The sequence below is a fragment of the Colius striatus genome, chromosome 1 (assembly GCF_028858725.1).
Source record: "Colius striatus isolate bColStr4 chromosome 1, bColStr4.1.hap1, whole genome shotgun sequence".
Lineage (NCBI taxonomy): Eukaryota > Metazoa > Chordata > Aves > Coliiformes > Coliidae > Colius > Colius striatus.
Window position 1 is genome coordinate 39,602,920 of NC_084759.1, and position 144,179 is coordinate 39,747,098.

The 144,179-nt window shown below is 35.6% G+C and overlaps 1 pseudogene; it reads left to right on the top strand.

Moving 5' to 3' along the window:
- The first annotated feature begins 25,825 nt into the window (after window positions 1-25,825).
- LOC133625356 (coiled-coil domain-containing protein 70-like) lies at window positions 25,826-102,153 on the top strand (annotated as a pseudogene).
- The last annotated feature ends 42,026 nt before the right edge of the window (window positions 102,154-144,179 follow it).

Genomic DNA, 144,179 nt, shown 5'->3' on the forward strand with positions numbered 1-144,179 from the left:
ACTTGCAGAGTGCTGTTGCTTGGCTGCTGTGTAAAAAAGATAAAAATAATGTATGTAAATTAAATGAAGTTAAAATTAAGGATGTCTAACAGAGAATGGTCAAAAAAGCTAGTTTTATTTTATTGTTTTAAGTGGATAAATAATTCTCCAGTAGTCATGAAAACAGCACAAACATCTTACTAAGCTCATTTGAGCTTTTCACTCACTTCTCATCGTCACTCAGGAACTACAGGGGAAGTACTTGTTAAATTCAAAAATATAGCAGTCTGCTGTCTGTTAAAGGTGAATTCTTCATGTTTACTGGATTGCATTAATGCAAAATGAAACAAAATATATAGTTTATGTATAAAAATAATTAGTGGATTTTTTTTTTCACAAATAATTTGATTCCAGTTTTATTTTGATCTAAAGACCCAGAAATCAATCTGGTAGAAAAATCTAGATCAGGTCACATAGGAGTGCATCCAGGGAAGTCTTGAAGACCTCCAAGGAAAGAGACTCCACAACCTCTCTGGGCAGCCTGTTTCACTGCTCTGTTACCTGCACAGTGAAATAGATTTTTTCTTATATTTAAGTGGAACTTTTTGTGTTCCAACTTCATCCCATTACCCCTTGTCCTGTTGCTAGCTACCACAGAAAGAAGAGATGTCCCAACCTCCTGACAATAATCTTTTAGATATTTGTAAATGTTAGTAAGATTTCCCCTCCATCTCCTCTTCTCTAGACTAAACAGCCCCAGTTCCTGCAGTCTTTCCTCATATGAAAGATGTTCCAGTCCCCTGATCATCTTGGTGGACCTGCATTGGACTCTCTCCAGCACTTCCCTGTCCCTCTGGAGCTGGGGAACCCAGAACTGGACACAGTACTCCAGATGAGGCCTCACCAGAGCAGAAAAGAGGGGTAGGAGAACCTCTCTTGGTCTGTTGCATCTCTTGGCTTGATGCATCCCAGAATGCCATTGGCCTTCTTGGCCACGAGGGCACATTGCTGACTCCTGGTTAGTTTATTATCAACCAGGACTCCCAGGCTTCACAGATATGCTCTGTAGCAGGTCAGTCCCCAGCCTGTACTGGTACATGAGGTTGTTCCTCCCCAGGTACAGGACTCTGCACCTTTTATCGCTTATATTTTCTACCTTTTAACTTGATACATTATTAAGCTACTTACAACTGCTGATGTTGCAACAATAATTCACTAACAAAATAATAATAATGCTTTTCATTACATACTTTCACATTTTCCATATTATTTCTTTATCTCTCTTTAAAAATGTATAAAAATGTTATATATAGTTAATATGTTTTCTTAATAGTAAGTGCAAGATTGTTTAAAACAATTTGCATGTATTCACAGGTGCCCAAATGAACAGCCAGGCAGTGACAGTGCAATTCCCTCTCCTTATCAGACTGTTACTTTTTCAATAAAATTTATTCACTTGTAGCCTTTGTAAATTGTAAGATCTTTGGGAATAAAGCCAATCTTTTTGCTCAAGTACACACAAAACCTTATAAAGTAAGCTTCTCTCTTTGATGCAAACACAAACTTCTAAAATACTGTCTTGAATGTTCAAATGTGTATTTGAGGATTTTGTAATTCACAGCAGTATTACTGCTTCAATTTTTCCACAGAAAAAGTGAGAGAGATAAAGGACTACATTATGAACCCTCAGGACTAGCTACTTGCCCGAGGAGTGTTATAAAAGCCCTCTGAGAAGTTGTTCTGTATATTCATCAGCACATACTACATAGTATTAACCTCTGGGTACTGCTCAGAGTTGTAAAGGAAATCTGTGACAGGCTAGGGAAAGTACCTACATCTTTGATGATCCTCTTCAGATTTTTAAATTCTAAAGTAACTTTAATAAAAATAAAGTCATCACAGCCTCCACTGTGCACAGTTTTAATGTGAAAAAGTTTAAAAATCCCCATAATTAATTATTTGTCAATCTACATCATATCAGTAAGATGAAATTCTTACTTTAATCTTATACATAAAATGTATGAAAGAAGAATAGTAATCCTGATAGATTCTGGTCTCGAAAACTTTTTGGTTTGGTTTGGTTTGCTTCACTTCTCCCTCATAGCAGGAGATTGCTTCTTTAGCACCTAAATATTTTCATATATCCTTGTAAAATATTGGTATTTGATTTGGTCAGAGACAATTCCACTTGGTTACTATTATTGTTATTGTTGTTTGTGGTTATGTAACTATCTCAATAATTTGTGGCTAGATGAATGTGAAACTGTTATTTAAGTAGAGATTTTTTTGTAAGTGCACCTGAACAAGCTCTGGAAGTCTCTAGAGTTCTTCTGTTTACAGGACTTCCAGCATGACTTCATGATCCAATAACAATCGCAATGTCATCTTTATTCCCTGCCAGTGACATAACAAGGACTGTCACTATTCCATATTTGTTTCCAGTGACTGATCCTCTCAAATGTATTACTTGACAGGTTGTCTTCAAAATCAAATATCTGATTTTTTTTTTTTTGTTACATTCACAGGTCTGTATGTAGTACACTTCAAATTAAACTTTAAAATTTGCTGACCTAAGAGTTATTTATCCCCTAGACAATGGCTATGTCTACATTGTCAAGTAGCATGTTTTCACATCACTACCAGGTACAATTTTCGGTTGACCACACTGCATAAATTCTGGTTCAAATTGAAGTTCCAATACACCATCACATTGACTTCAGAACCAAGTCTGGCTTTGTTTCAGGTGATAGGCAATTGACTTAGTTCTTTATGTTTTCCTGTTCCACAGAAATAACGTATATATTCAGTTTCCTGTTAAAATGATATAATATAGTGGGTTGCAGTAGAGACTTAATATAATTTACAAAACTGAAAAATAAAACAAAAAATGCAAAAAACATCCATATAAGGACAGAATAGCAATTACAAATTAATGATAAAAAGGCATCACATAAAGCTAAAAGGAGATTTAGATCAAGTATTGTACAGTATGAACACAGAATAATCTTTTCTGCTTGACTTTAAAAGCACAAATTGTTGTCTAAAGTTCATGTGTTCAGCAGCATCAGTGTAGCTATTATCTAGTGATTCATGTTTGACACAGGAAAATATATCATGTGATGAGAAGATTAACTTCAGTTCTTAAAATATATTTCAATATATTAGGAGAAATTCCTGTGCTCTGTAATCTACTAATATTCCTTAGGAACTGAATTTGGTTTACTGTGGGAATATAAAAAATTATTTGGGATAAATTTTGCCTTTTTTTTTTTTTTCTTGACATGGGGTCCTCACCAGGCAAGAAATATGATCCATTCTGTAAATAAAGTTTGTAGAGGTGACTCCACACAAATTTATTCATGTAATATCAAAAACATGAGACTTTGGAAATAAGTGCAAATAGGTACTCAAAGGACATGATGCAATGTGAGAAATTAGGTTAATATAAGTCACCAATCACCTATGGCAATTTTCCAAGAATCCAAATGAAATCAAAGAGCTGAACAGCCTTAGTAGGAAAACTATGCAATTAAAATTGTATTCTGCTCCCACAAAATTTAATGAGTCTTCAACTAGTGACAAAGGAATCAGGATTAGACCTTTCATTAAACAGCTATTAAACCAGAGCGCGAGAGAGTTGACAACATTGTACTTCTTTTTAAAGAGGTACTAAAGATGATCCAAGAAATTATTGCCTGATATGCTTTATCCCAGTGTTAGGAGAAAATGTTCTAAAATAAAACAAACAAAAAAAAATTCCTTTAATGGAGGAGTCATAAACCACCTAGAATAGCCAAATACATTAGGGAGAAACTAGTAATGATTTTTGAAAAGTGAAATATGCCCATTAGAACAAGTTAAGTACTCTTGCAAAACAGAGGATGGAGAAACACATCTACCTAGTTTGATACTGTTCTGGTCTATTGGAAAGACCTTATACAAATAAATTGCATGAGATAATATAAAAGATGGTTAGGTAGGAGAATTTCTGTATGTAAACAGATTACTTTAAGTCTGATTGACTACTATTATGTAAAGTCCTACTCTGATGGTGCCAAGCATGAGACTTTGAAAGGGTGAAAGCATAAGCAAATGTACACTAGTAATTTAACTCTTCTAGCTACATTTCTTCAGAGAGTTATTTCGGTGGAAAGTTAAGTGTATTTAGATCCCAAATAAAGATGAAGCTTTTAAAAATCTGTAAATTTGTTGGATATCTGTCAATGAATACCTTGGCAATTATCTGTTTCATAAAGTATAGTAAAGCTGAATCTTAGTATTCAACATGCAGGTAATGTGTTCTTTATTTCAAATACTGCAAATCATGTGCCTATCACACTCAAAACTAATGATATGTAAAGACAGATGAAGTTCTTTCCAACTGTCCTTAAAATGTATTCCTATTGTTGGTGTAAATGTTGAGAAACTGTCAAAATTGTAGCGTTAGGAGACTGTCATTCCACAAACACTGAAGAAGCTAGTTGCATTTTGCAAGTATTATGTGATCTGTCTACAAGTTTAGGTGCTTCTTGACTTAGATATCATGATCTCTGAGAAAAGATTTGTGTCTTATCCCCTGTTATTAAGGAATTAAGGCCCGTAAAATCCTTGATTGGCCTTTTAGGTAGTGTTATCACAATGCAAATAATAACTGTATTATAACTCTTAATGTAAGACTGGATTTTAATTAGTTTTCCCTTTTCATATTTTTTTACCAGAATTAATTAAAAAATAGGAGATTTTACACTCATTTGGTTAAAATTATTGTAATCTGACCTGAAATCTTGCATTTGTTTTTCCACAGAAGCTTTTTGTCAATATATTTAAGTTTTTGTAGGAGATTAGCTACAAGGGATTAGCATGGGAAGAGTTGTGATCATGGACTTCGATCGGTCTGATGAGATTTTTTTCAAAATGTTTTGCAAATTCCTTGAAGTATGGAAATGTCCTTCGATCTTTTATATCCATGAACATAATAACAGTCTTTCCTGTTAAAATTTAGGCTTCATTAATTCTATAGATGCACTTATAATTTGATAGAGCCACATTCTACAGGCTATTTTTGAAAACTTGGCTCTTAGGATCAAATTGTGGCATTGCAGATATTTTTTCTCCAGAGGTAGCATTGTTCATTATGAGTTTAGAAAAAAAAAATCTTAATCTTTTTCATTCTTTCTCTCCTTGATATCTTGTCCAACCCTTGATCACATTGAATTCTGATTACTTAAATAACCAGTGAATACTATCCTATATAATAGATTTAATATTTCAAAATACTAACACACAGCAATTGAAAACAAATGTCAACATTTTGGTCTGACATTTGACACTGCATGACTGTGGTACTTTGCAAACTAAAGGACAGTATTATTTATAGTACATTAGAAGCATAGACTGCCACATATATTGCATATTTAATAACAGAAAATCTAGATTGAAAAATTGGTCAATTTATAAAGTATTTATAGTAATGTTTGCAGTATTTAAATTCCACTGAAGTGAATGATTTCTGATTTATATGCATTTATGTATTCTAGATCTTTTTAATAATTCCACTGATGCATAATATTTGCTAGTGCTGTAAAAAGATTTGGAATGGTAAACTAGAGAGATCATTCAGAGGGTTATTCTTCCAAATCTACGGTAATTTGATGAAGTTGTTAGGTATCAGTAACCAAGAGACAAGCCAAATGGAGTTGAATTTTTTCACTTGAAAGCTCTCCATCAGTCTTGTTTCTTGCAAATCACTGCAGTTTCACTTTTTTTGTTTGTTTTGGAAAACCTGCAGTATTGATATTTTCATGCTTACAGAGTAGATTTCTTTTTTCCCTTGAAACACAGTTTCTATGCCTTAGGAAGGTTAAGTTTCTTAAGACAAAATGTACTATACTTAGAGGATATCAGATTGTAAAAGAGGGACCAATCGTGGGATTTGAAAGACTGTTGCTTTCAGAAAAACTCTCTCAGTAAAATATAATTATTGCAAATTCTTAGCACATCACACCAAGTCAAGTTCAAGAGTTCATTTTGTAGTCAAATCATATTTCTTGTTAAAAAGAAAAGCATATAAATTTGTTAAAAAGAAATATTTCTGAAAATTTTTAAATCTCTATTATTGGAAGAAGCAGAGATAAAAGATGGAATAGTATAGATTTTGGATATTTGTAAGCTAAAATGGAAAATATTTGGTAAAGTGAAGTGTTTAAAAAATCAGTTTTCTGTGCTACCAGGGGGACACTTTGCTCAGTCAGGTACACAACTCTTAAGAAAGTGAGGTATCAAGCTTAAAAGTGCTGCTTGAGATATAATTATTTTTTAGCCATAGAGACTTGGATGGAGACATGCAGGGATCATTAGAAACTTCACTTTGAGAAAGAAGGAAACCATGGGTTACTAACAATTCTGTGATATGACATATTTAATGATTTTTTGTCTTTCTATACTCATCAGTATCATAGAATCAGAATTGCTTCAGCTGGATGAGACCTTTAAGATCATCAAGTCTGGCCTTTGTCCCAGCCCTATCAAGCACTAGACCATTTCCCTAAGTACAATAGCCAAATGTCTCTTAAAGACCTCCAAGGACTGTGACTCCATCACCTCCCTGGGCAGGCCTTTCCGACACCAGACAACCCTTTCAGTAAAGAAATTCCTCCTCATATCCAGCCTGAACCTCCCCTGGCACAATTGAGGCTGTTTCCTCTTGTTCTATTTCTTGTTACTAGGGAGAACTAACTGACCCCTGCCTAGCTTCAGCTTCTTTTCAAGTAGTTGTAGAGAGTGCTAAAGTCTCCCCTGAGCCTTCTTTTCTCTAGGTTAAACAGTCCCAGATCCCTCAGGCATTCCTCACGAGACATGCTACAAATCCTTTACTAGTTTGGTAGCCCACCTCTGTATCCTCTCCAGCACCTCAATGTCCTTCAATTTGTACTTGTATTAAGGATTTATATCAGTGCTTGTTTTCCAAAGAAGAGTGGAACTGGGGAGACTATGACAAGACAAAAGCAGAATTTCATCGTAAAGGTCTAGAATTGGAAATATATTACTCTGAACTCTGAAACCCAAGTCAATCAGTTGATTCTAATCTAAGTAATAAACAAAACAATTAAAATAATTTAAAAGTAACATTTAATATGATTCCTTCTCATTGAATAAAGATTGAATAGTTCATGCGCCAAATGTCACTGCACAATATTTTGAAAAACAGATTTATATATACATTTATATATATATTTATATCTGAAATACGAGCTATAATTAATAAATTGTCAGGCTATGACATTCAGTGCAGATGATTTTGTTCTTCATTTGTAGTCTTTGTGTAAGAGCCAGTTGTCATAACTGTTTAATTTTCAAAAACATACTTTTCACACTTTCTCAAGATATCTAAGGAAATATCTAATTCTATTCCTTGCTTTGCTTTCCTAAACAAGACATCTGTGTAAGTGCTCTAAGAAACTGAAGGCATTTTATTGTCAGATTCCTCATAGTAACCGAAAATTTGCAATTTTAAAAGTACTTTGCATAATTTTTATTTATAGGAATCATAGAGAGAACTACACACTAATAAATTGAAGGACAATTATGTTAAAATAAAATACACATTTTATATGTATTAACAATAGTAGATAATCTCATCATGAAATAAATAATGCAATTTATATACATATTACATGGATTTAAAATGAAGACTACTAAAACAACATTGATGTTTCCCCTTCCAAATGGAATGCAACATTCTGTCCTAGGCCTAGGTTGAGAATCATTGCCTAGAAGCATAGATTTAAAGGTCTGTTTTAAATTTAATTGCACTAAAGCAAGTCCTCTGGTACCTTTCCAGTCTCTGGCTGGTGTTGTGACAGTCAGAGCTGATTCTAATCTTATTGTTAATGTCAAAGACCAAGCCTGACAGCAGCAGACAAGATAGCTCTAGTGAATGACAGGGTAATCAGTCCGGAATAGAGCTAAGTTCATCCATAAAGGATCAGGCTTTGTGAGATCACTATCAGCATGTTCACATGTTTACTTCCCTTTTTCATTTTGATGGTAGCTGGATTACTTAATAGCATATTTCTTTGTCAAAGATTATTTGAAATTCATGTTATTCTAATACTGTAAACCTAAAGAGATAAAAATAATTAAGTTGCCCTGTATTGTCAGTACTGAATATTTAAATGTATAGTGAATATTCGCTGTAAAAATAATTCCAGATATAATTTTAATAATTGCTTATCATTAATATCCCCAGTATAACAATCTTTCATTTCAGTTTTTATTTACTTTCATAAGAGATTATATTATATCTTGTCAATATTATATCATGTTATATTTTTTATAATAAAATTCTTAAATTTAAAAAAATTGAGACAAATTTCTACAGAAGTAGAACTATGACATGCTACTCAATTTATAACCTTTGTAAATTCATAAAAGAAATGGAGAAATACCAGTTTTAGGCCAACCCTTAACACAATGGAAGTAGCAAGGCTTTAAATTACAGTTAAACTTGTGATATTTTTTGTTGAATATGTTTACAGTTTCTAGATTCTGTCCCTGACATCTGAGCTTATTCTCTTGTATACATATTAAGGGTAGATCCTTAAAGATTTATAAGTATACATAACTTACTACTATTATTTAGAAGACACTTCAAGATGACAGACAACCTGGATATTTAAGTTTGTGGAGTTAGAAGGTTGTGGATAAGCTAATTGTTGATGACATGACGTAAGGGTACACATCAAGTGAACTGTTAGAAAACAGAAAAATGAAAAGAGGTCTTCGCTTTCTGAATATTTCACAGATGTTCATATATGAGCTTGTAGGATTTTTTTAAATAGCAGAGGAACTGCTTTTCATAATATATGACTAATTACAGGGAAAAAAAAAAAATCAAAACAAATTCTTCTCGGGAAAAGAACAGACAAATGCATTTGTTCTTATGAATCCTAAATATATTTAATTTAATATGCAAATACTTAAAAACATTAAATAGGTTTGTTTTGTTTTTTTTTTAAATAAGATGGAGTACTGTGTAACATGGCTAAATAAATACACTATGCCAGATTACTTTGTTACCTAATTTTAAAGTGATTCTTAGCATATGTAAGTACTCATTGTGTGGAACACAGGTCTAACATTGAACGTCTCTTCTTAAATCTCATCATTCAAACATTCCACATCAGTTGTATTTTTGCTTTCATTTTAGGAGTTTCAGAAAAGCAGAATATTTTCTCATAGCTAACTGTTTCTACTACTCTTATTTTCTGTTTCCAGAAAGCTTTGTTTCAATGCCAACAGGCAACAAGTATATTTCATAGAAAGCAATCCATTCAATTTGTTCAAGTCAATGAAAAATCTCCTACTAACTTTTGAGCAAAGCTGCTGATTACTAATAATATTTTTGAGGAACAGTAGTTGGACTTTAAATGAGATAATCAGCTAGCTACTGACAAAACAGAGACTGACCCAGTGCTAATCCAAATGTTTTAATTGTAACAGAAGAACAGATGTTCATTTATAATAAATCAATTTTCTCTATATTTCCAGGTGAATAAATACTAAATACTTAAAAGCAATGTAGTAAAGGTTAGATCTCAAAGGTAGGCAATTGGAAGAATGTAATCCAAGCATAAGCAATAACTAAAAGCCACAAGTGAATCATTATATGATTCATTCAAGTGAATGTTTTCAGCTAGAAAGGCCGTGCAAACTGCATGTTGTTTTAGGGTTCAGTGCACTTAATTTACTTCCTATTTGTTTCCAGGTGATGTTGCAAGTTCAGGAAACATTTTGGTTCTCTGAAATGTTATAGTTACTAACAATCTGTGCTCTTAAGCTTTTAAATTAAAAATGGTAAATTTCTTTTTTTTTTTTTTGTAATGACAAGTAAAGATCAATTATGTAATTAGAATCAAGAAGAATAAGAGGATCTAGATTTTGCCTGCTATCAGGAGATAATGAAAACAGGACTTTTAATTTATGAAAATCACAAGACCAAAGATACTTGAAAAATAGAAAAAAAAAAAAAAAAGAGAAAGACAGAAACAGAACATAAACAGAACACAAAACTTTTCAGACTATCTGAATAAATATAGAGATATTGACATGGAGGATAGATGAGGGTTAATTTTACATGAGTTCAGTTTAATATAGCTGCTGAGGTATATACATGTTTCTCTTAAAAAAGAGAATATCCAATCTATAAAGTAATAAGGATTTCTGGATCTTTAGCATGTTCAACATTTAATAAGAATATCTTTTGTACAATTGTAAGGCTTTGGTCAACAACTGACTAATAGAAATACCAAATTCTAATTATTGGACCAAGATGATTCTATCTGAAGTCTATTTATCAATGCAGTGTACTCTATGATCAAATATATTTTAATTACCAAGTTGATATTCAGTGTTAGTTTTATGTGCATCTGCTTACTCTTTCAAAGAAAATTATCCTACAGCCTGAATAAGTCTTTTGGTTGCTTTATTTAATTTCAGTATCAAATGGCTAATTTACAGCAGGATTTCTGTATTTGCATTTGTTTGGGAGACATTATTTTTCATGAATTGACTTCAACTGAATGTAATCAACTTTGTTAAAAAAAATAGTTGTTCAAAGGAATAGATTAAAAGATAAATATGCAAAAACTAAAATAAATGACATATGTGAAGCAGATTTAATTTCCAGACTTCAAAATGTGCCATATTATAATTACAAAGATTTAGGTAAATTTAACTACTTTATGTAAACTCAGTAAGGCAAATCTAATTGTGTTTCATTTATTTTAAGTCAATTATGCTGTGTAATACGTTTCTTTCAGCTTGCAGACAGTGCTGGCAGTGCCCAAGCTGTTTATAAAACTTCAAATTAAATTTTTTGTTGTACTCAAGACACAAATTAGAGTCAAAATCAGATTAACAAAAGAATGATTAAAATGAACTGAGACTTATCATTTATTTCTTCTATACATTAAGACACATGCATGAAATATGTATTTCTGTATTGAAATTGTAGTAGCCTTCAGACATTGTTTTTTTGTGGTCTTACTCACTAAAGTGAAAGTAGTAATTAAGTAATTAAAACATTGCAGAATAAAAAATGTGTTTCAATGTTTATACCTGTTATATATGTTAACTAATAGTTTGGAGTCATGTTCTGTCTTCAGTTCACACAGTTCTCATTTTTGTCACACACAAGAAAAACTTCCCATTCTAAGACTTTTGGGTTAGCTGGAAGACAAACTAAAATGTTGTAATTCCTCTGAAGAAAAAGATGATCAGTTTCTACAATAAAAACATTTAATACTGAGATTTCTAAGTTTTGAAGTTCACATATCTGCCTGCTCCAGAAAAACTTTGATATTCCTTATAAGAGCATGAAATTTATGGTTTTCAAAATATTTCAATCAATATTTCACTGTGATTCAAAATATTTCAAGTGATCTTTAGCTAGTCAATTGACTTTTCTCTGTTCACTTCCTCTTCCCAAGTTATTCTTTAAATGACAAAAAGAGAGTTCAGAAAACCCAAATAGACTTTATTACTAAACAAGCAGCAGTCAGATAACTTAGAAAGGAAAGATGATAAGAAAAAAATGTAAAGTTTCTCACTGACACTCTTTCCTGCTTTCCTTTTGAAGCGAAATAGATCAGTAAAGAAGGTTTTAGAAATCTTTTTTTTTCTACACTGAAAATTACAGCTGAAGATCATTTGAAAGCAGATAAAAAAATAGACATTTTTGGAAGCTCCTTTGATATTTGGAAGTGTCTGAGAACCTATCGCTGATATTCAGAAGACACAAGTAACCTTTGGAGAGATTTGTTTTTTGTAAAATGACTGTGGACTAACAATGGTTTATCTCAAAGAGTTGTAGCAAATGAAGTAACGCCTAGATGGCAGAGAGTGACTAGTGGTGTTACATAGTGCTCAAACTTAGAGTCACTTTTCTTCAATGATTTAACAGTGACCTGGATACAGAAGTTGAGTGCACACTAAGTTTGCCAACGATACTGAGTTAGGAGGAGTTGCTGTTGCAGAAAGAAGTCTGATTGATGGTAAATGCTATATAAGTCAACAATACATCCTGGTGGCCTCAAGGACAGCTGTATTCTGGAGTGCATTAAGCACACGATATAGATAAGTAGTTGAAAGAAGTGATTGCCTCACTTACAGGCAGCATTGGTGCAGCCTCATCTTGAATATCTCAGTGCAGTTTTCAGCTCCACAATATGGAAAGGATATAAAAATATCAGAATGTGTCCAAAGGAGGTCAACAAATATATTGTAAGAATCAGAGGACATGGTTTATGAAGAGTTGCTAATGATGCAAGGTTTGTTCAGCTTTGAGAAAAGGAGTCTGTGGAGTGACCTTGTTGCTGTTTACAGCTTCTTCATGAGAGGAAGAAGAGAGGGAGATGCTGATGCCTGGTGATAGGATACAAAGGAATGCCTTAAAGCTATCTCAAAGGATGTTTTGAATGGATATTAGGAAAACATTCTTCTCTGAATGTATGGTCAAGCACTGAAACAAGCTTCCTAGGGAATCAGTCATGGCATCAAACCTGTTAATGTTTGAGAAACATTTTGACAATGCTTTTAGATATTCAGTTTAACTTTTAGACTCTTTTATGTGGAGAGAGTATAGAAACATGATTCTTGTGGGTGTGTTCCAACTCAAGATATTCTGTGATTCATATGAACCATAGAGTTCTAAAATTCTAAATATAAATTGTCTTTTATTCTGTAGATGTTTGCCTTAGTATTACTTGAGGATTATCAAGTTGAATAACATATTTGTCCCCTTCAATTGCTTCTACTGTTAATTTATATATTTTTCTATTAATAAAGTTCCAGAAAATGTGTCAAACTTCAGATCTTCAGTTCCTTATGTATTTTAATTACATAACAGCATGAGATGCAACAACATGAGTTTAAATATGTTTTTTTTATTTTCTATACTCTCTGTCAACAGTATATTTTTGAAGAATTACTTACAGGTCATTTAAAACTACACGAGGTTACTCATAGACCTGTAGTTTCTCTCCACAGAAGCTATACAAATTGATTTTTTTAAAATTGGTATGATAGTAAGAACACGATTTACAAAAATATAATTACACTAAACAGGTGAATCTCTGATATCAGTCTAGCCAGCACTAAAAAAAAAATATTTCCAGTCTCATCTCCTGTTTTCTCATATGAATAATTATGGTAATAAAATACAGGTTTAACATGTGACATTATCTAGTGAAGTAACTAGAATTAGATTCTCCAATGAAGATACATGGAACTCTATATTCAATTGATGTGAAATAATTTACTTTCTTGTCACTCTCTCTTTTTCTTGGCATTCATATTTGAACTCTCTGCTCACTAGGAATTTTATTTCACTAAAACACATGAGGTTTTATATCTTATCCAAACATCAAAGGTCGAATTAACTGAAGTGTTTAAGATATTCTTTCAATGCTTCTATGTTTAAATCTTCTCTTACCTTAAACAACATTTTTACTTCAAGGTCATTCTTTGAAAATTCCACAGCATGTAATGTGAAGAAAAAAAACAAACAAAGAGTGCCCTTTAATCTGTATTAAATTTGTTGATTTTTATTTCACTAATGATCCCACTGATCTTCTCTTTAAAAAAAAAAAGAGAAAAAAGAAAATAAGAAAAAACTGAACAAAAGCTTTTGTTCCATAACACTTCCTCTGTTTTATCTTCATTTTATATGGTTTGGCTGACATTTACACTTCATCTGTCTGTAAGGTAAGCAACCCACTTCCTCTTTTCTTTCCAATAACTTTATTTTTTATTACAGTTTCCTTAAACATTCTTTTCCTAATCAGTATAACAGCTTCTTAGACATATATGTTTCTTCACTTCAGTTTCATGAAAAATACCACATCACTACTGGATAACTGTCTGTCAATCAAGAATTGACAAGAATGTGGGGAAGGACCCCACAGTGGCACATTGTACCAGAGGAAGCATGAAGAGTCCTCTCACTGAGACTAAGCAGGGGTAAAGTACATTTGTAATGAAATGTCAATAACTCCCCTTCCTTGTCCCCTTGTGTCACTGGAGAGGAGGAGGCAGAAACCCTGAAAGAAGGGAGGGGTGAGGGGAGATGTTTTAAGATTTAGTCTTTATTTCTCATCTCCCTACTCTGTTTTGATTATTTGTTAACAAATCAAGCCAATTCTCCCTGAGTTAAGTTTACTTTGCTCCTGACAGTAATTACTGAGTTACTTCCCTGTCCTTATTCTTGACTCACGAGGCCTTTGTTATTTTTCTTTCTTCCTGTCCATTTGAGGAGAGGGAGTGACAGAATGACTTGCTGTGTACCTGGCACTCAGTCAGGGTTAAACCACCACAGTCTCATTTATATGTACTTTTGAGTGAGCTTTATTTCACTACAGTGGACCTACAAATCACTAACTTTCTGTAACAGTACCTGAAGATATGCCAAGATATCGCAGTACAACTCAGAAAGACATTAGATCTTCACACATATACAGCTAAAATAAGACCTAGAAATAGGATTCAACCTGAGATTCAAACACCTAAACCCGTGTTATAAAAATGTATTTTCCTTTTATACTGTGTTTGACACTTGAAACATTGCAAATGGCTGATAAGATTTGACACAGTACTACAGAACATCATTTTGATCATTGTGTGCCTCATCACCTTCTAGCCAGATGAGAGATTCAGGACATCCAGAAAAACAGTAAACATCTAACATTTAGGCATCTAAAGCTCAATCCTAGTCAATACACTCAATCTACAGAACAATTTGACCCACTGAATGTAGATGTCTTCTCCATCATGTGATTAATATGGATCTCAGATTCTTAAAAATTTGTTATCCAGTGACTTAATCTTCCCTAATTAAGTGTATGACATAATAAAGACTATATATAAAAGACGGTATAGAAGATGTTTTAGAGTAGAAGTAGTTTAGGAAATAAACACACAAAAAATCTCTGTATAGAAGTATTAAAAAAAAAAGACATTTCCACAATATTTTGGCAGTATGCCTTTATCTCCATCACTGATGTATCTTCATCTATATTTGCAAAAGAAAAATTCATTTCTATCTTGTGACTTACACCTCCATGAGATACTAAACCATTCTTGTAGGTTGATGTCAAGTACTATTACTTTCAAAGCTTGACTATAGCTCATACATATCTACCACTAGTCCTTGAGGAAGTCCTGCCCAGTCCAGAGACTCATCTGTCATAATGATGGTCATATAAGCTTTATTTAGTCTCTGAGTAGTGATCATCTTTCCACAACTCAGTTATCCTTCTGTCTTTTGCAAGTTTAAAATAAGCTGCTTTTCCCATTGCATGCCACTCACAGTAGTTTTTCACTGTCATCTCTCTCTACTTTCTCCCTACAAAGAAGAATGAGACCTGGAAGACTGCCTTTGTAACCAATAGAAGCATTTGAGAACAGAAATATACAGACTTGCTGAACTACATGTAAGCAGAGACTTCTGTCCTTGTCCAGCGGAAACACTGGAAATATCATTTCACTTTTCTTAGTTAAGGCTTTCATGGAAATCCTTCTCCTGATCTGATCAGGGTAGTTCACATATAAACAATTTTACTCATCTTCCATCCCTCAAGAAATTAAAAAATATTTTTTACTCTAGAACTTACAGATTTTAACATAGTAAAAGTGTCTATATTAATTCTGCATTGATCTTACAAGAAAGACCTGGGCCTTAGCAACTGAAATTACTTAAGTTTTCTTTAAGTCGATTTACTACTCCTTAGAGGTCTGTCACCTTTAACAATGCAACACTGAGAATTGGTGTAAAAGTTCTACAGACTCTTCAAGATATTCTTGATGTTCAAAGAGAATTTTTAGTTTGTACATTTCAGAGTACATGAAAATCTTTAAGTTCTCTATTACCAAAAAAAAAAAAAAGGAAAAATAATCTTTGGTTCAAAAAAACCCACCTAAGAACTTTGGAGAATACAATAAATCTTTAAAATTTACAGTAAAATTGAAGCAAAAAAGTTAGCTTCTGCTGAAAAATCTTCCATTATTTGAGAGGGGGCTGGAGGGTGGTATTTTCTCTTCATGGGTTTTTTATAATGTTCACCATGTGTTTAAATTTTTTCATTTCTTTTCTGCTGGAGTTCTGCATGTTAAACACCAGTTGTGTAATTATTACAGATTCAAATTAAACTACACTTAGAAACAGATCATATCCCCCTAACATATTGTTAAATGTTTCTGAGTTTCCATTAGATTTAACTGCTTTAACCATACAGGCTGTCTGCTCTAGAAAAACTTTCTTTTCAATATTAATTCCCTGAATGGTTTTATTCTCCCATACTATATAAGTATGTCTATCTTCTCTCCTTAAATCATATAGCAGTCTAGTATTTTTACTGTCTGGTAGAGGAAATTCTGCCTTACATATAACATTAGATAGTTTAAAGGTGTTTTATGTTGTTCTAGCTTAAAAATCTTATAACCGGGAAAGAACAAAGATTACCAAAATACATTTTGGTTTAAATTAAAGAATTTATGTTTAACATAAGACTACTTCAGAAAACTTCAGTATAGTCATACTGAAAAAACTTAGGCCCTTGGTTGTGACACACAGAAGAGAACAAAGCCATTCAGTAAAGAAAATCTAAGAGAAGGCCCTCACAATTTTCCTTTTCTCCAGTAATCATTGAAGTTATTCTTAAAGTGTATGTAATAGCATTTGGTAGATCTTACAGAAAAAACAAAATTTCTGTATATTTCAGAATAGTCAGAGACTAGACCTCACAAGTATTTGCACATATCTATTTGAACTGGGGGAAAACTTCACGATATGAAAGACAACCACAAACATAGGTGTTTTCAGGAAATGAACATCATTATCTATGATATTTTTGCTCCCCCTGTGCTTTTATCGTTCCTTCAATAATGATATTACATGAAGAGAAATGGGAAACTTTACTGAGAGGATAATTTTAATACATATTAATACTGAGACGACAGTAGCCTGGCAAGAACAGATATTTTGAAGTTATACAGGTTTTTTTCAGCTCTCTTTTCAAGACAAGAAAAATAATTTCTAAAGATATTCAAAGCAGTAAAGATGAAAGTGACTACAGAATTAAACATTTTATAATTTCAAATTATAATATTGAACATTGAAAAAAATTACTACATAACATTACAAATTCGTACTATGGCTATATATTAAATACATATGTTTTTTCAGTCTTCACATTTTAAAGAATATTCAGAAGAACTAAATAAGCTTATTAGAAAAGTACCAAAAATACCCCAAAGTATGGGAAAAAAAACACATTTTGTAAGGAATAATTAATAGATGGCGACTCTTAAATCTAAAGAATGCAAGATGGAAATGATAAAGGTTTATAAAAATATAGGTAGCATTAATAAAGTGAAATAGGAAATAGAAACTTATTTTCAGACTATGAGAACTATTGATCATGAAGTAAAATTAGGAAGGGAAAGTACAGTCTGTTCCATATAATCTAAGAGAGAATTTTCCTCATGCATTGTAAGAACTCTAAAGTACATTGCCATAGAAAATTCTGAAAGTATTTTACACAAAAGAGAATGTAATTTTTTTTTTTTTTAAAAAACTAATACAGGTCTTATTAAAAAGACGGAATTTCTCTCTGACTCCATGGAATTTAGATTTTTTTAAATTATTTTATATATTTTAAAAACTGGAGAATCGAAAATCAGACAATCATGAAATGATAGTGGTTTGGAAGGGACCAATCTCATTGATAAAGCCGGTCCATCTAGATCAGGTCACACAGGAATGCATCTGGATGGGTTTTGAAAACCTCCACAGAATGAGACTCCACAACCTCTTTGGGCAGCCTGTTCCAGTGCTCTATCACACTTACAGTAAAATAGTTTTTCCTTATGTTTAAGTGGAACTTTTTGTGTTTCAGCTTTTGTCCATTATCTCTTTTCCTGTCACTGGAGACAACAGAAAAAAGTGCTACCTCATTGACAAAAATCTTTTAAATATTTTAAGTATTCATAAGGATTCCTCTCAGTTTTCTCTAGGCTAAGAAACACCAGGTCTTGCAGCCTTTCCTTATAGGACAGATGTTCCATTTGGTAGCCCTCTGCTGGACTCTCTCCAGAAGTTCCCTATTACTCTTGAACTGAGGAGTTTGGAACTGGACACAGTACTCCAGATGAAGCCCCACTATGGCAGAGTAGAGAGGGAGAAGAACCTCCCTTGACCTGCTGGCCACACTCTTCTTGATGTATCCCAGGATGCCGTTGGCCTTCTTGGCCATGAGGGCACATTGCTGGCTCACAGTTAGTTTGCTGTCCACCAGGACTCCCAGGTCTCTCTGCAGAGATGCTCCCCAGCAGGTCAATCCCCAGCCTATACTGGTGCATGAGGTTGTTTTTTCCCAAATACAGGACTCTATACTTGTCCTTGTTGAACCTCAGGAGGTTCCTCTCTGTCCAGCTCTTAAGCCAGTTGAGATCCCGCTGAATGACAGCACAGTCTTCTGGGGAATCAGCCAATCCTCCTAGTTTGGTGTCATCAGTGAACTTGCTGAGGGTACACTCTATCCCCTCATCCAGGTCATTGATGAAGATGTTGAACAAGACTGGCCGCAGAATCGATCCTTGTGGAACCCCACTGGCCACAGGCCTCCAACTCAACTCTGTGCCACTGGTCATCACCCTCTGGGCTCTGTCATTCAGCCAGCTCTTGATCCACCTCACTGTCCACTCATCCAAGCCACACTGCTTGAGCTTTCTGATGAGGATGTTATGGGAGACAGGTTCAAACGCCTTGCTGAAGTCAAGGTAAATGACATTCTCTGCTCTCCCCTCATCAAGCCAGCCAGTTATGCTCTCATAGAAGGCTATCAGGTTGGTCAAACAGGATTTCCCCTTGGTGAAACCATGTTGACTTCTTCTGATAACCATCTTTTCCTTCACACATTTTTAGAGAGGACATTCAGGATGAGAAGAGGGAAGAGATACTAACACAGCAATATAGTCATTGTGTCTAAGCCTTTATGTGCTATCATTTAATTTTTCACAGGATCTTTGTCTTACTTAGACTATGATTAATTCTGATGTGAATCAAAGTTAAACTTTTGAGGTAATTGTTTGTTTGTCTTATTAAGGATATATTTTTATAGTTGGTCAAATTCTTTCTTCTTTAACATAGTTCTTGTTTGATGTTGAGATGGCACCATCATTACTCATAACAAGTAGGTTTTAAATGTCTGTTCATCATTTTCTGGGTGAGAGATCTGAGATATAAAGTTCAAATTTTCTGGGAAGACGAAAACACTTTTTTACAGATAACATTAACTAAATTCTACCACAAATTTACTGATATTAAATGCTAAAAAATCCAGAAAATCAATGTTTGAGATGTCTTTGGACACTCAAAAGAAGTAGAAAGTTCTATATTAATCTCAGTTCTTTGCTGTAAAATTTAAACTTCACAAAGGTAAGACAAATAGGAGTTTCTGTTCATGATATGCCTTTTTTTTTGTCCCGATCTTTTTATTTTGTACTCAGAACTAGTTTCATAGTTTCTAATGAATAAAATTATGAACTACACACAAGACAGGAAAGATGTGAGAAAAATATAACAAATATACTAAGCAGTTGTTCAGCAGTTGAGCACTATCTTTCCTTTCAACTGAAGGTAAATAAATCTATGTTGTTTGCATAAATAAAGACAAAATATAACATATTTGCACATAAGTAACTTCTACAATGATATTTAATAAATATCAGGAGTCCTGTTTGCAATGTTCTGTTCTATGAACATTTTTTTCTTTATTGCAGTGTGTTCCTGTGTGTCTGTGCATGTACAAATAAAATATATATTTAAAATGAATTCTTCTTAAAATTTGCTGTTCTGACAGATGCATGAAAGGGCAAGACTAAAACCTTTTTTGCTCAGTGTAGTGTCACAGACTTTGCCATGTGTAAAAAGCAATTTTTATTTTCCAAAACAGCTGTTCACCAAGTGGAAATGTATTGCAGATTACATAGTGAGGGGAGCAAAGGCTAAAGACAGCAAACAATGATTTTTATTTGGCTCTTTAACCACATAAAGATGATTCACCACATTGAAGCTTGCATAAGTTGGATAAGAAGTTAACTGGAGTCTTGTTAAAGAAATCTGAAAGAAGAACTCAAAATCGACTGATTTTTTTTTCTTTATTTAATCTTCCTGACTCTGTCAAAGTAATATTTTATTTAATTAATATTTTATTTTTTAAATGATTGCCTTTGCCTCTGAATGAACAGAAAGACTTAGAAGCAATGGTCTTTGATTTTATTTTTTTTTTATTACATCTGCCTATATGTTCTAATCCATACCATCCTTTCAGGCAATAATTAACAATGTCATTTTAATATTTCTTTTCCCATCATCTCTCTCTTTACTGGAATATTTCAATTTCTTCTTATTCCATTATTATGAGGTAAGAAAGTGATATATCAGTATTCCCTTGATTACTCACTCATGTTTGGATTACATTAGTATTTGTGACTTGCCTTGACCTGGACTCTGTTAATTACAGCGTGAAAATCCGAGCACTTTAAAGAAGTACAAAGATCCTCAAAATGTGTTTTTGAATGGCCAACTTTTCATATTTGGATTTTAAGATTTTGACACATAGTTAACTTTTGAACTGGAACTGGCCATTCACTACCAGAAAGTACTACACAGAAAATAATAGTATGTCACACATTTTTCCAAGAAGGTCTTTGATGTATATCTCTTACAGTTATTTGTCCTTTTAAAAATATTTTATAGTAATGGAAAGCAAATTGTTAGAAAGCTTTTTTATTTAACATCACTTCCTTTGTCATGGTCATTCAAATTAATGCATAATGTTTAATTTTGATGTTTAAATAATTGATTACCTTTTCTTTTCAAGTGTATTTAAAATACATCTAGATTGTCTACATTTTCAACTTACTTCCTGTGTGATGCCTACTCTAGGGTAAGCACTGAAATGCCCTTTACGTCCTGACTGCCCTTTACAAGAAATGCAGATTCCCAATCCAGACAGGAGCTGAGGTGCACTCTAGCAATAGGAGTAGGAAACAGGTCAAACCACACAACAAAAGAACATGATAAATGCAATCAGAAGAAATCACACATGCTTAGTGGAACTTTAGAGGTTTATAAGTCTGATCTGAGTGCTTAAGAGATTCTCTATACAACATTTAGCTGCAACTAGTGTCATGCAAGGTGCATGGAATGAAAAGCACCTTGCTGAATGCATTTAATTTGTGTTTTTGCCAAAAGAAAACATACTGATTATCCTAAGATTGGGTGTTACCCAGTTTCACCATTTGGGAAAGAAGTGGCTCTCATTCTGCACTAAACAGAGATTTTGTCATTGAGAGCAGTAAAGTATTGGTATTGAAAGTCTATAATTTCTGTGTGGCATGAGAGACTTGAAGAGAAACTTGGTTTGAATTCAGGTTATTAAAAGAGCTAGTAACAACTGATGGTACTGAAATAGTGTAAAAGAGAGAGAGGAGAGCACTCATACAAACAGTGAATGAGATTTCTTCAGATTTGTCCTTGATAAACCTTTACAAACATTTGTGTAAGGAAAAAAAATAATTGGAACAGAAACATGCATGCTTCATGCTGACAAAAAATATGTTTGTGCCTAATAGATTGGAGAAATTGTTTGAGAATTGTTTATTCTTATGGAAAGATTGCCCTGTACACTGCTACCAAGGACAGTTTCAGCTTGAATAACTATCTATATAATGACATTCACTTAAGTTACAGTGACTTAGCTTCTAAAGTAAAGTTAGACAGCACTGCATATTAAGGGGTGCATGGGTTTTTTTGTAGTTGATTTTTTTTCCTTCCTATTGAATGAAGAAATTAAATGTGGCATTAAAAGCTGAGTAGGAAGGACACACTTTGCTTTGTGAAAGTGTGGTTTCTTCTTACAGCTAGGAGACCAAAGTTTCTGGTAATTCAAAGGGAAAAAAAAAAAAAAAGAGAATTTATGCATTTATTTTTTCTGGTTAGTTGTGAAAAGAAATAGGTAAAAGCTATACTCAAAATATGCAATTCTGTTCCTCTCCACAGATACAAGATTGTGGAAGTGATGATTGTTTTAAACTGTGAAAGAGAATGAAATGTCTGGGATTCTGCCTCTTGCATGTAGATTGTCCTAGATAGTAATATGCACTTTCGAAGTCTGGAAGCAGTTGTTTGTACCAGAGGACCTGTGGTTTTCTTGTGAATATACTGCTTATCTGTTCTCTGATGCTTTACTGAATGATTCTACTCTAGTGTGGTTTTCAGAGATACAACCTACCTGAAACATCCTTGTAGATTCAACATACACCAGGGAAACATACTGTATTAGAACATTCAAACAGAACTTGTTAAAAATGGAATTGTTCATTTTATATAGTGAAAGCTAACACATTCCCATAAGAATTAGTCAAAAAGTTCTACTAAATATATGTTTTCAGGAAAAAGCCAATATAAATTCTTAAGTCATTGCGGTCATTAAAGAATAATTTAAATGTCTTGGTTTAAGCCCAGCTGGCCTACCCTTCCCGCCACATAACATTGTTGCATGCCTGCATAGTATAGGAGCTGTTTTATATATGGACAAGGATGAAATAAACTTGAAGAACTGTCCCCTAGCTCATATAATGGAATTTTATTTTGATAATGAACCAATCTTTAGGATGTCAGTTTCCTAAGTGAACATGAAACAATTTAACAACATTTTTCAGATAAGAACATATGCAGGATACATGTACACATCAGCTTAATACAGACTGACAAGTCCTATAAGATATTTATCTGTTAAGTAGTTTTCTATACTTTCAAAGAAAAGACTGCATGATTGTGTTTTAGGTATTGTTTTGTTGTTTCTTGGCCAATTAACTTCCAAGAATTCTTTTTTATCTTATTACTGCAGAACTGCTTTGCTGCTCTTTGATACAATGAGATACAATCTGAGTGAAATAAAGGAGCACTATAAAGCCTTGGGAGAGCAAGTGAAAAACAGTGGGGCCCAAGTTAACTTGTTGTCCATTTTATCAGTCAGAGGAAAGGGGGCAGACTGAAATTGATGAATAATGTATATCAAGTCCTGTCTATGTGGTTAGTGCCACCAAAAAGGTTTCAGCTTTTACAACGAGACCTTCTTTGATGACTGTAGCCTTTTGGGATGGGGTGGAATACATCTGTCTCAAAGTAGCAAGGGAATTTTTAGGAATAGACTGTCCAACTCAGTCAAGTGGGCTTTAAACTGTAGAACTTGCAGGGTAGAGTGCAAAATGTCAATGCTCACATCATCCCATCCAGTTGGGAAATATGTGAGGGCAACCAAAGCAGCTATGAATACTCCTCAGCTGTATGCCAAGATGAGAGTCAGAAGGCTGATCACTCCAACACATTGTACAACTGTGGTGAATGCTCTTGCACTCATTCAGGGAAAACTATATGTGAGTAAACCTCTGCATTACCTGTATGCCAATACACACAGCACAGGAAATAAGCAGAAGGATCTAGAGATGTGGTTGCAGTTTCATGACCATGATCTCATTGCAATTACAGAGACATGGTGGAACACTTTGCATGATTAGAGCACTGTCATGAAGAGCTATGAACTCTTTAAAGACAGGCTAGCAAGACAAGGTGATGGAGTTGTGCTTTACACATGAAAGCAACTGGCTTGTACTCAGCTCTGCATAGGTGGGAATTAGGATGAAAGTTTATGGGTGAAGATTAAACGGCAGGCTAATGTGGGTGATAATGTTGAGGGAGTTTACTTCAGGAAGAGAAAGTGAATAAGGCCTTCCACAAATAGCTGAAAGAGGCCTCATAATCACAGGCCCCAATTGTCATGGATTTCAACCACCCTGATATTTTTTGTCTAAGTCACACAGTTAAGCACTCACTAGGAGGTTCTCGCAATGTGTTGATGACAACAAGGAAGGATGTGCTACTGGAACTGTCTACTCATAAATATAGAAAGTCTGGTTGTGGATGTGAAGGTTGGGAGCAGCCTGGGTTGCAGTGACCACAAGATGGTGGAGTTCAACATCCTGCATGGAAGAAGCAGAGCAGCAAGCAGGATTGCAACCCTGGACTTCAGATGAACTAATTCTGGCCTCTTCCAAGACCTGTTTGGAGGAATCTCGTGGGCTAGGATTCTAAAAGTTATGGATGCCCAAGAAAACTGGTCAATCTTCAAGCACCACTTCCTCGCAGTCTAAGATCAGTGCATCCTTAAGGATAAATTGAATATTGAATAAATAGCTAAAAGGTTTACATGGATGAATGAGGAGTTTCTGAAACAACTCAAATGTAAGAAGGAAGTATCTGGAAAAAGGGCCATTTCACTTGGGAATAATAGAGAAATGTTGTCAGGGTATGCAGAGATATAATAAGGAAGGCTAAAGCTCTCTTGCAAATAAATCCAGCAAGGGAAGTAAAAAACAGGAAGAAGGGCTTCTTTAAGTATATCAGCAGTAAAAGGAAGATTAAGGAGAACTTGAGTCTGATGCTGAATGAGGTGGATACCCTTGTGACAGAGGATGAAGAGAAGGCAGAACTGCTGAATGCCTTCTTTGCTTTAGTCTTTACTCCTAAGGCCAACTCTCAGAAATCCTAGACTGTGGAAGATAGAGAGAGCCTGTAGAAAGGAAGAACTTCCCTTGGTTGAAGAGGATTGGATTAGAGATCTGCTAGGCAAGGTGCAGATTGATAAATCTAGACATCCTGATAGGTTGCACCCACAAGTGCTGAGGAAATTGGCAGATGTTATTGCTAAGCCACTCTCCATCATTATTGAAAAAAATGTGGAGCACAGGTGAGGTGCCAGAGGCCTAGGGAAGGCCAACACCACTCCACTCTTCAGAAAAGAAAAGAAGGAAAACCCAGGAAACTACAGGTCAGTCAGCCTAACCTCCACTCCTGGAAAGGTGAAGGAAGAACTCATCCTGGATGTCATCTGTAAGCACATTGAAGGAAAAGGAAGTTACCAAGGGAAGTCAACATGGATTCATGTAAGGAGAAAATTAGAAGGGCTCAGACTCAACTAGAAGTTAAGCTGGCCACTATTGCAAAAGACAATAAGACTTTATGCCTTCTTTGTCTTAGTCTTCAATACTAAAACCAGCTCATCTCTGAGCACTCATCCACCTGAGCCAGAAGACAGGTATGGAGGACAGACTGAAGGTGTCTTAGTGCAAGAAGAAATGGTGTGCAACCTGCTGCTTCACCTTGACACACACAAGTCGATGGGACTGGATGGAATCCACCCAAGGGTGTTGAGGAAGCTGACAGAAGTGCTCATCGAGCCACTCTCCATCTTCTACCAGCAGTTCTCGCTCACCAGGGGAGGTCCCAGAGGACTGGAGGATGGTGAATGTGATCACCATCTACAAGAGTCAGAAGGAGGGTACTGGGAAGAGCAGGCCTGTCAGCCTGGCTTCGGTGCTGGGAAAGGTTATGGAACAGATTATCCTGAGTGCCAACCTGTGGCACATACAAGATAACCAAGGGTTCAGGCCCAGCCAACATGGCTTTATGAAGGGCAGGTCCTGTTTGACCAATTTCATCTCCTTCTATGACAAGATGATGCACTTAGTGGATGAGGGAAATTCATAGATGATACCAAGCTGGGCAGGAACATAGACAATTTTTAAGGACATGAGGCCTCTTCAGAGGGACCTGGAGAGTCTGGATCGATGGGCTGAGGCCAAATGCATGAGACTCAACAAGGCCAAGTGCCGCATTCTGCACTTTGTTTTACAAGGCCATGAGACCTGAGTGAGTGTCAAGAGAATGGGGTAAGTCTTTATCTGGTGCCCAGTGACAGGACCAGGGGTAATGGGCAAAAACTGGAAGAGAGGAAGTTCTACTTGAACATTGATTTTTTTTTCTGTGAGGATGAGGGAGCACTGGCACAGGCTACCTGTGGAGGTCGAGGACTCTCCTTCTCTGGAGGTTTTTAAAACCCTCTTGGACACTTTCCTATGTTGCCGTATTGAGGTGAACCTGCTATATCAGAGAATTTGACCAGATGATCTCTAAATGTCCCTTCCAAACCCTTCTATTCTGTGACTCTGTGTGATATTGTGATTCTGTAACTATGGGAGTTTAATGCAGTTAACTGGACCACAGTGAGAGTGGGGAAGTGTTGACAGTATATTCCAAAAGTAACTTCTATTCCCAAAATTGTCTGATGAGACGTATTTCTTTAGAGAAATAAGTATCCCTCAGCATATATTATTCGCCATGCCAGTAGTAAGCCAATATGAGGAAAGCAAAATTAAAACAAAAAGTAGGTGGACCTGCTTGAGCAGTGGGGACTAGATGATGTTTAGAGGTCCGTTCCTACCATTCTATGATTCTATAATTCTATGATCCTATGAAAGTTAATTTCACTTTATTGGATCTTCTGGGATGGAGTTAATTTTCTCCACAGCAGACTTCATAAAGCTGTGCTTTGTATTGATAACTGAAGGATGTTGATAACACATCAGTGTTTTGGCCACTGAAGAGCAGTGCCTGTACAGCATCAAGGTTATCTGTTCAACATTCTCCCCTCAGTAGTAGGCTGTGAGAGAATCTTGGGTGTGACAACTGACCCAAACTGACCAAAGGGATATTCCATACCATGTGATATCTGCTCAGCAGTAAAGCTAAAAGAAAAAAGGAGGAAAGTGGGGCATTTTTTATTTAGGACTTTTGACTTCCAGGGCAATATCTCCTGCTGATGGAAAGTAAAGAATAAAATCTTTCTTTCTTTTTCCTTTGCTCATGACTTTTGTTTTTAAGTTCCCTGCATCTTGACCCAGGAGTTTTCTTTTCATCTTGTCTTCTTTTCCCAGTCCTGCTGAGAAGTAGAGAAATAGCGTCTTGGTGGGTACCTAGTGTCCAGACAAGATGCACCCACCACATTTGCTAATGAAAAAATTCTACTGTCTTTTCTCAAGCTCCATTGTCCTAACCACAGTCAGATTGTACAAAGTAGAGTAATCACCAACAACAAATCATAAATATTATTTTCTGTTTCATGTTGCAACAGTGAAAATTTAGGTTGACATCAAAAGCAACAAGAATCCATATAGTCCTTAGTGACAAAATACTATGAGAATAAACCAGATATATTTTTTAATGATAGATTGAATGCTTACAAGGTAAGGAACAGATCTACCTTGCTTTAAAGGCATTGGTAGTCTCTATAAAAACTCAACAGGAGCTTAAAAACTCATTATCACACTACCAATTTGAAAGTCTGCTCAGCAGAGTGATATGTTTTTATTTAAATATCCTCTTTTAAAATTACCTTTTTTTAAGGTGTCAACTGGGTCTAAGGGCAAACAGTTAAGTGAGCTGTATTGAAGATCATGTAAGTGAATAGTCATTTGTTCTAGTAATTAGAAAATCATATTAAAGCAAGAAGTGCAAATGCTGGGAGTCCAAAACATTTTTTTTTTTTAATGTATTGTAGGTACTACATGAATAATCACATGTTTGTTCTTATAAACTAGCTGTCTGTTGTTTCAGTAGAGTTTCTGAGAAGGGAACTAATTAGAATATACAATTTCAGCTCCTTCATTTGTACTTTAAAAAATATACATTGACAAATAGTAACCTGATAATGAAATGATGTGAAAGGTTCTGTTCTTAGGCACCTTCACTTGTTCTGAATGCTTTCCGAGAGTGATTAATTCTTCTTAAAGGTCTCTGACTATCAGCTGTAATGTAATAACTCACATACAGATTTTTCTCCTCTTGGCCTCTCTATTTTAGCCTCTTTCTGTCATCTCTTCTTGGGTTCATGCTATCAGCTTAAATTTAAGTTGTTTGTAACTGATTGAATACTAATATCTTGTTCCCTTTCTTTCCTGCAGCTGCTGTATCAATCATCTGTTCTCAATGGACCTGTTCTCCCCCATGTCACTTCCTTTCCTCCAAGCTTGTTGTCAGCCTCAGAGATGCAATTCTACCGCAGACAAAAAAATACATCTTGCCAGTCTCATGTGACCCAGATAATGTCTTTCTTTTTCCTTATTTATGAATCCTTTCCACTGATTATTCATTCAGACTTCTTGACATTTTCAAGATTTTTGAAAATACTAATATTTTTAAGATAAGAATAATCTTCCTGATATTGCTTATTGCCTGGATTACTTAGTTTTTTTTCCCTTAATAATTTGGATAGTGTCAATGACTTGACAATGATATTTTAATGAGTTAAGGGGAAGTACAGAGAAAGAGGGAATAAATCATATTTAATGTATACTTTGACTAGAACAAAAAATAATGTCTTCAAATACAACAAAGGTACATCAGACTAACATTAGTGAACACAGTTTTTGATTTTAAATGTAGTAGGGCAAAGAGCAGATTTTCTGGCTAGTTGTGAAATCTCCAGTAATAGAGATATTTAAAGGAAAAAAATTACAAATATTTGCAGGGAATATAGATGGCTGGTACAGGAATACAATTTGAGGCAAAGAGAGAGAATGCATGACCTTTCAAGGTTACTTCCAACCTAATTTTCCTTTCAGCCTGGTTTTCTACTCCTCTGGTACATGTGACACAATTAATCCCTGTGCTTCATTTGTTCTACATCCTTCATTTATCTCATAACTAAGAGATTTTCATTTTCACTTCTACCAACATTTAACATGAATTAGTCTCCAGTTATGAAAAGCTCAAGTAATAGTCAATATTGTTTCACTTTCCTGCTTCTTCTGTTTGCATGTCATTGCCCTTCTGGTTTTATTTAGATTTTCTCTTTTCTGACTTGAAGAGTTTCATATTGTAACTCTTTTCCAACCTATTAACAACTCATATTTGCAGCACCAGTGAGACAGCAGTTAGATTTTCACTCAAGTTCTGAAATAAGTATGAGACTATGTCCTAGTTAATTCACCTTTATTGGAACTAAGCTTGTAAGTCCAGTGTCTAATGCTGTTTCACTTGATCACAGCACACTGTGATCACAAAGTATTACTTTTCAAGAAGACTTAATATGCCTTCCACTTTCTATTTAAGAGAGTCTTGTTATTTTCTACCATTTTCGATTAACACAGAATAAAAATTTGTGTGCAGTTTCACTGTAACTGGTGGAACTACCTGTAAGTTATATGTTAACTTCACAGAAATGGGAAAGATATGAGGTAGAGAAGACATTCCCAGGAGAGAAAAATAAACATCTGAGAATTACAATTCAATGCAACTGTTACACTGAGAAAAGGCAGACTGTTGCACATTTTTTTTCTAAATAAAATCCCTTTCTCAAGGCACCACCACTGAACACTAGCAACTGTTGCCTAATGAACACTGTAATACATGAGGCAGTAGAACTGAGCTATGTTAAGCTGATTGCAGAGAGAGAATAACATTACTGAAACTTAGAGTGTTCATGCTTTCTGTGGTTTATCCAGCCAAATCAAACCTTGTGCTTTATCATCCATCATAACAACTCATATTATTTATAATTAAAGTCACATGGCTAGGTTTCCCACATAATTTAAAAAATTTGCCTTCTTGATTCGCAAGCTTAGAGGTGTTGACTACTGTTTTTTTGTGAATTGTAAGTAGAGATGAAGTGTGCTGAGTGACTTTCATTTGAACATTGAAAGCTGGCGAGATGTCTTGTGGGGTTTTTTTGGATTTTTTTTGTGAAGTGACTGAATAATATGATCATAATAAGGTTCAGCAAAAACAGATAGTGACTTTGAGTCAAGATCCTCTGAGAAAATTTTATAACCCCATCTGCAAAATGTACTTGTGTTTTATCTAGCTATAGTACTTTGCTTCTTCCTTCATCTTTTATCTCATTAAATACCCCAGATGAAATAGAATAAATATTATGATACTAAAGCATGTGTAAAAGTAGAACACTGCAATGAAATGTATATGAACATCTTGGCAAGATATTAACATCTTTAAATAATCCATGTGATCAGGATTTAAAGTTAGGTTGTCTATATTCCAACCTACATTCCCAGACTATCCCCAGTAAGACACTTGAACAGACTGAACTTTCTAGAGAAAAAGTATTTGTGAAGAACAGGCTGTGATTTCATTTATATATTGTGTACAAACTTGACTCAAAGTGCACTTAAATATATTTATTATACATCCAATGTACAGACATTATTTTAATGAGGTGGATTTGTGCTATTGTTTTGATTTTTTTTAAAGAATACTCCAAAAGGTTCTGTTAAAGAATTTCCCTGGAAAACAGGGCTACAAGGTGACACAAGGAGTGTGGTTTGGCGTGCTTAAAGAACTTAAGAAATAAAATTCTGTGAGGTTAAAAATAGATTGGAAACTCTTTAAAAGTTCAGGTGTTTTGACAGTTCTTTAAAAGGCTTTTGAAGGTTAAATCAAGAAGCTTTTTTCTTTCTCAGCATCATTTCAAATAAACTGTTTAAAAGCAGTCTGTTACTACTACCACCTTTTGAGGATCTGTATGTTATACATGCTAAAAGACTTCAGCAATAACATCTATGAAGCTAGGTAGTTAAAAATGTTGTAAAGTTTTAGAACCCTCCACCAAAACTGAAACTATAATAAAAGAGATGACTAAAGTTATTTTAAAATTATATCTTCATATGGGTGAAATGACTAAATAAATTTAATGTATTTTCTTCTAGAATCTCTATTCCCTGTCAAGAACTTATGAAAATTCTGAAAACAATACATTTTCCTCATGTCAAAAATTATTCTAAGCTTACATATACATTTTTACCAGCTTCTTGGATATTAAAATATTAATTTTATTTATATGAGTTTTTTTCTTCCATGATAAGAAAAATAAATATACAGTTTTAGTTTACCTTAGGAAAGGTTAAATCACAAAAGGGCTGGTTACATTATTTCCCTTTTAAACATCTTTGATCCTCTCCTTCTAATTATGTGACAGTTTTGTATTAACTGAAGAGGTGATTAAACTTATGGGTTTGTGGGGTTGTTTTTTTTTTTTTTTTTTTTAATATACGTTACTGATTTCCAGTACCTAACTCCTTTTTCATATCTCTCCATACATTTTAAGAACAAAGAAGCACTGAAATCTCTCCTATCAAGCAAGTCTAAAACAAACTTTAAAAAGAAATCTACTGCAGTTTTAGGAAAAGGAAAAGAAAGGAAATTCAATACTTAGACAACTTTTCCTGACATTGTATCTCACTTATTCATGCTATTCAGGCATCAGGAGACTCAGGAAAGCAATAATCTTCAACTGAAAAATACATTCCACCCCTAAGGTACTACATATCAGGTTATAATTTTGTAGTAGCTTTATTTGTCCTTAGTAGGCTTTTCTGGATGGCTTATGATCTGAGGCAGCTTATTTTTGTTTAAGTTGGTATACCACAAGTGGATTTCTTCACTTGGGTTTCCCTGGATGGACTAAACTAATGGATCCCATAGCTCTGAGTCCTTCTCATCTGAAGAGATGTAACTCTTTCCAAATGGAATGCTAAAGTGAGCTAGCAGACTCACCACAAGTACAGATATTTGTAATATGCTCCTTATCCTTTCCTTCAGATTCTTTTATGTGAGTTAAGGTGTAGGGGTTTTCATTTGATTATGTGTTTGGATTTTGTTAGTTTTCGCACTAGGTAGAGCAGAGTACATGGAAGTGGATGAGACAATAACATTTCTCCAAAGTTATTCTGTATTCTGCAAATGTCTTAGTTGCAGTGTCTTCATGTTTTTAATGTTAGTAAGTAATCAGAAAAAAAAAAAAAGAACAAAAATGTGAGAAAACATGATCTATAAACCAAGGACATGCTTACATAGAGAATTTGACTGACAGAATTAAAACAGAAGATGGTTATGCTATAATGAGTGTCCGGTAGCTACTGGGATTTTATTTTGTGAACTTTCTAAAGGAGAGAAACCATAATTCTAAAGGAGAGATATCATCTCATAACTCTGAAGGAACCACTATTTTTTCAGAATGATACTCTTACCAATATAGTGTTCAGCCTCCACTCCAACTCCCGTGTTTTACCCTTTCTGATTTCCCCTAGACATCTTCAAAATTCATAAAATGAAGTAAAATATTGAACCACCACTGGAATTTATAATAAAAATAAATAAGCACAACAGAGATTAACAAGAAATATTAATCTGTCAAATTATTTTCTCTTCAGAATATAGACCACATCTCTTCATTCGCTTTTAAGGATGGGTGAAAAAGACCTGCCCTGCCCAGACTGGTGCTATCCACAAGTTATCGATTAAGTCTCATGACTTCTTCAAATAACTAGATAGAGACAAACGCTTACCAAAGCAGCAAATGTCCATGCTGTTAGCAAAAGCGAAAGTAGTTTTTGCACATCAAAGAATACCCCTTCCGTGGTTCTTCATTGTTTATTTCCTGCAAATTAATTTCAGGTCCTACAAAAGCTATTTGCACAGTAAAGAGTTAGATAATCTGGAAATTCTTGAAGTAACTATACATTAACAGTAGATGCAAAAGGCCGAATAAGATGTAAATACACAGTCTTACAAACTATCTTCTATTTCATTTCACTATGATAGATGTCAAAGTAAAAAATAATCAATACACAGAATGATCAAGTGTTTAAATATGATTTAATCTAATTGAGAACTATGGGATTAGGTCATGTTACTTCCCATAAAAAAAAATAATTAGCTGCAACTTGTGAAGCAAAATGTTAGCCAATACCATGTGAGTTTGTTGAGAGGAGGACACTGGTGAATATTATGCAACATGCACAGAAAGTATCTTAGTTTCATACAGTTTTATTTCCCTCCCACATGTTCTGCTGCAGTTTTCTGTATGGTACATTAGAGTGTTTACTACTGTTTAGTTTGCATCTAGCACAATTAAAACCAGACATAACATTTGGTGTAGTAAGGCAAAAGCAGCTTGATTTTTCTTAATTGTTAGTGGCATTCATTTTAGAACTAGAAAGTGGTTATACTTTGGTGATACTTTAGAAATAGAGAAGTATCATAAAGCTTCTTTCAACCATTTGTAACCCGGTAAAGAATTATTTATTTTGACCAGTAATGTGATGGACATACATAAAACTCTTCTGGAAATATCATACAAGCAAGACACAGGGATGGATTTTAGTCTGGTAATATGTAAAAAATCAGCCCTGCTGAATCTGGTACTGCTAGATTTCTTTTCCTGTCCATTCCTCATTGTTACTTGATAACTGTAGTCTAAAATTTGCTCTCTTGGTCTGTTTTGGATTTTGGATTGTCTTTTTTCTTTTGATATAAAGGATCTGTGGGAGCTGTTTATTTCTTCTTTTCATGGTTCAAGGCCGATGGAAGCTAATAGGATTTGGATACCAAAGCACTTCAGTCACAGACACAAGCAACTTTACAAATAACATTATTTTCCTCTGCTATGGGAGAGGTGGTACAGAGTGTGAAAGATGTCAGGTGTTTTAGTGCAATTTTTTCCTACATGTTCTTCCAGTTCTACAGGAGAGCTGATACAGTTCTGGAATGAGGTCAGTGTAGCAGTACTAGTTATACTATGTATAGTCAAGAGACAAGACCAAGGGATCTTCTGTGGTTTTTTTGGTTCCCTATATTCCCTGGAGGTTACAAAGATGATCCTCGATCCTGGTTTTCTTTCACAGAGCATCTTCCTGAAACTCTTGGCTATTCCTGTATTCTTAAATGTCCATATTTATAGGAAAGCCCATTCAAATGCTGTCATTAATTCCAGATTTTCTATCTGTTTTGTGGGCACTCAGAACATGTTTGTTCCAGACCCTTCTGACATTTTTTACCCTTCTTGATTATTAGCAAGTTGCTTGCATAGCTTGGGTATCTGTTTCTTTGAGTACCTAAAAATATCTTGTCACTTCTACTACCACATAAGTAAAGCTCATGGGCTTATACCAAGAGCTGTGACAACCAAGCCTAAACCATGCTAACTGCTACACTTGTTAACACTAGACTTCTAAACGTATAACACAGAAATGGTTTATTTTTCCCATCTTAGAAATTTGCCATTGACAATTGCAAGTACATACCAGTAAATGTTCCCAAGGTTTGACATGCTCTTCAAGGTTTCTTTCTCAAAAAACCCCAAAAAACAAAACCTTCAATAATGGGAGTTAAAGGTAGAAGTCTATTTCCATTTTCTGTCTTCCAGCTACCAATATAACGTTAAGAGGCTTACAGATTTGCGTCAAAAGTCTGTCTAGCCCACTGTGTCCTTTATCTAAGAGAATTCAAAAACAAATGCCAAAGAAAAAGAGTTCAAGATGAGAACAAAGACAGAAATTCTTCTTTCAAGTATACTCATAACTTCTGTTCTGAGTTCAAGGGCTTCCTCTTCTAGAAGAGAGTTTGTGGGTATTCATGTAGCTGCATTTATTTCTATTTCATAAACTTGTCTGGGCTATCTTGAATCCATGTGAAATGGACATCTCCTTCTTATCTTTTTTATGAATAAATTTCTCAACTTGTCAACTGCCCCCGTGGGAGGCCCCATGCCAGAGCAGTTCATGAGGAATTGTAGCCCATAGGGAGGACCCACATTGGAAAAGTTCATGAGGGACTGTCTCCCTTGGGAGGGCCCCCACAGTGTAGCAGTGGGAAGTGTGAGGAGGCCTCCTCCTGAAAAGAAGCATCAGCAAAGTCCATCTGTAATGACTGTAACCGACCACAACCCCCCACCCTCATTGCCCACTCCACTGCAGGGGAAGGAAGGAGAGTCCTGGGAGGAGAGGTGGGGGGGAGGTCTTTTAAGATTTGTTTTTTTCTCATTTCCCTGTTCTGATAGTTCATTAATAAATCAAATCCTTTCTCCCTTAGTTGAGTCTGTTTTGCAGATAACAGTCATTTCTGAGTGTTCTCCCTGTCCTTATCTTGATTCACAAAACTCTCATTATATTTCTTTCCTCCTTGTCCAGTTTAGGAGGAAGAGTGATATTACAACTTAGTGGTCACCTGAAACCCTGACAGAGCTAAATCACCACACATATTCATCTCATGACGGGGAAATAAATGTTTTCTCAGTGCTACTACATTTAATTTTTCCTGATGTTAAAGAAGTTATTAGAAAAGAATCAGAAAGTTCCAACATTGTTATTCACAATCAAATTTGGTTTGTAAAACAGCTGTAACTTAAATTTGAGGCATGAGGTATGCTTGACATATCACAAATCTGAACACAATGTACAACTGATCTGCTTGGTGAAGAAAATGTGCCTTTTTTGTTTATGCAATATTGAGGTAGCATGTTAGATATGTTAAAAAAAAAGTATATTGGAGTGTCATGAATCAAGCACATTGTGTGCATAGTTACTCTGTGAAATGGTAGCTACGCCATTATCTCAGTCTCCTGTTGCACTACTTTACTTTCTCTCATAGAGAAATTTAGTAAGAGCACATTTAGAGATCTGGCAATAGTAGTATTAGTATTCTGTCAGGGCTTGGAGACCTTAACCACATTGAGGACTACAAACAAAAATACAAAACTAAGTGCCTATCCTGGAGAACTGGCCAAAGGAAAGAAGACATTATGACTGATAAGCACTATTATAAGACAAATATTCAGTAAAATGTGACATAGAACTCTAAACCTTTTTACTTATGTAAATCTACTTATGTAAAGAGTCAGTCATTCTCTTCAGATGTGCTGTAGCAAAAGTTGTGTCAGCATCTGTACATATGAAACAATCAGTATCTAATACAATGGTGCAAACTATTCAAAAAGACATGGTAAAAAAGTGAGAGGACTCTTTTACTTTCTATTATAAAAGGGACTAAGTTTCATTTAATCATTATGCTTTTTCTGTTTTCTTTCTTTTTAAAACATATTGTTTTCTTACTGTGAATGGATTTATGCCAGTTCAACAAGGTTGAAAATCAACATAAACAAGAAACAAGTGAATCTGCAAAATAATTAGACAGCTGTATATCTGAAAGAGGTGTCTGAACTATAAGGCCATGCAAAATTCTTTTCTTTTTCATTTATCTTATGACTCAGTTATCTCCAAGAGGAAGGATGAAAAACAGCCCCTACTTATCTTTGCTTGTTTTTCATAGAATCTGATAGGTAGTATACGTACGTTGAGGAAAACCAAGCAAACAAAAAAAAATATTGTCGAAGCAGATTCACACTTACATTTTCTGCAAAAAGTTGGGGTTTTCTTGCATCTACAGTTAACTTAGAGAAGCATAAACCCAATAACTTCCTTAATTTTGCTAACATACAGAAAATTATTTCTTCTGAATGGAAGGGTAGCATGAAAATGTGAATGACCATGAGACATATCAATTAAACTGCTATGCCTTAGGAGTTAAAAGGTGGGGATATGTAAGAAGAGAAGATTTCTAGGCTCTGTAACTGAAAATTTTTTTTTCTCATATTTAAGAGATGTTCAAAACTTAACTGGATGAAAAGCCCTGAGTAATCTACAATTAACACTGTTTTCAGCAGAATGTGGACTAAATTACCTTGTCTTTTACTTTTTGTAACTTAACTTGTTCCAGACTTCCAACACATTTGTGAAATTGAGGTTTTCCTACCAGTCTACTTCACTTACTAGTTATTTTATTATCCTATTTTAGAAATAAATCCCCACCAAAACATATTATAACTGTCAATATTATAACTGTTAAATGCTGTTCTCTATTAGAAAATGAATGACTTACTTATAATTTCTATTTGTTTTGACATGATACTATTAAGTCTTCTTGACATCATCTAATTTTGTCTTGATAGCATATTCAGACCATTAACATATTCACATCCTGATTAACAGAAATTTTAACATTATCTGTGGTAGAATTGCACTGACATGTTCTAGGAAAATTGGTGATGGCAGTAAGAAGTAAGGAAACAAGTGGCAAAGAATCTTAGACAGAAAAATATTGTAGTTGTTTGTTGATAATTGCAAGTGAAATTGAAATACCTAAGCTGCAATTTTTGTACTTTTGATCATACTTGAAATACATCCACAATATATCCACACTTTTTCTCACTACTTATCTAAATAGATGTAATGTATGTTTAAGAGCTAACAAAAACAGCAATTCTTTTTTTTTTTCTTTTTTTTCTTGTCTTTTTTTTTTTTTGCTACAGCAGTGTTATATGGAGAAAGAAAAGAAAAAAAAAAAGCATCTCAACTGTCAGTGTCCCCACATGAATTGAATGGAATGAGTAGTGCCCGTACAGTTCTTAGTTTCGTTCCTTACTCAACACGTGAATTTCAATCAGTCATTTCACTTGTGTTCAGTTTATTCATCTGTAAATCGGTTATCTTAACACTTCAGTGCTTCAGAGAGGTGTTCTGAGAGTTATTGAATAAAATTTTACATTGTATTTCCAGAGCATCAGAGTAACAATATTAGTATCAAATTGTTTTATTGAAAGAAATCACATAAAGCCATTTCAGAGCTAGCTACTGAAAAAGACATGCTGTTTCCTTCAGATTCTTTTTCAGTGTACTTATTGTTCACAAAACATTACAATTAAAGTGATAAGTAGCTACTTATGACAAAACACGAAACAAAAATTATATGTCAAAAAGCATATTGTCCAATTCATTATTTCATTCAAAGTGTGAAAGACAGTTTTATAATTCACTACTTCTGGTGCTTGGTAGGGAAATTGGTTCTAAATTCTTGACTACAGCCATTACCAAGCTAGGAGAATAATTAGTTTCCTGAAAAATACTCCCCTCCTCCCAAGTTAGGGAAATGTCTTCGCATCTCTCCTTATGCTGAGGATACTAACTACAGCTACCCCCACTTATTTCAGTGGAAAGAATGCCAGTCCAGGAAGCTTATTTTACAGGACCATTATCTAGTTCTGATTTTTCTTTTATGTGTACCTCAATCAAAGATCAGAGCTCTATTGTGTTGGGCACTGTAAAGACAAGTAATCAAAAACGAAGTTTCTGCTATAAATAGTTCTCAAACTAGATATCAGTAAAAATGTACTAGCAGCAAACGGAGTAAAGAGAGTAAGGTAATAATGATCAGATATCTTAGCTCACAGTTTCCTGAATTTATTTCTGCATAGTCACACACCACCAAGAAGGGTATCAATTATTTCCATCTGAAATATCTTTCACAGTGATATTTAAGAAGTTCCTCTAGGAGTACCAGGGAAATGAAGATATGAATACTGACAGGAAAAAATAATATATGGTTGTCTTCCTCTCATTGATGACTTCTCTAATGACAAGAATATTTTATTATATGATTTTCATTATTTTCTTGCTTAACATTTTGTAGTTTGTTGTATCTTTCTCTCGTCTTTTATTTTCTGCCTTTTTTAAGAAGTAGAAAATTCATTTTTCTATTTAGGAGCTTCTCTGAAGCACCTTTAAGGAGTATATTCAAGGGTTAGAAGCTAAGATGTACAAAGACATCTTCCTCTCACCCCAAAATTACAGTTTTTGGCCAAATTTCACACTTAACCATTCAAAATATAACATCCCAAACAGTTTCTTCATCATAGTTCAGGCTTCTTTTGACAGAAATAAGATATTCAATTGCATTAAATGTATGTGGATCATAGATATTTAATTTAGACTCCTTCTTTTCATTGACAAAAGTATAACAGTTGCGTGGAATCATAATATTTTGACTCACTCTGGGTTTGCTAATTAATCATGCAAATCTAACACAAATTTTCAAAGATGACTGGGTTTTTTCTTAGCCTTAAGGTAATCCAAAATTATTCCATCTTCCATTTTGAAGTCATTTAAATGCATTAGAAACTATTACCCTACACTGCTAATAGAACTGTTATAATCTCTTATCTGATTTGTTCGAAAGGTTTGATGTTTCTGAGTATGCAGAAGTTAGAATTATACTAAGCAAAATTTATCTGGAATTATCCCAAATATTCCACCAAGTAATTGAAGAACAGAAAGATATTTAAATCACGAGATGTGATGGACAATATCGGTTTACAAAAGAAAAAATGAAAGAATAAATTTATAACTCTCTTTTGAAAGTCGAACTTATCTGCAGTAACAACAACATGAAACTAAAGATGCCATTTAGTCTTTAGAGAGAAAATGAACTATATGCAATGAATATAACACCTAGCTAAAGGGCAAATGTCGAGAGAATATAGTTAGCCTTCTTTTCTTTAGTTCCAAGTGATAGCACTAAGGGTAATGGCACAAGCTGTAACACTAGAAGGTCCACTAGAACATGAAGAAAAGCTTCTTTCCTGTGAGGGTGAGTCCTGACACAGGCTGCCCCGGGCAGTTGTGGATAAAAATCATAGAATCATAGAATGGTAGGGGTTGGAAGGGACCTTTAGAGATCATCTAGTCCAACCCCCATGCAGAAGCAGGTCAACCTGGATCAGGTCAAACAGGAATATGTCTAGGCAGGTCTTGAAGATCTCCAAGGAAGGAGACTCCACACCCTCCCTGGGCAGCCTGTGCCACTGCTCCCTCACCCTCACAGCAAAAAATAGTTTTTTCTTATGTTTAAGTGGAACTTTTTGTGTTCCAGCTTCATCCCATTACCCCTTGTCCTGTTGCTGGATACCACAGAAAAAAGTGATGTTCCAAACTCCTGACACCATTTAGATATTTGTAAATGTTAACAAGATCTCCTCTCAGTCTCCTCTTCTCCAGACTAAACAGCCCCAGTTCCCGTAGCCTTTCCTCATATGAAAGATGTTCCAGTCCCCTGATCATCTTGGTGGCACTGTGCTGGACTCTCTCCAAAAGTTCTCCGTCCCTCTTGAGCTGGGGAGCCCAGAACTGGACACAGTACTCTAGATGAGGCCTCACCAGGGCAGAGGGGGAGATGTCTATGGACATTTTCGAAACCCTTCTGGATGCATTCCTGTCTGACCTGATCAAGGTGAACCTGCTTTAGCAGAGGGATTGAACTAGATGATCTCTAGAGGTTCTTTCCAAACTTTAATGTTCCATGTCTGTGAGTAAGTGTTGGGTTTTGAAATGTTTTTAATTAAAAGTGAAATTAATGTTTCTCACTGACAATCTCATTCTCTGACAAATACATTTGATTTCAGGATGCTCACTGTTGCATTGCCTGAATTACAATGTAAAAAGAAAGATATATCATGATCTACAAGAGGCTGTATGATCAACAGGGAGCTGCTTCGTGTTAAAAACACAGAAATAGTAAGTTCAATCTTCTGTTTCCCTCTGCTTCCTTAGCACCTGTTTATCTTAGGTAACTGTGACCTCTATATAATTCACAGATGGATGTCTTTCATGAAGACAGGTAGTAAATGAACTGCTACAAAAGGAGGAACATGACCACAGACTTCAATTAGAGCAAAGAGGTAGGATATATTCTTGCTTCTTAAAACTACAATAAGGAGAGACAAAATCGGACAACAGTTAATAGGGGATTAATACAGAATATGCCATATCATATTTGATTTTAAAAAGTTTCAATCTGTAGTAACCATAATCTTACAGAAAGCCTTAAATGCCACTCTCCTAAATGTATTTACTAGAAAAAAAGGTGAGCTAAAAGAGGTTTTTGTTGGCTTTTTATTTTTTGTGAGGTTTTTTGGTTTCTTTTGTTTTCTTTTTGCTGGAGTTTCACTGTTTTGCATAGAACAACTAAGCATCATGAAGCTCACAGGGAAAAGAAAACAGAATGATCCCAGTACTTGCAGGAGAGAATTCTTAGGTCTTAGAAATGCTTGAAGTCATATAAGCAAATTAATTTTGTTCTGAAGGGTCATACATGTTATCAATGAAAAGATTACAGAGAAACCCCCAGTATTTTTTCTCGTTTCAACTACAGTTTTTAGCTGCCATTTTTGTTTTAAAACTTATGGATAGAATTTCATACTTTTACTATAGTGATATATTTGGAAATGTACACATTATGTATGTCAAAATATGCATTTTATTTAAAAATATGTGGTAAAATTAAATTATAAACCTATATAAATTTCACAAATCTATTTATAAATCTATCTTAAATTTATATATATATTATCTACACAGCTATTATCTGTAATCTCTTAAAATTCTCTTTGATGTTGTTAACCTTGAATTAAACCTTGAACTTGCCACATTTGTGATCTTTATATAGGGAGATTTAAACTAGATTCAGGGGATGACGTGAATTGTGCAGCCTCATAAAACTTTTCACTGAACAAGCAGAAACACGCACACGTCTCAGAATAAGTACTATCTAAATCAGTGAATCATGTAAAATGGTACAGTCTCCTGTGCAATTATCTATGTGGTTCCAGTAGCATTTATAATTTACATTTGTACTAACACAACACAAATGGAACAGCTACATTGTTTCCAAGTTTGAATCAGCTCACATCCACCTCTTGAGGAGGGTCTGCAAGGTGCTGTTCGTTGCCATGCAGAACATGGCAAGATGTATTCATGTATCCTTCAGTATAAAACTCTAAGGGGTTCCAAGGTCTCAAAGTACTACACTCTTCATTGGACCCTATTACTTCCAACAATAGCATAAATTGTAGAATTTTATGCTTACATATTCTCTTAATGTTTTTAAAGTTTTGTCTCCGAGACTCTTTTAGAAATAAAAATAAAGAGGTAATACCACAGAGGCCTAATCTATTACAATTTTACCCCAAAAATACATGGGTTTTTAAATACAGATGAGATCTGTGTTCCACAGCTGTATTTCCAGATCAGGAAGTTTTAACTGAACAAAATGTCTGTATCAACATGAGCTCAACAGTAGTGACAAAAGAAAAGTGGCAAGGATTCTGCAACAATAATTACTATGTAAACACCTTAAAAACCACTTATACAGATAAATAGCTTGCAATGTCCAAAAATGGATAAAACTGTCAATCAGCTGCATTTATAGAACTTTAATTGGTTCTTTTGCAACATCATTACATCACAAACTATCTAAGAGATCTAAAGTGTACTACAGGGACAGATAGTACTCAGCTAGACAGCTTCCAATTCAGTTCATAGAGATTTGCTTTGTTGCAGATTTTCTTGCTAAATATTGTTGGCAAAGTATTCCTAATTTACATAATTAACTAGGCAAATACGTATGTTTAAGTCAATTGCCTGTTTTACTTAAACAGTACATTGGCGGAAAACTGTGTCTTTTTAGTGACCTTACATTAATTGCTGTGTTTAATGTCTGACTCCTTAGTCACAACATGATGAACTTTATTTTTGTTATTTTCAGCATTTTGGGTCTATCATCACAGAATCTAATACATAAAGAACAGCTTTACAGTAAATACCATAAGAAGTTTGCTTGACAGATTCTGGAAAAACAGCCGCTGATCTCTCAAATGAATATAAAAGAATACAGTTATCTGAATGTTTTCATTCTGAAAATACAAGTCAAATTGGAAAATACGACAGAAAATATATCAGAGATGAAAAAAATATATAGTTGCTTAAGGATGTAAGTCTGAGCTAAGGGATCAAATTCCTATTAGGGAAGAAGGAATAAAACTTTTATTCATGGTTCATTACACCCAGGACTGTCACATATTGCATAATTGTAACCATTTTGCCTCTACATTATTTCATTTTTAACTGTTCAAAGATTACAACTGCAGCTATATCGTTCTCTCTACTGTTATACATCACCTCTAAAAGAGAAATTATATGCCTGTCAGTTTAGGAGTGGGAGCAAACAAAGCAAAACAAAATAAAACAACACAACACATTTAGGTCCAGCTATAATTTTTAGTTAAAGACAATAATTCATTTTGATTAGTGATGCTTCTTCCTGGCAAAATAAATAATGTTTCTCGGAGTAAGGATGGCATGAAGGTGACTATATTGTATAGTTTACCCTACCTTTTGCGTACAGATAAATAATTAAATAAGTTAGACAAATAGGGAAGTGCATATACAGTCATGCATAGACACTAAACATATTTTCAACAATATGCAGTATAAGACTGCCATCTTCTGGAAATAATATTTTTTACAATTCCCGTTTCAAATTAAACTTTGGCTCACGAAAAAAAATGTAGTTAGAGATTAATGATATTTACTTGCCCGTTTGCCCTTTTCATTTGTCTATGCTGGTTTTAAACTAGTAGTCCCTGTACAACCTCTTTTACATACAAGGACCTACAGAGTGTGAATGTAGTATCAGCCAGTGTTTAGACTTTCAGGTTTACAAGGGACTGTACAATACCTAAGGGTTAAAAAAATCCAAAGCAATCAGCTCTGAAAACAAAAGAAAAAATCTTGTCTGGTTTTAAAAAGTTTTAATGCTTTACATTGATAAGTTTTAACAAAATATAAAATAAAATGAGACTGTTATTTCTCATCATTAAATGAAACTTTAAACTAAATCCTTCACTCCATTCAGTCTATTCTGCATGAGAAGTAAATGACTGATTATTAGACTATGAAACTAATATATTCCTCTGAGGCAGAGACATACCTACGTCCCACACAATCTCCTCTGAACCTTGCAAGTATCTTTCAAGACAAAGAATTTGGACTAACACTTTACATGCAATTTCTAGTAACTGATAAACATACTATTATCAAGGTACCTCCATTTGCAATAAAATTGCAACCTGATCTAGGTGAATCTGCTTCTGCAGGGGGGTTGGACTAGATGATCTCTAAAGGTCCCTTCCAACCCCTACCATTCTATGATTCTATGATGAAAATTACGGAATACAGTTAATTTTAATCCCACTTAAAATAAAGAAACCTCTGTGATCTATAAACAGAGACAATTCAGGAATCTAGTAATAGTACTTGTTGGCTGAATGATAGAACCAAGACAGTGGTGATCAACGGCATAGAATCGAATTGGAGGCCTGTGCCCAGTGTGGTTCCACATAAGTCAGTTCTAGGGCCAGTCTTGTTAAATATCTTCATCAACGACCTGGATGAGGGGACAGAGTGTACCTTCAGCAAGTTGGCTGATGACACCAAACTGGGAGGACTGGCTGATTCCCCAGAAGGCTGAGCTGCCATTCAGCGGGATCTCGATCAGCTTGAGAGTTGGCCAGAGAGGAACTTCATGAAGTTCAGCAAGGACAAGAATCCTGCACCTTGGGGAGGAACAACCCCATGCACCAGAACAGACTGGGGACTTATCTTCGGGAGAGCAGCTCTGTGGAGAGACATCAGGGAGTCCTGGTTGATAATAAACTAACCATGAGCCAGCAATTTGCCCTCATGGCCAAGAAGGTCAATGGCATCCTGGGATGCATCAAGAACAGCGTGGCCAGAAGGTCAAGGGAGGTTCTCCTCCGCCTCTACTCTTCTCTGATGAGGCCTCATCAGGAGTCCTGTGTCCAGTTTTGGGCTTCCCAGCTCAAAAGGGACAGAGAACTTCTGGAGAGAGTCCAGCACAGGGCCACCAAGATGATCAGGGGACTGGAACATCTTTCATATGAGGAAAGGCTGCAGGAACTGGGGCTGTTTATTCTAGGGAAGAGGAGACTGCTTGGGGATCTCATTAATATTGATAAATGTCTAAATGTCAGGAGGTTGGGACATCCCTTTTTTCTGTTGCATCTGGTGATGAAACAAGGCCTAATGGAAAGAAGCTGGGACACAAAAAGTTTCACTTACACATAAGAAAAATCTATTTTACTGTGAGGGGTATGGAGCACTGGCATAGACTGCCCAGGGAGGATGGGGAGTCTCCTTATATATAGGGATCTTTAAAACCCACCTGGATGTGTTCATATGTGACCTGATATAGGGGAGCCTGCTTCTGCAGGGGGTTGGACTAGATGATCTCTAAAGGTCCCTTCCAACTCCTACCATTCTATGATTCTATGATTAGCACCATAACCCTGGCCTTAGAGAATATCTCATATCCATAAGTTGCATGCTTAAAACACATGGTAAGGCTTTGCATTGCCTGTAATTGAGGCCTTAAGGAAGACACGTGTAAAGCACTGTCCTCTCCTCTTGACTTGGAACCTGGTAAAATCAAATCTTATCTACTGTACTTCAGATGAGATTTTTCTGTCTCTGTTTATTTTTTTTTCAGTCTCTAGCCTTCATTTTTCATGTCACTTTTGATATTACTACTAACAAAACCAATAACCATTTGTCCTATATCTCACTCATTCTTTGTGCACTTAAAAGCTTCAAAAATGAAATTCTGCTGCTTCTCTGCTCTTACTTTCCCAGATTAAATATATCTATTTATCATCCCTCCAAACTCTCCGCTTTCTGTTGTCAACAATCAGTCTACCCTTTTAGACCTTCTGTCCCAGAGGGATTTTCTCTTTGGCTAGGCCTTATTTTGGTTCAGCTAATCAACAGTATGCTCCACATCTTCTTTCAAGGAACTTTGAAAAACACTTTTGTAATTTTTCTAGAAATATCTCCTCAGCTCAGAACCAAGAGTTTAAAAAACAAAGAGTTAAAACTTTCTAAAAATGTCTTTTTCAAGGTTATCATCTTATAAATATGTGTATTAAAACAATTCTTCACATCTTCCCAAATGATCAGCCCTCTAAGCTGTTTGATTTGCTAATAAAAAAAATACTTTTGTTGTTTTGGTTGCTATTTTTCAATTCTGTATTCCAGCTCATGTTTTCACCTGTGAACAGCTAATACCAATTTGGGGAATTTCATTTCTCACGATTATGTTCTTTTATACCAACAGTTTGAAACTAAACTACTACAATTGTTCTCAAAACAGAAATCTAAAAAACTGGAATTCTTAAACACAGATATCTTCTCTGTCTTGTCAATGTCCCTCTGTGGATGATGAAAGCAAATTAAAAGATCTATGCAAAGAATTTGGAGAGGATCCAAGAATGATAAGCAAATCAAGACTCAAGATATGGACATAAATATTTTAGAGTACTATAAATTGTTTTGTAGATGTAAAAAAAAGTGTTTCTTGTTCTAGAATTTCCAAAATAATACCTTAAACAAAAAAATATTTTTAAAAAAATGAAGTAACTTACAGATATATTTTAAAATACTAAAGAGTGCAATTAGAACATGTAATAGATTAAAAAACTAGTTATTTTGCCCAAAACTTATGGTATTAATTAGTGACTTTATCACTTTCTACAACTACCTTAAACATCGTTTCCAATGTAAATGATTCTATGTTTCTATGATTCTATGGTTAGGAGGAATTGAACGAGTACTGTTAAAAGATTTTGAAAATCCTGTCAATATATGAATTTTAATTGGCTATTTTTAGGTCCAAGATGTTAAAAAAAAAAAAAAAGTATGACATTTTAAAGTTGTTTCCAATTACAATATTCTGTCAGAATATCACCTCTAAACATTCATTGTGACACACGGATGAGAAACAAATTTGTTAAGACAACATTGTATATTTAAAAGGCAAGCTACAAAATGATAATGGACAAGCAAGACCCTTTAGCTACAACCAACCTACTGTCCACATGTCAGGTTACTTTTAAAAAAAAAATCTTGACTTTCATGGTTTGACACTGACTTACCTGATTGTCAAACTAAATTAGACCAAAGAAAAGAAATATTCAAAGGTATAGTGAATGAGTCTACTGGCTAATGAGGTAGTTACAATACCAAAAAAAGTATTTTTTTCTTTATCATTCCACAGGTAAAAATAGTCAGATTTGACTTTAGGATGAGCTTTGAATCTTCACAGAGGCACAGAATCAAATAGCTACAAGAATTTTATTTGTCACAGGAAGTACTCTGTTTTTCATTACCTTGTAATTTTATTTTATTTTTATACAAAACAACATCTTTTTCTATCTAACCAATGACTAATCAAAAAAATCTCACCATAGATATGCAGTGTCCCAGGAGTAGTTTAAATGAGTAGCTATTAGAAGTTTAAAGATCCAAATCCCATTTTATGCTTCAAAGGTAAAAATAGAAGAGAAATTTTAATTCACTCATCCTGAAATATTTTCACTTATGTTTGATAGTGAGGAGTCTTCAGTCCAAAGTATGTCTTTGAAACTAGGACCTAATAAAGAAAAATGAAAGATCCTATGAAAGATTGCTTTTCTGATCCTGTCATGGTTTGACCCCAGCTAGCAACTAAGCACCACAAAACCACTATATTACTCTCATCCATGTTGGGATGGAAGAGAGAATCAGAGAGTAAAAGTGAGAAAACACATAGGTTAAGATAAAGACAGTTCCACAGGTAAAGCAGAAGCTATGTACATAAGCAATGAGAAACAAGATATTCATTCAGTACTTACCATCATCAGGCAGGTGTTCAGCCATGTCTAAGAAAGTAGTGTTCCATCATGCACAACAGTTTCTTGGGAAGAGAAACACCATCATGCTGAATGTCCCCCTCTGCCTTCTTCCCTTAGTTTATATGCTTATCATGACATCTCATGGTATGTGATATCCATTTGGTTAGTTGTGGTCAGCTGTCCCAGCTATGTGATCTTCCAACTCCAGATATATCACTAGACCACTCACTGGGGTGACGTGGTGAGAAGCAGGAAAGGCTTTCACCCTGTGCAAGCACTGCTAAGCAACAACAAAATCATCTCTGTATCATCAACACTGTTTTCAGCACAAATCCAAAACATAGCCCCTACTATGTACTGTGAAGAAAATTAATTTTGGTGTTTTCCCACCAAAACCAGTACAAGACCATAGCTCAAGAATACAGCAAGGAAAATGCATGTAGCTCTGTTTTTTCAAAACTACAAAACAGTAATATTCTAAATACAAAATTAGTAATTTCTGGATAAATACTTTCTAAATGAGAGGTTCATAAAACCTATCTCCTCCTTGTTTAGTTTTTGATAGATAATCAGCACAAGAAACTAAACTAAATAAATATATCAATAAATACCTCCACTCATAATGGCAATCACTCTGAAGTTGTTTGTAAGAAATCAAAAAACAATTTTATTGGGGCAGGCAATCAGTTTCAGGCAGAAATATTTTAAATATTTTATTCAGTCTTTTGATACTGATGGAAAGCTTATAAAAAAATATATTAGAGGTCATTCTTATACACAAGGGTATCTTTCTAAAACACTGATGTTAGGTTATCCAATTAAATAATACGAGTTTCTGAACCTTCAAATGCCATTTTGCAACAAGATAAGTAAAATTGAATAAAAAGTTATTTGGAATCTAAATAGTTAATTTGCCTATAGGGAATCGCCTCTTGCAATTTCAGTATCTGCTATACATATATGAACTAGATTTATTATTTTAACTGTTTGAAAGTCTGTAAAACCTCTGCAATACTACTGAAAAGAGAGAAAAAAAACATGGATGTGTTTCACAGTCTTCTCTTCCTCTAACTGCCAAAAATTTCTCCCTGCTCTATGACATCTTACCGGACCACTGTAATATATCTTTCTACATTTCTTAGAGCAATTGCTCAAAAGTCCTCTTGACATGCCAGAAAATTCCTTGACATACTACTATTATCTCAGCAGAATATAGTTGTTTTTAATGGAGATAATAAACATTTCTAATCCCACAGCAGTGTTTTCCCTTTTTTCTTTCAGTTTGTTCTTCTGTTGCCAAAATTTTCAAGCATTCATTTTCCAAGTAGTAATACTTTCTTACAGATTAATACTTTTTCATTCTTGGCAATTTATCTTTTTCTAATGTACTTTGCTTTTTTACTTCAATATATCTATAAGAAACACCTACTAGAAAGTAAGAGAGGGGTTGGAAAAGGTTAATAGATTGCAATGAACATTAGAAAATAACACTTTGTAAATATTCTAACAGAGATAAAATATAAAGCATTACATGAGTGTTTAAGTGAGGAAGGGCATAATAGGAAGTAGTGGATAGACAGATGAAAAAAATAACATTATTTTCACCTAACAAAAGACAAAAATAGATATTGCTAAGTGGTGAAATAATAGTAGCCATTAACAGTAAAAACTGCAAAACATTAATATGGAAACTACTGAGATGTTTGCATATTTAAATCAAGATAAATGCTCTTCTGAAATATAGGTTTAATGAAATAAGTTATAGATTTTAATGTAAGAATAAGTGGGTAGAACTCTTGAGAAACAGAAGATCAAACTAGATGATCTCACAGAACTTCTGTCCTTAAAATATATGAAACTGTGAAGAGTTAACCAATAAACCATAGGATGATATTTTTTTCTGTCCAAGTCAGCCACTTATATGCAATAAATACTTCAAGAGCAGAAAGAACACTCTCCAGGGCCTTCTCTTTCCTTGTCTTTTGCACACACTTGAAGGATAATTTCTGTAAAGTTGTAGTGGTTTAGCCCTAGCTGGGTGCCAGATGTCCACAAAGTTGTTTTATCACTCCCCCTCCTAAACTGAACAAGGGAGAGATAAATATAATAAGAGGTTTGTGGGTTGAGATAAGGACAGGCAGATCACTCAGCAATTACCATTACAGGCAAAACAGGCTCAGCTTGGGAAGAAATGGCTTGATTTATTGATGAACAATCAGAACAGAGCAGGGACATGAGAAATAAAGCCAAATCTTAAAACAACACCCCTCCACTCCTCCTTTTTCCAGGGACTAGATGATATGTCAAGATCCCTTCCAATCCTTAAGATTCTGTGAATCCTCTCTTCCCCCTCAGTGATGCAGGGGATGGGGAATGGGTGTTGTGGTCAGTTCATTACAGATGGACTTTGCTGTTGCTTCTTCTTCTCAGGGGGAAGGCACCTCATGCTTTACACTGCTATACTGTGAGGTCTCTCCCATAGGAGACAGTCCTTCACTATATTCTCCAGCATGGTTCCTTCTCATGGTCTACAATTCCTCACGAGCTGCTCTGGCATGGGGCCTCTCACAGGGGCAGCTTCTCACACCCTGCCCCAATGTGGTTCATCCACTGGGAGAACAATCCTTCAGGTACTGACTGCTCCAGCCTGAGTCCCTCACAGGATCACAAGTCCTGACAGCTAACCTACATTGGTGTGGGCTCTTCTTTCCATGAGTTCCCAGGTCCTTCCAGGAACTTGCTTCAGGATGGGCTTCTGGCAGAGTCACAGCCTTCTTAAAGCATCCACTCACACTGACATAGGGTCCTTCACAGGCAAAGAGTGGATCTCTGCTCCCCCATGGACCTCCATGGATGCAGGAGCAAGGCCTGCCTCACTATAGTATACTCCCGTCTCAAATACATTATTCACCTGTAATTTTACTACAGGTTGTTTGGGCGCAGAATGTTAAAAATTATAATTTCTCAACACATCTACATAAAAACACTGATCCTTACAGTGTATTTGAAGACAAGTCAAGGTATCATATCTTCGAAATTATTAATGTAATTCCACTACCAGTCATTCAGTGGATCTCAACTGGCTTGAGAGTTGGGCAGAGAGGAGCCTCATGAGGTTCAATAAAGGACAAGGGTAGAGTCCTGCATCTGGGGAGAAACAATCCCATGCACCAGTACAGACTAGGGACTGATATGCTGGAGAGCAGCTTTGCAGTGAGAGACCTGGGAGCCCTGTTGATAATAAACTCCCTTTAGAAAGAGATCCCTTCAAACCCCTACCATTCTGTGATTCTATGTTTCTTTGATTTTGATGATAAAATCAATATTGTTAGGGATATTAGAATCATAGAATGGCAGGATTGGAAGGGACCTTTAGAGACCACCTAGTCCAACCCCCTGTAATGTGTTTAGGTGGGTCTTGAAGACCTCCAAGGAAGGAGACTCCACAACCCCTCTGGGCAGCCTGTGCCACTGCTCCCTCACCCTCACAGTGAAATAATTTTTTCTTATATTTAAGTGGAACGTTTTGTGTTCCAGCTTCATCCCATTACCCTTTATCTTGTTGTGAGATATCACAGAAAAAAGGAATGTCCCAGCTTCCTGCCACCCACCCTTTAGATATTTGTAAATGTTAATAAGATCTCCCCTCAGTCACCTCTTCTCCAGAATAAACAGCCCCAGTTCCTGCAGCCTTTCCTCATGTGAAAGATGTTCCAGTCCCTTAATCATCTTGATGGCCCTGCACTGGAGTCTCTCCAGAAGTTCTCTGTCCCTCTTGAGCTGGGGAGCCCAGAACTGGACACAGGACTCCAGATGAGGCCTCAGCAGGGCAGAGTAGAGGGGAAGAAAAATCTTCCTTGATGCCATTGGCCATGGCCAATGGCCATGAGGGCACATTGCTGGCTCATGGTTAGTTTATTATCAACCAGGACTCCCAGGTCTCTCTCTGAGAGCTGCTCCCCAGCAGGTTAATGCCCAGCTTGTACTGGTGCATGGGGTTGTTCCTTCCCAGATGCAGGACTCTACACTTGTCCTTGTTGAACCTCATGAGGTTCCTCTCTGCCCAACTCTCAAGCCAGTCAAGATCCCACTGAATGGCAGTACAGCCTTCTGGGGAATCAGCCAGTCCTTCCAGTTTGGTGTCATCAGTGAACTTGCTGAAGGTACACTCTATCCCCTCATACAGGTCGTTGATGAAGATATTGAACAAGACTGGCCCCAGAACCGATCCCTGTGGAGCTCCACTGGCCACAGGCCTCCAACTCAATTCTGTGCCATTGATCACCACCCTCTGAGCTCTGTCATTCAGCCAGCTCTCGATCCACCTCACTGTCCACTCATCCAAGCCACACTGCTTGAGCTTTCTGATGAGGATGTTATGGGAGACAGTGTCAAAAGCCTTGCTGAAATCAAGGTAGATGACATCCACTGCTCTCCCTTCATCTAGCCAGCTGGTTATGCACTCATAGAAGGCTATCAGGTCGATCAAACAGGATTTCCCCTTGGTGAATCCATGTTGACTTTCTCTGATAACCATCTTTTCCTTCATATGTTTAGTAATGACATTCAGGATGAGTTGTTTCATCATCTTTCCAGGGACGGAGGTGAGGTTGACCAGATTGTAATTTCCTGGGTTGTCCTTCCTGACCTTTTCGAAGACTGGAGTGGCATTGGCCTTTCTCCAGTCTTCAGACACCTCACCTCTCCTCCATGATTGCTCAAAAATGATGGAGAGAGGCTTAGCAATCACATCAACCAACATTTTATTTAAATTTTGGTTCCTTAGCTACACTTCCATCTTTTTTTTTCTTATCTGGAGATTGAATAATCCACAGGCTGAAGCAGTTGTCACTACTGCTATTTCACCAAAATGATCTAGAAAAGTGTGCTCCTTCTCAGTTCCTCTTTTCTTATATCTTCACTTTGCCTTTTTTATCTCACCTGTGAACTGGATTTTACATTTGTTGAATTTCAATTTCAGTAGACAAGGAAAATACGCTTTAAAATTCAGGTTACTTAGCAATGGATATCCAACAATTGGGCAGCAGTTGCTTAATATATTTCAAACAGATGAAGATTAAAAAAAATATCTATTTCTACAGCGCAAAACCTTTTTGCATTGTCCCTTCTTCAAATATTCTCTCTGACTATGTAGGGGGCACATTAAAAAAGGTAAAATTAGTTTTGTACAACAGGAAAACTGAAGGACAAGATAAATAAAATAAACCAAAATAAACTAAAATCTTTAAATTTCTTTTAAAGTTCAGGTTTATGGCTGAAAGATTTCATGGGGAGATGACAGATTTGCTGCCAATGAATTCAATTAAAGCACATATAAATTACATCACCTGGCTACACTTCTATCCTACATCCTCAAGTGAAGATTCATTAGAGAATGTCAGCTTAACATGAATTTTACATGAATGAACTCTCAGCTAGTTAATTACGAGTAGAATCCAATTCTTCATATTTCTTGAGCAACAAAAAAATACATTATCTCAGATACTCTGAAACATAAAAGTAACATCATAAACTTATCACAACTAGAAGCTTAACCCAACCTAACCAATCTTCCAGTATGACTTCTAAGAGAGAGGTGAGATGATCGTGAAAAAAAGGCTTCCTGAGAGACATTTTCATGGTTTATGTTGCTCAATGATTGTAATCAAACATTCTTAATAGAATACTTTAACTATAAATTGGAATATTTTTATAATTATGTCTACCCCATTTAAGCTATAGTAAGGGAAGTTTTGCTACCTCAGGATTGTTGCCAATGTAGGTTATGAAAAAATAAAAGCCATTCCTGTCATACCACCTTGACTTGAGGATGAGGAATTAATGAGAAAATTTGTTTCTGTTTATAACTACAAACTAAGATGCTACAGGGCAAAGACCTTTTTCAACAGTGAAGTTCAGAAAGATTAAAATTAGCACAATTTGTTTTGGAAAGGTGTTATTTACTATTATTCAGGTTTTTTTACATGCAATATAACCCTTATAAGTAATTTAGAAATATCTTGGAAATATTTTGACTCATTACTATTCACAAGTTCTCCTCTGATTAAGCCTTTATGTAGGAAGTTAAGAAATTAAATATTAATACAATCTAGGGACATACTCTAATTCATTTTTTCTTAATTAGAAATGTAAGCATTTTGTATAACAAGTTGCATTTTTCCTTATATAAGCTGAGTTTCAAAAATAGCTACAGCAAGACCAGCAATTTCGTAGAACCATAGAATCAGAGAGATGTTTGGTCTGGAAGGGACCTTAAAGACCCTCCATTTCCAAACCCCTTGCCATGGCAAGGCCACCTAGTGCTAGACCAGGTTGTTCAAAGACCCATCCAACCAGGCCTTGAACACATCCAGGGATGTGGCATTCACAACCTTTCTGGAAAAACTGTTCCAAGGCCTCACCATCCTCACAGTAAAGCACTTCTTCCTAATATCTAACCTCTCTAACCAATAACCTAATATCTATGCCTTGTTCTAACACTACATAGCATTGTAAAAAGTCCCCCTCTAGCCTTTCAACCCCCTTTACATAATGGAAGTCTGCCATCTCCCTAGAGCTTTCTCTTCTCCAGGCTGAATAACCCCAAGTCTCAGTCTGTCTTGATAGGAGAAGTGCTCCAGCCCTCTGATCATCTTCATGTCCCTCTTCTGGACTTGCTTCAACAGCTCCATGTCCTTACGGTGGGAGCCCCAGAGATGAATGTAGTACTCTAGGTGAGGTCTCACGAGAGCAAAGAGGCAGAATCATCTCCCTCAATGTGCTGGACATACTTCTTTTGATTCAGCCCAGGAGACTGTTGACTTTCTGGACTGCAATTATATTCCTGCATTATAACATGGAATTAGTGCTATAGAATATAATTTCATTTACACTAATGATTAAAGAGTGTCCCTCAATAAATGCTGAGAAATACCCACTGGGAAACAGTTTCATGTGGAGGTGGTAACACTACGATCACTGAATGTCTTTATGCAGTTGTTTGACCATATCTTTTTCTTCCTTGAACACTGTTAAACTCAGTTTTAGAGTTAAGCCTGGAAGAAAGACAGTAATGTGTTTCTGATTCCTTATGCTAAGCCAGTGAAATCAAGCCACTGCAGTTCTCAAGAGGCTAAATGGTTACGTGCCTTTGGAACTGGGAAGTCAAGCTGTCACAGATACTTGCAGAGTATGCCCTGGCAAAGACTTACTTACATGAGATATGGCCAGACTGTCTTCAAAGTTCTTGCATGCTCCAGAAAAGAAAAAAACTTATTGAACACATTGTCAATATAATGATGTTTTGGGGAGAGGGAATTTCTCCACAAACCTTACAATGACTATGGTATGTGAAAAGAAATGGAAAGGGAATAAAATTGCATCTCCCAGCTATTGTCAATCCCTGATGCCTCAGTAAAACAAATAAATAAGCCAACACAAACCTACAGAAAACCTGAATAATAATGGCCAGGGATGTAACCATTTCTAGGGAAAAAAAATCTTTCCTGAATAATACTGAATGCTTGCAAAACCAAGGTTTGAGGTTTTTAAGAATTCTTGTTGGGGGGTTTTTTTGCTTGTTTGTATGTTTTTTAAATGAACCTAAATCAATCAAACTTGAAAAATCTTGGGAAAGCTTTTTACCCCGTAGTGTTCATATTCTTGTTAATTTATGAAGATTCCAGCACAAGTGGAGAAATGTTAATGAATTACGGTTTAACTGTATGCTGAAGGTGATTCTCTTGTTTCCTGGTCTAAGCACTCAAAGAATCCTGATTTCTTGAACATCCTTACCTTGGAATGGATAAAAGGTTTTCATCATGAGGATATTTAAATTGAGAATTTTAGGATCCAAAAAGGCAATATAAATTTATTCATGAAACATTTTACATTGAGAAAAAACAAAATAAACTTCAATGGTAAATATGTTAAATGAAAGATTTCTTCCTCATGATTTGTAAAGTTTTATTCATATTGATCAACTAATAGAGTGAAAGGCAGAAAAAAAAAAAAAACAAAACATTATATATTGTGACTACCTAAGGAGGGTGATAAGCATTCAGAAAATCCTACACTTAAATCAAGTCTTAAACAGAATTGTTCACCTCTTTCAACAGCTGTAAACTTCCCTAATAAGCAATTTTCAGAATGGTTTACTAAGAACAAAAGATTCCATTGAAGTGTTATCATTGTCATGATACTACAAACAGCATTAAAGTGAATGACACTTGGCAGAATTCCTTGCTTCTGCAGTTGTTGTTTGAAGAGGTGGTCCATGTTTCTATTCCTATCTTGTTTGAGGGAAGTTATGCTGCTATGTAAAATAGTTTTGTTTAAAAAGAATGAAGTCATCAGAGAATGAAATATAATATAGTTGCTGCATCTTTCCTCATTTCTCAGAATCTTATCATTTTATCAAAGTCCACTTTTACATGCATGAAATTCAGGTTTGTTGCCATTAACTCTGGAAACCTTTCCTCTTCTTTTGCCTTTTTCAATTTTCTTCCTTAACTGTAAATTACCTCAAGGTATCATTTTTTCTATGCTCTTGTTTCAGTCAGTGAAGAGAGACAAGTACTTCCAAGGGGCTATTTTTCCCTTCTTAACATGTAACATATAACTAAGAGACTTTGAAAGTAGTAATTTCTCTGATTAGAAGGCATTTAAACTTCATCTGTGAGGCAAATAAAGTTGGATGAGATGAACTCAAACTTCAAGATCCACTTGCCAAATATTGTTATGATGTTACTTATGACTGCAACAACCTTAGTATTTCTATCTTTCCTTTTCTCTCTAATTCAAATCCATCATCCTTTCACTTTACTTTTCAGCAGCTGTCACCCTTTTGCAGTACAATATTTATCTTACATTTTATCACATCACCTGGACAAAATAAAGTATGATACTCAAGACTAAACACCTCAGGTTGTGTTCTTGGCTCATTTGGGATGAAATAAGATGTGTACAGAACATCCATATACCTGAAAAATAACATGGAAAACTACTACTAAGTTTTAAGTACTTTTAAATATTTCTATTTGTAATTAAATATGTAATACTGAGCATTGGCAGTAGTTGGCCAATGCTAGCATACTTGAATTGGAATTGAAATGATACTCAGATTATACATGAATTCAAAATAAATTAAGTTTGTTAATACATCTCGTAATGTAGATAATAAAAGGAAGAAAAGATTTTCCCTGAATTCAATTTATACTTACAGACAAAAGCAGAGTAGAGGTTTTGTAATGTAAAATAATGTAGAACTATTATCAATCAGCTAAATTATCTCTACATAAAATGAGATGCAGAATAATTTAAGAAGATATAAAAGTAATTAGATATCAGATAGCTCTATCTCATTAGCACAATAAAAATTTAGTTTGATGTCATGCTTCAATTGATCATCAGAGTCCAAGATCCATACATAATTGATAAAAATGGGGAAAAACTAGACATTAAGACAAACACATGTCTGAAGTTTTTAAATGACACTGTAATTCAAGAAAACAGAGAAAAAAATTGCATTGCACATACAGTAAAGTTTAGGAATACATGTTAAAATTATTTAAATTATTTACACATATGCTCCTGTGCCCTTCTGAAAAATCCTCAGGGCAGTCTCGAATTTTAGCTGCATGTATATTTTAAGTTTGATCTACTCATCAATAAATGCAGTCAACAGGAATTATGAAAGTAAATGCTGTACTACCTGGTAGACAAGGTGGTAAAGAATTTAGCCAGAGGGAAAAAATCCACACTTGATCTTCTTCATATCAAAGGTATTATTAGGAGCAGAAAAATAACAGAATCTTGGTGGTAGTGAATAAAAGATGTTGAATGTAACATAGAGACCTAATGGATACCTGGAGCAGACAGAAAATTCAGTGCAATGGTTGTAATAAAGGTAATATGAAAAAAACTATCTGAATAGTTCTCTGAGCAATATGTCTGGTAGAATAAAATGGATTACTTCATCAAAGGGAGTGAAGAAATACATGTGACCCTGTGTTTTAGAAGAAATATGTGCCTAAACCTTTTTTTTTTCTTTCACAAAGCTAATACATAAATTTTAGAATAACTGTGTGTAGCTTTTGGAACTAAAAATACTTTACATTATCAGTTTCTAGCTGTGAAGATATGACTTCCTAATCCAAACTCATAACGTAATTAGTGATAGGAGAAATAATTTGCATTCACATGTGTATTTATAGAATAGCTATTCATGCTAGGATCTGACACCCAGACTTAGTGAAAGAGTTAAGCAAGTTTGTTCAAAATCTCTATTATTTATTTAAAATATGCAGTATATTTTTATAGTGCACAATACAATACATTAGAAAATTTCTGGAAAAGCTTTTGGAAAAACTCTAGTATGCCAAAGTCAGATCATCATATTTTTTTAGATACTTGAAGCAATATATAGCACGGTTGAGTGTTGTAAAAGCAGTGGCAGTTGTAAGTGTCTACAGGTACAGTGACAGAATGCTTTGAAATTGTCCTTATTATGTATCAGATTAAGGGAAAAAAGTAAGAAAAAGTGTAAAATTCAAGAAGTCATACACATATTTTTAAACAAATGAAAAAAATGAAGTAAAACAAAAACTTACATTTAACATGAGCTACAAGATTCCTTTATTACTTAGCTGATAATCTGCTTTAACACTCAGATAGCCATGAGCGCATTGGTATATAAATCTTACAGATCTAATGTCCTCACGATACTTTTACTGAATAGAATTTCCTTTAGATTACATGTGTTCAGTTTTATGCCCCGTTCTCTGTGTTGTAAGGTATACCAATATTATTGTTTATATTGTTGTAAGACGTTACTAATAAGTCCTTATCATGTTATTGTATCTGGATATATATCTTCTAACGTACTGTTATTTTCATACTGTGAAATATTCAATAACACCAGAACATTGATATGTGTATGATAAGGTCATGGTTATAAAATATTACTTGTACTTTGCAAGCAATATCATGAAGAGTTTTAAAGAAAATAAGAACTATAAAATGAATCTCAATAGTTTAAGAACACAGTTTTAGCAGAGCACGGGCAATGTATTATAAAAGGGACACCAAGGCCATGAAATAAATAAATAAATAAATAAATAAATAGGTAGATTGTTAAAGAAACATCCCGTTTGGTCCAATCAGCCAGTGTTTATCTTTAGAGTTTTGTTATAACCATTTGCTGGCTCATATTTGTATATTGTTTTTCAGTACAAGACCAATGAATGAAACATCCCAAAGTCATCTTATTTCAGAAAGGGGTGTGATACAACCACTTAAGCTAGTAACATTTTTAATCCAGCTGGACATGAAATATTTTTGTCTACCTACCATAAAATGCACTGAAGTTCAACGTTAAGTTTTTTGTCATAATAAAAACCACAGTTCATTTAACTCTTGAAAACTGACAATCACACATCAATAACCACATCTCATTTTTGGCTTCACTTTGAAAACTAACACAGTAATCAATCACAATGGGCTACCAATAAATGCCGTAAATACCATATAATGCCTAGAAAGAAAAAACATCAAAATCCAATCTTAACTTTAATATGCATCTCATTTGAAATCAGAAAGTGAAAGACTGCTGATTTTCAATCTCTTTGGTTTGGAAATAATTTTCTTATCAGGAAAACATTATTTTTTAATGTTTGCAAGAAAATGCAGACATTTCTAGGTCAGTGATATAAAAATCAACACAAAAGCAAAAATAATTTCTATATGTATAAATTCTGCAAAGTATTAATTACAGGTAAAATTGGATTTAATATATCTCAATTACGCCTAGAAAGTAAACAGGACAACTTTTCTCGATCTCAGCAATGAAACTAAAAAAAAGCATTAAAATAAGCATTTATATAAATGCAGTAGACATCTTCATTTCTGTGTATGGTAAAATTAACTCAGACTCATCTCTGGATCATATAAACATGCTATTTCTAATTCTAAATTCTAAACTAAATCCGAATCAATTACCATTTTAATACATAAAGTTATTTTGTTTGCAAGTACTGTAGGTTGATTTTCTGGTTTATATCTTTTCTTCTGTATTGTTTCTTTTTTTGTTCATTTCTCATAACTATTCTTTAAAAAAATGTTAAACAAAAAACACATTTCAAAAATCATAAATGCATGGAAAGGTATTTTCTGAGAATATTAAAAAGCAAATGATTTCTGTGTATTTATTTTGAATGTTTTTTTCTATTCATTGTAATATCTCTACAAGTGTTACAAACATCATGCTGGTAAATAAGAGTAGCCACAGGCAAAAAAAAGGTATATGGATGAACTAGTGAACAGTACGTATAACACAGCACTATATCATTAATGCAAACACTGCTTTGTCATCCTTAATAGTAAGTATGCAGAGGTTTTGTTTCCCTTCTGATCTTCTTAATACTACTGTATAAAGGTAAAGCAGATTGTCACAAAAAAAAAAACAGGATTCAGTTACTTCTACATGTTGACTTTCATAAATCCATCTCACTCTTAAAAACACACCTATTTCTCTGACCAGATATCCACATACAGCTTTTTAGTAATGTCTGGGGTAGCTCGAGGTATTCCACCTGGCCTCTACCTGATGCTTCAAGAATGTCTAACTGTAAAAACAGTGATTTTAAAATAAATTTTAATTTTCAGATCCTGGCATAAGCCTAGCTTTTAAAATGCAAAGTGTGATTCATATAACCACCGCTATATCTAAAAATTATTTAAACATTTGCCTTTTTAATGTCTTTATTTTATACTCTCATAAGACTTCTTAATGTTTTATTATCTGATACTACAGCAAACTGTGTAAAAGAAGGAGAGGATTTTTTTCTTCTAATGAAATGATAACAGCTGTGTAAAACATTAAAGGACACAAGTTCAATTCCTATAAAAAATTACTGTCCTAAACTATTTACGCATGTATACAAAAATGCAGCATTTGAACATGCTATGTCTTTAAAGATTTATAATATAACAGTTGATTTTATAGTAACGTGTTTAAAGGGAGAAGGAAGGTAAAATAGATTGCTTCTGTTTAGGAAAGAGAAAAAAACCCACCATATCAAATCGGCTTAAAAAAGGAATGAATCATTGACCCATGACCACAAAGATGGAGGCATATTTGAGAGTTTCAAACTCTTTATCAATGCTTCTAAGATTCATCTTCCTTTAACTCATCATGAATGCTTTTGAAGAAAATATTTACAGAACAGAAGGAAAACTTTTAGAGCTCAGTAGAGAAGAATAAATAGGTAACTCCAGATGCTTCATGAAATACTTAGTGAAAATAAAATAATAATTTTTAAAATCCTTCTTCTTCTTTTGAGCAATACACTGAGAAATTAATTATCTTCATGAGGACTGAAAAAATAATCTCTTAAACTACAGCTAGCCTTCCCAAAATGATCTCAGTTTGCAGAGGAACTGTTCAATAAACCTTAGCAGAAAAGAAAAAGTACTGGGGTTTTTTTGTCTTTTTTCTTCTTTTTCAGTTTTTTTCCTTAGCCACATGGCCTTGTGCAGTAATCAAGTTATCCTCTGGCAGACACACAGGAACTGATTTATCTGCTTAAAGCTAATGCTACCAGAGACACCTGAGGCTATTCAAGACATTTCCCTGCTGTTAGTAGGTATGACATGAGGATACAACATTTTTTCACTGTCTTTCTAGCAGCAGTTAGAGGCAGAACTGGATAGCTGAGAGTGTTTGAGATACTGATATGATTACTTCCAAAATCTGTAAATTAGGGTATCTTCTGAATCAGTTAACCAGTTCCATTACCAAGATGCAAATAGTCAGTTTCTGAATGAAGAGCAGATGACTCCAAGCAAAACTGAAATTATTACGGATAGATAGAAAAAAAAAAAAGAAGAAACTCTATAGGGTAGACTTCTTATTTACAGTATATAATTTGTATTTTATATATTTATATTTTATAAGGAGACTCGATAGTAGCAAAGAATCATCCCCTCTTATAGAAAAACTAAATCCTGACCTTGAGATAAAGCATCCACAATCTTTAGGCTGCGGTTGAGGCAGTTACCTATCTAGAGAGCAAATCTTCACAATTTTGTTAAAACAAAAATTTTTCAATGGTCACTTTCAGTTTCTGTGTTCCCTTGGGTTAATACAAACTACAGGAAGATCAGGTCTGTCAGTTGAGGATTTCTTTTTTTTTTTTTTTTTTTTTTTTATTTTGGCAGAGCAGGTGGGGACTATAAAACCTTCCTGAAAGAAAATTTAACTACATTCTTTCTGCATGGCTTGCATATTCCAATCTCTTTAACAAATATTATGAGGAAGATAGCCTTGTAAATTTCTGTGAAATTAAAGTTGAGTCAGTATGACAATAAATATCTGATATGTACAGATCCCAGGAGGAAAAGCAAACATGAAAGAAAGACATTGTAGGACAGACACTCAGGTAAGTCACAAAGGAGGAAGACTTACAGTACTTTGCTTAATGGTGTTTCCTCTTCACAAAACCTGGGTTTATTTCTAGCGTGACAAACACGAAATGTCCAGTGTACAAGTAATTCCCCCATAATTGTTCAAAATCTCTCCAGTAAGTAAAGGAATTCTACCATGGATTAAAAATGCAGTCATCTGTATCTAGGGCATATCTGTTTTATTTCCAAAGTAAGGACAACCAGAGACTCTTTGATATATGCTGGAGAAGTATATTTCACTAGCAATTTATTAGCAGCTATTTTGTTCTGTTATTTTGATCACAGAGAGTTAAATAAAAGTAAACATTTCAAGTCTGCCTATACAGCGTGAATATAACCTCTTTCATCTTTATCTTTTCTCTAGTTTCCCGGGCAAAGCCTTGGCTCTCTTCAGTGAACTTTCCTGCCAGTTTTTGAGTCTCACATAGCCTGCCAGGTCTGTCCTAACACACATCTGCTGCTGTACTGATTCTCCTCAGTGACCTGCTGGGCTGTCAGATGCTGACTGAAGTTTCTGTTCCTGCCAACACAGGACATGCTGAGACCCTGTCCGAATGCTGGGTTAGCCCTGACTGTGGTACTCTACAATTGCTGCTTCTGCTTAGTTTCCATCCAGTGACCTGAATATCCCACTGTATCACTTCTTTTGTCTGAAAAAGACCCATAAAGCTTCAAAATATACCTGTGCAAGGAGTCTATTTAAATAGTGATGTATCTTTGTTCACAGTGTTGGATTAATTCTTATCTACCCTTCTATAAGACTCTGTTTGGTTTTTACTAGTGACCATGCACTGCACTTTTTCCTGACTTACATGGAAATAACAGTTAGATTTTCACTAGAATTTAGCACTGCTAGGCTAATGTAGCTGAAAAAGCATTGACTGAACACTATTTTGGCATGTGCATTAATCACAAAACTTCTACTTGCAATAAGTTCCTAAGTTCCTTGTTAGAGTTTTGTGTTGAAGAAATCAGAAACTACTGTTTGCTTTTCCACTTGGTAAAACCAAAGTTTCCAGAGGCTGTGAGATCAGGCAGCTATTTGTCTTCAAAGTAACTCCACTGTTCACCAACAGCCAACTCACTACTTTGAACAGGTAAAAGCTTGAATTAATAAAGCTACAACTTGGTACACAGTGCAGGAATGTATTTGTAGTGGTTTTGTGTGGCCAAGTTTTGGTAGGGTGGCTTCTTTAAACAAAGAGCTGCCAGAAGCTTCCCCCGTAGCTGATGGGGTCATTGCCAGTCAATTTTAAGTTGGATCTGGGGGTCCATGGACAGAAGAATACACACTAAGCTAGGTTTGTTGTCAGGACTTGTGACTCCATGGGGAACCCACACTGGAGCAGTCTGTTCCTGAAGGATTGTTCTCCCAGTGGGTCACTCAGGAGGACAGCGTGTGAAGAGCTGCCCCTGTGGGAAGGCCCCATGCTGGAGTAATTAATGAAGAACTGTAGCCCATGGGAAGGACTCACGTTAGAGAAGTTCGTGGAGGATAGTCTCCCATGGGAGGGACCCAACACTGTAGCAGCTGGAAGTATGAGGAGACCTCTCACTGGGTGGAAGCATCAGTAAAGTCCATCTCTAATGATGTTACCAGAGTCCTGGGAAGAAGGAGGGGTGGGAGGAAGTGTTTTAAGATTCAGGTTTTATTCCTCATTTCCCTTCTCTGTTCTGATTTTTAATTAATAAGTCAAACCCTTTCTCCCCAAGTTGAGTCTTTTTTGTCTGTGATGCTGGTTGGTAAGTGATCTCCCTGTCCTTACCTCAACTCATGAACCTCTCATTATATTCCTCTCTCCCTTGTCCAGTTTAGGAGGGGTGATCATCATCATCTTCATCATAGAATGATAGGGTTGAAAGGGACCTTTAGAGATCATCTAGTCCAACCCCCCTGCGGAAGCAGGTCCACATAGATCAGGTCACACTTAGTGGGCATCTGGCACCCAGACCAGGATAAACCACCACAGTACTTTTACACCAAGTACTATGCTCAGTTTTAAAAACAAAACAACATTTTCTTAGATCTTATGCAACCTCAAACTTTTTTTTTTAATGAGTCAGATGCTCAGTTAGAGATGTCCAACTTACACGTGACAACATAAGAGTTCATAATACACAATTTTTTAAAAAAGAATCTGTTGGGTGAGCGTTTGTAAAGAAACATTTGTACAGGTAAATCTATTTGGAAAATCAATGCTGATTGAAAAATATGGATTAAGGTATTCAATTATTTATTCAAACTCTAATTCTGTGTGTATATGTTCACATTATTTTTTTTTTTTAAGTAATTTCTTCAGAAGTTAACCATGGTCTTGTGCTGCAGAGGTTCAGAGTGTAAAGTTTACACAGCATATAACCCAGTGACAGGTTACAACATACATTTCTTATCAAAAAACGTTGGTCCAAGAAGTTAAACAATCTAACTTCTAACTATAAAAAAAATGATGGCCACACAGTTTTCAGCATAAATTTGTTTGAGTCTAAATAATGCATCTGTTGCTCTTTACTGTGTGGTTTAGATAGGTTTATTACTTCTTGAGTGCTAGTAATACATTTTCCGCAGTAAAGATAGAAGAGGAATCTGCCTGAAGTTATTATTGCAAATAAGAGTTAGTGCTGTCCTAAGGCTTTAAAACTTCTTTTTTTCTCCCAAGAGGGGAATCTTTTTAATGGGATCCTGTGAAAAAAGCCCTCCTGGATATGTGGGTCATATGACGACAGGATTTGGAATTGTCAACAATATGCATTTTAAAATTGCATTTTCAATTCTCTGTGTTTGTGTAATGCCTTTTAGCCTTCAGGGTTTGGATTTTCAAAAGTTTTCTTCTTCTAGCCTGAGCACTAGAAACTACACTCATTTTTATGACACCAGAGATGCCTCTATAACTGAATCATTCTCGAATATAGGAATTAAGGACAACATATGTGTGTGTTTATGTATACAGATTTTATATAGAAATACGTATAAATTATATAAATAGGTACATATGTATATATTCTAGATATCCTAAGAATACAGACCTACAGACTATAGCAATACTACTCTCATTTCTTTGGTGATAAGTTCTTTATCACTGTGGCTATTACCATCACCTTGGAACTATCATTGTTCATAATAAAAATGTTTTCTTCAAAATCATTGTTAGAAATTGTAATGATAAACCATAAACTTCAAAATTTGTCAGAGAAGACTATTGATCTGGTTTCAAATTTTTCACTTAACTTCCAAACAGTTTTTGTACTGTTTTAGACAGATATTATTCCCAGATCATAAAACATACCTGAATAAGAAAAATCTACAAAAAATAATAATATATCATTGTTGTGAATGACTGTGATCTTGATACTAATCGTGACTGCTCTTTTATTATGCCCTCATATGTTTTCTCAGCTAGAACAATCTTGTTCCCAGAGACTATCTATCAGCTTGTTCTGTGTTATGGCAAAAAGAAAACTATTTTCAGGGGAGAATACATTATTGTTCAACAGAGAAAACAAAAGACTGTAGATTCATTACCTCCTGACCACACAACAAAAGTAATATTTTAAAATTTTTTTTAAATTATCTTCTGAGGAATAAATATTTCAGTATTGGCCTTATAAGTTTGGAAAAAAACATAAGATTGTAGGAGGTCAAGATTTTTGCTCCAGCTATAGTATTTGAACAAATAAAAGTTATTATTTGTACTGATCAAGTTAATTTCCCTACATTCTTTGGTCACCACAGATACATCCTGATGTCATTAGATGATTAAAAAACAATAGCTCTAACTTTCTATATATAAGTAGTAGTCACTTCTTTTAAATTAAAATATTCTTTTCAACATATGTAAATCCAAAGTGAAATGTTCTATTTTCCATTACTTATAAAATTAATAATTAACATAAAATAATGTGTATGTTTATATTTACACATATCCATACACATTTTTGTATATCACAGCTTCCTATATTGCTTTGGGGTCTTTGGATCCAAACTTGTGGTTTCTGAAAAAAAATGTACTTCAAACCCTGAAATAATATTTTAACTAATGTTGTATACAATATGCAGACTGTCAGATGGTGTCTTCCATAATTGATTGCCCTTCCAAAATTTCTTCCAAAGTAGATTATAGAATCTGATAGGCAATAAATTATAGTGGAGTGAGTTTTGTTACTGAATTCATAACCTGGAGTCTTTCTGTGTGTAACTTTACAGCAAAATGCCAAAGGATCAGTTACTTTAGAGTCAACATAGTTGATACAAATCTCCTTATCAAAATTTATTGTTAAGATTTATGGATTAAAATTGCATTTTATGTAGAAATGAAATTAAACAGAATAGCTGGTAATGACTGATTGTTCTTTTGTTTTAAAGGTAATTATATTTTTTTCAAAGATAGACTAAACTAAGATGTGGTATAAGTTTTAAATTCCCTGAGGAGAAAAAGACATTCCAGAGTTAAATTGTGACAAAGTATTTATTCATTCATTTAGGATGGACTTACGAAATACTTTATATGGAGAAGCAACTACCAGAACATATCATTCATCTACCAGTTATTCAGTCAGTAAAATATATTCTTTGATTTTGTGTTTGTACACACAGCCTTATGTTTTGCTTGAAACATTTTTAATTCTTGGTGTCCATAAAATAAAGTGAAATAATTCAGATTTTATATTACTTCTGTAAAATACACTCTTCATTTAACCCTTTAGGGGAAAAAATCTCATAAGTTCTGATTTGCATAATATTTTCTTACTTTATATTAAAACAAGAATAAATCTGTGGAAGGTGTAAAATAAAACTTTTAGCAGGAAAGTATATTTTTAATGATTTTTTATAGTTCTGAAATCTGATTTCTCCTAAGTTCTTGACACATAACTAATTCAGCCAGTATTGCAGTATCACTGCAAAAGTATTAAGGTGCAAGACGCACCACCACCTTCAGTGGTGTTATAAATTCTGTCTATGTTATCCTTTCTTTCTGAGGTGGATCCATAATCAAAAAGGTATTGCAAAGCTGAAAATCAAGAGGATGAAAGAAAAAAACCTGATGTTCCTCATTTCAGTAAAAGATAGGATATTCTGCCATATGTAACTGCAAATACTTGACACTCCACAGGCCCTCACAGTTAATATCTCACAGTGACTCAAGACTGAAGGGCAGCCAATGTCTGTAGTCTCTTTCCTTGGCATGGACAAAGGTCCGCAGGGATTTTCCAAGACTATACAAGTCTAGATGGCAGCAGTACTGAAAATGAGATTTGAGGAATAGTCATGTAAGAAAATGTTTAATGAGGTCAAACATGTACTAATCACAACAAACAGCCCAGAAGTTACCAAAATATTCGCTGGGAAACAACAGGAACAGTGACATTTTATGTTTGTTGTAAAATGAATGCATGTTTTGTTATCCAATAAAGCTTTAAATAACACACATCTTAGCATGAGTTATTTCCAGCTTCCACATTTACAATGCTTATCATCTCCTTTTGTAAAATATTGTGACATTTTCTACAATGGTTTCACAGATCCTGCGATATTCACTAAGGAAGAGATTTCATATTAAGAGAATTGCAGCCACTTGTATCAGAAAACTTTGCTTAGGTTTGGATAAGGTTCAAGTTTTACCCTTCTAAACAGTGCAAAGCATGCACCTGCACACACACACTCATATCTTCCTTTTCTGACTGGAAAGTGCTGACAGGATACCCAAATAATGGAAGATAATCAATGTGCAACTGGTCTAATTTGTCTGTCATGTGGATAACCACTGAATCAGGCCTGATTTTGAGTGCCTGAAGCACTGAAAGAAGATGATGCTTCATTTTCCTGACCTCTTATCATGCATAGCCCAGGTATACAGCTGCCGTGAACCAAAATCGTGTACTGAAAGCTCGTATGTTACTCCAATTCTATGGATAATATCTCACGTTGTGAAAATAGGTCTTGACTTTATATTTCTGTATATAGTACAGGTCATGCAGTATGAAATATGTTACGTTTATTTAGGAGGGTAGTTGGGAATCTGAGGGAGGAGTGCAACATCTGTCCTTTTAGTTGTTTCTTTTGATTTCTTCTATTTGAAAGGTAGTTTTACATGGTATGATAATACTCTAAACAAGGAAAATTAGTCTTGAGAGTAAATCCACAGTCCAGTCACAAAACCTGAATTATAAATTTTGTATTAGAAAGGATTTTTCTGTCCAAACAATATATTCTTCTCTATTTTAAAAAAGGGCAACATTATGTAAACAGAAAAATCAGAAAACTGTTTCAACTTGATACAAAAAAAAAACCCCCACAACTTCCTGAATCTATTCAATTTTAAGTGTCACTGGTTTAAAGTCTTCTTTTCTTTTAGACTTCTACTTTCTTCAAGTCAGCTCTAAATGATTTGCATTTGGCCTCATATCATTTCAGTATGATGACATACTGCTTCACTATATTCAGTCAGTTTCCTTTTGTGTAAATTTCTTATTTTACGGTATCCTCAAAGCTCTCTATTTTGCGCATAATTTCACAAATGCATGTTATTTACAATTATAGATTTTGAGAGATTGTTGTATTTCTCTTAAAATTAGGAAATATCATTTTTCAAGCCACAACTATAAGAACCTGGCAGAAATCTAGAGTGAGCTAAGTGTTTCCCCTAAGACACTCCTCAGAAGTACCAGTTCAACGTAAGGAATGTATCATTATCTTGATTTTACCAACATTAAACAACAGTAATCATGTATTTTAAATTATTAAACAAAAAATACACTATGGTGTCTTTGGTAGCAGGCTCATAAATTCTACAAACTGATAACATTATTTTCATGTCCTCTATAAATATCCTTCTTACATCTATTTCACTGTTCAGAGTCTCAAAGTCCCAAAGGGCACTTGTTCAGCTTTGTCTCTTAACAATTGAGGAAGAATAGCCTGTTCCATTCCTAAGATATTGACATATGAGATAGTTTAGATTTAGTTTTCTTAAGATTTGACATTCTTAATATGTCAATGTGTCCAGAAAGCGTTATTATTTATATTTTCAGAACAGTAAAATGAGGTACAGAGATTTAGTAGAAATCCATGACAGTACTTCATCCCAAAATTTTTACATGCTATGTTAAACATGCTATGTTAAACGTTTCAGGCTTATTTGGCTTGGTACACCTTACTTGTTCTTCATCTGAAAAGAAAACATTCTCTTTGTTTATACCTAGAGAACACATCTGTTACAATTACATATCCATAATTATCAAAGACCACTGAGAGTACATATGATGAAAGAAACTGATATCCATCGTGATATTTAAGGAACTTCAAAACACTGCACATGAAAAAGAAAGAGTTTGGAAAATATTTGCAATAAATTTTTACACTGAAAATTAACGTTATTACTCTGGTTCTGCTAATAAGAACTATTTATAGATCTTACTTTTTTCTTTGATTAAAATAAAGAGGGAGAGTTTAGATACACCGCCTACATATTCTGATTTATTTGTAAACAGGAATGATCATGATAAGACCAAATGCCAGTTTGTTATGTTGCTATACAGCCTGTGAAATCCAAATCAAGTTTTGCTGTCTTAGAGGTTTAAAAAACCAGCCTCCAGCTAATCCCACTAACAGTAACATCGGGTTTAGTTAGGGAGCATAAAGTCTCTGATGCAGTTCAAAGGTACAAGTTTGTTAACAAGGAATAGACTAGGAAGACCCATCACGTAGCTGTCTTGTGCTTTGACCTATGCAGCTCAATTTCAACACACCACATGTTTAAGAAGAAGAGAATTAAATGGGTAAAACAATAAAAACTGGAATCTACAACAACTAGCTCTAGGCACTTAATGCTCAGGGCAACTCCTACGTGTGCATTGCATGTGAACAGACTAGTTTCTCAAAGTTGACTGAAAAGAACTGGACTGCAACACCAGAAAGAAAAATAATTATAAACTCACTTTATACATAATTGTCTCACTAGATTTCTCAGGCTCAAGATGTCCAGAAAGGCCTTTGTATTGACTGTTAAGAATGCAGGCAATGGACAGTGTCTTAGCTGGCTACCAAGAAACATTATGATACTGGAGATCTCTCTAATGAGAGACTACTATTTTCTTTTACTGTAGTTGGTGCAAGTTAACCCAATGGGTCACGTTGGCAAGTTGGAGCCAGACAACATTGTATTCCTGTTTTGATTACCAACTGTGACAGGTTTTTGTGGAGCTGCTTGTGCTTGGCAACAAGGGTAAGGAGCTGCAATGCTTCGCCCATAAACAGTTTCTGAAACTTCCCCCAGCTCTGAGTTGACCTACCTCTGGCCTGATTGGGCCAATCTGACACCTCTGCTATCACTATTTGTAGAGGTAGGAGGTGGTAGAAAGGTGGTACAAGGAGGAGGCAACCACATGGACCCCACAGTCAGATAAGAGGTAAGGGAGGAGTGCCAGACTGGAAACACCCCTACAGCTCACAGGGAGAATGTAGACTGTCCCCCTGTGACTCATGGAGGGCACTGGCAGGACTAATGGTTGCCAGAGGCTCTGGGAGGACCCCATACCAGAGTGAGTAAGTACTGGAGACCCTATATCAGAGGGGATAAATGTTGTGGACCCCAACTCAGAGGAAGCAGAGAGGAGCTGCGGCCATCAGGATGAACACACATCTATGCAGGAGGACTAGCAAGGAGTCCACCTCCTTGGAGGTGAGACAAGTGGCAAAAGCCATCAGGAAAGGACAGACTACACCACCTATTTCCTGCTCTCCTGTGCTGCTCATGGTGGCAGGTGGTCAAAATACCAGGATTAGGAACCTGAGCCCTGGAAGAGGGGAGGGGTGAGGGAAAGGAGATCTTAAAGGGGCTGGTTGTACTTTTCGTCCTTAACCCTACTCTGTATTGTTTTCATTTGCGTATTTCTGTTTGTTATGGTTTTTATTGGTGGCAGACTAAATTAAGTTTCATCTTCTTCCCCAAGCTGAGTAGTCCTGTTTATTTTGCCCAGGACTGTAAGTGAAGAGTGAGCCTTCTCTGTCCTTAGGGTATTTCAAAGGCCCTTGGTACTATTCTCTTCCCATCCCTTTGGAAGGAAGAGGACTGAACGAGAGTCTGCTCATGATCCTTTGTTCCTGCATAGGCCTAAACCATGACATCCCTGTGGTGATTCAAGGTTAGAATGATTAGGCACTCCTTAATTATATCTGAACTCTTATCGTATGGAAACCATACCACTTACTCTGATTGCCTGGCTTGTAACCCATTCTGGGACATGAAAAGTGTTACTTGACAAGCATCGTGGTAAAATGAAGAATTACTGACCAAAATTGAAAATTTTGCGATCCTATAAAGAGTGATCCTAAAATGAGACCCTTTGAGCCCTCTGGGACTGCAGCAGTCTGTCCCCAGTTCTCTCTTTCAGTTGGGGTGCCTCTCACAGTTAAGAGATCTCACCAGCTTCCAAACCACCTGCTGGTAGAATATTGATGAAGGCCTAACTGTTGTCTGCTGGCAAATGCTGATGGTGGAAAACAGTGAGTAATTCACTACAATTGGATTTTGCGCAGATTCAGATTCAGAGTTCAGGACTGAGTATTTGGAATATAAAGGTTATTTGATTTTACAGTTGACGAAAAAGAGAAAAACAGATTAACTTCTATACCTATGTGTATGGGTACAATTCAGAAAATTTATGCAAACCTTCTATCAAATAATTGTGTTGATTATAACAAATATTATTTAATCACTTTGATAATTAACTGATGATTGAGTTTTGCTAAAACGTTCCCTTTACCCTCTGTACTAACTCCATTAAATATAATCCCCATTGAGCAAACCTGAGACAAGTTTTGGATCCAGATGCACCTAGACTCCTCTCTGAGGTGTGTAGAAAGCAAGAGGATCCATGTTGAACCTGGTTACTCAACAGGAGAGTCTCCAAATCTTCTGTTTTCTCTACAAATCACTTCATAACAACCTCAATAAGATTTTCTCTTATATATTTCTCCCCTTTAGTAAGCTGCAGAGTGAATCTTGACATCAAACTCTGTTAAGTTACCTTTTATAAATATAGATTCAAATCACTTTTGCTAATACTTTTCCTTTAAATGATCTAACATCTAAATCACTTATCCGTGACACCTAGGTAGTTGTTATCATTTTCATTTCACCTGCTTGTTTCAATAAGTATTCTGAAAATGCTACTTTCCTTCCTCAATTACTTCTACAATGTTTCTAAATGTCTCTCATGATTTTCCAGAAAAAAATTAAGAACTAATTATATTGATCTATGGAGCCTTGATATTATGCTTCTAAATACTAAGGGACACATTCTATTTTATATTATGACCATAGAGGTGAAGTACTCATACATAAACAATAAATATGCTGTGGTCCTAGGTTTTGATGATGATGGAATGAGAAACTGTATTACCTGAAGGATACTTCAGAAGGTCTGAACTTCTTCCATATAGAAAGATCCGAGTTACAAAATATATGCTAATAAATATATTTGAGGTTATTATTAGCGAAAAGGAAGCTGAGTCAGTACTAAATATTATGTTGATTTTTCTATATTTTTTAAACTTAATATTTTTAAGTCCGTATTTCTCTGGTAATAAGGTCTGGTAATAAATCTCTGATGAAAATTGAGTAAAGTTCTGGTGATAACTCTGACTGATAGAAGTATTTAATATGTATTGTTCTCTCCCCAGTTATCACTGACACTAATGTAGATCATTCCAGAATAAACTTAAAAGATATCTTGAATATAGAAAATTTCTATCATTCCTTGCACGTTGCAATGCAGAGAAATGCACACAAATATTGAATAGAACTAAATTTAACAACTTGTCACTAAGGCATTTAATCTACTTTTTATTCCTCATTTAGTCAATGGGCTGAAAATCAACTATCCTGAGATGTATCTGGTATAGATGAGATTACTTAAAATGCCACTCTTCTATTAACTACAGAAAGACACTGGAACAGACATCTAACTTTCACCTGATTAAGCTAAAATGAAATGAACCCATCATTTTCTATTTAACAAAGTAATAATGCAAAAAGCTTCTTGCTGATTTACTTCACAAGTAGCTCTGCATTGGTGCTCAGGCAATAGTTATTTTCTTAGCAATGCCCTAGGATAATCAATTCACTGCTTTGTATCTCTTTTTCTGTCTTATGCTTATCATAAAATCTGTGGAAATTCACTATCCTCTTTTAATATGTTTTAGGACATAATAAAGGTGCTACATGTGAGGTAGATCTTTTTACATTGTATGGTTTCCCTAACTTATTCATTCAGGTGTTAAATAATGCTGGGTACTGAATATTATTCTAACTCACATTGAGTCATACTCAAGAATAATAAAAATATCCATTTTTTTCTTTTTATTTCAACACATACAGCAGTCTCACTAATTCAAATCCAGATCCAAATAAATTCCCATTTACAATGCATATTGTGAGAGAAAAGTTAATATATACAGGAACTGAACTCTAAATGTTTTGAGGACATGAATAAGAGGAGTTTACAGTTAAAAATATCTCTTTCAAACATAATGTGATAGGTAATAAGAATATTAAGGATTAATTTTTACACGGCTAAACATCACAAATTTGTCATTTATTATGTCTCTGCTACTACTTCAAATTCCTCTGTGATTGCAAACTGGGATCCAAACTGTGTTTATTGTTTGTTATCTTATTTTCTTTCTTAGAAAAAAACAGACTACATTTTTATATTAATTGTTTTTTCATTTTAAAGTGAAAAATATGAATGGAGGTTTTTGTTTGTTTTGTGTTTTAAAACTGAAGTTGCGTATTTGGAAAAAGTGTTTTGGAAGTCCTGAATGTAAACCAATGTAATAAACATAACAGTACTACTCCACAGAACCTTGTAATCAGCAACACTATGCAGATACTGACCTGTGCAGATCTGGAAGTCCCAGCGGTTTCAGAAAACCAAAAGGTCTACAGAACACTGCAAGGGATTGATCAGATTGCCTACCTGATTTATGAATTTTGAAAGTCTCCTTACCTCAGGGAAAATGGTGCTTGGACGCTTCTGAAGGGAATAACTTTGAGTGAAAACACAAAAAATCAAAACATTAAAAAGAAATCCAACTACGGAGTAGGCAATTTTATCAGTAAGTCTCCAAGCAACAGCTCAACAGAATACTAAAACAGAAGGAAAAGGAATACAGTCACTAAATTTTGCTATATACATATCTGAGGATGCTACCTCATAGATTTATACCTATGATACTTAATGTAAATAATCTACCACTCATTGGTGAGATTAAAACCCTTTTGCCAGTTAGTGTCAACAGAATAAAATATAGGGTAAAGGTTATCAAATGAAAAAAGTGCTAGTAAAAATTCATTAATCTCTGATCAATGTTAGCCAATATGTCTAATGGTGTTAAAAATAGATAATAATTTTTTCAGATATCCATAGGGTGACTTATGGAAGCTTTCTTCAGAATGATTGAGTAAGTAGCTTCTAGGAGAACTGATCTTTTTTCAGATGATCACATCACATAAGAAATTATAATAGTTTATTACTTTTATTTGGAGAGCAAGAACTTCTTATGCATTTGATAACAAGCTGCCAAATACTGCTGGGAATATTTCAGTATTTATGCAGTAGCTCTTCAGGGAGAAGATTTTTTTTCTTTTAAAATATTTTTTGTTTGTTTTACAGACTCAAACAAACTCAAGTTTTAACACTTAATTTTTTCTTTGATTTCTGTGTTGCTTCCAAGACAACACATACATCTCATCTGAACAGAAGGTTACTCACTATGGAAATAATGACAGGAAAAATATATGTGGTGTCAAAAACTATAATAAATTTGTCTTTTCTAATGCAGTGATATGAATAAAATTAGAAAGCAAGCAAATAGTAAAAACAACCAGAGTCATATCCACCTTCTCCATATTGGCTACTGAGCCTTTAAGTATTTGCAACATTTATAAGCTATGGGAAGCTTGTTTAAACCCGAGCATAATGACAGAATGTATTAGATTTCGATCTTTCAATACTGAATTAAAACTCAAATCACCCAGCATACTGAAAACTAGTACTAAGTTATTATATTTTTGTAACTAAATATTCTAGGATATATTCTGATTTGGGAATTGAGTTGTTCAGGCAGACATTTCAGGACCAGGGCCAGGACTTGGGAGACATGGCTTAATATTTCCTGTGCAGTACAAAGAATTACATTAAATTCATTAGTTACAGCTTTGCTTTCCTTTTTCTTGAGTTTAACCAAACTTAAACTAAGCACTGTGGAATGAATAATTTAAAGTACAGCATTTCATTCACAGAACCCAGAACTTTATGCGTACACTTAATCTGGTAAAAAAAGGGAGAGATCACATTAACTAAAGTTGATTTACAGGTTTTCATATCTTACATAACCAGAAATTATAATTTCCACTCACAAAAAACTTTCTTTGTAGTATTTTTCAGTTTAATTGTATATGATCAACATATACCAATTATATATGATCAACACGCATTTATATGTGACATATATATGACCCCATTGCAGACAGGAGCCATGTCCATGATTTCCTAAACCTTATAAAGTCTGCATTATACTATTGTGATGATTGTGCTATTAGTGATCCTTCAGTGGCCCTTTTTTGCTCGTGGTTTACTGAAAAAAATATAAAGGCATGTACATTATTTAAAGAATAAAGCAGCACTGTAAATTATCAAATTTACAGTGATTTACAGGACAAAGGGAAATGGATTTAAACTGAAAAAGGGTAGATATAGATTTGACATGAGGAAGAAAATATTAATTATGAGAGTGGTGGACAATGGAAGAAATTATCTAGAGAAGCTGTGTATGCCTCATTCCTGGAAGTGTTCAAGGTTAGACAGGGCTCTGAGCAACTGAATCCAATGGAGAGTATCCCTGCCCATGGCAGAAGGGTGGAACTAGATGATCTTTGAAGATTCTTTCCAATCCAAATCTTTCTATGATTCTATGAAATTTGTTTTCAAGAGGATAAAACTGGTGAAAATAGCTGAAAAATACTAAGCAAACAGGGGGAAAATATCTTTCACTCTAAATTTGGTCTTTTCACTCTTACGATCTGTCATGGGTTTCTCCATGCATGGTATCCTTTGTTTCAGCTCCAAGCAAAATAGCTGAAGGAAATATCTGAAGAGTATTAGATAGCCACTGTTAGATAAATGACAATATTTTAACTAAAATCATGTTTCAATAAGCTATTCTAATCCCACAAGTTTCAATTGTACCTGTATTTCTTCCCTGCCCTTCTCCCACTCTTAAGCAAAGTTATGTGGGGACTATGTGCTATAACTTTAACATCTTCTTCAATAGCAGTTGTCAATATTTTAGGACCAAGACTGTGCACCATATATTTTTCCATAGGTGGTTGACAGACAACAAGACTAAACTGACATGTACTGCATAGGTCAGAAGCTATTCTGCTCTCATATTGTACTTGGAAATATATTCAGTTTTAATAAAGTAGACAGAAGTGTTCAATAAAATGCAGACCTGTAAAAGATCTTAAAGTAATCTGTTGCTATTCAGAGATACAATTCCCACTACCCAACTAAAACCTTTGTATTCAACTGTTTTGTATTCAATAGTATGAACCATAAAACCCAATGACCTAAATCTAAGAACTTTCATACTAATCTCTGCGTTCAATTTGGTAATGTTCTACAGGAATAATTTCTACTGGCCTTGTTAATTCAAAAACTACTTTAGAAATCTTCAAGAACTTGACTGTGAAATTTATGTCCTCTGATGAATATACAATTTCCTATGAGCCAGATAGATTAAAAAAAGTAACGAAAATAGGAAAACTTAATTGAGAAAAACAATACTATGTAAGGGACTGAATATCTTAATAAAACACAAAAGTAGTATAAGCATTAGCTAGCTTACTTTTATGTTCAGAATCATAAAATTTATCAAAGCTGAAATGGAGAAAAATATATGTGGACAAATTAGCAGAGATGTCAGCAAAAGTTATGATTTTTACTAGAATTTTCTCTATTTTATAAAACAAGAAGTCTTTTGCAAATTTGTTTTTAATTTACTTCTTAGAAAATTATCTTTAATGAATGTAACCAAGAATAGTTAATGTTTTCAATTTATTTTGTTACATTATTAATCTAAAGCAATTAAAGAAAATAAAGGACTTAAACTTCCTCAAGTAAACCAATTTTGTTTATGGGCTTGTTATTGCATGTATAATTGAAATTATTGAACTCTTCCTGTTGCAGAAGCTAGGTTCATAAGTAACTTTGCTAGTCATAAGCCATTTATAATGATAATTCCCAATTGCAGGAAAGTTTTGACCTGACTTTATTAGGAAAAGAAAAAAAGGAGGATTGGGGGAATGAAGTATTCACATTTGTAGAAATTTCAGTATTTTTCATTGAAGATTTTGACTCTTGATGTGACAGGGAAGATGTGTATGCTCAATTATGAGTTACATACTTTCTATAGCTTACCTATTTATGTCATTTTGGTCAAATATGTATAATTTTGGGTCAAATACCCCAAACATTGGGATAAGGTTTTGAGCTTTCAGAAAATATTTACTTCAGGATTTGGCAGATGAACACCCTAAAGGCTACATCCCCAGTACTCACACTTTAATACTTCATAATTTGTATTTGCTGTTTAAAGGATGTGTAGGATACTAGAAAAGCAGACAAGCCTACTTGACCGTTAAGGACTAAGAAGGATTTTCCTTCCAAACAATATCTGCTTTCAGAATAACAGCAGACACAGAAAAGTAAGGGTTTTTTTTTTTTTTTTCCCATACCTCCATCTAGAATTCTAATGGTGCTAGTTACTTTCAAGATGAAAAAACAGTGAATTGCTTGACAGTTTTGTAGAATGTGGATTAAGCAGGATTAAATGGATTATTAGTAGCTGAAAATCATGAATATTTTTATTTTGTTTAATAATTTCTACTAAGTATATCTATTTATGTTAGAGTATATTTTTTTCCTTTAAAATATATGTATTTATTTATCCTTCTCAGTCATAATTCAGATGCTAAGCTATCACAAAGTCTATTGTCCAATATGGGGTTTGGGTAGGAATTCAACACTAGAGAGAAAAAAGCACACCATTTCCAGTGATTACAGTTCCAAGTTTTACAGTTCTATGCTATTTTCTGATGAGTCTGCTATTTTTCTAAAAATATATTTCCTCATAAATGTTACTTCATGTAAACAAATTAAAACAAGCCTTCTCTATTAATCTAGCTTAAATTCTACTACATAGGTGGACAATTGATTCATAATGCAGAAGATATTCACTGTTGTCCCTTACCAGGTATTATCATGTTTCCACTTTCTAATGAAATACCACAGATGCTATATCTCATACTGCATAGCCTCAAACTTATTTAAATTCCAAATTTTAATTTGTCAGCAATTTTCAACATTAGATGAAAGCAACCTACACCTTTCTTTTTTCCTCTTTGAAACAGGCTTGTAGGAAATTATGTTCTTTGTATACGACCCCAAGCATGACAGGTTATATATTCCTACATACATGTTAAATCCATTAATATGGAAAGTGAGTTAGGATCCATTTATCTTCTTACATTTTCTATCATTCCCATTGGTATAATTACATTATTTATGTCTCTTTGCTCACTCATAGGATTAAAAAATACAGTAACTATTCTAGTAGAATTTATAACAGAAAGTTGAATGTTCAGAAAAGTGGCAAACGAAGCCTAAATTTCAAGTAAATACTGACAGCTAGAGAATGTTTTATATTTAATTTTTCATTTATCTAATTGAAATGACATCTCAGACTTTTGACACATAGCTGAGACAGCTCTAATAAAAAAATAGTTTTCTTGAAAATATAATTTTGCAGTCAGGGAATGCATTTCTGTGTTTCAGTCCTGTCACATCATTTAAAAAATAAAGATAACCTATTTCCATTTTCCCCTAAGATTGTATAAGGTTTAAATGAAGCTGTCATGACAGAAATGTAAAATGTGAAGAATAGTCTAAAAGATTACAAAAAACTTTCACTTATGCTATGGCTCTGCCATCAGAGTCTATTTGTTCCAATTTTCATACTAGCAGATGATGCAATGTATTTCACCATGAGCAGAAAAAGAACAAAATAGATAGGAGAGTGTATGGGACAAGGAGAAGAAAAATATTGTGGGATTGATCTAAAAACCCCACTAAAATAAGGACATAAAAAATTAAACCATTTAAATATAATAGCCTCCCCCAAAAATTAGACTTCTAGCAGTCACCAAATTTAAACAAATAAAATCGCAGTGGAAGGGTGTAATTCTGCCAACATTAGGCAACTGTCAACAGCACTTTAAGTTTATTTCTCTCAAAAGACAAGATTATATGTCTGACTTGCATTTGAATTTAGGATTTTGTGGTGAAGGATGAATAATACTTCCGTGCTCATCTGGCCAGATTTTGTTTTCCAAAGGACAGACTCATCAAGTAGCAAAATTCCTGATTACACCAAGTGACACAACCACTGTTCTATTCCATGCATCATATGCAGTTGGTCCACAGGTCACAGCATTGCCCAATATTTGTGAGAAAACTTCAAACAGTCTGTTATAAATATTCTTCATTGTGTTCCTGTTAAAGGCCTGATCATTCTTAAGCCCAAGCTATCTTTTTTCTTATGAAGCCAGTTTCCATGCAACCTCAGGCAGAGCTTTCAAGGAAAGCATTTGAATTGTGTGGCATCAGAAATTCAGACACCAACACGTACCTCCTGCAGACTTATGGGCATGATTCAACTACCTAGGCATTGCATTTGGTGCCATCAAACAGTTCCTGGAGGATCTTTGACATTGCCATGAGTCAAAGCTTCACAGCTCTCTACTTGATATTTATAGTACAATAACAAAACTAAAGACAGTGTACTGTAAAAACAAGGATCCTCATTCTACAAAGATATTTCTTGGTATTCTTATATATATATTAATTTCTCTACTCTGCCGTGTTCTGTAACCAACTAATTATATCATTCAAAGTGTCCAGGAAAATATCTTTAAATTGAAGGGTCTTTTTCTAACCTCTTTAGGTATTATGTAAGCTTTTGTAGGCACTACATTAAAGGAAATACATCTAAAACTATGGTATAATTGATGCTTTTAGATAAGAACTCGGAGGATATTAATCTGGCTTCTTTTCTTGAATTTATACAAAAGAAGGTAAAAAAGAAACTAAAATTTCAATGTAATTGGGTTACATATAATTTGTAATAGTAATAATAATGCTTAATAAGTCAACATAATCAGTTCAAGAGCAACTTATTGCCATTATCAGGCTTTGTAAAGTGATGTCACTTGTATCTTTTTTTATCCAGCCACATTTCCTGAACTGGACATGAAAAGACTGACTACCCATCATCACTTTAATTTTATAAACATTATACACATGTAAAATCAGCTTAGAAATATGATTTGTTCATCAGAGACATTACTAAGGAGAGTGCAAACATTACTGTTAGTGAAAAGTTTTATAAAATGTTTTTTTGTTGAACACCAATCTCATGATGACTTCTGAAATTCAAATAAAAGTGACATATTCTTCAGTAGAAAGAATTTTCATAAGGACCAATCTTAATCTGAGTAAAAGAAAATGCATGTGCCTAGATTTTCCTTATGCTTTAAAAAAGGCTTTCAATATTTTATTTACTTTTAAAAGATAATTGAAAATTTAAAAAGTAAAATCTCATTCTCAACATAGGAAGAGTATTGCATTGGAATTTCATTCATGGAATTTAACTTGTACCAAACTTAAAAATAATCATAATTGGTGTTGAGCATGAGAAATAAACAGTAAATAAGTTACATTTTGATATCTGAAACAAGACTTACCATTACAATTGTCCCATCATGTGAAAAATTTGAAAAAATATCAAAAGCATTAAATTTTTATGAAACTTCTGTTGAAATTACAGCTTAAATACATCTGGGGGAAAAAAATAACCCATCTTCACAGTACACATATGTAGTGGGTCTGGGACGGTAGTGATTTTCCACAACAGCTCCTGCAGTGCTGTGCTTACTGTTGATATCAATATTATGACTACCACTCACACAGCATCAGGGCTGTCCCTCCAGCATTCCTTCCCCCACCTTCACCAATAGCTGTGGGTGGGCATGATCTTGGGAGGGACCATGGTCAGAACAGCTGACCCAGGCTGACCAAGGATATATTCCGTACCATATGATGTCAGCTCAGTAATGTAAACTGGGGGAGAGGAGCAGTAAGGGGAGGCAAGATCCATTTCTGGCCTTTCAAAAGTAATCGCTAGACGTACCAAAGCCCTGCTTCTTGTAAGGAGGCCAGACATCGCTGCTGATGGGAAGTAGAGAGTAACAACTTTATCTGCTTTTGCTTTGCTTCCCGCGTGCACGGCTTTGCTGTTTCTTTATTAAACTGCTTTTATCTCAACCCATGAGACTCTCATCTTATTTCCTCCCCTTCCCTGGCTTGCTGAGGAGGTGGGGGATAGAGCGTTGTGGTGGGCACCTGGTATCCAGCCAGGGTCAAAACTACCACAACAGAGCATCCAAATATCTACAATTTTCTTTAGTTTTCATAGAGAGATAATTTTTTCTCATTCAAAATTTTAAGAGTTTTTTCTTATATCTCTTTTTGTCCAGCAAAGTAAATATAAAGCAGAAAACATCAAATCAGTGTTCTTTTGCCCACAGTCTCTCTCTTTACTATATTACTTTTAATAAAACTCTATGGTATTTGATAATATTTTTTAATATCGCCTTCTATGGGGTAGTATAGCACAAAGTGTGCCTGCCAGTTTTGTTAAATAGGTTAAAAGAAGATTATTAAAAATATGACTCTTTGGGTAGTTAATATATATTCCAGACATTATACTGAATAATTATAACTTAAATTGGTCTTGATTATCTCTCAGCTTATAAATTAAAAATTGGATCTGTCCAAAGACTATGTAAGGTAATGCTTGGAATCACTTCATTGAGTTTTGTATCACTTAGTGGGAAGTAACTACATATCTACAGTGTAAATATGTGTATATTTGTGTGTTAGTGTACAGTTTTTATGTCACTGATAAAATATTGTATATTTATTTATTTAACTGATAAAATACAGATGTAGACATCTGGCTGTAGGAAAAATTCTTTTATAGATACAGCATGGGAGCCTAAGGAACTATTATTCATGCAGTTTCTATAACTGCTACATATATTCACAATTTGAGTATAGGATTAACTACTGCAGCATTTAGAGCCAGCAGTAGTCATTAAATTTAAGTCTACTAAATGCAGAAAATTAAATGACCACTACAAACTATGATCAAACAAGTACCATTTTTCATACAGGCTGCCTCTACAGACGAACTTTGCTTCTACTTTTATATTTTTAGTACTGTCAGATAAGAAGTGTATATTAATCAGAAGTCAACTCAAATAAATTCTAAAAATTAAACACTAGAAATTAGAAGTGAGTTTCACATCCTAATCATAAATAAATGACTTTAGTTCTCAAGTGCACATATCTAAGTGGGAGAAAGGCACATACTCTCCAAATATAATCAGTTGATGTCTAGAGAAGCATTCAACTACACAAAGTTAGCCAGTCTTCATAAATAGTTCCATCCTTTTTCTCACCGTCTTTTTCTCAGTAGTTAATATCAGTGTCACAGTTTTGCCCAGATAGCAATGAAACATCATGACAGTCTCTTGTTCACTGCCTCCCATCCACCCCAACCCTCATTAGGATGGTGGAGGCCCCAGCAAAATGGAAGGAAAAAAGATAACCAAGGATGTGGTGAATTGAGACAAGGGCAGGGAGGGCTCACTGCCAATTATGATTCTGGGCAAAACAGACTCCAGTACTCGACTTAGAGAGGAAAGTAAGAAAGTTTGTTCTACTACCTACAAGAAACATAATAGAACAAAAAGCAAAAAGAGAGCAGGATGTTGAGAAAAAAGTAAAACCAGCACTTTAAGATCTCCCTCCCCCAACTCTCCTTTCTTCCCAGGCCCAGCTCACTGCTCAGATATCTCTGATATCTCTACCTCCTCCTCCTTCAATGGCTTGGGGTGGGGCAGGGAATGGAGGATGTAGTCAATCTCTCACAGATGGGCTCTGTCACTTCTCCTCAGATGAGGATGACTCCTTGCATTCTTTCCCTGTTCCAATACAGGATTCCTCCCACAGGACACAGCCTCCTGTGGGCATAATCACTACTCTTGGCATGGGGTCTTTAATGAAGGAAGTCACTGCCCCTGATACGAGATGTTTTAACGAAGTGTAAGCAAATCTCTGCTTTACCTCTCTGCAGGATGCAGGGAAGTCTGTGGTCCAGCACATCTCCTCCTTTCTTCCTTCACTGACCTTGGACACTGACATGGTCACTTTTCTCTCTCTTCCCACTCCTTGCACCCCCACTAGCCAGAAAAGAAGAAGAGAAAGGGAAAAAAGGACAGAAAAAGAAGGAATAGAAAGAACCCTCTTCTTCCGGCTTCTTCTTAAAACATGATCTTGAAGGCATCTAATTGACTCAGCAAGTGGGTCTGGCTCAGATCTGGGGAGAGTTTCAAGCAACTTCTTACAGGAACCATCTTTACAAGCCCTCCCCCCTTACAAGAAATGACTTCATGTCAAACCATGACAAGTTTAGTCATGAACATAGAGAAAATAATCAGAGTGAAATAACATCTGCATTGCTCATGTGTTCCCTTTAAGCAATTCCTTAATTTCTGTGGTGGTGTAGCTCTGGCTGAGTGTAAGGTGTTCACAAAGTCCTTCTATCGTTTCCTCTCCTAAAGTAGATGAGGGAGAGAGAAATATAACAAAAGGAGCTTGCTAGTCGAGACAAGGACAAGAAGATCGCTCAGTAATTAGCATCAAGGGCAAAACAGACTCAACTTGGGGAGAAATGGTTTGATTTATTAATGAATAATCAGAACAGAGCAGGGAAAATGAGAAATAAAACCAAATTTTAAAACTCCTTGCCCACCCTTCCCTTTTCCCAGTGGTGCAGGGAATGATGGATGGGGGTTACGGTCAGTTCATTACAGATGGACTTTGTTGCTGCTTCCACTCAGTTAGAGGCCTCCTCACAATTCCCACTGGTACAGTGTGGGGTCCTTCTCACAGTAGATTGTCCTCCACAAACTTCTACAATGTGGGTCCTTCCCATGGACTACAGTTCTTCACAAAATTCTGTAGCATGAGTCCTTCCCATAGGGGTGCAGCCCTTTACACACTGCCCCAATGTGGGTCATCCATGGGGAAAAGAGTCCTTCAGGAACAGAGTGCTCCAATGTGCGTCCCCCATGGGGTCAGAAGTCCTGACAGCAAACCTGCTTTCTGGTGTGGGCTCCTCTTTCCATGGGTTCCCAGGTCCTGTCAGGAACTTGCTCCAGGGTGCTTCCCACAGAGTCACAGCCTCCTTCAGGCATCCACCTGCTCCTGTGTGGGGTCATCCACAGGCTGCGAGTGGATCTCTGCTCCCAATGCACCTCCATGGACTGCAGGAGTACAGCTGCCTCACCATGGTCCTTACCACAGGTCACAGGGGAGTCTTTCTTTCAGGGCCAAAGCACCCTCCCCTCCCTCCTTCTCCCCTAACCTTTGGTGTCTGCAGAGATTTCATTCTCACATTCTCACTCCCTTCTGCTGTGACTGAAGTTTAGCCTCTGTGCAGCAACTTCTGCCTCTTTTCAAATACCTTAATCACAGAGGTGTTACTTCAGTCACTAATTGGCCAGGCCTAGGTCAGGTGCAGGGTCCATCTTAGAATTGACTGGCATTGGACTTATCAGCTATAGGGGAAGCTACTGGAAGCTCTTTGTCTAAAGTAGCTACCCCTGTAACCCCCATTATCAAAATCTGACCCAGACAAAACCACTACAACGTGCTATAATACTAATTGGAAATTATATTTTCAGAGTAAAACAATTTCATTTGAATTTCTGTTTTACTTTTCTTCAACTGAAAGCTCTTAAACCTCAAGTCTGTTTAAAAATATATTTATTTCAAAATACTAATTTCTAAATGTGAGAAAATAGGCAAATTATATATTTTTACAATGATTTTTGCAGGAAACATTTCTGTTATTTAGATAAATAAATACTGACTTTTCATTAGTAATTTCCATTTTTTTTTGTGACATCCACTAAAAAAAAGGTAATAAAAGTTTTAAATTTCTTATTTCTATACCGTCTTCCATGTGTCACATCTACTAGCTCACTGTTTCAATGATTCCTTACTACTACATTTTTAGCCATGAAAAGGGTATAGAGCAGGTCCTAATCAGGTCTTCAGATTATCAGAGAATGTGAACAACAAATATTTGAATGAAAAATCTGTGAGACATTCATCTAAGTTCATAGAATATTTTTTCTGGGTTATCTTTACTCTTCCTTGACTGAAAGCAGAATTACTACTTTGTCCTGTTGACTAAGTACTATCGTGTGGCTATGTTATAGTCCATTTAAAGCATGGATTTGAAGCCACACTAACATTCAATTGCATAAATGCAAACATGTGGAAATGCTATCTCAGGAGCAATTTTAACTGTTAGTCCGAGTCAGAACTAAACACAGGGCATTTCAGTGTGCAGTACTGCAAGCCTAATTGAACAGACAATTGCAAAAGAATTTTTAAAACGAGTTCTATTGCACATATAAAATAATTGCATATACAGTTTGGCTTTGTCTTGTATTGTGCTTTACAGATTTACTTTTAAATAATATCTCACTTCTCATAGCACTTTTTTTTCTGAGAAAATTATTATTCCTTTGGGTTTTATTTGTTTCAATGTATTTGGATTAATGATTTCTTTCTTTTCAGTTCTAAGATGACCGCAATTTTCTTCTCAGTTAAGCAAAAGAAAAAAAAACCTACAGGGGAGGTATTTGCTAAATATCATTTATGTGTGTTTATTTTCATCAGTAACATTCACATATTTTTCCATATATTTAGATAGATTTTTCACAATTAGCTCATACATAAATACAGAAAAACACTCTGTAATTTTTGTCAGAATATATATTTTGCTTCTATCAGAACACATATGCAAAGCTATAAGCATAAGAGAAAACAGAAAACGTTTAACATCAGATCATTTGGGACTTGAATAGGTGTTATCGTTGAAGCAGTAGCAGTTTTAGTTCAAAAGCAATAAGTGAGCTTAAGAAGTGTCTTTTTAAGCTGTGTACTGAGACAAACAAAACATCGTAACACAAGCAACATACCAACCTGTACCAAACCCTATTTTCTTGCCGTCAATGACTAATCACAGTATTTGAGCACTTACAGAGCTGATAGATAAGAATTACAGCTTCACAGTTGATCTTAAATGTAAATTCTCTGTCACCCAAGCTTGCCTCTTACCATTACCGGTGAATGCTTTAAATTACACCACCTTAATATTTTAATTTAATTTTAACAAAAAATACTTCAGATATATGCAGATGTAGCTTAATCTGCATTAAACCAATGCAGGAAAAAACAATGAATGTGAGCTCTTAACTTTTTTTCTCTCCCTAAGGTTCTTATGGTGTGCGTGCCAATGTCATATGACACAGTCAGATCCAGACTGTGTCTATTCCAGATGGTGCAATCTGAAAAACAAAGATGTATTTTGGTTCTGCCTCTTGAGTTCTTGTTTAAACATGAACAAATTAATCAACTACCTCTTTAGGTAGGAAATGTTCCATTCAAAATTGCCACTGACAAATGTGTTTCAGGAAGCACAATGGTAGTTTGGGTTGTTTTTCATTTCTTGCTATTTGCAGCAAAGGAAGACAGGATGAATTAATTTGAGACAGAATAGATGGGGGAGATGAGATGGAGCTAATTTAGAAGCTCTGTAAAAGTGTTTCTCTCTTTTCCTCATACCACCTATGACAGGAAAGCAAATGCATACTCATAATAATTCCACTGGCATCAATGGAGTCATTCAGTGGAATAATTTGACCTTCAAAATCCAGTTTTCCATTTCCTTACACCTTTTTGAAGTCACATACACATAGTCTGAATAAACACAATAATTCTGGTTTATATCCACTTCCCATGTAGTTGAATTAAGTTATTAAGTGGTGAGGTTATTAAAATGTTGGGTGATTAGATCACCTCAAAATCACCTCTCTCAATGCTACATCACAATTAATACTGTTTAAAATATTGTAACCCTATGATATTAAATATTGGCAAGATGTTATATGAGATTCTAAAAGCGCACTGCTGTTGTCATGTTATCGATTCCACAAAAATACAGATTTCAAATATACAATCAGATGCTTTCATTTATCTCTGCTATGTCTTTTCAGATACCACTAGAGGTCTGTCCTTCTTTAGTTAAATCCCAGTGTGACATTATTGCAAATAACCCCAGAGGAACCTAATTAGCTTCTCAGCTGAACAGGATCCCACACACCAATGTCTACTCTTACTTGAGGCTTTCCTGTAGACCTCCCATGTCCTTCAGCAGTTGTACCAGTAAGGCAAGGGCCATGTATTATCTCCATAATTTTTATACCAATGTGTTGAATGATTTCTGAATGGCATTAAAAAATGGCTAGTGCAGAGGCTCAAGGTTTGAAATTCCAGTAATTTCTGAGCAGTCATCACTATTTGAAGACAATCTCTGCTTTTGTTTATTCAGAACACAAACAAAATATTGTGCTTTAAACTTGATAAAGTTGCAAATATTTGACATTTATCTTCTTTTGCAGACCATCCAGGTATTTCTACACTTGATCCTTTAAAGGTGATTTCATTTAGTATTATCAGAAAACCTCTAACATGTATTGACAAGGTGGACACTTTATTTATCTGTAGGCATTTAGTGCCTCATGAGATATTTTGAGGTATCCTGGTGTCCCACTTGGTTGCCCACTTCCACTCTGGTAGTTCTTAGTCTTACATACATCTGGCACTATATTAACATCATTCCTTATGTATAATAAGTTCCATAAAAATGCATATTTCAAATTGACTTACATTCTTGGCATTTTTCCTGTTCACTAAGATTACACCCTTCTCTTCTAGCTCTCTGCTATTTTTTATTACGTCTTCATGGACATAATTGCAACCTCATCATGCAAGAAGCTAGAGGTATAGACTCCCAGAAAAAACCTGGAGGCTAGAACAGAAATGGTAGAATATATCAAATCATTATGTGATGTTTGCATTTAACATTTCATATATAAACTTATTATTAAGTCAACTATTTGCTAATGTCTGCCTTATGTGGTAGATAAGTGTTGCCTTAATTGTTCATGTATAGTTTGTTCGAATACCCAGAGACACAGAGATCTCTGACAATCCAAAATGATGAAAATCTGTCCAAACTTTTTAGGATAGGACAAGCTAGCATTTTACAGATTATATAGCTATATAAATTTCACCATTTTGATCCACTAATTTTTACACTAATTTTTCACAGAAGTAGAGAAACATCTGGGTTGCAAAGTATGAAAATAATAAGAACTTTGTATTTTTTAACACTACTTTCTTCTTGGGATTTGATAATACAAGTAAGATTTCTCAATGTAAAATATTTTTAACAGAGTCTAGATTTCATAAAATTTTGATGTTAATTTTTCCTCAGTCCTCCAAAGTAGGATGTTGAGAAATAAAATGTAGTACAGCAGGACGAATGATCGTCAAAATTTCTGACTAAAGAACACGTCATATTCACTCACAGAAAAATAGCAAGAATAAATATATTATTTAATCTGTAGATAATAGATCAAAATGGAACTGTATAAATATACTTGAACAGAATTTGAGTGCAGGGCTGTTTATAAGTAATGAATTCACTGCATTGACAGAGATACAGAATAATATATTTCTGTACTACTGCACAGCAATTGTGATAAATTTTTCAGAATATTATTTTAGTTTTCTCTGAAAGTGTCATAAACTCCATCTTTTGTACCTTGAAAGTATATTTATAATGAGACATTCTGCTACACTGATGTACTTCCTAAATCAGTACCAAAATAAAATAAAATAAAATCTCTTCTTAATTATCCCAGTTAACAGGTGTAATAATTGCATTTTGCTATATGTGTAGCACACTCATAGTTATTATGAAAAAATAATCCCAAACTCTTCCTCAAATGTCTGTTAAACATCTACACTTGCATCAAGTATTCCAGTGTTCATAAGTGTAGCAGATGTCTGTGTGTATTTCAGTCATGACTGGAGCCACATCAGCTGTGTTTGGATGTTAGGGCACTAGTAGCCCAGAATCCCTGTTCAGTTCAGATTGAAAATTAAGTAAAACCAGATTCCTGATGGTCTAGCAGATTTCATTGGGTTTGTTGTATATCTCATCCGTTTAAGATCATTTCCCAGAGAAAAATTGATCCTTATGTTTTTTTTTTTTTTTTGCTATAGCAGAGTTTTTAAAAGATTGAATAGGGAAAAAACCCACCATTTATTTATTTTTACAGCACATGCACTACTGTTTAAAACAATTACATTCTCAAGAAGTAATGAAATATTAGCATACTGGAGGACACTTCAGTAACAGTTTGAAGAGGAAAGCAGATTCACATTACTCTATGTTACTCTATGGTCTCTTCAAGACAAAATGATTCTATGATTCTCTGTTGTTTCATTTACAATGATACAGATTCAGAGTACTGAGATGCACTAATATTTTGTACACAGGAGCCTTTTCTAATGCAGTACCAATTTAAACAGCACTCCTTAGTCCAGTGTGATAACAAAAATCCTGTGCTTGCATCACACATTTTTATAAGTTATGAGGGAGACAACTGATACGATAAGAATGGCATTGCAAGACAAATTTTAGCTGCTAAAATGAATCTTAGCTGACAAAAATTGACATTGAAAGATCCAATAGGTCAAATAATTTTGAGATAAACAAAAATAAAAATAAGTATATAAATGAATAAATAATATAAAGCTAAAGGAGAGAGAACATGTTTTAAGTAAAACCGTTGATAAAGAAAGCTTTTGGCCTTTTCGGAAGGGGAATGGAAGATAATAAAGGTATTTACTTTTTCTATTTTTGATAACAGCAGAAAGAGGAAAGTGAGACTGTCGTTTTACTGTTTTCGGTAAATAAATAAATATATACATACATATAACCATTCTGGCAGCAGTCAAGCTCAGTTTGATATATTAAGCCATTTTAGAGGAGACTGCCACTGAGATTTCCAATCTACTCTTTTTCCTTACAGGGCCGAGATAACATTTGTTAACATATTCAAACTTTGGCAGCCTTCTCAAAACCAAAAAGAGCTTGTGAAACTTCAGAAAATTACCTGTCATTGCTTGAACAGTCTTCTTCCTGTAGATTTTTAAATTTCTTTATGTTGATTCCATGTCTACAAATGAAGATTATTCCACATAGCAAATCAAGGGAACAATCTGAGTGATGTTGTGTAGTCATTCAGCACCATTGAAATTACTAAAATGTACTCAACACATCCATGAGACTGGCAGCTATGACACAGGATCTGCAGAAGAACTGGATCAGCTGTGGGTGGCAGGTGTCAAACACGTGTATTAAAATGCAGTATCTAAAATGTCACAATCTTCAGGCACTAAAACTACACACCTTCACTTTTAGTAAGAATCATGTAGGTATTAGAAGTTAGCCTAAGTTACTCCTTCAAGGTTAGATTTTCTATTAAGGTAAATACTGATTATGCTTGGATGGTTTTGTGTTTGTACTTTATGTGCACAAGTAGGGATAGAAGATAAACGTACTGCAGCAAAGCATTAAGACCAGAAGTTACACCCAGACAGGGTGTTTGTTTGCAATGACCTCGTAAGCAGAAGTTGAATGTTTAGAACACAGTTTGGATTTCAATTCTAAAGCCTATAAGATAACCTTTCAGACAGGCACAGTATACTGATGATGGCATGACTTATTGCATTGCACTGTAATTTAGGGGTGATATCATTAAAGTTATTAACATCACATAGATTGAAGCCAATGGCAGAAATAAAAAGAAACAAATCTAATGAATTCTGTAGAAAGCAGTAGTCTGGTTGCAATTGCTGTTTGTTTTCTTCAGTTAAATATTTCTCAACTACTTACACATGGCTCAAGATTTCAGCAACATTCTACATGCATTCCCATGTACTCCTTTTAGTAGAGGATGTAATGAATTTATTACTAAATTAACTATTTTCCATGTTCAGAATTATATTAAGTTATATATAACAAAGTAAAATATGACTCCGAAGTAACTAATTAGTAATATATTGTTCCACTCTGATTATGAATTTTCTTCCAGGAACAACAACAACAAAAAACAAAATCAATAAAATGTTTCAACTGGCAATAGATTTGTTCTTGGATGTCATCTAAGTAATGTTATCGTTCAGTCTTGATAATCAGATGCAGTCTATTCTGCCCCAGCTCCTAATGTTATCAATTTGATTACTCTTTTCTAAAATGCTAATTTTCCCAGGAGAGTTAATGTTTTTGAAGATTGAATTTGACTGAAAAGTTTAGGCTAACAAAAAGGAAGCAAACAAAACCAGAAAAGTTTGCCAACATGTTTTTTAGCTATCACAGATAACACCATTATCAATATCCTTCTAGAGGCACATTATTTGCTCTAACCTAAACCCCTACCAATCTCAAAATTATCACAGTCTCCATTTAGTGAAGCTGGAACACACCAAAAATAAATCCATTTAAACATAAGAAAAAAGTATTTTACTGTGAGGGTGACAGAGCACTGGAACAGTCTGACCAAAGAGGGTGTGCAGTGTCCTTCTCCAGAGGTTTTCAAGACCCACCTGGATGCATTCCTGTCACAGATCTGAAAAGAAAAATTTGGTAGAGAAAAAAATGTGTAAAAGTTCAATCCATTATAATAAAGAGTAAAAAGGAACTTTTTTTTTTTTTTCCTAAAATAGAGTTATGGAGAAAGAATTCTTTAACTAAAAGAAAGGTGGTTTCTTGTTTTTTATTCTGTTTTGTTTGTTTATTGAAGAAGGAAACAGGAACAGAGAAGATTAACTTCTATGATTTCAATGTCTGAAATTACCTTCAAAATGTACAAGGCATAGAAGGTCAATGGTACTGAATGATTTTGCAAAATATCGACAGCCCATAAATTACTCCTTTTTTAATATAAAACAGCCTACATTATGAAGGAATTCAAAACTAATTTTCCCCACAATGTTAATTGAAGTAGTGATGATTTGAGACTGCTAGTTTCAGAGCTATATTTTCTTTACTTTAAAGAGTTTGATATGAGAAAAATATAGATGTGAATTAAGGCAGCAGCTGCAGGCAAATTAATTAGATGTATGACTTCATGTGTATAGATTTCATGGGCTTTTCTAAAGATAAATAATGTCCCTTTGTGTTTTCATTTAGATGTGAGCAATAAAAGGCACTGGAAAACTGGAGTATGGACATAAAAGCAATGCAGTAAGCAGAATGGATTAGGTTTGAAGGTAATTACCCTGGGTTTAGGTATATGAGTTTATTTTTTGAATATCAATACAATATAAAACAGAAGTGCTCAAAACATGGAATCACCTTTAAAAATCCAATAAATGTTATGTTTTTAGAAGTGACCTTGAATTATCTAACAGAAGTTTCCTTTACGTTTTATCAAATTTGAAATTTTCAAAGATATTTTTAAAGAAAATTTGCATCCACAAACTTCCCTACTAAAATTTGGTTAATGACTGCTATACTATCTATATATTGCATAATTTGGTCTACTCTATGCAACCAAGCCTGTATTTTCTTGGTCCCGACATTATTGTGAAATAATGTTATAATAAAGTGAAATAATGTTTTCAGTAGACAGAAAGTTGGGTATTTATTTTCATACCAAGTATAGGAGAATACTCTGGACAGTTAGCATAATGTTATAAACAGATACCTGCAACAGAGCAAGTCAGTTTAGGCTTCTGTATTCAAAGGTGAACAATTAAGGAGGAACAATTGATACGGTTTATTTTAGATGCTCATTTAGGCTAGAATTAATTACATCTTGTAAGTACACATTTTAGTGTGAAAGGATTCTATAAAACTAATCAAGGATGCATCACGAACACTGTGGCCAGCAGGTCAAGGGAGGTTCTTCTCCCCCTCTGCCCTGGTGAGGACTCACCTGGAGTACTGTGTCCAGTTCTGGGCTCCTCAGCTCAAGAGGAACAGGGAGAGAGTCCAGCGCAGGGCCATCAAGATGATCAGGGGACTGGAACATCTTTCATACGAGGAAAGGGTGGGGGAACTGGGGCTGTTTAGTCTAGAAAAGAGTAGACTGAGGGTACATCTTATTAACATTTACAAGTATATAAATGGTGAGTGTCAGGAGGCTGAGACATCCCTTTTTTCTAGTGTAGCTAGCAACAGGACAAGGGGTCATGGAGGGCAAAAAATTCCACTTAAACATAAGAAAAAACTATTTCACTGTGAAGGTGACGAAGCAGTGGCACAGGCTGCCCAAAGGGGTTGTGGAGCCTCCTTCCTTGGAGGTCTTCAAGACCCACCTGGACATGTTCCTATGCGACCTGATCTAGGTTGACCTACTTCTGCAGGGTGTTGGACTAGATGATCTCTAAAGGTCCCTTCCAACTCTACCATTCTATAATTCTATGATTCTAATCCCAAATGTAGGGTATTTATCTAAATTCAGATTTTGTCAGGGTATTTATTTGGAAAGGCAGAAGCAGATGAAGAGATATTACCTGTTCTGAGTGTAGCAAACTGTTAATGATTCCTAGAAAAGTTACATGTATTTTAAAGGAAGTATTAAATGAGAATTTTCACTTCAGGTATCTCTTTTAGCAAAAGATTTTACGCTACTACTAGCCACTGATTGAAAAGGTGGTAGTGGAGCTATGACATGCTTCAGGATGTTAATTTTTCTTTCGTATTTAAGTTAGGAAGAGACTGCAAAAATATATTTTCTCTGTCAGATACAGATTTAGCATGTTCCAGTAAATTAGGTCTTTTTCTCTTAAATAACTTGTGTGCCCATGACTATGTATTTCACAAAGTCATTTTCAAAGGAAATGAAAAATGCTATGAACATTTAATTTCTTCATCTGCTATTAGATTTCTTCTTATAAAGAAGATGTAATAAAAGAAACTTTCACATTTGAGACGGATGTGGAGATGTTCTCTGACAGCTGCTTTCTACCTTTGTCTTACATGATGCTGGATTCAAGCTACTTTATTTACCTGAAATATAGATATCTAAGTTTTATATAGTCAGCTTGGATTAATGAACAAAAGCAAGTGCAACTAGATGACAGCAGTGATTCATTTTACTTCTCTCAGATGCCTATGTTAATAGCAGATATATCTCCCTCTGGAGATACATATTTCTCTGAAGTGACTGTGAAGAAAGTATGAGGTGACTTATTTGGATTTCAATGCTTATGTATTAGACATAAAAATTTAGCTGGTATGAATTTAACTTTGTGTGAGGACAAAACAAAGCAAAATTGAAATGATACCACTTAATTATTGTTTATAATTCTACATATATATTACATTGTGAATCATATGTATTATATATAAATTATAGTGTGTATATATAAAATGACATGTCTATAAACATATAGATATGTTTGTATGACTGAGAGAGAGTTTCAACTTTACAACTAGGAAAAGAAATGTTTTATCTTTTATCATTTAAGAAGATGAATAGATGCTTGCCCTAGAATTAGTCCTACTGAAGCACAACTAAAATCTTTTAATATTCCTTATTCTAGAACAATTGTATGTGGATAGCATGAATATGAGTTTCCAACAGAATACAATTAGTGGGTTTAGAATATATATATTTCACAGCTGTGATTGCTCACAGTTGCACTCGATCAGTTTGTATTTTTCAATGGAAAAAGCTGGCTTCTTGAAGCAGGCTCTACTGAGCAGAGTGTGCTGGTATGCTGGCATATGTACACGTTAGCTTGTGTGGTAAGAGCTTGCCTACCTACCACAACAGAGCACAGAGAGATAACAGAGTCCAAATAATACTCTGCCCTGACTGCTCTTTGGCACATCAAAGGAGCCATCAGCTCATGAAAGGCCTGTCTTCACAAGTCTAGAGGAGTGCAGGGGCATCAAGTCAGACACGAACTCTATTTAAGGACTCAGAGAAAGGAACATTTTGTTCTGCTCTGCCCCAAAGCTGTCCCAGGAGATCCACAGACACTATATGCATGTGCAAAATCTATCAAGAGAAGACAATGTTAGAGCTCATTTTGGACTGAGGTGGATTGCTTCCTGAGGGTGAGGGGCACTTCATGGCAGCAGAGAGCGTGCATTTCAGGGATGCACAGGACTTCTAATGAGATGTTTGAGGAGGAACCAAAGGAATAAAAATGCATTTAGGTGATCCGAGCAGGAACAAGGTTTGGAAAAAGGATACATAAGAGTTTTGATAAAAAGGGCCCAGTCATGTGTAAATAGTTTGCTGGTCAGCACACTTGTCCAGCCATTCCCTCTGCACTTGATCAGCACATTCTGCCCTATTTTCTCATTAAATTTGTTTTTAAATCTGCCCTAGGCAAGGAATTCTTTGTGTGTGCGTGTGTGTGTGATATAAGGGGGATCTTAGTGCAGTATTTGAAGTCAGTTCACTAGGACATCTGGCCCTTGTGGCTGGACTGAATAGACTTGACTACCAGCCACAGTGGTGGGACCTTGAGTTATGAGGCCCCTGGATTATTTGTGCCAGCAGCTGTAAATAGTATGGACATGCAAGTAAACATGTGATCACTAGCAAAGATTGTGTTTGACTAGACAGTGAGTGGCTGAAGAAGCTTGGGAGACAGGGAAGCAGTGTGAAGCTGGTGTCTGACTGAAGACTGAATGTTTCTGTCTTGATGTGTGCATTTGCCATATATATATGTAAATACATGGTGAATATGTGTGCTTTCTATGCATATGTCATGTGGGAATATATGCTCAGTTTTGCACTTGGAAGCATGGAGCTCCAGCAGCCTCACCTCTCAGGTCACATGAGCTGGCCCAGTATTTTTCCCTTAGAAGGCACACTTGCTTACATATGTGGCACTTAAGTCTAGCTCTGTCCCATATCTGACTGCTCAGGGACAACCCAGTGAAAGCACAGAAATGTGTGAGAGGAAAATGCCCAGGCGTGTGCCCACAGCCACAACACTGGTGGATCTACTGTTCTTTCTTAAAACTTAGGATATATACAGGATGTTAGTTTTCTAAATAAATAAAGAAAGTATGAAGCATAATTAATTGTGACTTTGTCTTTCTGACATTAACATTACCCTGCCTTATGTTTCCATGTATTCAACAAAATAGCATATTAGCATACCTATAACTTCAAATCATCTGTTGCCTGTTCTCAGGAACTTAAAGATGTAAAGCATCTTTTCCTCATGCCACTTCCATGCTCTTTTCAAATTTTAAAATTCAGATGTTGTTCCCGTGGAAAGATTTTACCCAAATCCAGTAAAACATTGATTAATGTTCAGATTTTAAAATATCATGTGAATCAATTAACTTAGATTTATTTCAAGTGGCATATGCCTCCTGAGCTATTGAAAATACAGAAATTTTGTTCAATACTCTTTATAGCTTCTCCAAAATCCAAGGAAAATAATGTGTCAGCTGCAAAATAAAACCAATCCATAATTAGTGGTGGTAGCTGTTACTTACTGTACTTCAGGCTTAAAAACACTGAACATCTGACATATTTTATGGTAGCCAATATTATCTCAGTGCTTGTGAATAATAAAAACAGGCATGGTTCCAATGTGACTGACATGAATTCAGTTAGTAGTGTTCAAATTAGAGTTAGGAACTCAGAAAGCTAATTGTGATTTGCTTTTGTGTGTGTGTGTGTGTGTGTGTTAAGTTAATATGCAGGGATATAAAATTTTGAGTTTAAGGCTTTTGAATTTTATAGACACTAAACGGGAGAAAAATTATTTAATACAAGACAAATGATTGTGGGCAGAAAATATGTTTTATTACCCTCTCATTTTTTCCCTCTAATGAAATAGCTCACTCCCTCCCTTCCTTATTTCACTCCTTCTAGGAAGGAAGGAAGGAACAAATGAACAAAAGAAGGAACAAAGGAGCTTTCAGCAACTCATGAAACAGCTGGTTATTACTTGTATCGATGTTAATGTTTTCCACAATTTATTCCACTAAAGCAATCTTATTAGTAAGCCATGGCTGCCATTATTCCTGGTTATTGTTTGAGATATCCTCATTGCTTTCAGGATCTGACATAAAACTGTGTTTCTTCACCTCATGAAGCTGAGAAAGCATGGGATGCAAACTCTATGGTTATTGCCAGCAGAGTCACTGATCTCTACTGTCAGTTTCAAAGGAGGACAAACACTCACAAATGAAGCAATGCACTGTTAGAAAGCAAAGCAGTACTCAGGAGCACTCCTCTCTGTTATAACCCTAAATATCTGATAGCCATAAAAAACAGTGAAAGAAAGGTAATATTTTCTAGTGTTTCTAAACAAAAGCAAAGCAAAATAGCTGATTGGAGATTTAAGTTTGAATTTGCAAACTGTGGGATTTATGGTCACTAAATGTCTTACATTTTTATGGTTTACAGCTGTGTTTAAATAAATCTATCTAATTATATTGAAAGCTGCATTGTAATTACAGGCTAATCCTATTTTCCTGCCCAGAACATGATAACAATGAGCTCCATTGGTTTATTAAGGTTTACAAATGGAACAGATTTTGCTCCTTTTTACAAATGGAACAGACTTCTTTCTTTCTTTCTTTTATTTTTATTTTTTATTTTTCTTTTTTTTCCTACTAAATGTGATTGGCTTTCTGTTTCAAAAGAATCATGTTTATGACCTTAAACCAAAAGTGAGAAAGACAGATAAGTCAATTCTTGACACTTTCCCACAAAGACCAGACCATCTGGACACTTCATATTTGTAACAGGTGCTTCTGGGACTTAGAGCCTAATTCTGGCCCACATTCTGTTCTGTATGGGTGACTCCATCACTGTGTGCAACTGCACATTGCATTAATTGAAGTGACTCAAAAAGGCCAAGTACAGTAATTAGTCAGTTGGTCATGCAGAAAAGAGACTAGCGGCTTAGTGCCACCGAATGTTGAATGCACAGATGTACAGCACCATCAACTTTTGCTCTCTGCGGTACTCTGCTAATCTCTGGCAGGTAGAGCAAAGATCTGTCTTAGTCCGGGTTTTCAGACTCCTAGAAGCAACAACATAAATTTTATATCCACATGGGAAAGAAAATCATGCTTTTGAATGACCTAAAAAAGAAGCCATAACAGCATAATATTGTCAGAATAGTAAAAGTGCCAGATGGGCCAAATGTGCTAGTGAGATTTTTAGGTTCCAGTCTTAGTTTTCAGGTTTACCCAGCAACAACTGACATATGTAATAGAAGCAATGAAATCTGTGTGATTTGGATTTTAGAATCTCTCTTTTTTGAACAATGATGTTTTTCTTTGTATGATTTTGACTTTGTTTGTAGGTCTAGCTACTTCTGAGGGAGTGGTCAGAGATTGATCAAAATTGTTAGCCCATATCACCTGAAAAGGTAAAAATATACCTGCTGTCCTCTTCATTTCCACTGAGCATAACAGTTAAAAGTGGATGTTGGGAGCATTAAAAAAATATATAAATGAAATTGGTTTGTATTTGAGTTTTTACCTCACAACAGGAACTGAAATCGATTTTCTGCATCTTTCATGGATATCATGTGTGCCATTGTTCTATATGTCCACTCAGAGCAGGTCTCATAAAACAGTCTGGATTTTTGTGTTTCACTGTAATGCAGAATTGTTCGACTAACCCATTATTTTTTAAAATTTAATTTTTACTTTCTGGTCAGAACAACCAGAAAAAGCAACTGGTAAACAAAAATCGTAGTTTGCTTGGGTCATTATTTTCAGTTTTATATTAGGTCTTATATACATTGTCTTCTTGAAAACAGCATCTGCACTTTATATTGCAGTGACATACTCCCATTGCCTTCACTCACAGTGCTTACTACAAGAATTACTTGTAATAGGAAAATAACTGAAAAATTATAGAAACTGGTGAAGACCTTTTTATTCGAGTTATCTTAGAATTCTGCTACATTTCACACCTAAGACTAACAAACAGCAGTGTGATCAAACAGGTATCATTAAAGAATGTTCTAGGAAAACTTTAAAACCCCTTTTTTAACTTTAAAAAGCATTGCAAGCTAGGCTGCATTTCTATATTTTCTGATAAATATTGTTAACTCTTGGGTTACATGATAATATTTAATAATGGGAAAAAATTCCTAATAGAATGAATCATTCATTATTGGTATAATTATAGCTGCATTGTTTCAACTGTGAATTGAATTCATAAAAGTATCTCATTTCCAGCTCAGATGATCTTTTCTTTTTCTATGCAGTGTCCTGTGAAATCAGGGGTATTAGACCTTGAGGAGCAAATAATGTCTTAATCTTTGTCACTGCTAGATTCTTCCTATTACTTATATTCATAAATTAGAAAAAGAAGTGGCTTATATGTCAAAATAACCAATGTTACTTTAAACTTTGCATTTTAATATGAAAACATCTACAACAGGTACCGACTTACCTGAACTATTTTTGCTTAATCACAACAACATTTTTAAAGGACGGGAAGAGAAAATTAACTGAGCTATAATATCCAGACTTATATTGGTGACCAGCATGGAAGAAATAAGGTTTAAATTGCTCCCCAGGAGCTAAAGTGAGGAAAAGAAGTGGGAAAGATACATGAACTCAAGATACTGATCTTTTTTGATATTATCAGTTTTTGTACTCATCTGCTTTGCCTAGTTAATTTGTGTGAGCAGGCAGGGGAACAAAATATGCTGGAGAAAAGGATTCAGAGAGGTGATCATCCTGCAAAAATTTCAGTGGAAGTTGTGTATATTCATCTCCTGAGATTACTGAGCATTTTACATGCCACATTTCAGTTCCCTACCTAATTAACATAAAGAACAGAGCTGAGAGACAGCACAAAGATGATGTGATGTGTGCAGTGATTTAAACAAAACTACCAAAGCTCATTGTAAACTTACTGGACTCGAAAGTGCCTTGTTCACCTCTGGTTTTTAATATCCTGCGCACATAGTGTATGATTAAAAAACCCCACATATCAGTTGCTTCAATCGGATAACAAACATTGGAAATAGGTTTGCACTTCAGTTCGAATACAGTATTCCTCTGCCCCAAAAAATTCATAAAGAGTAGACAACCTACTGGTGTAATCTAAGATGTGCATGTGTTCGATGTAACTCATCCTGTTATTCAAAGAAAGCAAAAAGGGTGTCATAGAATGCACGGATTTTGTCTGAGTTGGGAAACAAGGAAGGTGCTTGTGAGGCAACGAAGATTCTAGGCATTCTACCATCATGCTCTTTTATTTTTCAATTCTCATTTCTCATGTACATTTTCTAAATTTACTCAAACATTTGTAACTGAGAATACTAATTCTAATCTAGTGTTTATAATATAGATATCATATATTTTTCACTTATGGAATTTCTGTAGTTTAGAAATAACTCCAAATATAGTTACTTAAAATTTGTGCTGAGATAGCTAGGAGTAAAAGCTCCCTTTTATCTATGTAAGGAAATATTTCATGGCAGCCATCAACACTAGTGGCAAGAACCATTCAGACAGGTGGACAATAGGGTTTTGAAAAAACATAACATATGAAAAAACATTTAAAGAAATATTGATGTACAAAGACTATCTTGCTAGAGAATCCCAACCCTACAAATACTTAGGTTTACCTTGAGATGACCACAGCTTCTATGGTCACCAGTGTTATTCCTTGTTGTGTCACTGATGCCATGCAGTTTCAAATAACTTAATTTAGAACGGCCTCACCTGACAGTTCTGCCACGAGCTGCCAGATGTCAAAGTGATTCAAGGATAACACAACAATAACCACTGTGTGATTTCCTTTATTCATCATAATTATCCTGCTGGATACTTCACAGATATAGTATAGTTTCTCTGAAGATCTGGGATTTTCTTAATTTTTTACATATATATGTATCTGCATTTAGTTCTACATATGAGTTATATGATTAGACTGCATAGTGGCTAATTGTTTAGTGCTTCCTAGCAAGCATCAGACATATATCCAACACATACTTAGTATTAGAATGGTGACCTATGTACAGGAATAAAGCTTCAAAAATCCTACTTATCCTGTATTTTTATGCCAATCCAAATGTAGCATTTTGCCAGCAGGGTAGAATAAGGAATAAACAACAACAAAAATTGTCTAATTTCCCTTTATCTTAGTTATATAATAGAGTCTGAGGAGAGAATTCACCAGTTCCACCTCTGAAATTGTTACAGACATTTTTTATCACTTTATATACACATTGATTTGTAAAGTAAGCTCAAATTCCAGTCTATCTCTGGTCTGGATCAAGATAGTTATAGAAAAAATAGTATTAATAGCAAATTCAAGTGCAAGTAAGATGACAGTTCTAGAAAAATGAATACTTAATCACATAGTCCAAAAAGAAAATTTAAAAAAAAGGAAAATAAAAATAAAAATAATTACACCTAAAGCTCTGGATTCCTCCATTCTTGTCTGTATATGAGAAAGATTGTTTTAAGAGTCTAAAAGATAATAGCTTTTCTTTTTTCTTCAATATACACTCAGCCTTGTGAAATTTAATCTACTGTGTATACTTCAGCACATTAAAAAATAAACAGTACTTGTCAAAAACTTTAAAAGCATTGTTTTATCTTTTTTTAATTTATTTCACATTCAATGCTATGTTTACTTATGTACTTATTTATATGTTATCCTGAGTAGGGTCTTATGACACTTAACCTCTAGTTCCATGGAATCACCCATCTGGGACATAGTACTGGGCCTCTGTATGCTACAGCTAATTGACAAAATATCTGCCTCAAATCAGCAATTTCCCTCTGCTGCCCCCTTGTGTCATCTCCTCTCACAGCACACAATTTACCCAATCACTGAAAGGAGAATGGAGCCCTGGGAGAAGAGAATCAAAACCTTCACCAACAGAACACAGCTTTTCATATGGAAAACAAAGCCTATTATCAGGAGAATAAAAGTATCCAAAGTAAGAAGGAAGTCCTTTGGGAAGAGAATTGAATCCTTCAAGACAGGCGTAAGGACTCTTCAGAGGATACAAAGTACCTTGATAAACAGCAAAAGGCCCTCCCAAAGCAAAATACAGACCTCAGAAAAGAGATGAAGGCTCTCAAAGGACAAAGAAAGAGCACTTGCAACAGAGGAATAAACTCTTCAGAAAGAGATTTTATCTTTATGGGAGGAAAACAAGGCCTTCAAGGAGGATTTTAAGGCTCTTCAAAAGGACAACAAAGTGGTTCAGCAAGAGGATGAAGCTCTTTATGGAGAAATATGTCCTTCAAGAGGAGAATAGGGCCCTTCAAGATGAGAAAATGGTCTTACAAAGTCAGGAGAAAGCTCTCCAAGAACACAAAGTCCTCTATGAGTGGAATAACATACTTCAAGAGGAGGAGTAACGTAATATAAGTGTAGAATCAGGAGATTAAACTGGAGAAGTAAATAGTTTACAAAGATAGCAATTTCCATTGTTAGCCAGATAGCATGGTCTAGCCTTCATAAGAGAATGTCAGCAGCAACTAATGAAAACAAAAAAAAAAAACCAGTCATAAAGCAGTCTGTTAGTGCAAAAGCTTGGGAAATTTGAAAGCACTGAAGCACAGGTGTCAGTATCTTGGATCCCTGAAGCCCAATAAATTACTGCTGGCAATACATAATGCATATCTGTAGATATCTGCTTTATTGACATATTGAATACCATAGAAAACAAGTTTCTTATCATAGTGTTTCAAAGTTTAGCTTAACACATTTTTTAAGATGTAGAATATTGGCAGATATTGAGAGAAAATGGATTCTGATGTAATAAACACTGAGTCAGACTTCCACTTTTTACATCTAGACTCAACCAGTAAAATGTTTCTGAAAACAGTTGGTATGAAACACTTTCAGAATATGTTAATGAATCGTTTGCCTCAGAGACTTTCCTGCAAAGATACAGTGTGAACATAAGTTGTGAGAAAAAATAAACTAGTATATCTGTGCTACCAAAGAAGGAAGATCAGGAAGCAAATTTGAACATTGTCTTTCTGGACTATCCTGTTTCACTTTTTGCAATTTCTGCTTTGTGCAGCTCTGAAAGTCAATTTCAAAAGGAGGAGATAGGCATGATTACTCCCCAAAACAATGGTTAGATGGTTAATCTTACACTTATCTTCAATGTCAGCCTTGTAGGCTTTGCATTCATGGACATCTGCACATGCATTTTTATTACAGTCTAGTACATGTAAACCAAAATTGTACTATCATATGATAAAAATGCCATCTTATGGTGTACAAAGACATTATTTCAAAAGCTTGGAGCTGGAAAACTTCGTCAGAATGAAACCAGCACATTAAGATTAACCATAAGCAGACTGAAACAAATACTTGACACTTGACCATGGGTCCAGTGTCCATGGAAGAGATTTCCTGTTCACCCAGGAAATCAAGTCAGCAACAAAATATATCAACATACAGAATACGTAATAGTGTAGAAATAAAATGACTAGTGTCATGGTTTAGCAAGGAGCCGCTTTTGCTTTGTAACTGGGATGGGGCTGCAGCGCAGAGCCAGTAAAGAGTTCTTGGACTTTCCCCCAGCTCTTGGATTCAGACTCACCTCCAGCCCGACTGGGCCAATTTGTCGCCTTTGCGGTCACTGTTTAAGGATGGGAATTGGAAGTGCTTAGGGAGGAGATGTAGGAGTGATACAAGATGGAGGCAACCACGTGGACCCCGCACCCAGAGGAGGAGAAAGGAAAGAGGAGCACCAGACCAGAGACCCCTCTACAACCCTTGGTAAGAAGGCAGGCTGTACCCCTGCAAACCATGGAGGACAATGGCACAACTGAGAACCACCAGCAGCTCCGTGTGAGTGCACCCACATGGGCGAGAGGCTGTGTGAGGAGGCGGCCATGGTGCAGGCCGTGCTGGAAAACCTACAGGCTGCAGAGCAGACTCACATGAGAGGCAGAGAGGAGCCGCTGGGGTGAATGGACATTGGAACTGTCAATGCAGGGCTACCAGGTATATGAGGTATCCCATGGAGGAGCAGGGAGGATCAGAAAGGAGCCCTCCTGCCCTGAGGAGAGACAAACGTGGCACAACTCTTTGTGAGTAGACTGACTGAAATCCCTATTCCCTGCCCCCCTGAGCTGTTCAGTGGGAGAGGAGAAAAAGACACCGGGATCAGAACTCTGAGCCCAGGAAGAGGGGAGGGGTGGGAGAAGGTGGTCTTAAAGGGTTGGTTATGCTCTTCATCATTGTACCACTCTGTGTTGTTTTCCGTTTGCTATGATTTGGGGTTTTACGATTATGCTTTAGTTGGTGGTGCATTAAATTATTTTGTTTTCTTCCCCTAGACAAGTAGTCTGGTCTGTTTTTGCCAGGACCATAAGCAGCAATTAAGCTCTCCCTGCCCTTTGGGAACAAGTCTGCAGTACTTGAGTCTAATCCTAGTCTTTTGTCCCTGGATGGGCCTAAACCACGACAACTAGAAAAGAAAGTTCTCTAGTTATGGTTCCAAAATCTTGAAGAGAAGTGATGTTGCAGGCAATGGAGCAAGAATATATGTAGCTAGCTCCTGAGACAACCATGTTCTTATTTATTTTCTATTGCCAAATATTAAACGATTAGTATTTATAGCTGTGGTCTTAAAGACCAGGTAGGCTTTGGAAAGGTGAGCACAGTAGTGTACTAGTACACATCTAGACTGAAAAAACTGATGCAATTTGGAAGGCATATTGTTCTACCAAATATGAGAAGAATTAAGAGGCGTTAAGAGGAGTTTTTTTATACAGATGGTTTCTCAGTGAGAATTCTGATATACTTTACATTCAATTTGGAGATTTTGGATTCAGATCTTTCCTTTGGATTCAGATATTTCACTTGTTGGCATATATCACACAGAAGATATGAACTATAGAACAGAGTTTTGCATTTGAACCTTCTTTTTCTTTATGCAGACTAAATCACATAACTAGCTATATAAATATAATATATTAATTGTGAAATATGATCCCATCTAAAAAAAATTAAAACTGTGTAACAGTAAAACTATATAGAATGATTTAGGTAAGATGTGACCTCTTAAAGTCAGTCATTGAAAGCAAGGACAAATTTCAAACTACCTTAGATAACAGGAAATATAAAGCAAGATTACATTAGAACTGAGCAAAGATAATACCTATTTGCCTGGTTCCCCAGATTGGTTCATCTGCCCAGTGCTGGGCAGGTCAGATGTTGCTAGATCATAAACCCATGCAGACCTGTAGCATTATTTCCTATAGCTTCATGTTCCTCCATGCCTTCTTCAATGATTCTGCCACATTGAAGAATTCTATTTCCTCTTATACCTGACCTAGCCTCATCAGCAAAGAATATTGAGGACTCAAAGCAAACAGGAAAGTTTCCTGTTGCTCAACAAAACAGTTTGTCTTTCTACCAGTTCAGATGTTTTTTCAATAATAATCTTGTAGGTGTTTCCAGATTTGTCTCCTCTTCTGTAATGTCCATGATAGACAGGGCACCTAAGGTATGATGTTGTAGTTGTGGTGGGCAAAGCAGTCTCCATTTGGAGAATTTTACTTAATTTAATTTATTACTTATTAATTCAAATTGATTTAAGATATTGAGAAACAAATCCCAAACAAATTGGGAAACATAAGATAACAAGGGAAATACCTTTCCTGCTTGTGCTCAACTTGAATCCTCCCCCTTCCACATATCAACCTCTCTTGTTTTTACCTCACTTGTGTCTCTTCAATCTTTCTGGTCATGCAGAAGGATGGAGTCAGTGAGTAATGTTTTCCTTCTGCTCCTTGCTTCTTCTCCATTTCTATGGATGGATCACTCATGACTATAGTCCCTTGGCAGTGTTTTTACCCTGACATGAGTACATGGAGGTACCTCCTCTGGCATGGAGTGCCTGTGGCTCAGTAGTGCAGCTCCAGCTTTGCCCACAACGATCTCTTCTTCCACATCTGTCCTTCGTTTCTCTGGAGATGTTTCCTCCATTTTCTCATGTCTACGGTAAATGCTGTCCTTTCTTAAAAATATATTAATCGAAGCACTGAGGGCTTAAATACCTTGCTACATTTCTGGTGCAGGACCATATGTCTGTAGCACTGTCAGAGTCTGCTGAAGCCAGCTATATCTGGCCCAGAGCACCCTCCTCCACAGAGGACATGCAGTAGCTGTCAGCTACTTTGCTAACCTACCAGTTACACCCACTACAGTGCTCTTGAACCTGTCTTGTTACATCACCAATATGAAAATGTTTCTGTCCATGAGCCTGAACTTTATGTCAGATAACTCATGCAGCTGGGTATAAAATGAATATGTGCATACATTTCAATTATACCTTCTTCCATAGTGGATATACAAATAGTTTTTCTGTTCCATTTGACTTCCAGCTACCATTTTCCACCTCTCTTTTTCTTCTACTCTATGTACTCAAAGCACAGCTAGTTCCTTGAACACTGCTTCTAACCATAATTTTCAAAGTTCAGCAGCTTCCAGTTTTGTTTGCACTGCAGTAGGAGAGCCTAATGACAGCTTCTCCTAGTAGACAGAGATGTTTGTGACTGCAGTGGAAAGAATTAAAAGTTTCAGGCAGAGCCAAAAAATGTTTTCTGGGTAAGGAATCAAGGTGCTAATTTGAGGTGGTTAAAACATGCATTCTGAGTCAAACGACATACTCATACAAGTTAGATAGCTCTGGTTTACATATCATTTAAGTGGTAGCCTGTATTTTAGCTGTCAGACGGGACATGTAAGGAGAAAAAAACTAACACAGCTGTAAGAGTTTTCTGTCATGCAGAAGAAAGTCTCTATTACTGTTCTTTACTACCTATATGGTGAGCCACTTTCCTCCATGGTAACTTACTCCACTTTGCTGTGCATCCTGTGAGACATTCACCTAGAATTTGCACTGAAACTCATGAATCCCACTGTCCATGAAGAGAAAGGCATTCTTTGTTTATTTTGAGAGTCTGATACTCTGGTATGTTCTCAATTCTGTTGAAGTACATGCAGCTGCTCTCCTGGAGTTGCTTGCTCCAGTCTTTTTCTTCTCTTGATTTTATGATGTGTTTAATAATTAGGGACTATGATAATAACTTGGCAAGATTATGTGCTAGAGATGGTAATATTCTTTTTGGAAAATCCTGCATTTACTTCTAATTATATTAGGGCTTATTTCAGTTCTGGGTTTGAATATTTATATAACAAAGAAATATAGTTCTTTAGTTTGTCTTTACAGCATTAATATGATTAAATTTACTTACACACAAATAAATTAATTGTTCCATAAATACACTATGTTTAAAACATTGCAAAATTATTATGTGTAATTAGATACTTCAAGTATGATTAACAGTGTTTCAAACTATTTGAAATTAGCTGTTTATTGCTTGTGGAAAATGAAACATCATGGTGTCATTAGGAGTAATTGCAAAGCTTCAGCTAAACATACACAAGCAACCAATACAATGACTAATGTGGAATGCTGAAGGTCTTGGATTGTGATCAGCAGAATGAAGTCTTCCTGGAGGCTAATCACCAGCACTGTGCACCAGCGATTGATACTGGGGCCAATACTGCTTAACATCTTCATCAATGACCCAGCGAACAGGATGGCATGCACCCCCAGCAAGTTTGCAGATGACATAAGGAGTTTCTGACATGAGTCTGCTACCATTCAAAGGAACAGGCAAGAGGCTTAGGCAGATAGGAATCTAATGAAATTCTGTAAAATGAAATGCACATTTCCTCAGGGAAACTCCTGTGGAGAAACAGTCTCATACCTGTAAATGCTTGTTGCTGATCATCTGGAAAGTAGGTTTGTGGAATAGGATCTGGGGAATTGTCGGACATCAAGTTCAACAGGAGATGACAGTGGACTCCTGCAGTTAAGAGTATCCTTGTCTGTATCAGAGGAAGTGTTAACAGCAGGTAGAGGGAGGCGATCAGTCCCATCGCTGTGGTGAAGCCACAACTAAAGTGTTGAATCCAGCTTGGCCTGTCCAGTGCAATACATGGATTTACCAGAGAGCAACTAGTAAAGGACCACTAAGATCAGCAAGTTCTCAATCAGCTTCAGACTTGGGCAGAGAGAAATTTCATGAGGTTCAACAAGGTTAAGTGCAGAGTTCTCCATCTGGAGAGGAAGAACCTCATGCACCAGTACAGGCTGGGGGTTGACCTACTGGAGAGCAACTCTGCAGAGAGAGACCTGAGAGTTCTAGTGGACAGCAAATTAAACATGAGCCAGCAGTGTGCCAACAGCCAATGACATCCTGGGGTGTTTTAAGAGAAGTGTGGTCAGCAGGTTACGGGAGGTTCTGGTCCCCCTCTACTCTGTCCTGTTGAGTCCACATCTGGAGTATTGTGTCCAGTTCTGGGATATAAAGCAGAGATATGTTGTGGATATAGTGCACAAGACGATCAGTATCAAATGCTAACATTGTAAGAAAAGATGAAGTGTAAACTGAAAATCCCATTTATTAACATTCAAACAGAAGTGTTTGTAGTTTGGATTCATTTTCATAATGAAAAACATCTTCACAGAATGCTTCCAGATGAGGAACACATCTTTAGCACTAAACCCATCAGATTTGAGAATTTCTTTGTGAAGAAAATTTTTACCATGGGAGAAATAGCAGACCTAAATTCAAATATAAATTAAATGCTATATGTCCTGAAGCAGTCTTAGGAGCATAGAATTATGTTACTATCCAGAACATTTTGACAGATAACAAGAAAAAAACACAGATTTCAGGTCTCAGGAAAGTGTACTGCTACGTTCAGAATCTCTGCAAAGATGCAGAGATGAACCACATCCCTAGGACTTTACTGAAGGTGGAAACGTGCCAAAGAAGATGAAAGTGTAGCACTGAAGAGAGGACATGTAGCTGTCTTGCAAGAACTTTACAGGAAACATATATCACTAAAATGATGCAGAGGATGAGCTATAGAGAGTAAATTCTCAGTCTCAGTAGGGCTCTACCTAAAAGCCTTATCTGTGCACACTGGTGAGTTTTTACTCAGTGTCAATACACTCTTTGTTCCAAAAGATGACGACCAAACAGATTTCTCAGCATGACACCCACTAGGAATGAACTTAGCTCCAGCAGGAGCTTTTCCATGCAGTAGTGAATCTAACAAAGTCAGAATATCCTGAAAGAGAAAAATAATTGCTAGAAGAGTCTGGAATAAATATCAGCCTGTAAGCAGGAACCCTTTCTTCTGGATAAAAATTAAATATCTTTCATTTCACTACAGAAGAGACTCTCTGTTCTTGTCAGATGTTAGGAGAAGTTGAAGTTTTATAGCAGAAACATGTTTAGCTCTACATTTAGCTCCTACAAAGGAGTCTTTTAATAAATTTTGTGTCAGCTTAAGGCAAATCTATGAAAATATAATTTTGTATTAATTTTGTGGAATAAATATTTCTAACCTTTAAAAATACTACATTTTGAGTTGCTCCAGGGAATGTTTTCAACTAAGTAAATATCTCATTTCAATCTTCTCACGGTGTTAATTCAGAATAGGAAATATACTATAAAGTATAATATTAACAGGAGCTCCAGGAGGCAGAGCTATGTCTTAAAATGAGGTTTTGATGCTTATTAAAATGGTCAAAATATTGAGTCATTAGAATGAAGACTACTGATGTATAAATATAACAGTTAAAGCTTTTGTGCTAAGAAATATATATATCTTGATTAGAGTAGAAGTATAGCTTCAAAAAATACTATGAGACAGACACATATTTTTCTCCTCAACAGTTACACACGTTTGATATGCTTCAGCTCAATGTAGTCAGGCGTTTGTAGGCATAGATATGAAATAAAGGCAACATCTTATAGGCAGAAACTTAGAAAGATGGAAAATAGGCTAGTGTATCTTTCATTGTATTTCTACTTGCTGTTTACTTTAACTGAAGCATAATATTAACACCTCTGAGTGAGGAAAGCTGTTTGGAAAGACACAGTTCATATTGCTTGAAAAAAAGAAATTAAAAAGAAAAAATGAGTGGTTTAGTCTAAGGTGGCTCATAGGATGAAATGCTTTTTCTTAGATCTCCCGTGCAAAAGCAGGGAATTTAAAAGTATCTTTCTCTTGCACAATCAGAGGTAGACTGGTGATAAAATTAACCAATAGACACAGGACATCCAAAATCTCTACATATATAATGAACTTTTTGAGGATGGAACAAGAAGAGAAAAGGATACCAAATAACTTGCCTGGTGACATTCCTCAGGGTGGCAGAAGGGAGCAAAAATTACAGTAATCCTAATTCTGTGCTCACAGAGGGTATACAGATTTTAAAACAGAATAAAATCCTTCAGAGTGAAATATGATGACTAACAGATCTGATTGGAGTAAATTTTAGGTGATAGATCATTCTACGTTACAGTGATTAGAGATTTCCTCTAGATGGTGTCTCTGTGACACTTCAAAGTATTTTTCATAGTAAAGTGAAGTTTAATCCAATATCCAATGCATATTAATTTTCCCTCAATATTTGATCCACAAAGTATATGGCCTGTTGTCTTGTCTTCACTACTGAGATCAGGAAATTTATGCTTTTAGCTCTAAAGGTATCTAGCTCATTCCCCAGTGGTATGTTGATCAAGAAAATAATCATGAGCCATCAGAAAAACATTGAATTATTATGGCTTGATACAGGAAACTAACAACATTTATCCTGGAGTTTTTAATGATCTAGTTCAAGGAGAATAGAGAACATTAGCATAAAAATGAGTCATGAGAAATAGAAACTGAAAAATCCAGGAAACTTTCTAAATTAGAATATATAGAGAGAATTTTACTTCTAATGAAAACCGTGGAAATATCAAAGCTTGAGTCTCATAAGACATTTCAGTCACTCAGATTATGTTATAATAAATAATTGCCAATTACTGGAACAAGGTAGCCATCAGAAACAGGTCTTTCTAGGCTTTGGTTTGTTTTCTAACCCATTATTAAATTAAATGAACGAAAGAGATAATATGCAACCAGTAAGAAAAGATTGCTAAGAGTCACGGGTGCTCAGTAGTTCACAAAACATAACTGATTTAGAAATTATCGACTTCTCCCACCTGTTTTACAACTCAGTCTGTATCCCAGCTCTTGCAGGGCTCATTCAGTCAGGAATTAGGTCTGTCTTCATCCAACTTACTAGAAAAAAAATAGTACCTGGGAACTTCTTATAAAGGCTTTCAAGATGCATTTAACTTAGGTTTATTGTATTATTAGTATGTGTAGGAGTTTTCACAGCGATCATTAAATCTGAACAGAATTTTCTGTTTACATAATTACTAGGAGGAGTAAACAACTCAAGAAATTAAAATATAGAATTTGTAATAAAAAGATAAAAGAGATTATCCAGAATACCTGAAGAACTCTGTTCTGTTCTGGAGAAAGGTGTAAAGGCAGACAGTGGAAGTCTCTTTCCAGTGGGTTTGACTAGAGTGAGCTCTGTGGTGAGGAGATCATGACTGGAAGAAACAAATTAGGCTTAAAATATCAATTTTATAATAGAAGTTGAAGAAAGGAAAATGAAAATGAAAATGAAAAGGAAAAGGAAAAGGAAAAGGAAAAGGAAAAGGAAAAGGAAAAGGGAAGGGAAGGGAAGGGAAGGGAAGGGAAGGGAAGGGAAGGGAAGGGAAGGGAAGGGAAGGGAAGGGAAGGGAAGGGAAGGGAAGGGAAGGGAAGGGAAGGGAAGGGAAGGGAAGGGAAGGGAAGGGAAGGGAAGGGAAGGGAAGGGAAGGGAAGGGAAGGGAAGGGAAGGGAAGGGAAGGGAAGGGAAGGGAAGGGAAGGGAAGGGAAGGGAAGGGAAGGGAAGGGAAGGGAAGGAAATTCTTAGTAATATCTTTGCAGAAGTCATCGTTACTTTACATGTATTTGCATCCCATTCTGGTCACTTGTGATCAAGAAACATAATTTTGAACTGAAAGAAGTGTATATGAATAGAGAATCTATTTTACCAAATGACAATAAAAATCTATGGCTAGCTTAGTCTAGTGAAATAAGTGTTCATCTAGTTACAAAATACAAGGGAAGGAGATCTCTTTAAGTACATTATATATGGATATGTATTGTTTATAAACAAATTACTAGTGATTATTAAAAAAATATATCTACCTCTAAAATGAGTAAACTTAACTTTAGCCACAAGAGTTAGAAGGAAAGACCTTGCTATTTCACTTTCTCTTAGGGATACTTCCTGTAAATGCTCTTATTTATTATTTATATTACCATCTAATATCTTTCAGATACCAAACAGGACTAAGAGGTTTTCTACTCCTTAACTCTCAGTGGCTTCTCTTTCACTTACATAACCAGCTGCTACATTGACAAGTTGGAAAGATCAGTACTTGATTTGACATTATCAGTTATAATTCTAGAACTATATGTTCATGTGGCATGCAGTCAATGTCAGTTATATTATTCCTAGGAATGACTGATACATACAAAATAGTGACAATCTGGAGGACCTTGGGTATACATTACTGGTGGTATGCCCTAGATGTGCACCAGAAGTGACTTCAATCAATCAGGAGGGAAATCACTTGAGTGTACCACTGCTGTGCTCCAACACCTGGTGTAGGTGCAAGGCATATTAAAGTCTGAAAACAACCTGAAAGCAGATGCATCTACTGAGGATGGAAATACTAGATACTGGCCATAGCTAGAAATTAATGAAGACAAAATGCATGGATGTTATTTAGTATTGCTAAAAATATATTTCCATATATTTTACAGCTAAGCAGGAGACTCAGTGTTCTGAAATGCTGCTAGAGCTGAAAAAGTACTTTAAAATGAAACACAAAATAAGAAACTGGAAAAATAAAGTAGACATCCTGTAACCAATTTTCTGTATAAATTTTAGCAGTTTACATAGTTTAGCCCGAGTAGCTTCAAAAGTTTTAAAACTCACCATGTGATCTGTAGAAGGCTTGTATTCATGATTTAAAATAAATGTGCAGTTCTGTTTCTGAAGAAGGAAAGTTGTTTTCTTTACTGAAAATCAAATGAAAAGAATTTCTGGGTTGTTTTCTGGAAAAAGAAAGGAAAGATTTCTGGAAAAAGAAAGGAAACCTATACTACAGCTTTAGGGGATAAGAACAGCCTATATATGACTAAAATACCTGAGAAGTCCATAGTTAATGAACAGTGAAAGCATACTCATGCAAATAATTATGCTATTTTGATGATAGATATATTGAATATCTAGTAACTTTGGAGTTTAATATTAGCAGCAGATTCTCAGTGTCTTTCAAACACTGACAGTTTTTAAGCTGTCTGGATATAGTTTTAGACACATTCTGCATTTGTCTAGACATCATGCAATCTGTGTTTTGTATTTGGTAATGTATTCAGCGATGTACAGATGTTTTGGGATTTATACAATGTATATTCTATAAATACTTCTAATTAAATATCTACTCTATTGATGTATGTAGTTACTCAATATGATAAACCATGCAATCTTTTCTGGTACTGTGATTCCATCTGCTAGACACTATTAGTTACGGAGTGAAAGGTTTTGTTTCTAGTCTTAGAATTTAGTGCTTTGTATTTAGTGTGAAGTCCCTATTAGGGAAAGTGAAGCCTGTTAGTGTTTTACTTAAAAGAAAGAAAAATATAAGTAAAATCTTTCCATTCAGATAATAAAACCCTCAGATGCCAATGTATTGAACACAAATGTAACTTTAAATACATTCATAATTGCTGTGAAATTACATCATTAAGGAAAAGCATCTGTTTAAGTACTTGGCTGAATTGTGGCCACCTTGGTCATAAAGAGAATGTTGACAGTATCTGATGTGCAGATTAAAAGTGCAAAAGCCTTTTCTGTATTACATCAAATGACAACAATTCTCCATCATTCCTGTGTAAAAGGGCAAAACTACAAATTAATTCCTGTCTAGACAGAAGAAATAATGGTTTTCATCTAAATTGTCTTGGGCCACTGCTGGGACATTCAATGAAAAGCTCTACTACTAATGAATAAAAAGACAATTTTTTTTACAATTAATGAGTCATAGATATTTTAAGCACTGCAATTCGAGGACAGAAAGCTATTAGATTTAGAGGAAGAATGGAAGAGAATAATGAGATCAGAAGGGTGAGCTATTTTGGTACCTGAGAAAGGTTGTTATTCTAATTCAATATTTATCATGCAGTACCAACTTTAAAATGAGGACTCTAAAGAAAAAATGCTTGGATCTTGGATACCATCTGGAAAGTTCAGCAGAAGAAAATCATGCATAAGTAGTAACATTAGTTAACTGAAAATATGTCTCTAAACCACATTTTTTATCCAAAACAGAAAAGAAAAAAAAAAAGCAGATGGTAGAATTTGGAAGGGAAGATTAGAAATTAACATACTAATGGACAGATCCTGTAGTGACTAAAATAAATAGAGCTTTTTCCATTGATTTTAATGAGAGTAGAATGAAGAATGTCATCAGAAGTGGTGAGAAAAGGTTGTAAAACATGAAAGACCATATTCTCCAACTGATGCAGTTTTCTGCCTCATAAACACAAATTGGACTTCAAGGGGCTAAATATAACCACTGGCCAAAGTCTCTAGTAAGGGAAACTTTGAGAAAAAGTTAGCAAATTCAGCTTAATTCCTTTAGATTTAAATAAGTTTTATGAGGGAAAGATGTGACAGACATACTCGTTTGTATTGGTTCAGTCACTGACATAAACTAGGGCAGCATTGCACTTTGATCTTCAATAAATCTGTGTAGCTTGAGTCAAGAAAGAAAATCTAACTATCCTATGATCCTGTGCTCTCTGTACAAAGTTCCATTTGGTTTTGAACAAGGTAGGGTATCTGTCACCAAGACATAATTACTGCTAAATTGTAGAAAACTATTGGGTTACACGATTACGTGTATCATGCTCTATTCTACACTTTAAAAGCATCTTCTGACAGGATATTATTGAGAGGTAGATTCCTCTAAGGTCCCAAAAGTGTAAGCTTGTGTTTAGGCACCTAAAAAGGTATAATTTAACTCACAAAGGACATGAAGAAGAGAGTTTAATATAAACTCTTTTCTATAAAGCATACACATCACTGGGGCTGGAGTTGTATTTTCAGATTGGTATATTTTATCTCTAAGGGTCATTGCACTATGTAAGTGAAGAGTGAGGGACAAAATGTGGGAGAAAATATGATTGTGCAAAAAAACTTTGTTGTTATTCCAGAAGGAACGTAACTACATGCATGTTATTTACTAGTTCTTGGTTTTAATTAAAAACAAATAAAAAGGTGAATATAAATGGAATTGGGAATACTGTACCAATTTAAATAAGTGTTTGACTTCCTGAAATACAATAATTAAAGTAAACACTAATTACTAAAATATTTTTCATTGTTAAAAGCACAAAATATACTGATTTGTCAAGCAGCCTTATGTTTTTACAAGAGCTCTCTCTTGTGGCTATAACTATTTTTGCACTGTAACTAGTTAAATACTTTGAGGACATTTTAAAAAAGGATTTTAGACTTCAATTTAAGGTAATAAGAAAAGCAATAACCTAACTGTCCAACCATTCAACAGATAATGATAATATAGCTATAAATCTCAATAAATCATCTAAAAATCTGTTTATTCACTATGTCTTAAAGACAGTTGAAAATATTTTCCTATATTTTGACCTAGTAGGAAGACTTATAATAATAGTCAGACTAGAAAAAACTGTGAGAACCAATTGGAACACTATGCAGCAAAAGCAAAGTTTGGATAATTAAAATAAATTTAATATATGTGCAGGACAGCTGGTCTGTATTTACACAACTCTGGAGAACTCTTTAAAAATGGTTAAAAAGATGACAAGGTGCATTTGCTTCTGCATCTTTTGTGCTGTGATACATCCACTTTTGTGTTGTGTTTATCCACTGCAGCCTTCCATGACAAGACTATTCTTGTAACAAGGGAGAGATATTCAGAAAGGATTTTCATCCAAGTTGTTCAGTGTCTGCTCTGTGTAGGTAGGTCACCTCATAGCTAGTAATCATTAACATAAACTCTGCTGAGGACTTGGTCCACACCATCATCTATCTGCATTCGTGACTGACCCAAACTTTCTGCTTACACTGAGGTGACAATTGCCTCCTTCCCATAAAAGTAGTGTTTTAGGAATCCCTTACTGGTCAAATATTTAGATCATTTCCCCTTTCCAACTGGTACAGAGGGATTTTCAATAGTGAAGTCTGCTCATTAGGAGAGAGTACAGAGCAAAACAGCTTTGGGAAATAGTGACATGGTGATTGCTGTCTAAGTATTTAACACCTCATCTTTGATGTAGAACTTAGATATGTGAATAATGGGAACTAAAACTCTTTAATAGGAAGAAAAAGCAGTCTGGAGTCTAGTAGCAATGGAAGTTATATTCACAAACATTTGGTAAGTAGATTAATTGCTCTTTACTAACCTACTGGCGTGATTTTTTTTTTTGGGCCAAGTTTTGGTAATGGAGGGCTACAAGGATGGCTTCCTTAAACAAAGAGCTGCTAGAAGCTTCCCCTGTAGCTGACGGGGCTAGGGCCAGTCAATTCTAAGATGGACACACAGCTGACCAAGGCCTGGTCTGACAAGGCAATGCCTCTGTGAATAATATATTTGAGAAGGGGAAGAATTTGCTGCACAGTTGCTGAACTGGAGCAAGAGAGAATGTGAGAGCATCTCTGTAGACAACAAGGTCAGTGAAGAAGGAGGGGGAGGAGGTGTCCAGACATTGGAGAAAAGATTCCCTTGCCACCTGTGATGAAGATCATGATGAGGCAGGCTGTCTGCCTGCAGCCCATGGAAGCCATGATGTTTTATTTGCAACCTTGAGAGGATCCTACGCCGGAGCAGGTGGATACCTGAAGGAGGCTGTGACTCCGTGGGAAGCTCACCCTGGAGCAAGTTCCTGGCAGGGCCTGGGAGCCCATGGGGAGAGAGGAGCCCACACCAGAGCAGGTTTGTTGTCAGGACTTGTGATCCTGTGAGCAACTCAGGCTGGAGTAGTCAGTACCTGAAGGACTGTTCTCTCAGTGAATGATCCATATTGGGGATCGTGTGAGGAGCAGCACCCATGGGAAGCCTCATGCTGGAGCATTTCTTGAGGAACTGTAGCCCATGGGAAGAACTCACATTGGAGAAGTTTGTGGAAGATTGTCCCTCATGGGGAGAAACCTCACACTGTAACAGTGGGAAGTGAGAGGAGGCCTCCCCCTGAGTGGAAGCAGCAACAAAGTCCACCTGTGATTAACTGACCGCAACACTCATCCCCTGTGCCTCTGCAAGGGGAGGAGTGTCACTTTAAAGGGGACAGTGCTTTGTCAGAAAATAAACCCCCTTGCATTCTAACTCTCTTCACCATAGTGAGAGGTTACGTGTGGCTAGGTTTAAATTCTGCGTGATGCTCCATTTGCTACGACCAATCCAGGCACATTCATCTCCTGTGACCTATCTTGACTCTGGATGCAATGATAGTAGATTGCACCTTCAGTCCAATCAGGCTCATGAACTAGCACAGCCACACTCCTCCAGGGTTTGGTCTTGTTCAGCGAGAAACTGTGATGACTGGCTACATAAACAGTGCAGTTTTATTAATGTAACAGATATTCATGTTCTTATGGATTGCTTGTGATAGTGACTATCTGCAGAAGAAAGCACGTACAAACAATAAATATATAAATAATACAGCACGTGAAGTTACAAAGTGCAGCCTGGCTACAAAATTTAAAGAGTAATTATTCAGTTTAAGTCTCATTCAAGGCGTCCCAAGAGGGGAGGAAAAGAGGCTCAGTCTGTCAGCTCAGTCAGTCATTACGAATCTGTCTCATAATGTTGTCTTCCCCCAACATCCCCCTTTAACTATTTTATAACTTTTTTCACCTTCAAGGTAGACTTTAGCCATAAATACCTTCATTACAATTGGTGTAAAATTCTCTCTCCTCATATTTTAAGGTGCAGCTTACAAAAATTCAGGACACAGACTCAAGGAGGAGTGGTCACACCTCTGAGGCCAGTAGACTTTGGGATGAAGGTGTGTTTTGGCATTAAAATGACATTAAAATGATCGAAGTTCACACAAAGGACAGCATTTTGTCAAGATTTGACAGACCACTGGTTCAGGGTACCAAATTCTACCATTCTATGGTTCTATGATTCTATAATTCTCAGTTCTAGAGGATCATCTTGTTCCCATGTACAATCACAGAGTCTGCCTGTAGAGCCTCCACTCTGCTCCACACTTCATGGTATTTGCAGGTAATTGCTCCTCTGTTGTGGATTCCTCACATACCAGCAGCAGCTGTATCCACCCTGTAAGCCTTCTTGATTTTATACCTTTCCTTAATTGGTCAACAATGCTGATTTTTATACCGTGCCTCAACTAATAAACAATGCTGATTTTAATATAACTTTTAATATAAGTTTTAATTTCCAAGCAACTTAAGTAATTTTGCCACAAGGAGAGAGAATCCTGGGAAGAAGGAGGAGTGGAGGGAGGTGTTTTAAGACTTGGTTTTATTTCTCATCTCCCTGCTTTGTTCCAATTGTTCATTAAGAAATCAAACCATTTCTCCCTAAGTTTTGACCGTGATGCTAATTGCTGAGTGATGTCCCTGTCCTTATCTCAACTCAGGAACCTCTTGTTATATTTTTCTCTCCCTTGTCTAGTTTAGGAGGGGTAATGACCTGGTGAGCATCTGGTACTTAGCCAGGGCTAAACCACCACACCTGTTTTCATCAAATAGTGATGAAAACTCCTCATATAGGTTATAGGGGTTTTGTTAGACATAGCTTTTCTGCTTCAGAGCCATGTACTAATGCACAGATGCACAAATAATAAATTATAAATCCATCTCTCAGACATTCCCTAGCTTATTGATATGTTAGATGGTTTCACTGACTTACTTATTAATGTTCTAGTAATATTTTGAGATCTTCATATGTAAGTTGTTATATCAAAACAGTTTATTGTCTCATGAAAAGTGTATAAAGAAATTAAATTTAAAATATCTGCAAACTCTTCAATGATTTTCATGTGCTAAGTTCCCATGTAGTTAATACAGATTTTCCTAAAAAGGGCAACATTTGACACTAGAAATCAAAAAGCTTTATTTCAAATTAATCAAGTCCTTTTGAAAGTATGCCCATCTGTACCTGAGATATAACTAGAATAACATGATAAAGGAAAATATTCAATCTCAGAAACTAGAACTGTGTCAACAGTAGTTAATGAAACAGAACTCAAAAACCTTCCTAGGCCTGAGTTAAGTGGAATGACCTATATCTATTAGTAAATGCTTTCAGCTACAGGAAGAGAGTGACTGCAGGCAAACTGATGTTTGACATTTAGACACAGTAACTGGAATATTTGATTTCCTAAAACATACCATAAATTAGTTAAGAGCTTGCTAGTTGACTCAAGGTCAAGAGTATTCCAGAGAATGATCTAAAAGCTTAAAAAAACAATTGCATTTCAGTCCTGAGAGCATCATCTGTCTGGCTCTGTTTAAGTTACTCACATAGACATAGTCTACAAAGTGATTTTGCATGGAATAGAAGCAAAAGCTGAGGTCAGTGAAGTGTTGATGGTATTTATGGTGTGATTTAAATATCTTCCCCAACCATTATGGCTTTATCACAATAGTTTGAAAATACATGTCCTTACACTCTTGTCTTAAAATGATTTCTTTATTGGAGACAAAAAGATAAATGGAGTTAAACCCAGCTACTGCTGAGTTCCCCAATAAGGATAAAATTACATTCAAAATAAATAATATAAATTTCACAGTTCTCAAATTATGTTGTGATTTGACAATATATATTAGCAAAATGTAAATAACTTATTCATATGAGCAGTTTGACTTCAGATGCTATATGTGCATAGATTTAAAACCTTAAAAAAAAAAAAGACTGACAAGCCTCAGTCTCGAGGCTATGCAAACTCAGTAAGAAAACTATGGCCTGATGCTACCAATGACATGACTGTATTCACAGAATTAATTTGGAGCACTGTGGCTAGTGGAGTTTCACAGGGATCAGTTTTTGGGCCAGTCTTGTTCAACATCTTGTTCAACAGTCTTGTTCAACATCATAATGATGTTGATAAACTAAACAAGATAAACTAAATATGAGCCAGCAATGTGCCCTCGTGGCCAAGAAGGCCAATAGCATCCTGCAATGCATCAGGAAGAGTGTGGCCAGCAGGCCAAGGGAGGTTCTTCTCCCCCTCTACTCTGGCCTGGTGAGGCCTCATCTGGAGTCCTGTGTCCAGTTCTGGGCTCCTCAGCTCAAGAGGGACAGAGAAGTGCTGGAGAGAGTCCAGAGCGGGGCCACCAAGATAATCAGGGGACTGGAAAATCTTTCATACGAGGAAAGAGTGCAGGAACTGGGTCTGTTTAGTCTGGAGAAGAGGAGATTGAGGGGTGACCTTATTCACATTTATAAATATCTAAAGGGTGGGTGTCAGGAGGTTGGGACATCCCTCTTTTCTATAGTAGATAATAGCAGGGCAAGGGGTAATGAGATGAAGTTGGAACACAAAAAATTCTACTTAAATATAAGAAAAAACTATTTCACTGTGAGGGTGATGGAGCAGTGGAACAGGCTGCCCAGAGGGGTTGTGGAGGCTCCTTTCTTGGAGGTCTTCAAGACCCGCCTGGACATGTTCCTATGTGACCTGATCTAGGTGAACCTGCTTCTGCAGGGGAGTTGGATTAGATGATCTCTAAAGGTCCCTTCCAATCCCTACCATTCTATGATTCTATGATTCTATCTTCATCAACGACCTGGATGAGGGGACAGAGTGTACCCTCAGCAAGTTCGCTGATAACACCAAACTGGGAGAACTGGCTGATTCCCCAGAAGGCTGTGCTGCCATGCAGCAGGATCTTGACCGGCTTGAGAATTAGAAAGAGAGGAATCTCTTGATCTTGAATCCTCTGGGAGTCCTGATTGATAATAAACTAACCGTGAGTCAGTAATGTGCCCTTGTAGCCATGAAGGGCAATGGGATCCTGGGATGCATCAAGAACAGTGTGGCCAGTAGGTCAAGGGAGGTCCTTCTCCCTCTCTACTCTGCCCTGGTGAGGCTTCATCTGGAGTACTGTGTCCAGTTCTGGGCTTCTCAGCTCAAGAGGAACAGACAACTCCTGGAAAGACTCCAGTGCAGGACCATCAAGATGATCAGAGAACTGGAACATCTTTCATACAAGGAAAGGCTGTGGGAACTGAGGCTGTTTAGTCTAGAAAAGAAGATACTGGAAGGTGGTCTCATTAACACTTACAAGTATTTAAAAGGTGTATGTCAAGAGGATGGGGTAACACTTTTTTCTGTATCTTCCAGTGACGGGACGAGGGGTAATGGGATAAAGCTGGAACACAAAAAGTTCCATTTAAACACAAGGAAAAACTTTTTTACTGTGAGGGGGACAGAGCACTGGAACAGTCTGCCCAGAGAGGGTGTGGAATCTTCTTCTCTAGTGGTTTTCAAATCCTATTTGGATGCATTCCTGTGTAACCTGATCTAGGTGCACTTGCTTTAGCATTGGGGCTGGACTAGATGATCATGAGGTTCATTCCAACAGCTACCATTCTGTGATTCCGTGTAATGCTCTGCAGGACAATCTTCTTAGTCTCCACTCTCTATCCCTGTTCTATCACTCTTCTGCGGGAAATAGTTTGTATGACATATCTACCTGTAGAATTTGATGTCAGGAACTGCATGCATCTCAAATCAGTAGGAATGTCTGGAGCAAGGAACAGCAAGAAATACTTGACATACACAAGTCTGTATAGCCTGATAACATGCATTCATGAATGCTGAAGGTGTAGTAATGTGAAATGCTTGCTCAAACTTTAAATTACATCAATAGTGGTCAGCAATCTTTCCTGGTTTTCACATTTTAAGTAGATGTTCTGAAGTTCAGAAATGTACTATCTATCCAGAGATGCTGTAACCTGCTTCTTGCCCTCTCTGATCAGTGAATACCTGACCCATGGATATGGGTTGGAGCCTTTTCTCCTGACCTTTGATGCCTATACTGTACTGTACAACTGTGAGTCTTAGCCACCTCCTTTTTTTTTTTTTTCTAGGGTGAAAAACAGTAATTGTCAGAGTATGATTCAGTTGACCAAACACAAATGTTTGGTTTAAGATGAGATATTCATGTTCAGTGGTATCTATTACTCTTCCATGGTGGTGAGAAATGTTACTGATCATCAGATCAGGCCAATTCAGATACCCGGAATGCTGAAACTTAAATCTACATTTATGCTTCCTTCACCAGGAATACCTGTTCAAAGAAATGCTGAAGCTGTCTACGTGACACTCTGAAAGCATGCGGACAATCATGTTTGGTCTTCCAAGTCTTCTGAGAAGGTAAAAATCTGTGACAGAAGCACAGGTGCTAGGTAGCCTTAAACAGCACTGAACAGTGCTCTTCATGCCTTCAACTTCCTCAGCACACACAGACTAAAACTGTTTCTGAAGCTCACAGTAATAAAAGCAGAAATTGCAGAATCACAGTAAAGACTGCACAAATTATACAATTATGGTATAGTTTAAAGCAAATCAACTCCTACTTCAGCACAAAGCTATTTTATAAGATCAATCATTCTACATTTTTCTCCTTACATTCCAAACAAAATCTAACAAGAAATTTCATGTTATTTGCATAATGTTTGAATACTGATCAAAGGATCTTTGATTACTGAATTTATGGTCCAACATGTGCACAGCTTTGCTGTTAGTTATAGTATTATTTAAATTCTCAGCATAAAATTAGGAACATAAATGCTGTTTTCCCAATGTACTTGCCAGTAGTATTTACTGCCTCAACAATATTAGATAAATTCTTGTCTATGTTCAAATTTGACCTTGTGATTCCAGCGTAGGTTTTCAGCACTGTCTAAATAGAACATTAATTAGCTTCCTCCAACTTGATCTTGATATATTATAAATTAGTTATAATTACTTATTTACGATCCTTTCTTTTTTTATTTAAAAATCAATTAGCTTAACCAAAAAAGAAAAATAAATAATTAAACCTGATTAAACATAACTGTCATCAGTTAATAACTCAGGCATTTTACCATCCATCTGTAATTTCATTGTGCAATTCTACATATCAAATATATTAAAATATTTCTGACTAATATGAAAATATTTAAAAAAAATAAAAAGAGGTGATCTATAAATCTCTATGTACATCTATTTGAAAAAAAAAATTAAAAAAACTAGCTCATTCATCTATGTAGCGTATTTCCACCTAGTGAGAATTTATGATTTCTCTTGGCAATGTATTCCAATATTAACTGTTGTTTAATATACTGTGAGGGTGAAGGAGCAGTGGAACAGGCTGCCCAGAGGGGTTGTGGAGTCTCCTTTCTTGGAGGTCTTCAAGACCCACCTGGATATGTTCCTGTATGACCTGATCTAGGTTGACCTGCTTTAGCAGGGGGATTGGACTAGATGATCTCTAAAGGTCCTTCCAACCCCACCAGTCTATGATTCTATGATTTTTCCCCTGAATGATTTTTGTCCATTACCTGTTTCCTGTCACTGTTCATGTGTGTGGAAAGAGTATCTCCATTTTCTCTATAGCTGCCTTTTAAATAATGGAAGACTGTGATGAGATACCTCCGACCCTTCTATTTTAAGCTTTTACAAACCAAAGAAGCCTAAATACCTAACTTTTCCTCAAACAACGTGTTTTTCAGACCTATAATGACCATGGTGATGTCCCTAGTGGACCACCTCAGGTTTTTTATATCTTTCTTCAACAGTATGAGAATGAAAGTAGACACAGTATTGCAGGCATAGTCTAACAAATGCTGAAACAAATCCCTTGACTTGCTGGATCTATAAGTAAGGTTATTATTGCCATATATGGTATTTCCAAGAGTCACACACACCAAAGGAGGCGTAAGACTTGCATTACCATATACAATATTTCCAGCCATATGCACACATAGGACTGTGAGACTAGAATTGCTTTAATTGATATTTCTGTCCTTAGTTCTCATGTAGGACAAAACTGCCACAAAAGGGGAAAAGAAACAAAATGTGATATTTGGTTAATAACTCCAGATAGTGCTTTGGTGACTCGGAATTTCAGTCCTAAGGAGGAATTCAGAATTCTGTGAGCTCCCCAGCTGACCCAAGTTTTTTTACCTGGAGAAGATGCTATACCTGCCCCTCTTTGTTTAACTAATAGCCATTGTCACGTAAGACTTTGCATGTCCTGATATTAATCTTAGCTCAGAATTAGTGAATTATTGTTGTTTTGACCTGGATAATAGTACTACTGAGCTGTATTTGTTACTATATTATCTACTGTACAGTAGAGACAGATTGTTCAACCCTGAAGGTGTCTGTCTGTATTGATTCACATATCTCCAACCTATAACTCATTGAGGCAGCGTTATGTCCTTACACTGCATGCTTACTGATGCCACTGAGGACATATAGGGGAGTACTGTTCACTTATGTTCTCCTTGTCCACCAGGATCCAGAGGTCTTTTTTAGAAGAGTTACATCCTGACTAACTGGACCCTAGTCTGTATTCTGTTTGGGATTGTTCCAACCTAGCTGCAGGACATTGTATTTTTCACACCACATGCCATTCTTGTTGACTCAATCTGTTAAGGTCTCTCTGTATGGAGTTTTTCCTGATATATCTTCTTTTCTTTCCAGTTTAGTGTTATCCATAGACTTAATAAGGATTTGTTCAACCCTGTTTCCAAAATCATTTAAAATTACTTGGAGATTCTGTGTTGACCCTTAAGGAACTTCACTTGAGACCAGCTGTCAGTTCATGTCCCTTTAAGCTTGTTTTGAGTTTGGTAGTTCATCCAACTCCCCACTCATATCATAGGCTATCTCTCCAATCCCATTTTACAGACTCTTACAGAATCTTTACACTTGTCAAAAAGGATTTTCTGGGATACTCTGCCAAATAACTAACTATTCACTCAGATTTTTTTTTTTTGTCTCTCTGGATAGTATTTTGTCATTTGCTTTGTCATTCTTTATTTAGATAGATACTTAGGGACTACCCATGAAATCTGAGACATAGAACTCACTGTGTCACTTACATCTTGCCTATCCTGTTCAGCAGAGGACCTACATGTTGCAAGTACTTCCATTTGATTTCTGAGCATGAAAAATGTCAAATAAAAAGACAACAATAAATGAAACATACAGATTGTTGGTGCTTCTGGTTTAGGTATTCACATCAAGATTTTTTACTTCCATGTGTAAAATGAAGTTTAGCAGTTTTCTCTATCTTCATAACACTATCTGTTTGTAATTTCATAGTTTAAAAACCATAAGGTTTTCTTATTTTCACCAGCAGTCATGTAATGTAGTCATAGAACAGTAAATGAAGACATGGCAAATCAGCATTGTATTACTAGATAAGAGTAATTTTCCTCTAATGCAATTATATGTATTTTTTCACTGAAAACTTCTACTTTCAAAGTCATGTAACTACATTAGCCTTCATTTCATGAAACAAAACAAACCAGAACAAGAAAAACAACAAAAAACAAGTGACAAAGCTCCCTTGAATTCTGAATATTGAACAGAATTTTAAAAAGTAAAATACCTGATTTAAGACAGTCAAAAGACAAAATGTCTTTAGTAGCCAAAGATATCTTTTCTTTCTTATAACTTTGAAACAGGAATGTCAACTTTCAAAACTAATAGTATAATGGCAACTGAACACATCAAATTGTAAAAATAGTCTCCTGTATTATGGAAACAGCTTATAAAGTCTGGCAAAAGAGAAAGGTTTGTAAATCTGTTGAAATTGCTGTGAATGAAAATTCAGGAAATCTTTTTTATCATTTAAATTATCTCAGGATCTGAGTAGAGATTGTTTCCAGGGCTAAATAATGGATCAGGTCCTATTAATTTTTTCAATCTTCATAAGATCCAACTGTCTCTTAAAAGTTGTTTCTTATTGTTACAAAGATGGAAAATACAATAAGTCAAGATATTGAAAGTGATTAGGTATTTCTTTCACGTTACATGGCTAAAAAAACACTTTAATGAACTCTTATATTTTTACTAGTACCTTGAAAGACAAAACATCATCAGAAGAGAAATGCAGTCAAAATGTACATACTGAACTGAAAGTATTTATTTTACAATTTTATAGAATATCTTCCTCTCACATTGTTTTATCAATTTTTTCCCCCACCTCTTTTTTCCAGTTTGATATCCCATAATTTTTAAAATACCCAGTCAGCTTATGCAACTTGGCTGTTTACAGAGCAGTCTGTAAACAGATATATATATATATATATATCATCTGTCTAATATGGAAATACTTATAGACTTTAAAATATATAGGAAGCAAATAAAGTTTCTATGTTTCATCAATGTGGCACGATTTTTTTCAGTGCATGAGAACGCATAAGAGTAATACAAATTAAACAAAACCATTAGAGCTTTGGAGGAATGAGGGTAGAAAAGAGAAACTCAGCAGTGATAAATGAAGGATCAAAACAAAAAATTTACTTTAGAGTAAGAAACAACGTGAAAAGTAACAGAGAAGAAATTCAAGAATATGCAAAACTAAATGATAGGTGGATGAATTTACTTTGGGACTTATAATTTTGAACTGCAGTAACCTGAGTGAATTTATAAAATTGAATAGAACAGAACTATCCCAGTTCAAACGGACCTACAACAATTGTCCGGTGCAACTGCCTGACCACTTCAGGCCTCACCAAAAGTTAAAGCATAGTGTTAAGGGAAACTGTCAACACTGATGCACTGACTGTCTCTCTAGGAAGCCTGTTCTCATACTGGAATCCCCTTCTCAATAAAGAAATGCTTCCTAATGTACAGTCTAAACCTCCTCTGGCATGACTTTGAGCCATCCCATATGTCCTATCACTGGATACCAGGGAGAACAAATCATCACCTCTGTCTCTACTTCTCCTTGTCAGGAAGCTGTAGAGAGCAATGGGATCACCCCTTAACCTCCTTTTCTACAGTTTAGACAAAATCAAAGTTTTTAGCTACTCCTCTAAGGAGTTTTTAGCTACTCCTCCAGCCCTTTCACCACTGTTATTGCCCTCCTCTAGGTGCATTCAAGGACCTTTGCATGCTTTAAAAGCTGTGGAGCCTAGAACCGCACACAGTACTCAAGGTGATGCCCCACCAACGCTAAATACAGCAGGATAATCACCCCTTCTAACCAGCTGGTTATATTGTGATTGATGCACCCCAGGATGCAGTTTGTCCTCTTGGTTGCCAGGGCACAGCACTGACTCATATTGAGCCTGCTGTCAACTAGCACACTCATTTATTGTTCAACAGCATCTGTTCTGTGATCAGGTACTCATTAAAAACAGTCTCATGGACTAACAGCCAGAAAATGCTCTAATGTGGGCTTTTTGAACTGTAGATGTGCTAAGCTGTGTCATATACTGACAGATGGACATATGTGAACATAGCCACATGTCTCCAAATGTGGTGACAAATGTAACCTACCGTTGCATATATTTTAAACGTGCATTTTTCTTACAAAGAAAGCCAAAATAATGAAACTTTATTTGGAAATCTGTTCTTCTCAAATGGCATGAAAGAAACAGAAACCTTGTATTGGAAATCTTTACTCTGGTTTCGTTTTGTCCCATAGTCAATGTTGGAAAGAGGACTCAGAATTTATGGCATGTAGCCACAACAAAAACGTTCTTTGAATGAAGAGGCCACTAGCATGTAGCAGTACTGCATTCTTGGAGTGCTCAACAGCAACAGCACATCCACCAGATGTCAGTACATACTCACAGAACTGCTGGAGTTGTGGCACAGAAATGTTTCTAACACATATCCTCCGGATATGTAACGCTGAAGAACAAAGTTGCATATAGCCCATGGTGATGACAAAAAGGACCAAATAGTGCAAAGAAAATCCTTATACTTTGATTCTGTATTGTTGTATAACTAGCACTTTTTTGGCTGCTAACCAGTTACAACTGCTCTGAGTTTTCATTTGTAAAAACAGAAAACATGGGGCAGAAAAATGCAATGTAGACATTATGGTCCTTCGGGTTATGCCACCTGAAGAAAGATACGGGAAAAATGAGACATCTAGACTTCTTCAGCCTTATTAAAAGAGAGTCAGTGAATAATTTTATTGCTGCCATCTAATATCTAATAAGTTGTTTCAGTGTAAAAGGAGACAGACTGTTCTGACAAGTACACCTATAGGATGTAGGAGAAAGAATACAAACTATAAGGAAAACTCTGATCTGACATCACGAAAAAACCCCACAACTCACAAATTAAAGTAATCAGACACTGGAACAGGTCATCCAAAAGCTTATGGAATCTATCTTCAGAGATATTAAAAAAAAATCTGAATAAGATTGTGTTCAACATCATCAAACTTTGAAGTTAGTTCCATCCTCTGAGTCAGTCTAGCGGGATTTGGACCAGGTGACCTACAGAGGTTGTCTCTAAGCTAAATTATTCTCTGATTTTATTTCAGTAACATTTCAGAAGCAGGGTAAACTAAGGAGCATAAAATGTCATTAACCTCCAAACTACTGAATTAATGTTTTTTGTAGTTCATAGAAAGAAGCAAATGTCTTCTGCCTATCACAGTCAGATGTTTCTTTCCTTTCATGCAGTTGACAGCTGCACTGTGATATGTCAGTTATTTTCTGTATTTCCTTGTATGAAGTATCTCCACATACAAAAATCAGTATCTCAGTGACAGTTTTGCATTTGAAATGTTATTAATTAAATAGATCACATAAGTCCAGTTATCTTTAGCTACAATTTCAGATATAAGTTGTTTCAGGATCTATGTTGCTTGTTTGTGAAGAGTTTAAGAGCATGCACCGAAAGATCATTGAAAGAAAAGGCCTAAAGTTACTACCTACCCTAAATAAACATGTTTTTAGTGAAGGTGATAATAGTCTTAAAAAATGTAATGAGTTTTTGTTGAGGATGAATCTGAGGATATTTTACAGTGATCCATAGAAACTTATGAATATATTACAGAGTAAGTTAATTCACTTTTTTTTTTTGTTAGTCAAAATTCTTCACATAAAAATTTATGAATTTCTATCATTTTCTAAACTTGAGGAATGATGGATCATTGTCATCCTCAATGTTTCTTACAAAACAGCATGTACAGACTAATACATTTTTTATCAGGGCTTTGAAATCAGTGGGATATGGCTCAAGAAGTTTAGCAACAGTATTCCTTTTTTTTTTTTCTTTTGCCTCTTACTTATTTTTCTGAATTACTGTTTCATGCTATATCTAAAATATTGCTATTTTACCCATAAGATTTTTCAATGACTTATATGACCTAAAATCAGGTGAAGACTGTCAGATACAAAACACTAATAGAAATGTAAAAGAATTTAGGTTTTTTTTATTTTAGAAATAAATGAAAATTGCATTTTGTATTCTATTTATAAAATAATAATGTAACTTCTTTGATTCATAGAAGGGATATACTGATGGTGATCCCTGAAGACACAAAAAAAATCTCCACAGAATCTCTGAATGGTTGTAGTATGGCCTGCCACTGATTTTCTACACTGAGACCCAAAGCTGCTCAGTGTACCAGTCAAAACGTTTAATACTGGCTGAAAACACAGTGTGTTGTACTTCAGGGATGTATTGATTTAAAGTCTAACAGCTTTTGTTTGCAAGCCTTAGGCAAAAATTAGAGGTATTAGGATAGCATCCTGACAAAACCAGAACCCTACTTCCCCACAGGGATGCATCCCCACTGGTGCAGTGTAAGGTGACAGCCATTTAATCACATTTATCACATTGTTCTTCTTCTCCAGAGTCCAGTTAGAACCAGTTTGCTGATTTGTCAGCAGTCAGAAGAAGCAGGCTTGGATGTTCATGTCTTCTGTTTTGAAGGGGAAGGATTGCCCTGATTTCAGCTGGGATAGAGCTAATAGCTAGTACAGGGCTATGTTTCGGGTTTACACTAAAACCAGGAATAACATAGGAATATTTTGATTATTGCTGAGCAGTGCTTACACAGTATCAAGGCCTTTTCTGCTTCTCATCCTCCCCTACCAGGGTGCACTAGAAGCTGGGAGGGAGCATGGCCAGAGTAGCTGACCCCAACTAACCAAAGGGATGTTCCATATCATAGAACTTCATGCCCAGTAGATAAACTGGGAGGAACTGGCCAGGAGGGTGGATCACTGCTTAGGCATCAGTCAGGAGGTTGTGAACAATTGCATTGTACATCAGTTGGTTTTATTTGGTTTTTTATTCCCCTTGAGTTTCATTTCTCTCTCTCTCTCTGTTTTTATTTTCCCTACTATTACTGTTGTTAATGTGATTAGATTTTATTTTTTATTTTAGTTATTAAATTGTTCTTTATTTCAATCCATGACTTCTATTTTTTTTTTTTTGGTGGGGGGATTGTCCTCCCCTTCCCACTGGAATAGGGAGGGTGAGTAAGTGTCTGCACAGTGCTGAATTGCTGTCTAGGGTTGAACCACAACAAGGGTATTTGGTTGGCTGGGGTTTTTTTGTTTGGTTGGGTTTTTTTGCTTTTTTTAACTACTCTACAGTTCTCATTGTTTTCAGAATCAGGATAATTGAAATCCTATGTGATTAGTGTTTCAGTCATTTCACAGTCATTTCAGCAAGTTCCTGGCAGGACCTGGGAGCCCGTGGGGAGAGAGGAGCCCACACCAGAGCAGGTTTGTTGTCAGGAATTATGATCCTGTGAGGGACTCAGGCTGGAGCAGTCTGTCCATGAAGGGCTGTTCTCCCAGTGGATGACTCACATTGGGGCAGGGTGTGAGGAGCTGTCTCGGTGGGAGACTCCATGTTGGAGCAGTTAGTGATGAATTATAGCTCACGGGAAGGACTCACATTGGAAAAGTTTGTGAGGGACTGTCTCCTGTGGGGAGGGACCCCACAGTGTAGCAGTGGGAAGTGTGATGAGGCCTCCCCCGGGAAGAAAGAGCACAAAGTCCATCTGTAATGAACTGACTGTAACCCCCATCTCCCATCCCCTGCACCACTAGGGAAGGAAGAAAGGAGAGTCCTGGAAGAGGGAGGGTGGGTGGAAGTGATTTAAGATTCAGTTTTATTTCTCATCTCCCTCTTCTTGTAGTTATTAATAAATAAACCTTTTTCTCCCCAGGTTGAGTCTATTTTGCACATGATGCTAATTGCTGAGTAATCTCTCCGTCCTTATCTCAACACACAAACCTCTTGTTATATTTTTCTCACTCCCTTGTCCAGTTTAGGAGGGGGAGTGATATTATGACTTGGTGGGCACCTTGCATCCAGCCAGAGCTAAACCACCACAAGTATAAAAGAAATTAACTCCATTCCAGTTAAACTTGAATCTTTTTATTTTCTTGAGGGCTCATACTATCTAAAATAAATTATTTCAACCTGGTTTCTTCCTCAGACAGTAGATAAGGCATATGTTGTCAATATACAGTGAACATTGCTGTAGGACAAATGAATGGCAATTTCCTGGTACTGTCTGTGACTATTTCTGTTATTTTTTTTTCCAAAAGTTTTGTAAAATCAATTTTAAAATATTAATTTGAGGTTAAACAAAAATTCAGCTTGGATTGCCCCTAAACCAATCTGTGAACCAGGCAACTGAAAGCTGGGAATCCATTACTTCAAAAACTGCAAAATTAATTATAAGGATTTTTGTAATGGGAGAAGTTGGAGTTTAGAGTGAGACAGTATAATTACTCTTACTGCAGTATAGGAGAAAAAATTACATTGTATCACAATACACCATGCTTATTTAGATTGCAGTTGTATAACAGTCTAATAACTGCAGCATTTGCTTAAAAAAAAAATGTCTGCTTCCAGGTCCTCCGGGCAGGCAGGCAGTGTAATAACAACCAAAGCTAAGGCTCTCACAAACCAGTGCGACCTCCAAAGCATCTTTGGGTTGTTTTATTTGTTTGCTCTGCTTTCCTTCAGGCTATACAATATCAAGTATTAATCAAAAACTTGCAGTCATTCAATAGAGGGGGGAAAAAAGCATGAAGTCATTCTTATTGATCCTACCAAATGCCTGTTAAAATGATATTTCAAAGTTCACTAGTCTCATTTTTATTAATAGATCTATGGAAACAGTCACAAGACTCTCCTCATTTACTGTATCTCACTGAAATGATTTTATAGTTATTTTGTGTCAAATTTTGTTTCAAAAGAGTTGCAAAGAGTGGAGAGGATTAAATAGGAGGATTTGAGTAATATTCAAGGGGAAAAGAAAATGAAATGCAGTTACTGGTAATAGAAGTAGGATTTACTGATATCAGATTGAATATAGCTGTAAAAATGTTACATTCCCAGAATACCAGAATCTTAAGGATTGGAAGGGACCTCAAAAGATCATATAGTCCAATCCCCCTGCCAGATCAAGACCACCCTAGAGTAGGTCACACAGGAACTCGCTCAGGGGGGTTTGAATGTCTCCAGAGAAGGAGACTCCGCAACAAATCTGGGCAGCCTGTTCCAGTGCCCCATCATCATCACAGTGGAGAAGTTTTTCCTTATGTTTCTTTGGAACCTCTTATGTTCCAACTTGTACCCATTGCTCCTTGTCCTGTCATTGGACATCACTGAGAAGAGCTTGGCTCCATCCTTCTGACAACAACCCTTTAGGTATTTGTAAACATTAATGAGATCATGTCTCAGTCTCCTCCAAGATGAAGAGTCCCAGCTCCCTCAGTCTTTCATGAGAAGGGAGATGCTCCACTCCCTTCCTCATCTTTGTGGCCCTGCATTGAACTCTGTCCAGCAACTCCCTGTCCTTCTTGAACTGAGGAGCCCAGAACTGGACACAATATTCCACATATGGTCTCATAACAGCAGAGGAGAAGGAGAGGAGAACCTCTTTACCTACTCATCACACCCCTTCTAATACACCCCAGAATTCCATTGGCCTTCTTGGCCATGAGGGCACATTCCTGGCTCATGCTCATCCTGCTGTCCACCAGCATCCCCAGGTCCCTTTCCCCTCTGCTACTCTCTAACAGTTCATTCCCCAACCTGTGCTGGTACAAGGGGTTATTCTTTCCCAGATGCAGGACTCTACACTTGCCCTTGTTGAATTTCATTAGATCTCTCCCCATCCAACCCTCTAGCACAGCATTCTGGTGTGTCAACCACTCTCCTCAGTTTAGTATCATCAGTAAACTTGCTGACAGTGCCCTCTGTTCCCTCATCAAGGTCAATAATGAATATATTGAACAGTACCAGTCCCAGTACAGACCCCTGAGGGACTCTGCTAGACACAGGACTCTAACTAGACTCTGCTTCATTGATCACCACTCTCTGCCTTCTTCTACCAGATAACAATCCACCTAATACCTGATTATCCAGCTCACATTGTCTCAGTTTTGCTACCAGGATTTAAACTATTTAAAAAAAAAAAAAAACTAACTGAAAAAAAATGAAGAAAAGGAAAAGGTAAAAAGAAAAGAAAAAAAGACAGAAGAAAAATAGCATTCATTCCAGAAAAATGCAGTAGAGATTTTAATTTCACAAGGATAGATGTGCATGCAGACCTGAAGTTCACTTCTGGATCTATTTATTTAAATGGCACGTTAAATTAATATGTACCAGTTCAGAGTGATCTGAGACAACTATAAACTAGGAAAAATAAACACAAATATTAATGCAAAAGAGTATTCAAAACTCACAGTGATTAAACTAAAACAGTACAACTGATAAGTTTAGCTAATTCCACTTACCAGTGATTTGATTGCTTATGAAACCAAATAACAATGTCCACACTACCAGTCCTCACAGACTCACCTGCTAAGTTGTCTACTAACACTTCTTTTTTGTTCATCTTCACTGAAGCATCAAAAATGTTTCAATTAACAAATTTCCATCTAATGAGAAATGAAAGAGTAAAAGAATCAGCAATCACTTTGCAATGAGTCACAAGAAAAATTTATGAACATACTTTTAATTTGTGCAGATATTCTTAGTACGAGTAATTCTGCTGAGATAGATCTAAAAATACTGAGTTCCAACCATTTAATTACCAGATTAGTATAGACAGTATGGAAGGTAAGTGCATGAGGTTGGATACATCACTTGCATGGGAACTATTTCAAAGTTAAATATATGTCTGGGTTAGGTGAGAAACAGCTGTTTTACTTATTGAGTCAGAAGAGAGTGGAAATTGAGATAATAATAAAAAAAACTTTCAATGATTTATAGAAACAACAAGTTGTAGACTGAACTTAATAAACACTTCCTTGCAATAAGCTCTCACAGCCAATATAGTCTCCTATGGGAAATGAAGAGAGAGATTTCTTTTGAATGTTTAAAACTAAATCAGGCAAAACTCTGCTGGAAACATGACAAGGAGCAATTATGAATCACCAGACTGATGAACCATATGACATAGTACATCTTCTTGTTAAATCATATGTTTCTGTTACTTAAATTACGTTCTTCCTTATTTCTAAGTAGAAATATTCCTTGCAATGATTGCTTTGTTCACAATGAAAATGCCCATCATTTTTGTCTGAATTGGCAGCTTTTGTCATGAAGTCTCATTTTTTTGTTTATGTGTTTGGACTTAACTGCAAATGCTTTTTATCAATCTATTCATTCTACAATGCTCAGTAAACAAGAATTTACAATGCTGCATCATCCATGTATTCAGTATAAGTCACTGTTAAGTGTACAATCATATCTGAAAAAAACCATAAAGATTAGTCCATTAAAATAAGAATTACAAAATAAATCTTTCTTTCTGTTTATCCTTTTCCACATTTTATTAAATTGTAAAACAGAAAATAGTTACCCATGTAATTTGTTGATAATTTTAAGTCATACAGGCAAAACTTTCATAGCAGCAATATGGTTTTGCTCTCATAAAATCTTTATAATATACAGCTAATAATATTATTGTCATGAAATATTCAATCTTGAGTAAAAAAGCAAAGATTTTCAGGAACAGGATTTTCAAAATGCTGAGAATAATAGATCAGAGTTTATTTGCTCCAGCCAATTTGACCTTTCACTTCACAGGTAGCTTCTAAAACATCAAGTTAGATGTCTAAATTAGGTCTTTCTGGATGTGAATTAATCTTTAGATTCTCCTTTTATCTGGAGTGAACCTCTTTTATTTAAATTTCTGCTCTTTGTCACTGATCTTGTCGTATACTGCTATGAAAAGCCTGTCTTGGTCTTCTCAATAACCTCCCTGTAGCTAATGGGGGAGATATTGTTAGATCCCTCAATTATGGTCTCTGATATGAATCAGCCAGCCTCTCTCAGACTCTTGTGACAGAGCAAGTTCTTCAGCCCTGACCATCCTGGTCTCCGTCTGTCTAATTTCCTTCACTTTACCAATGTCTTTCCTTTGTGAGGAGGCCCAAGACTAGTTGCAATGTTCTAGAAGTGGTCTAATGAGTGATGAGTAAGTGGCATAATCTCCACCTTTGATCTACTGTTTGTGCTTCTGTTAATACAGTCATGTATGCTGTGGGCCATCTCTGATGCCAGGCCATGCTGCTGTCTAAGATTTGTCCCACTATCCCTCAAGGATCCAAAAATTTTTTTCCACAGAGTAGCTTCCCAGACAGTCTTTCCCCAGTTTGTATTGATTTTGGAGGGGCCGTCTTTCCCAGTGGCAGGTCTTTGGTTTTTTCTCTTGTTGAATGTCATGAAGGTGTCCCTCCTATCTGTACTAAAAGGCAGCTCTGCCCTCAAGCATGTTGACTGGTCCTCCAAGATAGGTGTAATCTATAAACTTACTGAGAGTGTACTGTGTCATCCCCTCCAGATCACTGATAAAGACGATGGAGAGCTTCTAGTACCAGCCTCTGCAGTAATCTTCTAGTTCTTAACCTCCAGGAACAGTACAACCCATTAAACATTATCCTCTTGGCCTAAACATCTAGCCAAGTCTTTACACATTTGATTGTCTATCCATCCATCCTACCTTAATGTCCTGAGTTTGGCTGGCATAGTGTTAATTTTCACAAGAAACTGGTATGGGCATTGAGTTCTGAGTGGTGGGCAATTATATCACACATATCTCGCTCTGTATATTCCTTTGATAGTGTTATGATTCTTTCCTCTTTCCTTGTGTTTTTCCATTAAATTGTACTGATCTCAGTCCATGACGTTTTATCTTTTTCTTCTGATTCTCTTCCCCATCCTGCTGGTGGAGGAGCAGGAATTTGTGAGTGAGCTTCTGTGTGGTTCATCTTTGTCAGCTATGCTTAAACCAAGACATTTAAGTACACAAATATGTTGGAAGACAGTGTGGAAATAATTGTTTTTCTAATTACACTTACTCCTCTCATCTACAAATCTGGTCATCTTGCCTTATAAGGAAATCAAGTCATTCAGACTTAAGCTTTGCAAATCCGTAAAAATTGTTCCTGGTAATTTTCTTCTTCATTTGCCACAAAATATGTTTCAAGATGATTCACTCAAAGTTTTTTTCCAAGCAACAAAGTGAGGCTACAAATAAGCAGGAAAGTGGAAATACCTGCTGTGCAGTTCATAAAGACCAAAGTTCACCTTTGTGCAGAAGATAGATTTCTCTAAACTGGTTTTAGAAATCTCTCTGTGAGATATCTCACATCTACAACTGATTTAGTAACCTTTACAACCAAGGCCTAGAAATAAAAACTCTAGATGACTTTTTCTCTGTGATGCCTTAGAGTGAAATGATCTGCCCTTCAAAGGTTTATGTTACTCTTCACTGAGTATAAAAGAACCTATGTTGTCTATGTAGGACAACTGGGGTGGGATTCATCTCATAAATTGTCAAATGTAAGACTCCATCTGGCTTCCCAAAGTATAGTCAATGAAAACTTTAGATATCTGTACGGCTGTCCTCATGTAGGGATATATTGACACTTAAGATGCCCTAGGGTATCTGAGATATTCATAGCCACCTGTAATGTAGGACTTACTGGAGTTAATTTTGTATTTGTATTCTTCTCCAGTGGCAGCTGAAGGCCAAGATACCTCAAGGCATCTCAAGTAACACTAAATAGCTAAGTGTCGATACTGAAATGAGTCATTAATCAACAGTTAAAGGATCTAGAGAGCCACTAACTTAATCTAAAACATAGAATTCTGTATGAAGACACTGACATTTAAGTTTCTAAAATCTGAAGCTGCATCTGGTCACTAACTTTGTCATGTTGAAGTTGCAGTAGGTGTATCTCAACCAAAGAATTCCTCAGGGCTGTTTATGCCCTATATCAGCCTTAAACACTTCTGACTATGACTTACAACTGAAGACAATAGACAAGATATTTCCATTTATTTCTCCTTCATGCAAAAGACCTGAATCCATTGAATGAGTAAAATAATCACTTATCTGTAATTCAAAAAGTGAAGGTGTCATGTCTGTAATGGCATGCTCACTCTATTACACTGCACATAGTTGTAGAGGTATTCTTTCCTTTCTTTGTAGAGGTATTCTTGCCTACTTTTATTAGAATTTACAAATCCACCTTGACTTCAGGGGTAAACGTGTGTAAACATGAATGTAAATAACAGGAGAGCTCGAAATTCATAATACTAATATAAACTGCAGTGGTCTTTGTGAAAACTTAATGCAGTGATTTTGTGTATCCAGCTTTTGGTAGTGGGGGCACTACAAGGGTACCTTCTTTAAAAATACTTTAAAAGTTTCCTCTGTATTTGATAGGGTCCACATCAGTCAGCTCTAAGACAGACCCGTTGCTGACCAAGGCTGTGCTAATGATAGACATAACGGCTCTGTGACTGATATATTTAAGGAGAAGAAGTCGCTACACAGCTGCTAAACTGCAGCAGAAGGGAGTGAGAATGTGAGGACATCTCTGCAGACACCAAGGTCAGCAGCGAAGGAGATTCCCAGGTACTGGAGGAGAGATTCATCTGCCACCTGTGATGAGGACTATGGTGAGGCAGCTGTGCCCCTGCTGCCCACGGAAGTCCACGGGGGAGCAGAGATCCACTCACAGCCCAGAGAGGACCCCACGCTGGAGTGAGTGGATGCCCAAAGGAGGCTGTGACCCTGTGGGAAGCCTGCAATGGAGAAGGTTCCTGTCAGGACCTGAAAACTTATGGAGAGAGGAGCCCATGCCAGGTCTAGATTTGCTGTCAAGACTTGTGACCATTGTGTTGTGTCTTAAAGGCAACGTGTTGCTTCAGTCCAAAGGGCAGCTTTGAAATAAATGAGCATACACTGCAGCTCATCACGATATTACGGTCCAAGAGCAGACTGTGGATTCATGTTATCTGATAGTAGTGACACAACCATAATATATCTTTTTTAATGAAATAAATTGTTAAGATATGTAGGAATGCTGTTTCCTTTAAACACTATGAAATAGAATAGCATACATTTTTAGTTAAATTATTTAGGATACTATTATTTTTACTGTTATATTTTCCCGTATTTTTCAGTGCTTTAAATTCTACCATACAGAAGGACAGTTTCAAAGTATCCTTATTTATAGGTTTCATAATTGATGCCTGAAAATGTTTAAATTTCTGACATTAAAACTCAGCATTATAGAGAGCAAGACTGCTATTCTAATTTCAGTGCCGTGTTAAGAAAACTCAGCAAAAAATATGATCTTATATCATGAAATTATTTTTTGTTTTTTAAACATATTAAGTGATTTTTAGAAAACTTTTTACTTTCCAAGCTTAGACATTTTTTATTGTTTTAATTATGCCACTATTTCTTCTGATGACACCATACTAAAATTTTAAATAGCCATAGAGTTTTTTTCTCTTTTGTTTGCTTAAATAAACAGCCCTAAGGAATTTCAACGGCAGTCATCATTACCACCTTCATCCAGCAAAGTCAAATTATTATTCAGAACAGCAGGAGGTGTAGAGCAGAAAAACTTCTTAAGGTTCTCCCTAAAAAGATAACAAACATTTAACATGTCTTGTAGAAACTCAGTCACAGAATCACAGAAGCTTAAGAGTTGGAAGGGACCTCGAGAGATCATCTAGTCCAACCCCACCGCCAGAGCAGGACCTCCTAGAGTAGGTCACACAGGAACTTGTCCATGTACGGTCTGAGTGTTCCCAGAGAAGGAGACCCCACAACCCATCTGGGCAGCCTGTTCCAGTTCTTTGTCGCCCTCACAAGGAAGAAATCCTTGTATTTCTTTGGAACCTCTTATGTTCCAGATTACATGTTGCCCCTTGTCCTGACATTGGACATTACTGAGAAAAGCTTGACTCCATCCTTCTGACAACAACCCTTTACATCTTTGTAAACATTAATGAGATCACTCCTCAGTCTCCTCTAAGCTAAAGAGCCCCAGCTCCGTCAAACTTTCATCAGAACTGGACACAATATTCTAGATGCAGTCTCACAAGGGCAGAGGAGAGGGGGAGGAGAACCTCTCTCAGCCTATTGCCCACACCACTTCTAATACATCCCAGAGTGCCATTGGCCTTTCTGGCCACGAGGGCACATTACCGGCTCATGCTCATCCTTCTGTCCACCAAGACCCCCAGGTCCCTTTCCCCTACACTGCTCCCTAAGAGTTCATTCACCAACCTGTACAGGTACAATCACAGTCAACCATAGTGCTAGAAACATTACCAAATGTATTTTGAAAATGGATAAATTAGTATCTCAGAAAGAGATGGCATATAACATAGTGTTATAACATAGTCTGATTTTCTCTCCAGCTGAAAACTCGTACCTCAGGCTGACAAATGTGAAAATTACAATGCTTCCCTTTTTTTTGATTTTCTTTTAGATCAGTCTGCTTATCATAGATAACACCTGCAAAAGTAGCAAAGCACATAAGAAGCATCTAATACAGTCTATAGAGTGATTGGAAGGTATACATCAATATTTTCTTATCTATTCTTTCGTGTACATCTTTTAATATGACAAGAACTCCAGATAAGGACTGGAAGTTATTGTATATGCTAAATCCTATGAAAGTGTTAAGTTGTAGCAGTGAGTTTATACAAAATATATCAAAAAAAGAAGTGTCAAATACATGACAAATCTAATTAATTCAAATTTCTGGGAAAACCCTGGTATCTTTCTGCATTTTCATTTTAAATAGTTAAATTCTAGCACTGAACATATATTTAACTGCAATGTGTCAAATGCAGTGGTGTTTTTTTTACCTTAAGCATCATAGTGAAATGAATAGTACGAAATGACTTGTAGTGGTGGGAGAAAAAAAAAAAGCAGCTGAAACTTAAAATGTTCTGGAGCTCTTCTCCATACTGTTTTAAAACTGCAGCTCCTTGGGATTCTCAGCTCAGTAGGGAGCCTCTCAGAAATGAAAGGAACTTTTTCAATGCTTCTCATTTTGGCATGACAAAAGAGTCAAGTTGAACAGATATTACCTCTCTATGTCTAATAGATTTGGCAGAAGGGCAGTCTACTTAAAACTTACTGACAGATTTTCTCTATCTCCCCAAGCTGGCATAAACATATCTGAAGGACTGATGACTTATTTCCCTCAAAGACTGTCATCTCTGTCTCCAGCACTTTTACGGTTAAGAAGTGGCAGTTTCAAAGTCTCTAAGGGAAGCTCTTTTCAAGCTTGCTTGTTGAAATAATATATTAAAATAATTTTGGATAGTAATAATCAGCCCTGTGCAATATCCACAATAGGTACATCTTTACTGATAAGTGAAATTTCCTCAGTGAGTACACTCTCCCTGCAACTCCTGACAGAACAGTATGGTTTCCTAACATATTTCTCAGACTTAATCTCTGAAGTTGAATGACCAAACTACAAAATGTTTAGTTGCAGCCCTCATAGCATTCCTAGGACCCTAAGGTATACCACCTTCAGTTAAAGTGTCTGAAATAATGTAATGCATTTTCTCCCTTCCTACTTGCTATTTTCCTTTCTCTCTCTCTACTCGTCTGACATTCTGCCCACTCATCTTTCCTTTCATCTTTCTTGCTTTTTCTACCTATTTAAATTTCCATCATTCTGCCTTGTCTTTCTTTCTGTCTTTCTTCATCTGCCTGATTTTCTGTGTCCCTTTCTTCTTTTCCTCCTTTTCTTCTGCTTTCTATTCTTCCTTTATCTCTTCCTGCACAACACTATTGCTTGAGAGGTAAAGCGTGTGTTTCATGTCCTGCAGCAGTTCCTTAATGTAAGTCCATTTTTTTCTTTTCATAATGTCTGTTCTTAATATATATCTAGGAAGCTGTGGATAATGTTGTAGGGAGGCAAGAGCTGTCACCAGGCTGAACTCTTTTTTTGCTGGTTTTAAAGAATAATTTTTGGTGTGAACAATGCTTTCAAAATCATCTTGAGATTTGTTTTGTCTGGAGTTAAGACAAAAGAGACATCAGAAACAAACTACCAGAGCTGCATTGTGGATGCTGTCCTGAAAGACAACTGCAATCAACTAGCTTGATGATGAACACATGTCTGAAGTCATTCCATCCTCATTCTCTATCAGCAGAGTATGATGTTTTCAGGTGTTATTACTCTGCAAATGTAGTTTTCCTTTACATGGAACCTGGAACATAGAAATGAATAATGAAGATGTGGAATCGGGACATCAACAGGGAGTGGTAACACTTGATCCCAAACAGGGATAGGAAACCCTGTGTTTGTTTGGTTTTTTGTACCTCAATGTGAGCTTAATGCACAAAATGGATTTACTAAAGCTACATAAAATCTTTTTCTTCCTTCATACCAATATAATCTTTACTACTTAAAAATCAAGCTGCTGTCTGAGGTAAGTGTTTGAGGTTTCAGCAGCCACTACGGGACCCAGAAGGACGTGTAAATATCTTTTCAATATGGCTTGTTAAACTGCATGATTTTCTGAATTATTTAATTGGTCTTTTGACATCTCTCCGATAAAGAAGGGCTGAAGCAGCTCAGCAGGAAAGATAGCCTAATGTATTCACCCTGGATCATTAAAACTTTGGAAACAGTGTATTTTTTTTACCCGCTCTTTGGCAGGGATTAGAAACTGTATTATCAGTTAAGCAGATGCCACACAACGAAGCTACTGTTCTATTCATACCTTGAAGAGTTCTATCCCTAAGGATACCTCTTTTACAGAAACTATTGATTTCTGCCATCTAATGTACAGTCACTCACAAAGTAGTTTAGTTTTCTGTTTGCCTGCTTGACTTTTATGGAAGGAATCATTGATTTTTGCTTTTTTTTTTAATAGACTTTAAAAAATACTACTTAAAAACTTACATTTTGTCCTCTTTCGAGTCAGTGGAAAGAAAAAAATGAAGAATATAGAAAGGAACTACTGTGTCATTGAATCTATGATGCATGTAGGAAGCATACATGTAGACTGTTGCACAGTAGCTGTAGTTCTCTGACAATTCAACCTATGTTGTATGGAAAATGTTCACTATAAAGAAATTATTGTCAAATATTCTTTTTTAATTGTTGTCATGTAGATTTCATAGGGGAATTCATGTTGTCATAAAAACTGCTTACCTTTGGATCACTAATGCATGCTCACTATAAATGTCTACAGGTAAAGCTTTACACCAAGATGCTTGTCAGATAGAGCTCAAAACTGTGAGCTTGTATTCAATTTTAGGTCAAGAAGATATCAACTTTTTTTTTTTTAATCTTTAAAATGCCTTTTTAGAAGCAGTGACAAGACATTTATTCTATTGACTTTATTCTTTTTTGACACGTATTAACATCACCATCTTCTGAAAAAAGTTCATTGTGTGCATGCTATTTTGATTACCAATATAAATATGAACCTTTATGTAACCAATCATTACTTACTTTCTTACAAACACATAGATGCATGGATAATTTGCTCTTTATTAATATTTTCTGTGTGATATGCACATATGGATATGGTTGTACAGCAATATTTTTATTGAAATGAGAAGATGAATGATGAAAATTCAACTGTTTCATATTACAGATTGAAACCCCAAAGATTGATTTAAGAGGCAGATAAAGAGTTCTTAAAAGTAAAAATTTAAGCTTTTTATTCATATATATATTTAAAATATTAGTAATTGTTGATTGTATATTACAAATCTAGCCCTCTTTGCTCTAAAATACTAAATATGAAATGGAGTGAAAGTGTCACCATGATGTCTATTTTTTTTGGTAGATGAAATGAATAATTGTCCTGCAGAAGATTACTCAAATTTACATTATGAGGCATTGACTCTTTTTCTAATAACTTGCTATGGTGTAGCACAGATAGTTCACATAAAAATGTCATTATGATTATTGTTCTTACTTGGACTTGAATTACTGACTGTTAATGGTAACAACAGTTTTTACATGACTTGCAGAGATGTTAAGAGCTTGTTTGGGGGGCCCATTTCTTGTTTATTTTTCAGCTATGAACATGATCTGAAAAATTCTGCTGGAGAAATGTATAGCGTTCAGATAATTTTCAACTTTGTGTACAGAACTGCAAAACGTTGATATCTTCTCTTCATTTCACATTTTCAGCTTTAACTGCCAACAGGGCACTTCCCTAGTCCCACAGAAATGATTTTTTCATATTTACCTGACAGTTGCAATTGTCAACAGAAATACAGAAAAAGATTATAAAATTTGTGGAATTTCCTTCAAAAATAGATTGAAATACAATATAATGAATCCAAGTACAGACCTTTAGTCTATTAAAATATTCTTAACTTGCTATACAGTCAAAGGAATGAGGCAGATTTTTTTAATGGTATTTAATGGAAGAACTCATCTATTTACTTCTTACCCATTTTCATTTTGTGACATAGATTTTAGAGACAAAGCCAAGGGAAAGGGATTTTTAGAACAGAAATTGAGTTCAATGAATTAAAATTTTTTTCACTACATAGGCACTGGATCAAGTTTTAAATGCTCCAAATCAAACATCTGTGAGATGTTATAGTTGAAACAGTATAGTGAAGTTTTAGTTTTATAGTTTTCATGGAGAAACAATTAGGTTGGAATGAGCATGCAATATTTTTCTTTAATTTAAATTTTTCTTTATTCATCAGGGATAAAATAGAATTTATTCTGCTTTATTTATTAATGAAATTCTATATAGATTTGAATGCACTAAAGATATGCCTACACTTTTTGTACTGTTTGCCGTTACTTTTCACAAGCCTTCAAAGAAGTTTATTAATATATATGGAGATATGAGTGAAAGAAATGACTACATTTATTTTAAAAACCCATGAACTGTGGAAAATCACCTGGCAAAGATAACTCCCCTGCACATTTTATAAAAAGAAGGAGAAAGCTATTTACAAAAAGGTAATCAAAAACTCTTCAGGGAAATAAGCACTATATGGAATTCTTCACGTCATGAATACAACAGTAATGTAACATATTTTGGAATACAAAAACCCTATCAATGAAACTATTATTTATCAAAAAATATTTTAAGCTACATCCTGAATGTACTTTAACCTTCACAAAGATCAGGAGACATAGCAAATCCAGAGTTATTCAGAAATTGCACAAAGAAATGTGCA